The sequence below is a fragment of the Geotrypetes seraphini genome, chromosome 16 (assembly GCF_902459505.1).
Source record: "Geotrypetes seraphini chromosome 16, aGeoSer1.1, whole genome shotgun sequence".
Lineage (NCBI taxonomy): Eukaryota > Metazoa > Chordata > Amphibia > Gymnophiona > Dermophiidae > Geotrypetes > Geotrypetes seraphini.
The window spans coordinates 17992609-18121863 of record NC_047099.1 but is presented as its reverse complement, the minus strand read 5'-3'; the positions used below and the strand labels follow the sequence as shown (position 1 = coordinate 18121863).

At 44.2% G+C, this 129255-nt stretch overlaps 1 protein-coding gene across 1 annotated transcript; it reads right to left on the bottom strand.

Annotated features, from left to right (window-relative positions):
* Positions 1 to 34675: 34675 nt before the first annotated feature.
* LOC117349760 (vomeronasal type-2 receptor 26-like) lies at positions 34676 to 93689 on the bottom strand. The gene is made up of 6 exons (XM_033923350.1): positions 93607 to 93689; positions 79382 to 79673; positions 72905 to 73711; positions 71145 to 71372; positions 38354 to 38480; positions 34676 to 35580 (listed from the first exon to the last, which is right to left on the bottom strand). The coding sequence occupies exons 1-6, from the start codon at positions 93687 to 93689 to the stop codon at positions 34676 to 34678; spliced, it is 2442 nt and encodes an 813-aa protein (XP_033779241.1).
* Positions 93690 to 129255: the final 35566 nt, after the last annotated feature.

The window sequence follows — 129255 nt, the reverse complement described above, 5'->3', positions numbered from 1 at the left end:
GTCGATCGAGTTGGACTCTGGTGCGCAGATCACGTGTCCAGAAAACATCTCTCAAGCTTTCATGGAGTTCTATAAATCTCTCTATACTGCTGATTCCTGTCCTCCTCATCAGATCTCAGAATATCTTGCCAATATTCCGCATCCCACACTGGATGAAGCGGATAATGACCGACTCAATGAGCAGATCTCTCCCTTCGAAATTTCTCTAATTATAAATTCCATGGGTCTTAAGAAATCTCCGGGACCAGACGGCCTGACAGTAGAGTTTTACAAAGCGTTTCAGGATGTCTTGATTCCATTTCTTCTCCTATTTTTTGAACATCTCATCTCATCTGGGAAAGCCTCTGGATCCTTCACCGAAGCCACCATCATAGTGCTTCCAAAACAGGGCAAAGATCCACGTCAACTCACCAACTACAGACCGCTTTCATTAATAAACGTGGACGCAAAAATCTACACTAAACTCCTATCCAACCGCTTACAGAAGGTTATAACTAAACTCATTCCTCCTACTCAATGTGGCTTCATCTCTGGCCGTTCCTCTAATGATAACACTCGTACCTTCTCTCATGTTTTAGCTCAAGCTTCTAGTCAGAAACAGGACTTGCTAGCTGTAGGACTTGATGCAGAGAAAGCCTTCGATCGCATGGAATGGCCCTTTTCTATTCCACACTTTGCTCTGGTATGGCTTTTCCAAGGACTTCATCAATAAAATCAAAGTATTATATTCCATGCCTACCACCAGAACATTTATTAATGGCACTCTATCTGAAGCATTCCACCCCACAAGAGGCACTAGACAGGGATGCCCCCTGTCTCCTTTGCTGTTTAACCTCGCACTGGAGCCACTCATTCAAGGGATTCGTGCAAACCCCAATATAGTTGGATTCAAGATACCTGGCCAGACACAGGAAATCAAATTGTCGGCGTATGCAGATGACATCCTACTGTATATCTCGCCCTCATCTTTTACACATCTGCTCTCAGATATAGGGAAATACTCAGCCGTTTCTGGCTATAAACTCAATATGAGCAAAACTGAGGTGATGCCTATCAACTGCCCGGCGGTCAAATCCGACATTACTGCCCATGGAGTGAAATGGTCGGCCACATCTATTAAATACCTGGGTGTGCTGTTTGGGCCGAGTATTGAGGAAACCAAACAACTAAATATGGACCATATTCTGAATATCATCAAGTCTTCTAGTTCAAAATGGTCCCCGTTATCCTTAACCTGGTGGGGTAGGATTGAAACAATCAAGATGATGATGGCCCCTAAGGTGAATTACATATTATCCATGTTACCTTTTAATCTCCCACTTACATTCTATAAGCAGGTTGATTCACTTCTTTCTAAATTCCTGTGGAAGAACAAACAGCCTCGCATTGCCTTGGCCAAATTGAAAGCACCTCGCGTCTCAGGTGGGGTGAACTTCCCCTGTTTCCTTCATTATCATCATGCCTTCATCTTGAAGCAATGGTCCTTAGGTTATCACTGTCCACTGCTGACTGATCCCCCAGTTTGGATTGCTATTGAATGTGCATCATATGGTGAACAACGCCTTAGATATTTGCCTGGCTCCACTCTCTCCAAATCTGACAAATTAGATCATATATTAATGGCATACAAACAAGCGGTGGACAAAGCAGACTCTACTTTTTCATCTGTATGGAATAACTCTAACATGATCCCGCTATGGAACAATGATCGATTCAAGATTGCAGAGGCGTCGGTCTCATGGCAGGAATGGCAAAGGTGTGGCATCTGGTTGGTAGGGGATATTAGAACAAATGAATCTTGGTCATCATTTTCTGACATATCGTCTACACGGGGACTAGCTGGCTCTCAATACTTTAGATGGCTTCAGCTTCTGCATTGTGTGAAAGGAGCCTTACATGATGTTAGTCTACAGTCGTCTGATCCTGGATTGCTACATTTTATGGGATCTTTTCCTAAGGGATCTATTAAAGCATCTATATGGTATCATCTATTACAGAGATCTTACTTTACTGATCCCTTGGAACTGGAGGTGAAATGGTGTAAAGATCTCAACTTACCTTCTGATGCTATAGACTGGGAAACTGTATGGTCGTTTTTTTTCAAAACCATCCGCTCAGCCTCTCTCTTACAGTCTATATTTTTCCTGTTACATAGAGCGGTATGGACTCCTGTACTATCCCATAAAATTAATAATGCCTTACCTGCTACATGCTGGTCATGTAGCTCATCCGATGGCTCACTGGAACACCTTCTTTTCTCCTGCCCACTTCTACAGGAATACTGGCGGAAGGTATGGAATGTGATTAAGGAGGTAGTTGGACTGCAAGAACCCTTATCTTACCCCGCCTTAATCATAATGTCACAAGCTATCACTACACCTTTAAATTCAGACAAGGCCCGTCTGCTTACCATAATGATATCACTTGCCATACAGTCTGTACTATTTTGCTGGAAAGATTTCACTAAACTAGATTTCCACATGTGGTGGAACTCTCTCTGTCTCACCAGCAAATTTGAAAAAATTTATGCTGAAAAGTCCAATGCTATGTCCAGATACTTAGATGTGTGGCAGCCTCTTCTCTCCTACTGTGATGTTTAACCTTTGCATTTGATCGCTTTTGTATATTTGCTTGCTTGATACACTTTATACCCTCTTTATAGTCTGTCAATGTATATGGGCAGATAGACTACATATGTAAACCTCTATAGCCAGTCTTTCTGTATATGTTATATTTCATTATACTATTTACATCAGTGTTTTCATGTGACTGCTGTGAACCTCACCTTGAATTCAAATTTCTGTATTCATCGTTGCTTTTTCTTGTAACACAAAACTTAATAAACAGTTTTGAACTAAAAAAGAATACAACAGTCACACAGTGCCATAAAGAATCAAGTGCTCAGAAAAGATTTTACAAATATCACCCCAAAGATACCCAACCTACCCACCCAGCCCCCCCCCCCTCCCATGTGGATGGCACAACAAGAAGAAAGATGTCAGAAAAAACACAGGTATGTATGAGTGAGTGAGGAAACAAGCAACAAGCGCCAGAGAGCAGAATAGAATAGAAAGAAAGAGGTGCAGTCCCCCATATCCTATGAGTTAAGCAGTAAACTCCTAGAACGGTGCGGCAAAGCCTTCCAATAAGCCTCCCAAATCTCCTGGAAATGATCCCAACTACGGGGAACCCTACCGGACATAGCCCGGCGCTCCAGCAAGGCCAGTTCAAAGAGTGAACGTTGCCATTGTACCACCGTTGGGATAGCCTGCTCCCGCCAGCACACTAAAATCGCCCGTTTGGCCAGTAAGAAAGCTTTCTGGACAAACAAACGGTGCCCTCCGGGCAGAGATCCCATCCCATCCAGTACATAAAAAAGAGCAATCAAAGGAGAACAAGCTGGAAAATTCGGCAGGAACGAACGAAGATAAGACCAAACCCGAGACCAAAACCGCTGTATACAGGATCAGGTCCAAAACATATGCCCCAACGTGGCTCCAGGTGAGGCACGCTTAGGGCAAGTATCCCTGTCAGCGAAACCCACTCGAAAGGCTCGGACTGGTGAAATGAAAGCTCTATGCAACAACTTATATTCCTGCTCCCGATGAATCATACTCCAAGAAACAGCCGCAATGCTGCCAAAACCATGGGAAAGCACATCCGGCGAGATGTCACTCTGCAAGTCCTGGCTCCAGGCACGTGCCAAGTGACCAGTCTGAGTATCAGGACACAAGGTCAGTAAGGTCGAGATATAATAGCTCAGCTTAGGGGCCACCGGTTCCCATAAAGCCAGACACCGACCCAAGCGATCAGCACTGTGAGCTGTCACCCCCAATGTGTCTAGGCCGGAGATATAATGACGCACCTGAAAGTACCCGAACATATCAACAGTGTCAAGGTCGTATAAGGACTGAAGTTCCGAGGGGGTAAGCAGGTGCCCCTGCTCATGGAGAAGGTCCCCCACTCTTTTAATGCCCCGGGCATACCAAATACTAAAAGTGCGAGTCTCCGAACCTGGAGTAAAGTCCAGATTTCCTACCAAGGGAAGAAACGGTGTCTCACTAAAGTTCAAAGAAAACTTCCTACACAAGAGTTTCCATCCCCAGCGCATATAGGCCCAAACAACATGAGTCCATATAGGCAGGGGCAAACGGATAGAAGGAGCATGAAGGACATACAACCCCGCCACCGGTCCCAAGAAATCCTTTTCTAGTGGATAATTTAGGGCAACCGAACTTTCAAGACACCAATCACGGAGAACCCTCAGCCCACAGGCCAAATTATAAAGCTGAAGATCAAGCAGACCAAATCCACCCATAGAGAGAGGTAACATTAACACATGAAGTGGTAGGCGAGGCCTTCTGCCACCCCACAAAAAGGTCCGCAACACTTTATACAAAACATCCAAATCCTTACGTTTCAGCCATAAGGGTAAGGTCTGTAGAAGATACAACCATCGAGGCACCAGCATCATATTATACAAATAGATACGCCCGAACAAAGAGAGAGGGAGTGCACCCCAAAGACGTAGGAGCTCAACTGTTTTTTTAAGTAAGGGCCCCACATTAGCCTCATACAACTGATTCAGAGCTGAAGGTACATAGACCCCTAAATATTTAACCTGGAGAGATGTCGCTCTCAGTGGAAAAAGAGGCCACACCGCATCGATATCAAGATGTAAAGCCATAGCCTCCGATTAAGCTTCAATCCAGAGAGCTCCCCAAAACTATGAAAGAGATCCAATAAAGGACCTAGAGCCTTCTTCGGGTCCGTAAGGATAACCATAATGTCATCAGCAAAAGCCATGCAGAGGATCGACGAGCCACCCACCGCCACCCCTGAGAGATCCGGATGATGCCGAAGACGGATCAATAAAGGCTCCAAAAACAAGATGTATAAAAGTGGGGACAACGGGCAACCCTGCCTAGTCCCCCTCTCCAGTCGAAATACTGAGGAGGGACAACCATTAACTAGCACCGCTGCCGCCGGGTTGGAATACAAGGTTCGTAAGGCCTGCATGAAGAACCCCGAGATCCCATATCTAGCCAATAACGGAAAAAGAAAGGCCCATTCGACCCGATCAAATGCCTTCTCCGAGTCAAAACTAATGACCAGAGAAGGAATTCGATGGTAGTCACAATGTGCCATAGCCAACAAAAGTTTGCGTACATTATGTCCCGCCTGCCTGCCTGAAACAAAACCGACCTGATCCTCCTGTATCAAGGTGGGTAAATAAGGAGCCAGGCAGTCCGCTAACAATTTGGCCAGTATTTTTAAGTCCACATTAATAAGAGAAATAGGGCAGTAGGACTCGACCAGGCCATGGTCCTTTCCCAGCTTAGGCAGAACTGTAATAAGAGCCTGATTAGCCAGCTCGGGAAAGGAGCCATGTTCAATGGCCTGATTAAAATAGCGACAAAGCGGGTCCACAATGTAGCCACTAAGAAGCCTGAAAAATTCACCACTGAACCCATCGGGTCCCGGAGATTTACCCAGGGGAAGCCTCTTCACAACACCTAGAACCTTTTCCCGAGAAATAGGGAGGTTCAAAACCTCACTAGCGGCAGCCGGCAAGATGGGTAATGCCAGAGAATCAAGGAAGTCCTCAATCAACTGAGCCTTATCCACGACCTCTGCTGTGTATAGTTTTCGATAATATTGAACAAAAAGGGCCTCCAGCTGCGATTGCTGAGTCACAAACTGTCCCGGAGCAGAGCGCAGGGAAGAGATCAAAGTAGGACCTCTCCAACCCTTAGTCAAATTGGCAAGCATTCGGCCAGGCCTATTACCAAACCTATGAAATTTATATTTGGAATGAAATAAAGAATTACGCGCCCGCTCATGCAATAAGGTATTGAAAGCCGTCTGGGCAGTATAAAAGTCATGCCGATGTTGTGTGGTGGGAGAACGAATAAACAACTGATGGCTGATTTTAACCCTCCGTTCCAAATCCAAAATCTTAGAAGCTAAAATCTTACGCTTACGGGAGCTATATTCTATAATGGCCCCCCGCAACACCGCCTTAGCCGTACTCCAAAAAAGGTCCCCATCCTCCACATGCTCCCCATTGAATGAAACAAAATCTCTCCAGGACTTGATGAGAAAGGAGCAAAAATCGGGGTCATGATAAAAAGCTGCAGGAAATCTCCATCTATATCCACCACCACCCCCGATTCCCCCCCCCCCCCCCCAGCAGCAGGTCAAGCCATATCGGAGCATGGTCTGAAATAGCCAAGGCCTCAATAGACGCCCCAGAGACACAGTGAAAAGAAGAACGGGAAAGGAGAGTATAGTCAATCCTAGCAGATGTGTGATGTACCTTAGAAATATGAGTGTAATCATGGTCCCCAGGATGCAGAGTACGCCACACATCCACCAGATCCAGGGTCTGTATAAAAGACTGCAGTCCATTATCAGATCTAGGGGAAGTGCGTGTAGACTCCCCAGAACAATCCAGACTGGAGTCAAGTACAGAATTAAAGTCCCCCAAAAAAACCAGAGGAGCAGAGAACTGAGATTGTAAAGGGAGAAGAGTACCCAAAAGCCTTTTGAAATAGGAACGCTGTGCCACATTAGGAGCATAGACAGAGGCTAGGAGTACCTGCTGTTGATGGAACCAACACATAGCGTCCCTCTGGGTCAGAAATGATCTTGGTCATAGTAAAAGGTACAGACTTATGAATAAGAAGAGCCACCCCTGCCTTAGCTTTGGATGAGGAGGCATGATAACACTGACCAACCCACGAACGCTTGAGTTTAGCATGCTCAAGCGAAGAGAGTTTAGTCTCCTGTAAACCAGCAATGTCTGCCTGATGGCGGGCCAGACACTGAAGGATCTTTGCTCGTTTAACTGGGGAGTTTATCCCAGAAACATTCCATAAGACACAGCGAAGTCCCCTCTTAGCTCTCATGGGCCCCTGCGGAAAGGATTAGCAAGCAGAATAAACAAAAACTGCTGCCAGGGCGCCCAGCCCTCACCCCAGCCCTCACCCCAGCAGACACACCACAAACACTCACTCACCCAAGAATCAAACACATCCACATCCCCCCCCACAGACTCCCACCCCCAACCTTCCCAACCTCCCCCTCCCCCCACCCATCCCCCCCGAGTCAAATCACCATCCACTATGCCAAACAGATCGAGGGTGCCCCCATGCCAATAGCTCCCCCTCCCCCCCCCACATATGCAAACCCGGCATACCAGGAACCAAATAAAACAGAACAGTGAAAAAACCAGAAACAGAACAGCAAATGTACAGGGTAACATTAGGCAGACCTATGTTCCATGCCCAGGAATGCACAGGCTATGAAGATGCCAGCCTCGTGTCCCGTACAAGTCTCCAGTCCCCCTTATGTCACCCGTGAAACAGAAACTCCCAGGCAGTAGGAGGGCAAGAGCCTGAAAACGAAGAACACACAGGCACAGTCCGCCGGGCAACTCAGGCCAAGCCATCCGGGGACGGGAACCACTGCAGCAATTGTGCCTGAGCCACCTCACACGTGTCAAACACATGTTGCTGTCCCTGGTAAAGCACACAAAGCCTGGCCGGGAACTGTAGAGTAAAACGAACATCCCTGTCCATCAGCTTCTTGCAAATAGGAGAGAACCCTCTCCTGAGGGACGCCACCTTGACAGAATAATCTTGGAAAACAAGGATCCTCTGATTCTGGAACGTAAGATCTTTCTTCTTGCGGTAGGATTTCATAATCTGGTCTTTAATGGCAAAGTTAAGCAGGCGCAGGATGACAATGCGCGGTCTTGCAGCACCATCTACCTTCCTACCCAGCCAGTGGGCCCGCTCAATCCGCACAGGGCCCAAAGCAGCTGTATCCAAGAGCTCAGACGAAAGCCACTTCTCCAGGACAGTAGCCAAAGTAGCATCAGGCACCACTTCAGGTATGCCCACGAGGCGCAAGTTGTTCCGACAGGAATGGTTCTCCAGATCATCAATCTTGTCCGTGCAAGCAGACACCTGGGCACGCAGCGTAGCAAGCTTACATTGCACTGCATTCAGAGAGTCCTCTGCTGAGCTCACCCGCTGCTCCACCTCCGTCACTCTGCTGTTAAACGCATGCACTGCCGTGGACAAAGTCTCTAAGGTCTCTGTAACCGTGTCTAATCTCGTGCCCAACGCTGAGACCACTGCCGCTGTGATTTTGGACACCAGCGGTTCAGTAACAGGGTCAGAGTCCTCGGCCCCACCTGCCATTTTTTCCTCTGCTGAAGCCTGGGCCTTCCCACGTGTCCCGTCCTTCTTAGCACTTTTGGTGGACATAACGGCTCCATTTTTTCGGACAAACTTGTCCATAAAGGGAAGCAAGGTCACTCGCTCCAAATCGGATCGCGAACCAAAGCAGAAAATAGTTCAAAATAAGCAGAGGGAAGGGAGAGCTACAGAGCTCAGGAAAAACACAGCTTCCCTGCTCACAGCATGGCCACGCCCCCTCAAAGCAATTTAATCGAGCAAGAGAGGATGATGCCCAGCTACTGTAAATCACTTGTGGCCATCGAAACAACAATTTTCAGTGGCACTTTACTGGGTAGAGCAGCTAAATATACTGGTCATGTCTGAAGTAGGCAGCTCAGGAATGATACGGAGCTGGGGAAAAGCTGGCAGATATGTGGATACTGGCAATATTCAATGCCAGTGTCCAGACAGCTAAGCTGGCATATAGGACTGAATCAAAAACTGTCCTAAATATGGCCACTTAGCTGTGCAGGTGTTGGCATTGAACATAAGCTAGAAGCCACATGAATTGAAACTTATCCATATCTTCTCGCTCCCACAACAGGAACATCACCAACCACGAGAGCCCCCCTCCCACCTTCCCTCCCAGAACCTCACTAAGCCTCCCCCTAGACTCCCATCTTTCAAGAACATTACCAATCCTCCCACTGCCATCACATATGAAGCCTTCTAGGTCTGCTTGCCCAGTTCTTGGTGGCCTGGTGGAGGAAGAGTCATGAACGATGTCCACTTGCTTCTTCCATCATGACTGCAACTTCAAAATAACTGCTATGACCCCTAGTGGCAGTCTCGCAGTAGTCTTGCAGTGGTCATTTTAAAATAAATTAGCCGTGGATATTCCATGCTAGGCCACAGACATAACCTAGCATTGATTATCCAGTATTAATTTTGTCCACAGTGGTCAGTGTTATAAGAACATAAGAAGTGCCTCTGCTGGGTCAGACCAGAGTTCCATCGTGCCAGCAGTCCGCTCGCACGGCGGCCCAACAGGTCCAGGACCTGTGTATTAGTCCTCTATCTATACCCCTCTATCCCCTTTTCCTACAGAAAATTGTCCAATCCCTTCTTGAACCCTAATACCGTACTCTGTCCTATCACACCCTCTGGAAGCTCATTCCAGGTGTCCACCACCCGCTGGGTGAAGAAACACTTCCTAGCATTGGTTTTGAATCTGTCCCCTTTCAGCTTTTCCGAATGCCCTCTCATTCTTGTAGTTTTCGAATGTTTGAAGAATCTCTCCCTCTCTACTTTCTCTATGCCATTCATGATCTTGTCTCTATCATATCCCCTCTAATCCTCCTCTTCTCCAGGGAAAAGAGCCCCAGTTTCTCCAGTCTCTCAGTGTATGAAAGGTTTTCCATACCTTTTATCAAATGTGTCGCCCTCTTCTGAGCCCTCTCGAGTAACGCCATATCCTTCTTAAGGTACGGCGACCAATATTGGATGCAGCTCCAGTTGCGGATGCACCATCGCCCGATACAATGGCAGGATAACTTCTTTCGTTCTGGTTATAATACCCTTCTTGATTATACCTAGCATTCTATTTGCTCTCTTAGCGGCCGCTGAGCACTGTGCCGACGGCTTCATTGTCTTGTCCACTATTACCCCCAAGTCCCTTTCTTGGGTACTCTCAGTCAATAACATCCCTCCCATCACATAGCTGTACCTCGGGTTTCTGCTTCCCACATGCAATACTTTACATTTCTCTACATTGGACTTCATCTGCCATCTCGTCGCCCACTCCCCTAGCTTATTCAGGTCCCTTTGTAATTCTTCGCAGTCCGAGCAGCACTAAATAGTTTGGTATCGTCTGCAAATTTTATTATTTTGCACTTCGTCCCTGTTTCTATATCATTTATAAATATATTGAATAGCAGCAGTCCGAGCACCAACCCCTGCGAAACACCACTCGTAACCCTCCTCCAGTCCGAGTAGTGGCCTTTTACTCCTACCCTCTGCTTCCTCCCCGCCAACCAATTTCTAACAGCATTCTAACATCTGTGTATGTCTCCTTCCACCCCATGGCTCTTCAGTTTCCGAAGTAGGCGTTCATGGAGTACCTTGTCAAAGGCTTTTTGGAAATCTAAATATACGATGTCTATGGGGTCCCCTTTGTCCATCCGTTTGTTAATTCCTTCGAAGAAGTGCAGTAAATTCGATAGGCACGATCTCCCCTTGCAGAAGCCATGTTGGCTTGTGTTTAGAAGTTTATTTCTTTCAAAATGCTCATCGATGCTGTCTTTTATCAGCGCTTCTGCCATTTTCCCCAGAACCGAGGACAGACTCACTGGTCTGTAGTTCCCTGGGTCACTTCTCGATCCCTTTTTAAAGATGGACGTAACATTGGCTATTTTCCAATCTTCCGGGATCACGCTTGTTTTCAGGGATAGATTGCAAACTTGCTGTAGTAATTCCACTATTTCCTCCTTTAGTTCTTTCAGAACCCTTGGGTGGATTCCGTCCGGGCCCGGTGATTTGTCAGTTTTTAATTTTTCTATCTGCCTGTGTACATCTTTAAGGCTTACTTCCATAGATGTTAGTTTATCTGTTTGGGCTCCTTTGAAGACTTGCTCAAGTTCCGGTATGTTGGATGTTTCCTCTTTTGTAAATACAGACGAAAATTAAATGTATAATCTTTCCGCCACCTATTTCTCCTCCTTCACCACCCCCTTCCTGCTAACCTCTACAGACTGAATATATCAGCTTGAAAGGACTTAGCACTGATTTTCAGCACTAGGCTCATAAGTCTAGAAAAATGAATAGCAAACCTAAATTTATAAGGTTGGGGCTAGATGCTCCCTGGATATTCAGTGCACATAACAGGATAGGACTGGAATATTCCAGAAGTGAAGTCAGGAGTTATCCAGGCTGAAATTCAAAGGTGTTGCCTTGAGAACTATCTGGTTAACCCCCCTCTTTTACAAAACAGTGAAAGCAGTTTTTAGCACTGGCTGGTATGCTGAATGCTCCACGCTGTTCTGATGCTCATAGAGGTCCTATGAGCATCGGAAGCAGTGCAGCTTTGGCAGTTTTGTAGGTAAATTAGGACAGTCAAAAGGCTGAATATCGGTGATACCCTGGCAACTTTCAGCAGGCTAAACTTTTTCCACCCACGATATAACTTAAACTATTCGGAGAAACCCCAAACCAACCTGTTTTCCAAACTGATCACTCCCCAACTGCTCTCTCTTTCTGGCAGTTTTAGAATCCTGACCAGCACTGCTCACTTCTATATGAGATCATCAGACCTGATGCAGACATTAGCATTCTAGAACTCGTACTGTCAGTCACGCAAATACAGCATTAATTTTGCTGGCTAACAACAAAAAAACATTTCACTTTAAAATATTAGAGAAAAAAACTTCTATCAGGTCTTATGACCTGGGTAGACGATAACATACTTCAAATTTATTTTGTAACCTATGGTTACACAATGAATTCATTGGCGGACAAGGCCGAAGCAGGCTGTTAGAATGTTGCCAGCCAAATGCTGCTTAGGGAGTTAAGTAAGGCTAGTGTGTGTGGGTGTGGGTGTTCTAATAGAAGGGAGGGAAGGATCAGGATTCGGCTGCAGAGCGGGTGCGGGTGCTCGGGTGGGGGGGGGGATGCTCACTCAAAGATTCTGCTGCAGAAGGGATGGGAGGGAAGGGAAACTGCCGGCGAATCCCGGGACAAGGGCTTATTTTAGGGTTAGGGCTTATATTAAGAGCTACCCTGAAAATCCTGCTAGGGCTTATTTTCGGGGAAACACGGTATGTGGCTGCTGCTATTGTCTAGGATAGATCCTCTACTAGATGTCATTCACCTGCTGCCGTAGAAAGCATGAAACTAGAAAATAAACTTCAAAATGAATGTATGGGAAAAGAGAGAAGGAATGAGGGAGGTATGATATGAACCGTCGGATAATGTTAATTGTCTCTTGTCTTGGATCTTTACCCCAGGCACTTGCTATAGGTGACCCTTCCAGAAACATAAAATTCAAAGTCACATTAGCTTTGAAGGTCACTGGGTTATGTATGAGGGGGCTTAATCTGCCAACAACTAGTTGACTGGATAAATTTCCTTTCCTACATCTTTCTCAATCAGGTTTTTGTACAAACGTCAGCACAGAAACATTACCGTATTTCCCCATATATAGGTCATGGCCTATATATGGGTTTTGCAGTCCAAACAGTGGGTGCAGCTTCTTTATATGGGGCAGCCTATCTAACAACATCGTAGATAAGCCTCCCCATTAATAGATCCCCTCGTATCTTTTTAAATGATGTAGCTCCCTCACTGGCTTCCTGCTTTCTGCAATGTCACGGCCATGGTACAGGGCAGGAGCGATCTTTTCAGCATCCAACCACCCGCACTGCTTCCTCAATGCCTATGTCAGTTCTCATGGGACTCACGAGACTCGTGAGACCTGCAAGAATTGACGCAGGCATTGAGGAAGATCACTACTGCCCTGCCGCAACATTGCAAGAGGCAGAATGCAGCCGACGGAGGTAGGGTATTTACTGGGGGGGATATATATAGGGTGAGGATTGTATAGGCCACCCTCATGTGGTTTTAAAATTGTGGCTTGTAACATGGGGCAGCTTATCTAAGAGTTTTAAAACGTGTATAGGCATTTTTGGCGGCCTATACACTGGGGCGGCCTATATGCGGGAAATACGGTAATAATTTCATTCGTGAATTATTTGTACACATTGTTCAGTAGAGGAACAGGAGCATTGTTACTGCAGTTTGATCTTAGCAGTGCTTTCAATTTGGTTGATCATGACATCCTTCTTGACTGTCTCAACGCTATGGGTATTTTGGGAAAGGTTTTTCAGTGTTTCCAGGATTTTTTGAAACTTCATACAAAGCAAGTATTCTTCAAGTATTCTATTATTTGGAGTAATCATTGTGGGATACCACAGGGCTCCCCGCTATCTGGCATTGCTAGATGAGAAACTTGCAGCTTTTAATTTGAAAATCTTTAGCTATGCAGATGATATAACGATTGTTATACGCAATCTAATGAATTTGACCTCATCGTTAAACACAATTCAAGAGATTATGTACTGCCAGTCTTGGTGTAAATTAGATATTTATCAGTGGCCCTTCTAATAACTTTATTTCTTTCTTTAAAGTATTTGTGCTAGTCTCCTCCTACCCCCCACCCACCCACTTTTTGTTTTGAGACAGACCCTATTGCAGAGTTATAGAAAGGTACTTTAATAGATAATAAAATTGCAGATAGGTTTCATAGCTAACACAGCTAACCGTAAGATCCTTGGGATTTAAAACAAGGATTTCTGCGGACCCCACGTCATGGCTGCTTTCTTTTTAAGGCTGTGCGCTTTAGCTCCGGGTACAGAAAAGCTGGGCACAGCAAAACTAAGCGTTTTGCAAATCTCGCAGTTCCACCCACACAAACAATAGAGAGGCTGCCTCCACTCTACAACAGCACGCTGTAGAACCAACACAAAATTAAACACCCTCACCCCAGGTATTCAGTACCAGCAATCCCATCCACCAACAGAAAAGAAGCCAGCAAAGGTAGAAGTTAAAAAGAGGAACCCATGGATCCCACAGAACTAAAAGTGCATGGCCTTAAAAAGAAAGCAGCTATGACATGGGGTTCACAGGGATTCTCGTTTATTAACTCCTGTGGACCTCACAGATCCCGCTGGGGGAAGGAGGTGGAAGATGAGGATTAATGGGGTGAGTGGGATCCATTTGGTCCACAGGAGTTAAAACTAGGATCTGTGGAGTGAATGGGATCCATGAGGAAAGCAGAAGTAAAAAAAACATGGATCCCTGCCTACCTCATGCCATGGCTGCTTTCTCTTTAAGGCCATGCACTTCTTTGAGGTCCGCGAGATCCTCATGTTAACTTCTACCTTTGCTGGCTTTTCTTCTGTTGGTGGTTAGGATTGCTGGTACTCAGTGGTATGGTGTGGGGGGAAGGGTACTCAGACACCTAATGCCCCTCCTCTGAGCCAATTTGGAGTGGTGGTCCTGCGAGTAGGAGGGACTGTGCATCCCTCCTTCTGTCAGGTGTCACCTATATGTAGGTACAGTGGGATTAGGATGGAGTTTGGAAGGCTCACATATTCTACTAGTTAGAGTGGAGTATACATAACGTGACCATATATCCCATTTTGAATGGGACCATCCCGTTTTTAGGTAGCCTAACCCATTGTTCCCAAGCACAGCTTTGGGATGCTGAAATGTCCCATTTTTAGAAAGAGAGCAACCCACTGTAATAATTTGAAAAAGGCACTGTGCTTGGGGACAACAGGATGCGACATTACAAGTGACGGGATCGCAAGCCTTCCCCCCAACATCAATTCTGACGTTGGAAAGGAAGTTCTGGGCCCGCCAATCTCTGCCTGGCTGGCCCGGAACTTCCTCTCTGACATCAGAATTGATGTTGGGGTGAAGGCTTGTGGACCCACCGCTTGTAAAGTTGTTGCATGCACCTGGCCTGTTGTTGCATCGGCATTGGGAAAACAGGAAAAACATCAGCGGTGATGTCTTGGAGAAATTGGTGGTGGTGGTGGTGGGGGGGAGCATGGAGCGAGAAAGAAAGTGGGGCAGGGAAAGGGAAATAAAGGGGGGACAGAGAGAGAGAGAAAATTAGTAGATGTCTTGTTTTGAGGAAAAAAAATTAATGGCCATGTTAAGTATACATCTCATTCCTTAGGCATGTATATTACAAACTGTGTGCCATGAGACACCGAGGAGGAGGATAGCTGCCAGCACCGGCTGACTGTCTACAGGATGTGCCTCTCGTTGGCAGTCAGCTGGCATAAGTGCCTCTCCTCCTTTCTGCACCTTTTATAGCAGGGCCCCATCTGGACGGCCTTCGCGCAAGCGCAGACGTTGACATAATGACATCACACATGCACATGATGTCATCATGTCAACGTCCGCACACTTCCAGATGCCCTCGAACCGCAGCCACCATTTAAGTGTGCTGTGGCTTCCCAAAGTTAGCGAGACACTGCCTTAGTTCACTGCTCTGCCCACCAGGCTACTCCAGAAACTTTCTTGCTGCTCTATTAGGACTGACCATAACATTATTATTTGAATCTATCATTGCAGAAAAATGTCCAAATTATAAGCCTGTCCTAGCCCCATCCAAACCATGCCTCTAACATGCCTTGAGATTTAGATGCACTACAGATGAACAGCATAGAATCTGCCCAGAAAATGGGTTTCAAATATGAAACATTGGAAGGGTTTGGTGAGAAAAACACATATCTGCCCCTTTTTTTTTTGTTCAAAATATTTTATTGATTTTATGTGAGTAAAAGAAAAGAAAATTAAGCTATGCTCCCACAGAAGCACAGAACAAACAGTGATAACACTAGTCGAGTATATCGAATTACAAAAAGAGAGTGTTATGCATAGGTAAAATCAAAATAAGTGAGTTATACAACCAATCAAAAAGTTAAAAGTAGAATCAGGCAATATGACATTAGGTAAGGAAAAGTAGAATATTACAACGTAAGCAAAGTGAATTAAAAGAGGTACATCATTAAGGGAAAGGATATGAACATATTTATGAAGATCAAGCAGAAAGATAAAGCAAAAAACATTGCAGGAAGATCGATCCATCAATTAAGCAATCAAGTGATCGAAAAAGTAGTTAATCAGAGGTCAGTGATCTACTAAAATAGACCAGGTTTTGGTATATGAGGATAATGAGTTATGGCATTCAGCAATATGACGTTCAAATTTATATGTAAACATACAGAGTTCCACCAATGAGTGAAATCAAGTTTCGTGGAGTCTTTTCAATTCTGGAGTATAATCTGAATGGAAATAAATAATAAAATTGTTAAAAGGCGGTCATGGTATAAGAACAAAGGTGTAGTAAAGGTTAGTGAGCCAGTAATTAACACATCAAATGAAAAGGAGTCAGAAATATTAAAAAGTTTAGTAAGCACATGCCAAATGGAGGACCAGAAGGCCATAACATGGGGGCAATCATATAGCATATGATGCAGAGAGCCATCCGGACGTTTACAAGTCCAACAGCAGCTGTCAGAAGATCTTGTCAGTTAGGCTGTTTTATTAGGAGTCCAAAAGGCTCTATGATAAAGGAATAGTGCTGATTGCATATGTGAAGCTGATCTAAGAGATTTGATTAATCGAGGCCAAATAGCCATCCAAGTATGGGTAGTGAGTGGTGAGTGTAAGTGCTGATTCCATTTGGTTAAGGAATCTGGAAGTGTTTGGTAACATTTAGACTGAATAAACTTATACCATTTGGAGGATTGTCCTTTAGTTGAGGTGAAGGAAAGTATCATGTCATATAAATCTGGAATAGAGTGTAAAGAAGAGAGAGAGGAGAAAGTCGTCTTGAGACAATGATTTAGTTGTATCCAGTGAAAGTATTGAGAAGGAGGGATATGAAATTCGGCCATAAGGTCAGAGAAGGATATCCATTTGTTCGCAGAGACAACGTGATCAAGATTCCAGACTCCTCGACGTTGCCACAATTTCCATACCACTAATTCTTTGTTAATTTTAATTTTGGGATTGTTCCAGAGCAGGGTTAGAAGCGAGTCCGTCCATTTTTATCTGAGATGGAGTCTATATGATTGATTGCTTGCCAAGTACTAAGCAGAATGGGGTTCGATTTGATTGAGGCAGGGAGAGGTAAGGCAGACACGTAGTGAAGGTAAAAGGGATCCACAATGGAATGCTCCAGATGAAGCCAAGTGGGAAGTATAAAAGAAGAATCGTTATTTAGCTAAAGAGATCCTTGCGACATCAAGAAGGCTAAGTGATAATCACGAAAGCTGGGAAAATTAGCGTCTCCTTGATCACGAGGGCATTTTAGTTTGTGTAATGCGATGCGGGATTGTTTACCATTCCTCAAGAAGTTTGCCAGAAGTTTTTCAATGTGAGAGTAAACCGAATGAGGAAAAAGAACAGGAAGCATACTGAGAATATAATTAATCTTGGGAGTGATCATCATGCATATGGTGGACAATCTTCCCCACCAAGAGAGGTTGAGGGGTGACCATCTATTTGTACAGGTTCGAATGATGGAGAAGATGAAGTCGGAATTAAGTTGTAAAGTGGATTCAAGAGAAGGTCCGAAATATAGGCCAAGATATTTAATTTTGGTGGGAGACCAGATGAAGCCATTAGTGGAAGAGTCGGATTGAATATCAATACAATTTAAAGGTAAAATTTCAGATTTAAAAATGTTTAATTTATAACCTGAAATGATGGAAAAGAGACAAATTTGTTTAATGACGTAAATGAGGGAGTTAGGATTGATGTAGGGGAGGACATCATCAGCATACGCCGAGAGTTTAACTGAGAAGGAGCTAGATTGGAGTCCCCGAATTCTAGAGTCAGATCTGATAGCAGTTAGGAGAGGTTCAAGAGCAAGGTTTAACAGTAGGGGGGATAAAGGACATCCCTGTCAAGTTCTACGGATCGGAGAAAACGTTTGTGAAAGATGACCATTGATCATGATCCTCGTAGTTGGATGAGAATAGAGAACTCTAATCATATTAAGGAAGGAGTCAGAAAATCCATACCATTTAAGGACATGAAAGAGAAAGTGCCATTCAATTCAATCAAAGGCCTTTTCGGCATCGAGGGCCATGACCACTAGTCTATCAGAATGGGAGGTGGTGTGGTGTAAGATATGGGATAAGAGGCGAGTATTATTGGAAGAGTAACAATGTTTTAAAAAACCAGATTGATCTGGAGAGATAAGTTTGGGAAAGATAGATTGCAAACTGGTTGCCAAGATCTTAGCAAAGATTTTAGTGTCAACGTTAATTAAGGAGATAGGTCGATAATTTTTTATGTCTTGGGGGTCTTTACCCAGTTTAGGGAAGACGATAAGGGTAGCTTCCGTGAAGGAACCAGAAGATTGTCCTTGAGCACAGAGAGAATGAAAGAAGGGTAGCATGTGTGGAAGCAAAGCAGGTAGAAAGGCTTTATAAAACTCATTGGTAAGACCGTCTGGACCAGGGGATTTGTTAGAGGCGAGTGAGTGGACTGCATCAATGAGTTCTTGGAAAGTGAAGGGCATATCAAGCTGTATCATTTCTGCAGGTGAAAGAGAAGGATGAGGAAGAGATAAATAATAAAGACCAATTCAGAATCATTGTCCAATCCCTCGTGCTAAGTATGGTAGACTACTGCAACAGCCTTTACCTACCTTGCCCAATCAACACAATAAAAAACTACAGACCGTCCAGAACACAGCCCTCAGACTCATATACTCACTCAGCAAATACGACCACATTACCAAAGCATACACAGAATCTCACTGGCTACCAATAAAAGCAAGAATACAATTCAAACTCTACTGTCTCCTATTCAAAGTAACCCACGGCGCGGCACCCAGCTACCTAAACAACCGCTTTCACTACTATCTCTTATCCAGAAGAAGGAGAACACAGAACATTTTCACCTACCCTCCTCTCAATGGTACTCGACGTAAGAAACTTTATGACAACCTACTAGGGACACAGGCAGCTAATATTGACTCCGACATCTCAAAATTACTGATCGAAATTACAGACATAAAAGAGTTCCGAAAAGAAATAAAAACACTACTGTTCAAAAAATATCTCCCATCAATCTAAACCGCCATCTAATGAGTTCCCAACCAATTCCTTTGGGAATAGAATCTCTTTATCCAACCCAAACTAAACACCCCTACTGTCCATATCATCAACATTAATTAATCAACATCATGCAATCATCAAAACAATAAATACACCTCCACTTATAGGCATATGATGCTACTCTCCATCTGAAGAAACTTGACTCATCTCATGTAACATCTTTTGTAATCTAGAATATATTGTAATTCTTATTCTCCACCAGTAATAAATTGACTCAGTTGCTATGTAACATCTCCTGTGATATTGAATGTACTGTAATTCTTCACTATTACCTGTAATTAACACTTCTCCTGTAATGTAATTCTACGGGAAATGCCCAGATATCTTCCTTATTGTAATCCGTGGCTATGTTATATCTGCTGCGATGTTGAATGTATTGTAACTCTTCACTGTTACTTGTAATCTACTCTTCTCCTGTAATGTAATTCTACTGGAAATGTCCAGATATAATCTTTATTGTAATCCGCCTGGAACCGCAAGGCACAGGCGGAATAGAAATCCCTAGTGTAATGTAATGTAATAAAAAGGAATTGACAAGGGGAGCAGAGAAAGAAGATTCAGATGAGTATAACTTTTGATAAAAAGAGAGAAAGGATGAGGCAATGGCAGAAGAGTTTGTAACTAAGTTATCTGAAGAATCTTTAATTGAGGATATGGAAATCTTATCCTGATTTTTCTTAAGGTAATTCGCTAGAAGATGATCGGGTTTATTATTATCTGCATAGTAGGTAGAAGATTGAATGAAAATGGATTTGGCAGCCGAGGAACTGAGAAGAGAATTGTATTGGAGGCGTAGGTTACGGAAGTGAATGAGGGTGGAAATATTAGACACATCTGATAAATGTAAAGATTCAGCTGTTTGAATACGGTGTTCCAGGTCTTTTTGTGATTCCTTCTGGGAGGAACGGAGATGGGTAGAGAACTGAATAATGGTACCCCGTATAAAGGCTTTAAAGCATCCCAGGTTACAGTCCAATCAGTGTGAGAGGGATCATTAAAAGTAAAAAATTATTCTATAGCAGCAGTAATGGTTTCTTTAAATGTGGCTTCATCGAGGAGGGAGGAATTAAACCTCCACTGTCTAATTCGAGGCTCTAGAGAAAAGTGTTTGCAGGTTAAAGTAATGGCAGCATGGTCAGAGATGGTAATAGATTTGATGTCAGTAGAGATAATGTGATCCAATAGAGAGGAACTAGTAAGAAAGTAGTTAATCCTGGAGTAGGTAGAGTGAGGGGTAGAAAAGAACATGAATTGATCTGCATCTAAATGTTGGAGTCTCCATGGGTCGGTAAGTTGCAACCGATCTATGATGTCATGAAGTGCAAACCAAGATTTCATTTTTTTATAGGAAACATGGGATTTTCTATCTTTGATAGGGTCCAAGATAAGATTAAAATCGCCACCTATGATGAGAGGGGTATCCGGGTCTTGGAGTATGTGATTAGCTAGATTATGGAAAAATTCAGGAGAGTCTAAATTAGGTGCATATATATTAATGATGTGCAAGGTGTGATTAGAAATATTGAGTTTAACACTAATCCTTCTACCAAATGTATCATGGGAACTGAATATCACAGACATTGATGGGTGTTGTCTAACGAGAAGTAGAACACCATTCTTTCCATTGACAGGAGGGGAGAATAGAGGAGCATAAAATCCTTGCTTAACAAATTTAGTGGAGTTGACAGTATTCAGGTGGGTTTCTTGAAGAAGGATTATATCAGATTTTAGATCATCTACATAAGATAGAATCTTGTGTTTCTTAATAATATTATTAAGACCTTTGACATTAAGAGAAGTTATAGAAAGTGACATTTAAAGGATGGAAGACTGATCTGAATGTACAATAGTTGCCTAAAAAAAGTGCACAAAAGCATGATTAAGCAATGAGCAAAAAACAATTCAATGGTTGGACAAGCAGAAGTTGTAAACATCATAAATAATAGAAATAACAAGATAGGAGAGGAGCAATAAGATACACTCGACGAAAGTGAAAAAGGCTCACTGCAAGGAGCAGTAAAGTGATAAACTGCTAATACAAACAAACATGTTGAAAGAACGCCAGAGCGTGACTAAAAGGTGCAGAGCAGACAAGAAGGTACATAAGAACTCATTACAGGTCAGTCAGCAGAAATAATAGTCTGTAACAATTTGAAGGAGGTAAAGTGAGTTCGGGCTGCACAGAGAGCAACAGTCACGCCTGAAGATATATTAGCAGTTAGCAATGAAGAATGTAGGCAAATAATAAAAGTGGTCAAACAGAGTCTATCGGAGTTGGAGATTTTTCTTCGATGTAGGTGGCAAGCTGCTCCGGATCTGTAAAGTCTTTAGTTTGATTCATGAAGGTTATCCGCATCTGTGCCGGGTAGAAGATACCGAAGCGGGCACCCATCTTCTTGAGCTGCGGGCGGAAGGCGAGAAGTTGTTGTCAGGCTTTCACTGTGTTTTTATGCAAGTCAGGTAGAAAAAGAATCGTGTTGCCCTCGTGAGTAACAGGTGCAAGGGATCTCGCTTTTTGCATGATTTCGAGAACTTTGAGGACGATGGGTATCGGGCGTCTATCACGTGGTTGGTGCGAAGATGGCGATCTATACACTCTTTCAATTTCAAAATCTTTCTTTAGTTGGAGGTTCAGCAGAGTAGGAATGAAAGATTCTAGGAAGGTTATCATATTATTTCCCTCCTGTCCTTCCGGGACTCCCATGAGAAGTATGTTATTCCGTAAAGAGCAGTTACTCGCATCTTCAAGTTCTCTTTCTATAGCCAGCGTGCATTTCATATGGCTTTGCAGTACTTTGATGTTTGCATCCGCAGTGGCTGTTTTAATTTCCAAGTTGCCGATTTTTGATTTGAACGTAGAAAGGTCCGTGTGGATTGTAACTAATTCGGCTTTTATTTCAGACACAGCATCCTTGGTATCCGTCATTAAGTCCTGCACCGCTTTGATAGCCTCCCAGAGATCCAACATGGAGGGAGCTTCTGGCTTCTCCGACTTCTCCGATGCTGGAGATTTCGCAGGTGATTGAGGTTCAGGCTTGTGCCGTGTGCCAGTTTTGGTGGTAGCCATCGCTAATATAGCAGTTAGTGCACCAGTTAATGCAAAATTGAGGAGTCAAGAGCAAGTGAAATGCAGCAGGAGATGAAGAAAATATGAAGGGTTGCCGGAGCTGATTGTTCAGACGACCATCTTAGTCGGGCTCAACAGCGCCTCCCCCCATCTGCCCCTTTTTTTGACAATGTGCCCCTTAATCTACTTCATACATATTTTTAATGGTAATTGAATTATGGATGGATGTGAAAGATGTGCAAAATAGAGATGAACCATGGACTAAAAATTTCCAATTGACTCTATTGATCAGACGTTTTTAATTTATGTTAATTCAGCCCTTTTTTGTATCTGTTACCATAAATCAAAACTATGCGCATAAGTATTTTTCAAAGGTTTCTATGGGGACTAGATGTGATGATGTCACAGTGGGGGAGTTGGTGTCCCTGATCAATATTGTCCTTTATGACAGAGGTTGTTGCTTGGAGACCAGAAATCACACACAGTGTCAGCCAGTTGTTAGTCCTTCTTTCTGAGTTGGACAAACTGGGGGACAGTGGCACAGTGGCACCAACTGGCTTCATTTATTAAAACCATTTGATCCAGTCCTTTTTGTACTTCTCTGATCCCCCAAAGAGAGCAGGACCATCCTGGAACATCCTGGAGCCAGTTGGGACCCTATTTACTGTCTCCTTTATCAATTCTGGTGTATTGCTGCCAGTAAGTGCTGAAACCTTTGTGATAAGAAATGACTGTGGCAGAGGCAGCTGATGTAGGTAAGAGTTTTCTAGTTCTTACACAGTGGAACAATCCTAGGAATATAGAGGAGGCAGTTTTTAAAACCATGTGCATGGGTATGAATGTTTTTTTCCCATTATGCATCTGCACTTGTTCTCTTTTGATTGGTTGTCTGAAAATTTTCCCTACTAATGTAACTAAAAGTACAGTGGAACCTTGGTTTGTGAGCATAATTCGTTCCAGAAGCATGCTCGTAAACCAAATTGCTCGTATATCAAAGTGAGTTTCCCCATAGGAAGTAAGGGAAACTCGCTTAATACATTCCACCTCCTCCTCCCCCCAACCCCAGGGCTACCGGTGCTGCTCAGTCACCCCCTCCCCACTCAAACTGGTATCGCCCCCCCCCACTCATGAACGCCACCACTCAAACCGCATCGCATTCCCGTGCTGGAAGCGGCATCCACCCGCCCGCCCTCTTAAATAAGCTTCTTACCCCATCTGTTGCTTGCCAGTGCGAGTTAAAGAAAGATTCTGCCTCTTGCCCAGGCTGGGCCTTGAGCATCTGCGCATGCTCAAGGCCTTCTGGCTCTCATTCTCTCCCTCCCAGCCACAGCAGTCTGAGCTATACGACTCATCGGTCATCCTTCAAAGCATGCTGTCATTCTGGTCTATTGGGGCTTCTTGCTATGTAAAGTGACCTAGATTGGCCACATTTGGAAAAAGGACACTGGGATAGATGGACCGTTGGTCTGGCCCAGTATGACTGTTCTTATGTCCTTTTGAACCAGCAAGCAGGCAGATGGGTTAAGCCCTTCCCTCTGCTGGATGGATGCAGGCTGGAGAACTTCGCATCAGGCCCTTCACCCACTTTCCCTCTCTATCTCCTTCTTACAATCCAGGCATCCCCTGTTTGGGAGGTTGCCAGCCCCTCACCTTCTCTCTCTCTCTCTCTCTTTGTCCACATTGAGGCATCTGGGGTCCTGCCCGCCTTATGCTCCCGAGGAAGGTCCTACACCACTCTGACTATTAAGCCACCACCCAGTTGAAATAGGGGGGAAGTCATTGTTGCAGGAAGAGTTCCGGGGCAGGCCGAGGTTAGAAGTCTCCTCTGACGGATACAACACCGCGGCTGCCCTAACATTTAAAATAATAGCGATCTGGGGGGGGGGAACAGGTGTGGGGAAATCTGGAGCAGCAGGGCCGGCATTAGAGGGAGTAAGAGCTGATGGTGTGGCAGAGTCCCGCGGGGGGAGGGAGGAAGGAAGAAGAGGAACCAAAGCATAGCAATTTGGAGGGAGCAGGTGTGGGGAAGTCCAGAGCAGCAGGGGAGAGTGTTGCTGTACCCAGCTGGAGGGAGAAGGAAGATGAGGGAGGGAATGAAAGGAGATGCCAGGGCTTGGAGGGAAGGAGGAAGGTATGCCAACCTAAGGGAAAAGGAAGGGGGAGATATCAGAGCATAGAGGGAGAGGGAAAGATGGAAGAAAAGGAAAGGAGAATCAGGGAAGGGAAGATACCAGACTGTGGGGTGCGAAGGAAAGAAAGGAGTAGAGAGAGATGCCAGAGCATAGGGGATGGGGTGGTGACAGAGAGAAAAAAATGGAGAGGTGGCAGAGCTGAAATCAATCATGTACAAAGGAGAGAAGGGGCACAGGATAGATAATTATGAAAGGAGCATAGAAAGAAGGAAGATGTTGTATGGAAGAGAGAGAAGGCAGACATTGGATGGAAAGGACAGAGAGGGAAGTGACTGGAAGGGGCGAGACAGAAGGTGAACATTAGATGGAAAGAGTAGAGAGAGGGACAGACGCTGAATGGAAGAGGGGGAACAGACACTGGAAGGAAGTGGGGAGGGGAAATAAAAAAGGGCACATACTGGATTGAGGGACGAGGATAGAGTTAGATACTGGAAGGAGGGAAAGATTTGGCAAGCTATAGGTAGACACAGTGAAAGAGGGAAAATGAGGACTGAATAATAAAAAAGAATTTAGACAGAAAATAAATTGAGAAGGAAGACCAAGGAAGAACATGAGGAACAGAACGGAGAGAGAGATACCAGAGCAGGGGAGAAGGGGAGGAGACAGATACCAGACCTAGGAGGAGGAAAAGAGGAAGGAGGCAGATACTGGATCTGAGGGGAGAAAAGGAGGAGAAATGCTAAAATCTGCTGGGAGGGAGGAAGGAAAGAAGGAGAGAAAGAGGCAGAGAAAGGGAGGTGGGTGTTGTAAGCAGATTAGAAAGACTACAGAGAGAAAGGCCTGGATATAAGGGGAAAGACAGGAGGAAGATGCAGGACTATGGGAGGTTCAGAGCGAGAGGGAGGGAGAGAGAGGGAGACCTGAAACAACGGTACAAAGGAGAACTGACACTGGATATGGGGAGGATTGTGAAAGAAATGTTGGATGCAAAAGAAAGAAGGGAAGAAAGATTGGATGCACAGTCAGAAGAAGGAAGTGCAACCAAGAGACTCATGAAATCACCAGACAACAAAGATAGGAAAATGATTTTATTTTCAATTTAGTGATCAATTGAGAATTTATATCTGCTGTCTATATTTTGCACTATATGTGTCTATTTGGTGACATTGCATATTTTAAAGTAATCTGTATGACATCTTTGAAAAAAGTCCCTGAAACTCGTAAATGATAATTAACATTTTCTCTGCGTACCATGTGCTTTGTGATTTTTTAATATATTTTATGTTTACCATTATGAATTAATAAGATATTGTGTGTACATGAAAATGAATGGAAGAAATTGGGGGCGGGGCTGGGGGTGGGGCTAGGGTGGACCTGAATATTAATAGATGTCCCGTTGTGATGAAAAAAATAAATGGTCACATTAGTCTTACCTCCCCACTGCTGCTGCTAATCACCGACAAGAAATCTTCTTTCCGACATCAATTCTGACATCGGAGAGGACGTCGGAAAGAAGACTTCTTGTTGGCGATTAGCAGCAGCAGCAGCAGCAGCGGGGAGGTAAGACTGCAGCAGCGCGGACCAGAAGAGAGGCTTTTTTTTTTTTTACCACGGCAGGGAGGGAAGGATGTAGGCAGGCAAGCTGGCTGGCTTTAGCACAGCAGGGAGGGAGGGAGATAGGTAGGCAGGCAGGCAGGCTGTCTGGCTTTGGGGGTGGACAAAATTTGGGGGCACTGACACAGGAAGGAGGCACTGGGGGCACTATGGACACAGGACGGAGGCACTGGGGGCACTGGACACATGACAGAGGCACTGGGGGCACTATGGACATAGGAAGGATGCACTGGGGGCATTATGGACACAGGACGGAGGCACTGGGGGCACTATGGACACGGGAAGGAGGCACTGGGGGCACTAAGGACACAGGACGAAGGCACTGATGGCACTAAGGACACGGGAAGGAGGCACTGAGGGCACTAAGGACATGGGAAGGAAGGAGGGAGGGAGGGAATAGAAAGGGACAATTGTTGGGCCTGAATGCAGAAAGAAAGAAATGAAAGAAAGGATATACAGTCAATTAATAGATGTCCCCTTTTGAAGAAAAAAATAAATGGTCACGTTACCTCTGACTTACTTTCTCTGCAGCAGAGTCGGCAGCTGCGCTGAGGTGCAGGAAGGTCCCGTGATGACTCGTCTGCTGGCTCTGCTCCGGAAGAAGTAAGTTACATTGGAGGGGGTGGACCCGGCAGACGCAGTCATTGTGGGACATTGCCACAACTCCCTGGGTCTGCCGGGTCTACCCCCTCCGACGTAACTTACTTCTTCTGGAGCAGAGCCAGCAGACAAGTCATCACGGGACCATGCAGCTGCCGAGTCCGCTCCAGAGCAAGTACGACAGAGTGGGGTGGACTGGCAGCCGGCAGCTACAGTCATTGCGGGATCTTGCTGCATGAAGGGAGAGAAAGGAGCAGGACTGCTGGAATGGAAGAGTGGTGGAGGGAAAGAAAGGGGGCAGGGTGGTATGGAAGGGTGATGCTGATGGAATCGATGTACAGAGGGGGAAAGATATTGGAGGGAAAGAAAGGGGTCAGATGCTGATTGAAAAGAGGTGGATGGAGAGAGAAAGGGCAGACATTGGATGGTAGTGGGGAGTCTATGCTGGATGGAAGTGCAGATGGGAGAGATAGGGGAGCAAATGCATGAAGGAAATGGGAGGAGAGAAAGAGGGTAGCAGACGCTGGATGGAAGTGGACAGAGAGAGGAGAAGGTACTAAATGGAAGGGTTGGAGAAAGAGGGTACATGATGGAAGGAGGGGATAAATAAAAGGAGAGCACATGATGGGGAGAAAAGGATTGAGTTAGGGAAACACTGGAGGGGTGAGAGAAAAAGGTGGCAAACTTTAGGTAGACAGTAAAAAAGGACATTGATGAGAGGGTAGTAAGAATGTAATCTAGATAGATGCAGAAAATAAATTGAAAAGGAAAATGAGGGGAAAAAGGGAAAGGGATTGCAGAGGAGAGGTGTGGGAAAGGGAAGGAGAGGAAAGAGATGCCAGACCAATGGGGGGTGAAAGGAGAGATGGAAGGGGCATAAAAGGAGAGAAGATGCCATATAGGGGAAGAGAGATGGCAGACAGTGGATGGAAGGAAGAGAGTTACAAGAAGATGAGGAAATCAGAAACCACAGAAGACAAAGGTAGAAAAATATTTTCTATTTATTTATTGCTTTAGGAGACATGTGTCACTGTTTCTGTGGAGCATTGTATGCAGAGTACAGCTTCTTGCTGGTTCAATTTAACCTTTGTCTATGTATTTCTATTTTATCCCCCCTTTTACAAAACTATGGAGCGTTTTTTAGTGCCAGCCATGGTGGTAGCAGCTCTGATGCTCAGAATTCTATGAGCGTCAGAGCTGTTACCTCCGTAGCTAAAATCCACACTACAGTTTTGTAAAAGACGGAGGGGGTTAGTTTGTGATTACATATTCCATACTAGATGAAGGTGTTTTCTGTGTTCTGTGTGTTCGAAAGATTTGTTAGGATTGACTGCAGGATTGATCTGTACTAGTCTGGCTTGTTTAGTTTTACAGTGGGTGTATTGATGTTGTACTGCTCATTGCAGTATGTAAGATGCTGCCTTTTCCTAGGTACTCATCATGTGTGACGTGTGGATTGTTACTAAAAATCATGTTTTTTCCGTTACGGCCCCTCAAGTCTGGAACTCTCTTCCTATCTATTTGAGAGAAGAACGCAACCTCGATAAATTTAAGTCTAATTTGAAAACTTTTCTTTTTAAAGACGCTTTCGATTATTAGTTATCCCTCTTAGATTTATTTATTGAGCTGATTATGATTATGGAATTTTACATCCCCTACCTTGTGTTTTTTTCCCTGATTATTCTATTCTTAACATTTTGTAGTTCAATTCCCTTTTTCCCTTTTTTCTTGTTTGTTAAGTTTGTTAATAGTCCTGTTCGGACTTAAGTTTATGTTAAGTATTGTATTACTCCCTAATACTGTAATTTTATTGTTTATTATTTATGTCCATCGCTTTGAATTGTGATTAAGCGATTAATCAAAAACACTAATAAACTTGAAACTTGAAACTTGAGTTGGAGGGGGGGTGTCAAAAATGATGAGCCACGGGTGTCACATATGCTAGGTACGCCACTGCTTACAGCAGCAAAAGAGGGTCAAAGGGCCTCAACACTAACATGAAGACTCCAAGCCAAAAAAACATGAAGACTCCAAGCCACTACGAGAAATACAAAGAGGTGCCAGTCTTGGATAAACACCAGGAGAGGGATAAAGCAGCACCAACACAGATGGTTGCACCCCAAAACATTGCAGACAAAAGGCGTGGCACGCCAGGGAACCCTGACTGGGACATAACGAGCTACAGATGAACACAAACCAAAGTGCAGTTTAAAGGTAAGGTTTAATAGCACTTAATATTTCATAAACAGTAAAGCTTAAACCACTCCTAGGCCCATATTTTAAAAGTCCTATTCACAATTTACAAGTGTATATTACTTACTTACCCATGTAAAACCTGAGTTTAGGAAACTGGTAAAAGTTACCAGAAGTGGGGTTACAAATAACAGAGATAAAGGCTATAAAAGTTTGGAGGGATAAATTTGGGCAGCTTTTATTTTGAAAGTTTGGTGTACTGTAAGGTCCATGGAAAGGGATTCTGCAATTTTTTCCACAGCTAAGATATTTTTCGTGTTCTACAGCCTAAAAACCCCACAAGTGCCTAAAAGATACTTAATTTTTTTTTTTTTTTTTAAATCTTTATTCATTTTATTTCTTTCAACAAGTGTACAATATTATTACAAATGATTCACATAACTCACTTGACATTCTTAAACAACGTTATTATACATATTTTTAATTCCCCCTCCCACATATTTTAATTCCCCCTAAATGTGCTAAAAGACATAATTTGTCCATACCTGAGGCTAACTTTGCAGATTTATGCAGTTGATATCCCTCTAAATAAGCTAAATATACCACACTTTTCACATATGGTCATTCCACGTCAAGTGGTCCAGAACTCCCCACTACCATCTCAGAAACTGATGAAATTTTTCAGGGACCTCTAATGAAGATATCCAGAGTCTGGGGACATGGTCTCAACTAGGTCCAGAATTAGGGGCCCCTTTATTTAGGCCACTTCTGTAGGAGATGTTGAGTGGGGGGTCCTTGTTTGAAACTAGACCAGATGAAATGGAATTACCCATGCGTATGTGTAGATATTTATTACATGTACATTGCAAACGGATGTCGTTTGGGAGGGGAATGAGCAGAATCAAAATTTACACACACAATCCTCATTTCAGAAAGGAAATACATATATATGAACCTGGGGAATTACTGCTGTTTTCTGGCACATGAATGATTAAGGGATATATCCTACTTAAGCAAAACTCATTTTTTAATTTTTCCCTTCAGATTGAAACCAATTAAAAATTGTAGCCTCTGTGGTGAATTAGGAGCATTCGCATGTGTAGGTTGTGAAAAATACCATATTATATGTGTCAGCACTTACATGTATAAGCTACCAAGTTTCCTTTCTAATGTTTTCCATATATATATATATAGCCCATTACATTAATGGGTGCTAGAATATATGTGTGTGTGTCTGTCTTTATTTCTTTCTCTCTCTCCTTAGCCGCTTTCTTTCTTTCTGTCTTTCTTTTTCCTTGGCTGTCCATCACCACCCCTTGCCTGCTCCCCCTGTCCATTCTCCCTTACTTTTACCTCCCCTGTGTCCACCACCACCCCTTCACTGCTCTCCTTATGCAGCAGCAGCCCTTCTCCCTTTGTTTTACCTCCCCCCTGTCCAGCAGCACCTCTTTCCTTCTCCCCCTGTCCAACATTAGGCCTCCGTTCCTTTTTCTTCAGCCCCCCTGTCCATCAGCACCTCTTTCCTTCTCCCCCTGTCCAGCAGTAGGCAACCCTTCCTTTCCCCCCCCCCTTCTTATCCCTATGATACACTTACCTTGCTCTGCCCCTGATCAGAGGTTGCCGACAGCCGCCCAGTTGCACCCATTGGAAAAGTTCTCTCTGCCGCATCCTGCACCCCTCCTGACGCGACTCCCGCTGTCTTTCTTTCTGTCTGTCTCTGTCCCTGGTCCCCTTTGTCTTTCTGTGTATCTCCCTGCCCCTGTGTCTTTCTTCTTTTCTTTCTATCTCCCTTCATCCCTCTGTCTGTCTGTCCGAAGCAGCATTCCCTCCCCCTCCGTTTCCCTCCCCCCACATCAGTTCCCTGTACAGCAGCATTAGCATTTCCTCTACCCCCCTTTCCCTTCCCGCGGCCAGACTACACATGGCGATTCAAGCAGCGTGTGCAGCAGTCTGCACACGCTGCTTCGGGTCCTTCTCCTGCCCTGATTTACTCTGGCACGTCCCTGATGACATCATCAGAGACGCGGCAGAGCAAATCAGGGCAGTAGAAGGCCCCGAAGCAGCATGTGAAGACTGCTGCACACGCTGCTTGAATCACCGGGTAGGTAGTCGGGCCCGCGGGAAGGGAAGGGGGGTGGCAAAGGACTCGAGTCAGTTTAAGAGCCGGGGCGGAAAGTTGCTGGGCTCCTCGGTGGAGGCGCTGAGCGGCGACGATCCCTCTCCTCTGAGACACCCCCCGCCCGCCTGCCCGCTCGCTCGCCCGCCCGCCCGCCCGCTGGAGGAACAGAGAACGGTGGCTGGCTGTGGTCCTGGCTTGTGGAGGCATCGGCGGCTGGTGACGTAAGCGCGCATGCGCACTCCTACCTGCGGGTAGGAAAACGGACGCACGCAGATGGGAATGCGCATGCGCGGCCTAGCATTTTATTATATTAGATAATGTGATATGGATGCTCCCAGGAAAAATATGTGATTCCTTTTTTTGCTTCTACAAACCAATTTTGTGAATCACAAGGCTGCTATGTTGGAAGAACCTTTTCTAAAATACTACAGAAATTGTACAAGTCCATACCTAGACGTGTCAATTCCACTTCCTATGTTCTGTCTAAAATAGGTCTTCAAGTCTTTAGCTTAAAAGAGAAATTGAATCAGTGCTCACACTTGCAACTGTCCATAAAGAGAAATGCAAGGCATGCAGGAATATAAGAAAGCAAAAGTAAGCTAGAAATTAGATAAACAGAAGCACAAGATGCAAAGGAGCAAGTAATCTATAGGCCCAGCAAAGAAGCAGGGTAGACATACTTCACACACACACTATGTGTGTTCATGATCAGGAAACTCAAGGCGGCTATAACAGACTGGCTCTGTATTCCAATGTATGCCTTCTTCCTGCTGACCCTGACAGAATATCTCCCTCTTATCCACCTATATTGGAGCCTTATATTTGTATTTTCACAGATAGTTTTGGGATATCCTGGAGATGGAGCTACAACTGGAAATAACCAAAAGAAAGCCTTACACAAGCCTTGGACTGGAACTAGAGAAACTGAAATCATCAGTGATGTGATCTTTGGAGCTTCGTCAGGTTAAAGTCTCTGAAATTGGGGCTGAAGATAGGCACTGCTGGGACAGCTGGACTGGAGAGAGAAGCCAGAGTCAAGCCAGGATCAAGAGTCTCTAGAGGCCATTACTGGGATCTTTGGAGTGCAGATTCCAATAGAGTAAAGTCTGTGATGAAGCAGGAAACAGACTCTAGAAAGTCTTGAACAGACCCTCTGATAGATGAGTTTTTGAATCCAGAACTGGTATATTTGAAACAAGAATCACTGGAGCCAGAGCTGAACTCACAGTAGCTGAAGTCTGCCGAACAGGAATCCTTGAAGCAAGACTGGAGTCACAGAAGTTGGCGTATAGACTAGGGTTTTGGCCAGGAACTGATTTTTTTTTAAACACAAGCATAGTCTTTTCCCTTTTCTCCAACTTCTTGAACATGGAACAAATGAATAACAGACCTAAATTTATGAGGGAGTGATAAATTGTTTTCAGTCCAACCAAGAAGAGAATGACTTGGACATGGTTAAATCAATGATCTGAAACAATATCAAACCATAGAATTTAGTTTCTGCAAATTGGCCACTTAATGAAATAAAATATTCTTTTCAGCTTTAGAATTTAGGAAGTTGGTTGGTTGCTCCTAAATTTTTTTTATGAAAATAGAGCACAAATTTAAGAGATTAAGAGCATAAATTTAGGAGCTACGAGGTACATAATCAAATGAAAATATGTCTAAAAACCCGCCTAAATCAGAATTTGGACATCAAAAAGACAGGTCGTTCAAGTGGCGATAATCAAAATGGTTTTAGACATAACTAGAAGCAGCTTAGGCCTTTTGACTGCCATTGTGCGCCCAAAGCGAAAAGGGGCGTTTTTGGAGGATTGGTTAGGTCAGGAGGTGGGCGGGTTATGGGCTGATCAAACTTAGTCATCCTGCAGAGATAATTGAAAGTTTGCGTGTGTGCGGATCACCGGACTTGATGGACCCAGGGTCTGATCCGGAGATGGCAATTCTTATGTTCTTATGTTAAAGTTGCCTGAACTAAGACAAAGTCAAAGCAGTTATAAGTTCTGATCGGGTTGCCGCTGAGTTGATTGCAGCTGGTGCAATCAGTTTAGTGGCCCAGGCAACCCGTTCCCCACCCCCTTACCCCAAAGACTACCAGCAGGAAGGATAGCCAGTCCCTCCTGCTTACACAAGACACGACCTTCCCACAATGATCGCAGCAGGAAGGATGCCCAGTCCCTCCTGCCCACACCCACTGTGACCTCCCTGCATTTAATGTGGCAGGAGGGATGCCCAGTCCCTCCTGCCGGAAACTACTGCGATTTCCCCCACCTGAACGATGAACAAACTCTCCTGCCAATACCCCCCACACCACCAGTGGGAGGGATGCCCAGTCCCTCCTGTCAGACATTGCCCACCTAGACCTCCCAAACCCACTACCACCCAGACCCCCCCCCCACCCCTACCCATACCTCTAACCTTTTTAAGATGGCCAGGCAGCTGGGTCCTTCCAACATCTGGCCAGCAAGCCCGACTTCACTGGAATGGCGGGCCTGCTCTTTCTGGTGTACCGTGGAATGCACCGGGGAGGTGCCTAAGCCCTGATTAGCCCAGGAGCTTAAGGCACCTCTGTCCAGTCATCTAGAAATGTTAGTGGGGTCTGGGTGTGCTTTGGCGGTGTCCAGGTGAGGGGATCTGTTGGAGGTGGGTTTGGGAGTTTGGTTGGCTACTATTGCGGGGGGTGAGGAGTATTCAGTAGGAGGGACTGGGTATCTCTCCTGCAGGCGGCCTTTCAGGGATCCTGGGTGGGGGGTCTGGTAGGAGAGATTGGGCATCCCTCCTGCGTGATTGTTGTGGAGAGGTCATGGCAGGTGTAGACAGGAGGGACTGGGCATCCCTCTTGCCGCAATAATTGGGTGGAGGTCACGGCGGGTAAATCATCCCTCCTGCCACAATTATTGTGGGGGGGGGGAACTGTTCCATGATTCTGTAACTGGCGCTTACGACAGCCACCTGTTAGAGAATCATGGTTTTAGGTGAAGAACTGGTCCATATACGTAGTGGCGATCTGGGCAATTAAATGCCTGAACATACAGGTAGGCCATTCTTTTTAAAAATCACATTTTTAGAGAATGGCCATTTCCCAGCTCCTATCTACTGCTCATGCTGGCTAAATGTACCCTCTCATATCACTTCCTGTTCACAGGACCAGAAAGTGATGCAGGGCAGGCTCAGCTGGCGCAAGTTGTGGAAAAGATATCCTGCTCGCTGCCGGTGAACACATGAACAGGTACTGGGACAAATGCCAGACACTACCACCTGCGAGGGCAGGGTGGCAGATGCTGGGTATCACTCCGCTCCTCACTATGTCACTGCTTCCCACATATTTTGGAACAGGAAATCTGGATTAATTTTCTGTTCAAGAATAGCTGTGAGATGGAATGGGGGGTTGGGACATTATGGGCAGCAGTGGCATGAGGGGGGAGGGCTTCCAGGGGAATTCAGTGAATCCCCAGCTCTACAGCCCTGCTTGGGGGGGGGGGGGGGTTGGTCTACTTTTTTCTTGCAGTTTGATTTGTTGAGTAGGCAGCCTGCTCAACCAGTCAAACTGCTTCAAAGAAACAACAACAAAAAAAAAAAAGCAGGGCTCTTCGGCTGAGGATACTCCAAACCTCCTGAAGGCCCTAACAGTACTGATCTGAATTTGATTGGCTGAGCAGCTTCTGCCTGTTGCCTGCTCAGCCAATTAAATTCAGAACAGTGCCTTCAGGGTCTCAGCAGAATATTATAGCACTTGGGAATGATTATACAGCCCAGAGGTGTTTTTCACCAAGCTTAGGTGCTCTACAGGTGCATAAAAAACTGGCACTATTTAGAGAATCTGAGGCAATATGTCTGCATTACTGAATATTCTGTCATCTCAATTTTCTTCTTTCTTCTAACAGAGATCTTGGAAGAAATCATAAGGGCACACAGATTGGTAAACTCAACTACTTTCAACAACTCTGACATTGAATTCTCATCTGTGTAGAGGTGGCATGAACAAAAAGGTCAAACAAACTATCTCATCACCCTCATCATTAATAGGAAGAGAAATCATGGAAAATCATTTAGCTTTGTTAGATTTTTTTTTTCCCAGTTAAATGACCCTTTGTGTTCAGATCAGGCCTTAACACAATAATGTAGCACTTTGGTAAAAAAATACAACCCAGCAGTCCAGCACTAGAAGCCAGGATGGCAAATATCTCCACAGCCACCATGTATTTGCCTTTGGTGCTCAGGTAGGCTGGGATAAAGGAAACCCAGACACTGCAGAACACTAGCATGCTAAAAGTGATATGCTGAGCCTCATTGAAACCGTCAGGCAACTTCCTTGCTAGGAAAGCCACAATGAAACTTAGAAGAGCCAAAAAACCAACATACCCAATCACACTATAAAATGCAATAGCGGACCCCTCGTTACACTGTAGAATCATCTTTCCTTTTTCAGATTGTGTATCATAGTCTGGGAATGGAGGAGAGATTAGCAACCATGCAATGCATATAACAATTTCACCTGAGGAGCAGAGAAGGACTACATAGCTGGAGACTCTTGTCCCAACCCATTTGCTTAGCTTGCTGTTTGGCTTGGTAGCCTTGAAGGCAAGGAGAACTGTGATAGTCTTTGCCAGCACTGAAGAAATAGCAGTTCCAAAAATAATCCCAAAAGACACTTGTCGGAGCAGACAGTTCACTCTTCCAGCACGGCCAATAAATAGCAAGGGACATAGGAAAGATAGAATGAGAAAGGTGAGGAGGATGTAGCTGAGATCCCGGTTATTGGCCTTAATCACAGGAGTGTCTCGATATTTAATAAAGATTCCAAGTATTATAGCTGTGATGATGGAGAAGAGAACAGCAATGAAAGCCACAGCTGCTCCCAAAAGATCATCATAGGACAGGAACTCTATGACTCTGGGGAGACACTGATCCTTCTTCTCACTTGGCCATTGATCTTCAGGGCAGTTGAAACAGTTCTCTGCATCTGTGGAAGATAGAGTATGTTAACTATTGTAATTTTAACCTTGATATAGGCTCACTTATATTCACTTATACTTGGGAACAGTCCATACAATGAAGAAAATCTTCAGTTTAACCAAGTCACACCAAAAGGTTATATTGATTTCAATACAGTCTCACAAAGACCTCAGGAGCATCACTCACTGCTCAAATACTTTCATAGCAGTGTGCTTAAGCGTCAAATCGTCATTGATCAATAATCTTAGATTTCAATGTTGTTTGAATTTCTATAAACCAGCCCTGCACAACATACAGCCCGCAGGCCACATGCGGTCCAAAACAGTTCTCACTGTGGCCTACACCCAACATGGCTCTCACTCCACTCTTCTGCCCGTGGGGGCTTACCTACTGCACTAGTGCTGCCAGCTTCTTCCATTGACACTGAAAGGAATCACCGGCTGGAAGTATCACTCTCGCTTGCGCCTCAACAATAGACCTCGATGTGAGAAGGGGAAAGGGGTGTCAAGGGAAGGCGAGCTGTGAAAATATGTGTTTCCTTTTTCTCTTTATAATCTTCTGCCCTAAAATGCTTTGCTGTTAAATCTCGCTGAGGTTCATCCTCTTCTAATTGAGTAGAGGACCTTTGATTCTAGCCCATTTAACCTGCAAGGCCGGCGTCAGCAACTGTCTCCCCTATTCACCTATGCTGGTACTGGCTGGCCAACTTTCTTTCTTTATATGTGCAGCTTGAGCTTGGCGTGGCATGACGCGGGACGTCTTTGCCTGGCTGGAGAGCTCGCGGTTGAGTTCTCGTATATTTACCTGGGGATGCAGGAGATTCTGCTGCTGCTGCTCAAAAGCCATTTACCTCCCCTCGTAGAACCGCTCAGTTCTCCGCTGGCTGCTATAACATTGTGTGGGATGCACATGTAAAACAGAGGGACGTCGTGAAGATACATTCCAGCAGATACATTTTGCTCCCTCTGCTGCAACTTCATGTTTCTAGCAGGACTGGATGCGGCACATGGAAAGAAGTTGTAGCAGAGGGAGCAGAACGTTGGAGAACCAAAGTCAGAGATGCAGGTAGGATGCAGAGATGGAGCATTTGAGAATGAGGGAGAGAAATCATACCGTGGACGGGGAGACTGAGGAGAATGGAAGAAAGGTGAAGAGATGCCAGGCCCTGGGCAGGGGGAAGACAGAGAAAGTAAGAGAGACCAAAGTCCTGAAACAAAGGGGAGGCAGAAGAGATAGGGGCAGATGTTGGGATTTGGAGAGGTGGAAAGATTCTGGACCAAGGAGGGAGAGAGAGACAGGCAGAGAAATACCTGAAAGAACCAAGAACAAATGCTGGACATAGGAGGGGGAAGGGGTTGTAAGCAGATGAAAGAAAGACAGAGAGAGCGGCTTGAACCAAAGGGGAAAGACAGGAGGCAGATGCTGAACTATGAGAGGTGCAGAAAGAGGGGGAGAGACCCTGAGGAAGAACAGAGAGATGCAAGATCATAACAGAGGAGAGAGAGAGGGAGACTTGGAACAAAGGTGGTGGTAGGAACAAAGGAGAACTGACACTGGATCTGGGGAGGGTAAGCAGAGGGAAAAGAGAGAGAGACCTGGACCAAAAGGGGATGGGGCTGGATTGTGAAAGAAATGTTGGATGCACAGTCAGGAGGAAGTCCAACCAGAAACTATTTAAATTACCAGACAACAAATGTAGGAAAAATTATTTTATTTTCAATTTAGTGATTGAAACCTGTCAATTTTGAGAATTTTTTTATCTATTCTGTGTATATGAAAAATGAAAGGAAAAAATTGCATTACAATTAGTTAAAGGGGGCAGGATCTGGGGCAGACCTTGGGTGGGTTTAGGGCGGAGCTTGGGAGATCTGTGATTGGGGTAATTAGCTTGAAGTAGTTGAGAAACACAGCTGTAGGCAATCAGCCAGCACCAGAGCCTCTCCTTCTCTCCTGCCGTCTTCCCTACTGGCATCCCCTACTGGCATCTCAGGGCCCATCTGGCATGTGCAGATGTCAATGTGATGATGTCACACATGCATGTGATGTCATCACAGCAACGTCCGTGCACTTCCGGGTGCCTCGAGCCATGGTCACTACCTTATTTGAGCATTATATCTACGTTTATATTTTAAGCATAATTTATGCATTTTTAATATTTCAACTTACAACTTTCAAATATCTGCTATAGAACCAGCTTTGTACTTATGCTAAAAGCTGTTCACTTTTATGGTCTGGGGAGACTAGATCCAACATGTTTCACCATTAAAGCTTTAACAAGGATCCTCCCAGAGCCATCCCAAGCTTAGAAAGCTATCAAGCTTAGAAAGATTTACGCAACTCTTGTTTAAATGTTTAAAATGCATATTTAAAATATAAATGTACAAATAATGCTCAACTAAGGTTTATAGAGATTAAAACAACTTTGGAATCTAAGATTATTGACCAATGATGATTTGGCTCATATAGCGCGCTGCTATGAAAGTATTTGAGCAGTAAGTGGTGAAGCTGAAGTTATTGTGAGTGATTTGTGAGACCGTATTGAAATCAATGCTACAAAAGCCCTGTCATGGCCCTTGCTAGGTCCTTTGTCTGGGCTGCATCCCTGAAACAGTGAAAAGGGGTCTACACATGAAAAGTATTATTGTTGATGAGACCCATCATTTGAGAGCTCACTCCTTAATATTTGTTTCATGTGAACATGTGTAACTTTATTTTTATGCACTGATTTGATCACTGTAGGTGTCCAATATTTATGAAATACTGTGATGTAATTTGTCTACCTGATGCATTGGAGAATTCTCCTTCAGAGCAAGGGACACATTCAAAGCAGCATATAGGCTTTTCAGGTGGAAGAATTTTCCTGTATCCAGGACCACAATTCTCAGAGCACACAGAGCGAGGAGGAGTCTGAGGAAAGGAAGAATGAGAACAAGAGAATTATACTCCATAATCAGCAATTAACTAACTGTTCTTTCTGCTTCCAGAATAAACCCAAGCTACTACACACAATATACTTGCTAAGTAAAACATATATATTATAATAATTGATTGATTGATTAAAATGTGCTATTAGCTGCAGGATTCCGGAAGAATCTATAGAGACATTTACCTCCAGGGTATAAATGCAAACTAGCCCCATTCAATTAAAATAAAGCTTCCAATCTCCAATTGTATCAAGGTTAAGAACATTAAAACATAAGAATAGCCTTACTGGGTCAGACCGATGGTCCATCAAGCCCAGTAGCTTGTTCTCACTGTGGCCAATTCAGGTCCCTAGTACCTAGCCAAAACCCAAGGAGTAGCAACATTCCATGCTACCGATCCAGGGCAAGCAGTTGCTTCCCACATGTCTTTCTCAATAACAGACTATGGACTTTTCCTTCAGGAACTTGTCCAAACCTTTCTTAAAACCAGCTATGCTATTCGCTCTTACCACATCCTCTGGCAACGCGTTCCAGAGCGTAACTAAGTGAAGTGAAAAAAAAATTTCCACCTATTGGTTTTAAAAATATTTCCCTGTAACTTACGACATTGGAAGAATGGGCGAAAAAGTGGCAAATGAGCTTCAATGTAGGGAAATGCAAGGTCATGCATATAGGGAGAAGGAACCCGATGTTCACTTACAAAATGGGGGGATCAATGCTAGGGATCAGTAACCTTGAAAGAGACCTGGGAGTGATGGTAGACACGACACTGAAGGCGTCGGCACAATGCGCCACAGCCTCGAGGAAAGCAAATCAAATGTTAGGTATCATTAAGAAGGGTATATCGACCAGAACGAAGGAAGTCATCCTGCCACTGTACCGGGCTATGGTGCGCCCGCACCTGGAATACTGTGTACAGTACTGGTCACCGTACCTCAAAAAGGACATGGCAATGCTTGAGGGAGTCCAGAGAAGAGCAACTAAACTGATTAAGGGTATGGAAAACCTTACATACACTAACAGACTGAAGAAGCTGGGGTTGTTCTCCCTGGAAAAGCGGAGACTCAGAGGAGATATGATAGAGACCTTCAAGATCCTGAGGGGCATCGAAAAGGTTGACAAGGATAGATTTTTCAATTTGAAAGAAACCACAAGAACAAGGGGTCACTCGATGAAATTGAAGGGGGACAGGTTTAAAACAAACGCAAGGAAATTCTTCTTCACACAGAGGGTGGTGGACACATGGAACACCCTTCCGGAGGCCGTAATAAGAAATAGCACAGTACAGGGTTTCAAGGATGACCTGGATAGGTTCCTGGAGGACAAAGGGATTGAGGGGTACAGATAAGAGCAGTGGAAAGTTTAGAGATAAGTGTTGAGGTAGGCATAAAATTAGTCAAGGACCGCAGATCAGGCAATATGCCTGATGGGCCACCGCGTGAGCGGACCGCCGGGCTAGATGGACCTCTGGTCTGCCCCGGCGGAGGCGACTACTTATGTACTTCATTGAGTGTCCCTTAGTCTTTGCAATTTTTGATGGAATGAAAAATCGATCCACTTGTGCCCGTTCTACTCCACTCAGGATTTTGTAGACTTCAATCATATCTCCCCTCAGCCCTAACCATTTTAGTCTTTCCTCATACAAGAGGAGTTCCATCCCCTTTATCATCTTGGTCACTCATCTTTGAACCTTTTCTAGTGCCACTATATCTTTCTTGAGATAAGGACTAGAGACCAGAACTGAACGCTATACTCCAGATGAGGTAAGAACGTAAGAACATAAGAAGTTGCCTCCGCTGAGGCAGACCAGAGGTCCATCTTGCCCAGCGGTCCGCTCCCGCGGCGGCCCATCAGGCCTGAACAGTGGTCTCTGACTAATTTTATAATTTACCTCTAATCCTGTCCTTACCTCTACTCCTATCTGTACCCCTCAATCCCTTTGTCCTCCAGGTACCTGTCCAGACCTTCTTTGAAGCCCTGTAGCATGCTTCTGCCTATCACATCCTCCGGCAGCGCGTTCCATATATCCACCACCCTCTGGGTGAAAAAGAACTTCCTGACGTTTGTTCTAAACCTTTCCCCTTTCAATTTCTCTGAGTGCCCCCTTGTACTTGTGGTTCCCCTTAGTTTGAAAAATCTGTCCCTGTCCACTTTTTCTATGCCCTTCATGATCTTGAAGGTTTCTATCATGTCTCCCCTGAGTCGTCGCTTTTCCAGGGAGAAAAGCCCCAGTTTTTTCAGTCTGTCAGCATATGAGAGGTCCCCCATACCCTTTATCAGCTTAGTTGCTCTTCTCTGGACTCTCTCAAGTACCGCCATGTCTTTCTTGAGGTACGGAGACCAGTACTGGACACAGTACTCCAGGTGCGGGCGCACCATTGCACGATACAGTGGCAGGATGACTTCCTTCATCCTGGTCGTGATACCTTTTTTAATGATACCCAACATTTTGTTTGCTTTCCTTGAGGCTGTGGCGCACTGCGCCGACGCCTTCAATTTTGTGTCCACCATCATTCCCAGGTCTCTTTCAAGGTTGCTCACCCCTAGCGGTGATCCCCCCATCTTGTAAGTGAACATCGGGTTCTTCTTCCCAACATGCATGACCTTGCATTTCCCTATGTTGAAGCTCAGTTGCCACTTTTTGGCCCACTCTTCCAGCGTTGTCAGATCTTTTTGGAGGTCTTCGCAGTCATAGAAACATAGAAAGATGACGGCAGAAAAGGGCTACAGCCCATCAAGTCTGCCCACTCTACTGACCCACCTCATATAGTCTGAGTGCTAATGACCTAGTTCCTTAACTCCTTCATGGTTTTGACCCTGCTGTATAGTTTAGTGTCATCCGCAAATTTAATAACCTCACATTTTTTTTCCGCCTCCAGGTCGTTAATAAATATATTGAACAGGAGCGGTCCCAGCACCGACCCCTGTGGAACTCCGCTCATGACCCATTGCCAATCTGAGTAATGGCCCTTTACTCCAACCCTTTGTTTCCTGTCCGCCAGCCAGTTTTTGATCCATCGGTGAACCTCCCCTTGCACCCCGTGGTTCCATAGCTTCCTTAGCAGTCTTTCATGTGGTACCTTGTCGAAGGCTTTTTGGAAGTCAAGGTAAATGATGTCTATGGATTCCCCTCTATCCACCTGGCTGTTTACACCCTCAAAGAAGTATAATAAGTTCGTGAGGCATGACCTGCCCTTGCAGAAGCCATGTTGGCTCGACTTTAGCTGCCCATTTTTTTCGATGTGTTCCCAGATGCTGTCTTTAATCAGCGCTTCCATCATTTTTCCCGGGTCCGAGGTCAAGCTCACCAGCATGTAGTTTCCTGGGTTTCCCCTTGAGCCTTTCTTGAAGATGGGCGTGACATTTGCTATTTTCCAGTCCTCTGGAATCTCTCCAGTTTTTAGGGATAGGTTGCATATTTGTCGAAGTGGCTCAGCTATTTCCTTAGTTCCTTGAGTACCCTTGGGTGAATGTCGTCCGGACCTGGCGATTTGTCGCACTTTAGTCTGTCTATCTGCCTGAGGACATCCATCTTGCTCACCTCTAGTTGGACCAGATTTTAATCCTGATCTCCTTTTCCGATCTCCTCGGGTTCCGGAATGTTGGTTGTGTCCTCCATTGTGAAAACTGACGTGAAGAACTCATTTAACCTGTCCGCTATCTCCTTTTCCTCTTTTACCACTCCCTTTCTGTCTCCATCATCCAAGGGTCCTACTTCCTCCCTAGCTGGTTGCTTCCCCTTGACATACCTGAAGAATGATTTGAAGTTTGTTGCTTCCCCTGCCAGTCTTTCTTCATATTCTCTTTTTGCTTTCCTAACCACTCGGTGACACTCCTTTTGGTGTCTTTTATGCTCCTTTTGGTTGTCTTCTGTCTGGTCCTTTTTCCATTTTTTGAATGATGCCTTCTTATCACTTATCGCCTTTTTCACTGCATTTGTTATCCACACTGGGTTTTTTGTTCTATTTTTCTTGCACCCTTTCCTGAACTTGGGGACGCACAGGTTCTGTGCTTCGTGCACCGTGCCCTTGAGTAGGGTCCAGGCTTTTTCTATGGACTCTATCTTCCTTGCGGTATCGATGAGTTTCTTTCCCACCATTTTCCTCATGGCATCATAATTCCCTTTTTTGAAGTTGAGTACTGTCGTTGTGGTTCTTTTCACCTTTGATGGTCCAATTTCTAGCCTGTACTGGATCGTGTTGTGATCGCTGTTTCCTAGTGGGGCTAGTACCGCCACCTCCTTAGCGGGTCCCCCTAGTCCGTTGAAGATTAGGTCAAAGAGTGGCATATCGGTGCAGAGAATGGCCACCCGGATGGTCTCGGGACTCAAGGATCTTCCATATGAAGAACGGCTTGACAAATTACAGCTATACTCGCTCGAGGAGCGCAGAGAGAGGGGAGACATGATCGAGACGTTCAAGTATCTTACGGGCCGCATCGAGGTGGAGGAAGATATCTTCTTTTTCAAGGGTCCCACGACAACAAGAGGGCATCCGTTGAAAATCAGGGGCGGGAAACTACGAGGTGACACCAGGAAATTCTTTTTCACTGAAAGAGTGGTTGATCGCTGGAACAGTCTTCCACTACAGGTGATTGAGGCCAGCAGCGTGCCTGATTTTAAGGCCAAATGGGATAGACACGTGGGATCTATTCACAGAGAAAGGTAGGGGAGGGTCATTAGGGTGGGCAGACTAGATGGGCTGTGGCCCTTATCTGCCGTCTATTTCTATGTTTCTATGTTTCTATCCCCGTGTTGGTTCCGTGACCAGCTGTTCCATGAAACAGTCCCTCGTGACCTCCATGAATTTGGTCTCCCTCGTACAGTTTGAGTGCCCGATGCTCCAGTCTATTCCCGGGTAGTTGAAGTCCCCCATCACCACCACATTTCCGCTTTGTCATAACTGCCTCAGTTCGGCCTCCAGATCCTGGTCGATTTCTTCCGATTGTCCAGGTGGGCGATAGTACAGACCCAATTTTATGTCTGTTCCTGCTCCTCCTGGTAGTTTAACCCATAATGATTCCAAGTCGTCCGCCCTTACTGCTGTTTCCATCCTGGTTGAAGGTATGGAATCTTTTATATATAGTGCTGTTCCTCCACCCTTTTTGTGTGACCTATCTCTCCTGTAGAGTTTGAACCCTGGTAAGGCCACATCCCATTTATTGTCATCAGTCCACCACGTTTCTGTGACTCCGATTATGTCTAGGCCCTTTTTGCAGGCTAATACTTCCAGCTCTCCCATTTTAGCCCCTAGGCTCCTAGCGTTAGTGTACAAGCAATGTAAGTCCTGGTTGTTCGCCTTTCTTGCTGGTTTTCCTCGTGGTTTGGCACTCCTGGCGTCCCCCTCGTAAGTTGCTAGTCCCCAAGCCTCGTCTCTCATCACCATGAAGTGATGCAGGGGCATTATGAAATTCTTAGTCTTGTTAACTATCCCTTTTTTGTTAATTCCCAGCATCCTGTTTGCTTTTTGGGCCGCCGCTTCACATTGGGCGAAAGGTTTCATCATATAGTCTACAATGATACCCAGATCCTTTTCTTGGGCACTAACCCCCAAGGTGGACCCTAGCATCCAGTAACTGTGATTCAGGTTATTCTTCCCAATGTGCATCACTTTCCATTTGTTCACATTAAATTTCATCTGCCATTTGGATGCCCAGTCATCCAACTTCCTAAGGTCCGCCTGCAATTTTTCACAATCCCCAAGCGTTTCGACATCTTTGAACAGTTGTCATCTGTAAATTTAATCACTCACTAGTTCCAGTTTCCAGATCATTTATAAATAAGTTAATGACACCGGTCCCAGTACAGACCCCTGCGACACTCCACTGTTTACTCTCATCCATTGAGAAAAATGACCATTTAACCCTACCCTCTGTTTTCTATCCAATAACCAATTCCTAATCCACAACTGAACTTTGCCACCTATCCCATGACACTTTAATTTTCTTAGGAGCCTCTCGTGAGGAACTTTATCAAAAGCTTTCTGAAAATCTAGATACACTATATTAACTGGCTCACCTTTATCCACATGTTTATTCACACCTTCAAAGAAGTCAAGCAAATTTGTGAGGCAGGATCTCCCTCTGCTAAACCCATGCTGACTCCATCTCATTAAATCATGTTTGTCTATGTATTCCACAATTTTATTTTTTATAATCATTTCTTCCATTTTGTCCGGCACCGAAGTGAGGCTTACCGGTCTGTAATTTCCCGGATCTCCCAGCAGGTCAGCAATTTCATGTTTGAGTTCTTAAACCATCCGGTCCTAGTGATTTATCACTTTTTAACTTGTCGATTTGGCTTAGTACATCTTCTATATTCACAGAGATTACTTTCAGTTCCTCTGCATCATTACCCTTGAAAACTACTTCCAGTTCAGGTAGATCTCTTACATCTTCTTCCGGGTTCATAGACAACGGTGCGAAAGACAAAAGCGCGCGCTGACAATTGAGCGCAGCGCGCGCCGCTCTAAATTACAATTTTTAGGGGCTCCGACGGTGGGTTTTGTTGGGGAACCCCCCAGTTTACTTAATAGACATCGCGCCGGCGTTATGGGGGGTTTGGGGGGTTGTAACACTCCACACTTTACTGTAAACTGAACTTTTTCCCTAAAAACAGGGAAAAAGTGAAGTTTTCAGTAAAATGTGGGGGGTTAGAACCCCCCACACCCCCCCACAACGCCCCCACAATGCGGCGCAATGTCTATTAAGTAAAGTGGGGAGGTTCCGCCCCCCCGTCGGAGCGCTAAAAACATTAATTTAGAGCGGTGCAGCGGCGCGCTCTGCGCTCAATTGTCTGGGCGCGCCTTTGTCCCAGCGCGCTTTTGACCTGACACCCTTCTTCTGTATAGAATCTAGCAAAGAATTCATTCAGTCTTTCTGCTATGGCCATATCCTCCCTGAACGTCCCTTTCGCTCCTTGATCATTTAACGGTCCTCACAGATTTCCTCACAGGTTTTCTGCTTCTGATGTACCTAAAAAAATTGCTATGAGTTTTTGCCTCTTATGCAAGTTTCTCTTTTCGTGTTCTTTCTTAGCTGTCTTTATCAATGCTTTGCAACTAACTTGCCAGTGCTTGTGTTTCTTCTTATTTTCTTCATTCTGATCCTTTTTCCAATCTTTAAAGGATGTTTTCTTGGCTCTAATACCCTGTAACTTCACCTTTGAACTATGCTGGCTCTCGTTTCCTCTTCTTTCAACCTTTGCTGATACGTGGAATACATCTTGTCTGAGCTTTCACGACGGTATTTTTAAATAACATCCATGCTTGGTTTACAGTCCTAAACTTTGCAACATCCTTTTATCTTCTTTTTAACCATTTTCTTCATTTTATCATAGTCGCCCTTTCGAAAATTAAATGCCCCTAGGATAGATTTCTTTTGCGACGTTACTCCCGGTGTCAGCTCACATTTGATCACGTTATGATCACTGTTTCAGAGCGGACCCAACACAGTTAACTCCGGTGTACTATGTCTTGCATTCCACTAAGGACCATATCTAAAATAGCACCCCCTCTTGTCAGTTCCCAGACCAGTTGCTCCAAGAAGCAGTCATTTATGACATCTAGGAATTTTACCTCCCTAGCACTTCCTGATTTAACATTTAACCAGTCAATGTTGGTGTAATTGAAATCACCCATTATTATAGTGTTGCCCATTTATCCAGCTTTCCTAATCTCTGAAAACATTTCTTCATCTGTCTGCTCATTTTGTCCTGGGGACGGTAGTATAAGCCAACCTTTATATTCCTTCCCTTCAAACATGGAATTTCTGTCCATAAGAATTCCACACTGCTATTTATATCATGCAGAATGTTTATTTGATTTGATTCAATTCTCTCTTTAACATATAGCGCAACTTCCCCCTCCAATTTGATCTACTCTATCCTTGCGATATAATTTTTACCCAGGTAACACAGTGTCCTATTGATTGTCCTTTCACCAGGTCTCCGAGATGTCTATTATATCTATCTCATCATTCAGTGCGATATACTCTAACTCACCTATTTTATTTTTTAGGCTTCTAGCATTTGCATACAGATACTTCAAATTGTGTTTTTTCCTTGCAACTACAGTCTGCTGAGAAGACAGGGAAAATTTGAGTCTTTTACTCTGCCTTCCTCTTAAACCCTCCTGGCTTTCTTTCACCATTATTGGAACCTTTCTACTGGGACTCCTTAAATATCCTGTTTCAATAGCATCCTCCAAGGGTATCTCACACTGAACCATCCACTCCCATGTGACTGTTGTCTTTCCCTCACATCTCAGTTTAAAAGCTGTTCTATCTCCTTTTTAAATGTTAGCGCCAGCAGCCTGGTTCCATGCCGGTTAAGGTGGAGTCCATCCTTTCAAAACAAGCTCCCCTTTTCCCAGAAGGTTGCTCAATTCCTAACAAATCTAAATCCCTCATCCCTGCACCATCGTCTCAACCACGCATTGAGACTTTGGAGCTCTACTTGCCTCTTGGGTCCTGCACGTGGAACTGGGAGCATTTCTGAAAATGCAACCCTTTAGGATCTGGATTTCAGATTTCTACCTAAGTGTCTAAATTTGGCTTCCAGAACCTCCCTCCCACATTTTCCTATGTGATTGGTACCTACATGTACCAGGACAGCTGTCTCCTCCCCAGCACTATCTAAAATCCTATCTATGAGATGCGTGAGGTCCGCCACCTTTGCACCAGGCAGGCAAGTGACTAGGAAATCCTCATGCCCACCAGCCACCCAGCTATCTACATGCCTAATAATCGAATCACCAACTATAACCGCTGTCCTAACTTTTCCCTCCTGAGCAGAAGCCCCTGGAGCATATTCTCGGTGTGAGAGGATATTGCATCCGCTGATGTGCGGGTCCTAGCTACAGAATTATTTCCTACTTCACTAGGGTGATGCTCTCCTCCTAGGAGATCTCTCTCCTCCAAGGCAGCACAGGGGATACCAGACTGGAGGTGGGGCTTCTCTACAACATTCCTATTGGTTTCATCTATGTACTTCTCTGTCTCCCTCAACTCCACCAAGTCTGCTACTCTGGCCTCAAGGGAACATACTCATTCTCTGAGAGCTAGGAGCTCTCTGCAGCGAGCACATACATATAACTTCTCACCAACCGGGAGAAAGTCATTCATGTGACACTTAATGCAAAAGATTGGATAGCAACCCTCCTGATGCTGGACAACTGTCTGCATCTTGTTATTGAGCTAATTAATTAACCTTTTTAAGCTACTATGAATATATTAGACTAGTATAGAGTGCGTTAGGATTTTATTAAAAGATTGTTCTTTTAAGATCTAAACTGTCTTTAGAAGGGAACCTACAATTGAGTTTTTCTTCCCAAACCTATCAAAGGTCAGAGCAAAATAATGTATACTTACCCAAAGATATAAGAACATAAGAACATAAGCAGTGCCTCCGCCGGGTCAGACCATAAGTCCATCCCGCCCAGCAGTCCGCTCCCGCGGCGGCCTGAACAGGTCACGGCCTGTCTGAGTCACCAGAAGGGGCTCCCTTGCCACCTTGGTTTCCCATTGAGTCCTATCTTCCCATCGAAGTCCTAACCCTCCGGTCTTGCACATGCACGACCTGGTTGGATTTCTATACTTATTACCTGGTTAGCTTTCTATACCTGTGTTACATCCCAGCACCTCTCTCAGTATCCCACGATCCCCCTATCCCTCAGGAATCTGTCCAATCCCTGTTTGAATCCTTGTACCGTACTCTGCCTGATCACTTCCTCCGGTAGCGCATTCCAAGTGTCCACGACCCTTTGTGTGAAAAAAAACTTCCTTATGTCTTCTACTTTTCTCATCTCAGAAGGAGAATGTCCTCATCCCTCCTTCTCTAACAGACTCTAAAGGCTACACTACTGCCTGACTGATTTTACTGAGCTAAAAAGAGAACTACAAAAATATAACCCACCAAAACCCAAGTTTACCTTTCCCAAGTTTGAATACCACCAGACAACATGTTTCAATGGATGTATTTTTTTATTTTTTCAGCAGTGCAGTACCTCTTCAGGTGTGAGGAAAAGGGTGAGTTTCCAGATCTGGTGAGAGGGCTTGGGGGTTAGATGTTTCAGGTTGTGCAAATTGTCCTTGTTAAGATCAACTGGAGAAATGTGAAGGATAATTTAGAAGTAGTATAAGAGTAATTTGAACCTAGGGGTGGGTGAGCAGGCAGATAATAATTCATAGGTTGCTGTGAAATCTATCTTAGTGCAGATCCTCTACAACCTCCCTCCTAGAACTAGATTTACTGAGAGTTAGGCACTAGGCCAGCATTCCTCCCCTCAAGGGTCACCTGTGGAATCTGATCTGTTAATAAAATCCTCGGAGTTCAGTTTCAAACTAAGAGGCTGAAACCAGCCAGAGGTCTGTTCTCAAAGAGCACTTTTATGTTAGGGTGAGAGGATTCACGCACCCATAAAGTATGGTGTACTAGGCCTAACTTCCATTTGCTGCTCCCCAAGTCTCAAGCCAGTCCAAAGAAGCCTTTTCATCAACAGCTCTCTCCTCAAGCAAATATATGCAAATTATATATGCAGTTCTGGTATTGTGCTTATTATACAGGAACCCTAACTTACACACTAATGTGTTTTTAGTTCGTAAACATAAATCATCATAGATAAATTCCCTTTATGTTCTAACAGTATCCAGATTAAGTATGAATGCATCTAGCAATACCACTTTCTTTCTAGATACTGCATTTATAGCCAGCATATCACCTAAGAAGATAAGAATAGCCTTATGGATCAGACCAATGGTCCATCAAGCCCAGTAGCCCATTCTCACAGTGGCCAATCCATGTCACTAGTAGCTGGCCAAAACCCAAGGAGTAGCAATATTCCATGCAACCGATCCAGGGCAAGCAGTGGCTTCCCCCATGTCTTTCTCAATAACAAACTATGGATTTTCCTCCAGGAAATTGTTCAAACCTTTCTTAAAACCAGCTACACGGGTTACAGATAAACATATATGATTAATATAGCTCCTCCATTTTAGAATTCACCTTTCATAGAGGTCTGACAAGGAAGTTCATGGAAGAAATTCAAAATAGGTACAAAACCAGGAATTTTTAATAAGACTGAAGTAAAGGCTGCTTTGTTTACCTCATTGGAATAACTACAAGACGGCATTGTATCTTCCAAAACAGACAATATTCGTTTATTGTTAGTATAAAAACTTACAGTATTACAGCAGCAGAGACATATCAGCAAAATATATTGTCAGTTCAGAATATGCAATGGAGAGAAGAACTTGCACCCATATGCTTAGCAGGGGGCTAGCAGATCCCCATAACATAAGTAAGTGAATCTCTCTGGCTCTACCTAAAATACACGTGTTTTTTTCTTTGTTCAAAAAAAGTCCATCCCCGAATTCTGGTTATGTAATTTCCTATTGGTACATAAAATAATGTATACCTAACTCCTCCTCCTCTCAGTCCACGCCTCTCTCACCTCCACCCCCCTCCCCAGTAAGGGGGGTGGGCCTTGCAGAAACAGAGAACTCTTGGTGAACTTTCTTTCTCCAGCACTGAGATATGTAGATGCTAATTAGTGGTTTTACAATTCTGTGCATCTTCGGAATGGTGTCCTTGTATGCTGAAAGTTGGCAAAGGTGACCTTTCAACAATCCAGCTGCTTGGTTCCCATAACTTGGTTCAGAGACAGGGAGCAAATGTTTTGGTACCAAGTTCTTTCATCTCGCTACACCCACACCGTCCTGCAGGGATCCTTGCTCATTATGAAAGTTTTATGGCTTTCCAGGGTGCCTGGCATATGAAGTCATACAGCACTGATAACAGTTCAGCAGAACCTTGGAGAAATATCCTCCCAGCAGGGAATGGAGACAAAAACATTAGCTATGCAAAGGCTGCAGGTGTTTACAGTCAGCAAGGTATAGGCTGGGCCTGGCTATGGGAAAATATACGTCTGTAGTGTCCAGCATACACAAGTGAGGCCAGAATGTCCAGTTGAATCATCTGTATGTCCAGGTTATCCATGTCAGTCCCCTCTTGGTGGGCTGAAGTACGGTAAGTCAGAAGCCCGCCACGCACAAGGTAGCAGAGAGAGGAAGAAACAAAGGCATGGAGGAGGGGCTGCCCTCCCAACTATCTATCTAAACTGAACAACAGTACATGCCAGAACCAGAGGATGTAGGCACAAAAGGCTAATAGGTGAACAATAAAAAACAGTGGGCAAAAGCAGAGGCACAGAACATAACAGGCATAGATTGCAGAACTGGGAGTCATCGTACACAGCATGAAAATTGGGATGCAGTGGCTCAGCAGGATTCCAGAGCATCTCATAGTAAAAGGAAGAATGAACAAAGTTAAAAGCACAAGGACAGCATTCAAGACAACGCATTAGTCATTGCTAAGTAAAGAACAGCATTGAGAGACATTAAAAATATGAGAACCAGACCAGAGGAATCTATGAAAGCAATAAATACATACAGGACATATGTGTTTCTGTTCAGGTGGTAGTATAAGAGGCAAGCTATCAAAATATAAATAAAGCATTAAAAGAAATGAATGACATGGCAGTAAATAATAAAAACAAACAAAAAAAACAACAGACAAACTGGGCAGGACCATAACCTAGCCTAGGCATCACAGCATAAAAACTATAATGTAACTTAAAAAAAATATACAGAATAAAACAATCAGTCCTTCACAGAAATAATGTCCTGAGCCAAAACTGAAGAAAAGATAAAGTCCAGCAAACCGGCAAAATGGGCATAAACAAAACATGGGAGAGAAAGTGTCCAAGAAAGTAAAAGTTCAGGATGCCGCGTTACAAGGCACGCAGTCACCAATATAAGAACATAAGAAATGCCTCTACTGGGTCAGACCTGAGGTCCATCGTGCCCAGCAGTCCGCCCACGCGGCGGCCCAACAGGTCCAGGACCTGTGCAGTAATCCTCTATCTATACCCCTCTATTCCCTTTTCCAGCAGAAAGTTGTCCAATTCCCTCTTGAACCCCAGTACCGTACTCTGCCCTATCACGCCCTCTGGAAGCGCATTCCAGGTGTCCACCATACGCTGGGTAAAGAAGAACTTCCTAGCATTCGTTCTGAATCTGTCCCCTTTCAACTTTTCTGAATGCCCTCTTGTTCTTTTATTTTTTGAAAGTGTGAAGAATCTGTCCCTCTCTACTCTCTCTATGCCCTTCATGATCTTGTAAGTCTCTATCATATCCCCTCTAAGTCTTCTCTTCTCCAGGGAAAAAAGTCCCAGTTTTTCCAATCTCTCAGCGTATGAAAGGTTTTCCATCCCTTTTATCAGACGTGTCGCTCTCCTCTGAACCCTCTCGAGTATCGCCATATTCTTCTTAAGGTACGGCGACCAATATTGGAATGCAGTACTCCAGATGCGGACGCACCATTGCTCGATACAATGGCAAGATAACTTCTTTCGTTCTGATTGTAATACCCTTTTTGATGATGCCTAGCATTCTATTTGCCTTCTTAGCAGCCACTGCACACTGTGCCGACGGCTTCATTGTCAAGTCCACCATCACCCCCAGGTCTCTTTCTTGGGTACTCTCATTTAAAAACATCCCTCCCATCGTATAGTTGTACCTCGGGTTTCTGTTTCCCACATGTAATACTTTACATTTCTCAACATTGAACTTCATCTGCCATCTCGTTGCCCATTCCCCTAGTTTGTTCAAGTCCCTTTGCAGTTTTTCACAGTCTTCTTTAGTCCGAGCTCTACTAAATAGTTTAGTGTCATCTGCAAATTTTATTATCTCACACTTCGTCCCTGTTTCCAGATCATTTATGAATACATTAAATAGCAGCGGCCCTAGTACTGAGCCCTGCGGGACCCCACTCGTGACCTTCCTCCAGTCCGAGTAGTGGCCCTTCACTGCCACCTTCTGTCTCCTACCCGCCAACCAGCTTCTGATCCATCTATGTACATCTCCTTCCACCCCATGGTTCTTCAGTTTCCGGAGTAGGTGTTCATGGGGCACCTTGTCAAAGGCTTTTTGGAAATCAAGATATATGATGTCTATGGGGTCTCCATTGTCCATCCGTTTGTTAATTCCTTCGAAGAAGTGCAATAAGTTAGTTAGGCAAGATCTTCCCTTGCAGAAACCGTGTTGGCTGGTTATCAGAAGTTTGTTTCTTTCAAAATGTTCATCAATTTTTTCTTTTATCAGTGTTTCTGCCATTTTCCCCGGTACCGAGGTCAGACTCACCGGTCTGTAATTTCCTGGGTCACCTTTTGATCCCTTTTTAAAGATGGGCGTAACATTGGTTATCTTCCAGTCCTCCGGGATCACGCCTGTTTTCAGGGATAGATTGCAAATTTGCTGCAGTAGTTCCGCTATCTCCTCTTTTAATTCCTTCAGAACCCTTGGATGGATTCCGTCCGGACCCGGGGATTTGTCTGTTTTTAATTTATCTATCTGCCTGTGTACATCTTCAAGGCTCACTTCCATGGTTGTTAATTTTTCTGCCTGATTTCCATTGAAGAATTGTTCAGGTTCCGGAATGCTGGATGTGTCTTCGTTTGTAAATACAGATGAAAAGAACGCGTTAAGTCTTTCTGCCACTTCTTTCTCCTCCTTCACCACTCCCTTCTTGTCACCATCGTCCAGCGGTCCCACATCCTCCCTAGCCGGTTGCTTCCCTTTAACATATCTAAAGAACGGTTTGAAATTTTTTGCTTCCCTGGCTAGCCTCTCTTCATACTCTCTTTTGGCTTTTCGAACCACTCGGTGACATTCTTTTTGATACTTCCTGTTCTCTTTCCAGTTCCCCTCAGTTTCGTCCTTTTTCCATTTCCTGAATGAATTTTTCTTATTGCCTATCGCTTCCTTCACTGTTTTGGTTATCCACGCCGCGTCCTTTATTCGACTCTTTTTGCACCCCTTTCTGAATCTGGGGATATATAGATTTTGCGCCTCGCTCACCGTGTTCTTGAGAAAAGACCAGGCAAGTTCTACCTTTTGCCATTTTTTTGAAGTGTTCCTAAGTTTCTTCCTTACCATTTCCCTCATTGCTTCGTAGTTTCCTTTCCTGAAGTTTAAAGTTGTCGCTATGGTTCTCTTTCCTTTCGGTATTCCTACCTCAACCTTGAACTTGATCACATTATGATCGCTGTTTCCCAACGGTCCCACTACCTCTACTTCTTTAGCAGGTCCCCTTAACCCATTTAGGATTAGATCCAGAGTGGCATTTCCTCTCGTCGGTTCTCTGACAAGCTGCTCCATGAAACAATCTTGTATAACCTCTAAGAATTCTGTCTCCCTAGTGCAATTTGAGCTTCCAAGACTCCAGTCTATTCCGGGGTAGTTGAAGTCTCCCATAATAACCGCGTTACCGCTTTTGGATTCTCGCTTCATCTCGGCTTCCATTTCTTCATCAATATCTCCTGATTGCCCGGGCGGACGATAGTATAAGCCCATCTTTATTTCAGGCCCTTTCCTTCCAGGTATTTTAACCCATAGCGATTCTAGCTTGTTGGTCGTTTCTGCTGTGTCCATTTTTGTCGATTGTATGCTTTCTTTTATGTAGAGGGCTATTCCACCTCCTTTTTGTCCTGACCTGTCCTGGCGATAGAGCTTGTACCCCGGCAGTGCTGTATCCCATTTGTTTTCTTCATTCCACCATGTTTCAGAGACTCCAATGATGTCTATGTCCTCTGCATTGGCCATGGCTTCTAATTCCCCCATTTTGTTTCTTAGGCTCCTTGCATTAGTATATATGCAATTTAGATCCTTGTATATCCTTGTCTTTATTTCCTTTCCCTGTGCTTCGATCTTTAGTTTCTTCTCTGTTGTTACAATCCTTATAACCTCCTCTTCTGGGTTTGTCAACTCCTGTGATTTGTCCATTGTTTCTTCCCAGCATTTTTTCCCCTCGGTATCTTCACGGGATACCGTCTTCCGAATCATCGACGCTTGGTCGACTGTCGGCTTTCCCCTTTTTCTTAGTTTAAAGCCTGTTCTATTCCTCTCTTGACATTGTTCACTAGAAGTCTTGATCCCGCCGCACTCAGATGTAGTCCATCTCTCCTGTAGAGCTTGCTCTTGCCCCAGAACGTTGTCCAGTTCCTCATGAAGTGGAATCCTTCTTCCTCACACCATTTCCTCATCCACGCATTTATTGATTGTAGTTCCTCCTGTCTTTTCACATCTGCCCTCGGTACCGGTAGGATCTCTGAGAACGCTATCTTCTGAGTCCTCATCTTCAGCTTCCTTCCCAGAATCTTGAACTGTTCTATCAGCGTGCTTCTCCTGTAGTCTTTCCTGCTGACATCGTTCGTCCCGATGTGGATCATTACTGTGGTCTCCTCCGTCTCCGCTCCTTCCAGGATCCTTCCAATTTTGTCCACGATGTCCTTGGTTCTTGCTCCTGGAAGGCAGGTCACCAGTCGATCCTCTCTCCCTCCTGCTATGTGGCTGTCCACATGTCTCAGGATCGAGTCTCCCACTAGGATCACTGACTTTCCCTTCTTTAGGTTTCTCTTCGGTCTCAAATCAATGTCTTCGGGGTGCTTCGCTGCTTCCTCACCTGGGCATCGACTAGCCCTGTTCTCCCTATCATGTGATGTTCCCCTGAAGGTGTCTTCTATGAGGTCATCTGCTTGTTCTACCTTCCATGATGGTGTTGGTGTAACTTCATCTGCATTCTGAAGTTTGTTTTCTTGCACCCGTCTCCTGTAGGCTTCCTCAATGAAGTCCTAGAGCTCCCTGACTTCTTCCTCGATGTGTCTCTCTCTCATGAAGATCTCAGCTGTCCTGTTTGGGAAGTCCTTCCAGTTCCTGTATCTTGTCCTTCAGTTGCTTGACTTCTTTCTTCAAGCTTTCCAGCTCCTGACACCGACCGCATACATACGACTGTCTCCCCGAGGGGAGGTAGTCGTACATATGACAGACAGTTCAGAACACTGGAAAGCTCATCTTCTGGAACCCCTCTGCTTCCATTGGTGTCTGTCCTTTTGGAAGTGCTCTTTTTACTTTACTGGTTCTTTCTGCTTGTGTGAGTTTGTGTTTTGTTCTGTCTGGTTGCTACTTCTTTATGCCCTTGTTTTATGATTCGATCTGTATCTACTCCTAGTTGTGTCGCGTTTGACTGATAAAGAGTTAGTTTGGTGTTATGTGTTAGCTGATGTTCTTACTTTAAGTTAGGAGTTTACTTGTGTCTTGCTGATGTTACGTATGTAAGTGCCTTCTGTGTCTGTTTAGTTTACTCTGTTTTTGCTAATATGTTCTTATTGGATATTTAGTTTTGTTTATTGCTAGCTTCCTTACCTTTTTTGCAACTTCCTGGTGTACTGACTCTGCCTTCTCGAGGCCCTTCGCAAAGGCGCTCTCGCTAAGGCGAGCGCCTTTGCCGCTCGCCTTCGCCGCGCGCCGAACTATAAACTGGTACGGTGCACACTCGGAATGAAAGGGGTCTGCACATACACCATCTTGAAAGAAGTCCAGGTATTATCATCCAGCAGCCGCCATCTTGAAAGAAGTCCATGTATCATCCAGCAGCCGAAATCCAGTGAAGAGAGTCAAAGAAAAGAAAGAGAGAGAACAGGTTGCCTGTCCTGAGGGTGGCAACAAGGGATAAAAATAATGCATTTACTGGTCATAAGTACAGTAAGAAAGATACAAGATTCAAGTACACAATATGCAGAAGAGGACATGTTACATGGTGTAAACTCAGTGGAGTGCACAGAAAAATACCATTAAGTCTATAGAACCTTTCTCTAAATAAGAGAACACCTTACGGAGCAGCGCTCAGGCCATGAAAGAGAAAAAAAAATAAAAATAAAAAATATTGCGCAATTGAGATAGGAAAAAACAAAAATGCAGAAAGGGAGAGAAAAATCTCCAAAAATGGCCAATGGTATATTTGTTTTCCCCGGGGTACCCTACAAACCAAACAGAGAGACAACACAAAGATTACAGGGCACAAACAAACATAGAAAACACAAAAGGCGTGGAACTTTTCTTCCAGCTGGCAAGGATTCAGAGCTGAACTTAGATCTGCAGAGAAATGCACAGTGATACAAAAACAAACGTCCATCATAGCACGAATCATAATTGTGTGCACACAATGGCAAAGTAAAGTGCGATATAACACATGGCAGAATAATCATAAAAGGCATCTAAATGGTTACTGGAACTTCTGAAAGAGAAAACGTAAGAATGTGATCACTCTGGCTCGGTGCCCTGCCTATTGCATCCATAAGGCAGACAGGGACGCAACTGCTAGGGTGTGCTTCAATCTTGAAAAATAAGCAAAACTTACTAGGTAAAATAAGATACAGTGTACAATGTTAAATATAGAGGTATTCTCAAGTATGGCAATGTCAATTCAAAGGGAAAAAAAGAAACATGTTAAATGTTAAGTGCAAGGTCATTTCAAGGTTACGGAAAGCATAACATTGTCCTCCTTCTCTGGGTTAGAAAAAGGCTCATTGTAACAGGTCCAGAACAGCTCTGTATGTATGACTGCGTAAACAAAGAAGAGACATTTTAACGTGACACCACCACTGAAGTCACTTAGCCATGTTCCCTGCAGGCAGACCTGGAACCCTTGTCTGCCACCTGGGTCCCGCTACACTCTGAGGAGTGGGCACTGCTGCAGACTAGATGGAGCTACTTTAGTCTGCACTGTCCTTACATAATAACTATCCCCCTTCCTCTGGAGTTTGAACTACCAAGTTTATTTTAAAGGTATTTCTGTTTCCAATGGTATTTAGAATCCTGGAATCAATGGAAATGAAGCAGAAAAATTAACATCCATGGAAGTGAGCCTTGAAGATGTGCGCAGGCAGATAGAAAAACTAAAAACTGACAAATCCCCGGGTCCAGACGGAATCCATCCAAGGGTTCTGAAGGAATTAAAGGAGGAGATAGCAGAACTACTGCAGCAAGTTTGCAACCTATCCCTGAAAACAGGTGTGATACCAGAGGATTGGAAGATAGCCAACGTCACGCCCATCTTCAAAAAGGGATCAAGAGGTGACCCGGGAAACTACAGACCTGTGAGTCTGACCTCGGTTCCGGGAAAAATGGCAGAAGCGCTGATAAAAGAAAACATCGATGAACATTTGGAAAGAAATGAACTTCTGATACCAAGCCAACATGGTTTCTGCAGGGGGAGATCGTGCTAAACTAACTTATTGCACTTCTTCGAAGGAATCAACAAACGGACGGACAAAGGAGACCCCATAGACATCGTATACCTAGATTTCCAAAAAGCCTTTGACAAGGTGCCTCACGAGCGTCTACTCCGGAAACTGAAGAACCATGGGGTGGACGGAGATGTGCATAGATGGATCAGAAACTGGTTGGCGGGTAGGAAACAGAGGGTAGGGGTGAAGGGCCACTACTCGGACTGGAAGAGGGTCACAAGTGGTGTTCCGCAGGGCTCGGTGCTCGGGCCACTACTATTTAATATATTCATAAATGATCTAGAAATAGGGACGACGTGTGAGATAATAAAATTTGCAGACGACACCAAACTATTCAGTGGAGCTCGGACTAAAGAGGACTGCGAAGAATTGCAAAGGGACCTGAATAAACTAGGGGAATGGGCGACGAGATGGCAGATGAAGTTCAACGTTGAGAAATGTAAAGTACTGCATGTGGGAAGCAGAAACCTGAGGTACAACTATACGATGGGAGGGATGTTATTGAATGAGAGTACCCAGGAAAGGGACTTAGGGGTAATGGTGGACATGACAATGAAGCCGACGGCACAGTGCGCAGCGGCCGCTAAGAGAGCGAATAGAATGCTAGGTATAATCAAGAAGGGTATTACAACCAGGACGAAAGAAGTTATCCTGCCGTTGTATCGGGCGATGGTGCGCCCGCATCTGGAATACTGCGTCCAATATTGGTCGCCGTACCTTAAGAAGGATATGGCGATACTCGAGAGGGTTCAGAGGAGAGCGACACGTCTGATAAAAGGGATGGAAAACCTTCCATATGCTGAGAGATTGGAGAAACTGGGTCTCTTTTTCCTGGAGAAGAGGAGACTTAGAGGGGATATGATAGAGACTTATAAGATCATGAAGGGCATAGAGAGTGTAGAGAGGGACAGATTCTTCAAACTTTCAAAAAATAAAAGAACAAGAGGGCATCTGGAAAAGTTGAAAGGGGACAGATTCAAAACAAATGCTAGGAAGTTCTTCTTTACCCAACGTGTGGTGGACACCTGGAATGCGCTTCCAGAGAATGTAATAGGGCAGAGTACGGTACTGGGATTTAAGAAAGGATTGGACGGTTTCCTGCTGGAAAAGAGGATAGAGGGGTATAAATAGAGGATTTCTGCACAGGTCCTGGACCTGTTGGGCCGCCGCGTGAGCGGACTGCTGGGCATGATGGACCTCAGGTCTGACCCAGCAGAGGCATTGCTTATGTTCTTATGTAACACTTTATACAAACGTGCATGGGAAGAAAGAATTCATAAAGAACACCAGGATAAAGACACAATACGGGAAAGCAAGGGAGACTGTTAGCACAAAAGAATTAATCTCAATCCATCCGTTATCAATGTTATGAAGCCCATGGTAAGCAAATATTTCAATTTTCAGAAAAATATGGATACTTAACCTCTATCATTGTTAGTCTTGTACTTTAAATCCCCCAACACTGGGATACAAAGGCAGGGATGTGGCCAACACAAACCCCACATGTCTGACAAACGGTCACTTTTTGTATGTTGTTTTTCTTTTTTATGACCAGCAGACACACTTTTACAACTGCGAGAACACGTAAACTATCTGGCTCAACTCTCTTGAAATTACTTACTGCCTGTAACAAATCCACTGCACGCAGGATCAAACACTAGTTCCTTCGAGCTTGACAAAATTATATGTCTAAAATCACAGTCCTTATTCTCTTCCATCAGTGCGAAACTCACATTCTTAATTCTGGCTAGAGCCACATGCATTTTACCCTGTTTAGCAACTTACACTATCCTGTCTGCAACTTTCGGCAACAATCATGCTGCCTTGCTTTACCAACCTTTCCCAGGTTTCCAACCTAAATGCTTTTTCCATCTCCCCGGGTAATTTCTCAACATCACCAATTTCTCGTTCTCTGTCCTGTCTGGTGTCCCCAGAGATTTTATTTTTGTTGTTTATCAAAATGACAAAAAACCTCTACAAACCCAGAATTAAACATATAAGAAACAAGGAGAGAAAAAAGAACTTCAAGGAGGAAAGGAAAGAGAACATAGATGGAAGAAAAGTAATAGGGCAAAGGGAAAATGTTTGGGTGTTTGTTTGGTTGCTTTGAATTTATCTAAATGGTGCTAAACCATAAGATTAGGAGAGTTAATCCAGTCCAACCATGACTGTGTAAAAGCCTGAACCAATTCAGAACTAATGAGCAGACCTTATTTTATTTATCTTAGGCAAAATACATTGCAAACCCTAAAGCCAAACAATAGTGTTTGTTGTTCCTGTCACATCAAAATCTAATCTAAATAAAAATACACATTACAGTGTACAAAGTTCATATAACCAACGCAGAAAGGTCTGCCATCAGAAACTGGTGCTAGTAAAAGTCAGACACCCACAGCGGTATAAACGAATTATAATGTCTCCTAAAGTCAAAAGATATCCTAAAATTAGTAAGTCAGAAATAGTTTATATAGATCAGAAAACTAGTTCGTGGCTCCCACAACCACAGGGCTAAGTGTTTTGTTTTATTAGTATTCAAACTCAGTTAACATTGAATCTCCATAATTACCCAAATAAAGATTGCATTGTATTATATCATCTTCTGCAGTGTTTTTCAACCGCTGTTCCGCGGCACACTAGTGTGCCGCGAGATATTGCCTGGTGTGCCGTACGGTCAGGGCCGCCATCAGGGCAGTACCACCAGTCCTGCATTCAGGGGCCCGGAGCTGACAGGGGGCCCGGGCTCCCCCAGGGTCCTAGGCCACAGTCTAGGGAGAGGGGCGGTCCGCCCCACGTGGACAGGAGAGAGCTGGACGAGGGACCAGCGGAGTTCAATACATCTCGAGCCGCGAGGCTCGTCTTCTGTTCCTGCCTGCCCTGCAGCTAACATATAGCCGATCGCAAACGTTCCCCGATGTCAGCGCTGACGTCGGAGGGAGGGCTTAAGCAAAGCCTGCCCTCCGACATCAGCGCTGACGTCGGAGAATACTTCCGTTCGGCTATTTGTGCGAGGCAGGGCAGGCAGGAAGCAGAAGACAAGCCTCGCGGCTTGAGCTTCGTTTTGCTGAGAAAATTGCAAAGATGGGCTGGGAGGCAAACACGGAACACAAAAGGGGGGAGGGAGTGCGTTTTGGACACAAGGCGTGAACTTGGGAGAGAGGAAGGGAGGGAAAGAGATGCTGAGGTGTGGTGGGGAATGGGTTTTTGGACACAGAAGGCATGGACTTGGGAGAGAGGAAGGGAGGAAAAGAGATGCTGAGGTGGGGAAGGGAATGCATTTTTGGACACAGAAGAAATGGACTTGGGAGAGAGGAAGGGAGGGAAAGAGATGCTGAGGTGGGGGAGGGAATGCGTTTTTGGACACAGAAGAAATGGACTTAGGAGAGAGGAAGGGAGGGAAAGAGATGCTGAGGAGGGGGAGGGAATGAGTGTTTGGACACAGAAGGCATGGACTTGGAGAGAGGAAGGGAGGGAAAGAGATGGTTGTGTACACGGGGAATAGAAGAAAGGAGAATTTTTGGTCATAGGAAGGGAGTGAGGTACAGATAGTGGCATACAAGGGTGGGGGTGGGGCAGTCTGCCCCACCACGGGTTTACGTCCCAAGGGGGTGCACAGCTGGCCACCCTCCAGTGTTGTCCCTAGGCCGGCAAACTGCGGCTCTTTAGCCACTTGAGTGCCACCGCCGCCATCGGGAACAGGCCGGCGCCAAGTTCTCCCTGCTTTTCCCTGTGGGGCCGGCCAACTCTCGCCACTCGTGTCAATTCTGACGTCGGAGAGGACGTTCTGGGCTAGCCAATCGCTGCCTGGCTGGCCTAGAACGTCCTCTCCGACGTTAGAATTGACGACGGGTGGCGAGAGTTGGTCGGCCCCGCGGGGAAGAGAAGCAGGGAGAACTTGGCGCCGGCCTGTTCCCGATGGCGGCGGTGGCACTCAAGTGAATTACTTTATATATAGTCAATATAGGCACAGAGTTAAATTTTTTAACATTTTCTAATGGTGGTGTGCCTTGTGATTTTTTTCATGAAACAAGTGTGCCTTTGCCCAAAAAAGGTTGAAAAACACTGATCTTCTGCACGCCTGCCATAACTGGCAGGGTTGAGATGTTACATCTCATGATGAAAAGCAGGACTATGTACACTATGTATTCCCCCCTCTTGTAAGAAGAAAAAGAGGGACAGTCAACAACAACAACAACAAAAAAAAGAAAAGAAAAGAAAGTAAGAAAGAAAACACTTTCCTTATTATCTCTAGACCCATTCTGTTTAAAATAATGTACACCACTGTTTTCAATTCTTTTTCCAATGTAATAGAACAATTGTCCACTGTGAGGGGTTAGCTTGTTTGGTTTTCCCCTCTTACTGAAAGCAAGATAAAGGCACCGATTTAAAGCCATAAAAAACAGAATTTAAAATACGATGTCATTTATAGACATGGGAAATTCTATCATAGTTATAGTGACCTGCTTAAAACTATCCAGTGCAATCCTCCTGCCTCTACAATGTGCGTGGCACCTTGGTTCAAGCATAAATTAAATACTAGAGCATAAGTAAACTTTTTCCTCTTTTCCCCACTCTTGCTCGCAGGCTCTAGCGTAAAGCGAGAAGCAAGAGAAGATTCCTATGGATTTATGACATTTCACATATGGTCACACTTAGCCCTGTTGCACTCAGTAAAGCGTCGTATTACAAAGATCTCCATGGACTTAGTTCAAATGGGCCGACAAACTCTCTAAAACCCATAAATCAAGTGTCAAGTTAAGTAAAAGACGTTTTAAACCGCTTAATCAGGTTTCTAAGCAGTGTACAATATAAGGGTAATGGGCAGCTTAACAAGTTTTCCCTAACTCCTATTGCTCCACAATTGTCCAAGGTATACAAACTACGTTTGCTTTTCAGTACAGAAAACCTCTAATGATCTGTGAAGTCAACTGGAGTGAGCCTTCTAAGCTCTAAACCAGGAAAAGTAATCCGTCTCTTTGCCAAAATCTAATCTATGTTGGTTTTTTTTAATATATATATATATATATATATATATATTAACATACATATACACAACAGAACGTTACCTAATGCTGTAGCTTCATAACGCTGGCTAAGCAAATATAGAGATATACAGGCAGCAAACAAAAACAGATTAGAGAATGTACATTTGCAGTCGGCTGGCCACACCTTCCATAAAATGTACCTTCACTGTACGGGACAATCTTTACTGTACAGGACACTACTGAGCTACAATTTTAGCCTCCATGCCGCCTCCCATCTCTGTTTAAGGCATCATCTTAAATTATTCTTTTTCCTAACTTAAAAACTTTAAGGGGTCTCAAGGGAAGCACCTCTTTGCAATGCCCTTTGTTTTTCAACAGGAAAACATTTCTAGCTTCCTTAGTTCTGCATGCAATTCTCCTACGAATTGCAAAATTTGACATAGCCAATTGTTGGGGTTTTTTTTTCCACACTAAACTTTTCTCTTAATACTGAACACACTGTCATTATCACTGCAGGATCTGCTCTAAGGGCTTTTCCAGAGGATTGCTGTCTGGGGAGGTCTCTCACTTCTGCTTTACCCAGTATTCTATCCCTTTGAGCTACCCATATTCAACAGAAATCTTTTGCTTTGTCCGTCTCTGGCCATGCCCTTCACAGGACAATGGAAACGCAAATAAGGACTCTTGCTCACTTCGTGCCCCTGGCATGTCTCATACACACACAATTGCAGGGTGCACAGAAAAAAAAACAACTCAATACACATCTTGACTCAACCCTATTCTTTCCTCTAATATATATATATATATATATATATATATATATATATATATATATATATATATATATATATATATATATATATATATACATATATATATATATATATATATATATATATACAGTATATATACAAATGTACAATGTCAACTGTCTTTCCCTATCACTAGCCTGACATCTAATATATAAAAATTAAAATAAAAGGTTGTACTTACAATTTGTACAGTATTAATTCCATACTAGAAATATATGTTTTGGCTTACCCAGGAGCACCATCCGTCCAGCACCAAGGCAAAATACTTACGCCCCCTGAACGTGTTTCTCTTTGGAGTTCACCGGAACACCTTATAAAAATAAAATCTGTTATTCACGCAAGCGCGTGAAACCCAAGCATGATCACGTCGGGGTCACCACTGAAGTAAAGGCTGAGAGAGGCGTGGACTGAGAAGAGGAGGAGTTAGCTATACATTATTTTATGTACCAATAGGGAATTACATAGCCAGAATTCGGGGATGGACTTTTTTGGAACAAAGGAAGAATTGCTCTGTATAAAAAACACGTGTATTCTAGGTAAAGCCAGAGAGATTCACTTACTTATGCTACGGGGAACTGCTAGCCCCCTGCTAAGCATATGGGTGCAAATTCTTCTCTCCATTGCATATTCTGAACTGACAATATATTTTTTCTGATATGTCTCTGCTGCTGTAATACTTATAGTTTTTATATTAACAATAAACAAATATTGTCTGTTTTGGAAGATAAAATGCCGTCTCGTAGTAATTCCAATGAGGTAAACAAAGCAGCTTTTATTTCAGTGGTGACCCCGACGTGATCATGCTTAGGGTTTCACGCGCTTGCGTGATTAACAGATTTTATTTTATAAGGTGTTCCGGTGAACTCCAAAGAGAAACACGTTCAGGGGGCGTAAGTATTTTGCCTTGGTGCTGGACGGATGGTGCTCCTGGGTGAGCCAAAACATATATTTCTAGTCACCCAGAGACCGTACGGAATTAATATTGTAAGTACAACCTTTTATTTTAATTTTTATATATTAGACATCAGGCTAGTGATAGGGAAAGACAGTTGACATTGTACATTTGTATATATACTATATATATATATATATACAAATATATATATATATAGTATATATATATATATACTATATATATATATATATATAGTATATATATATATATATAGTATATATACAAATGTACAATGTCAACTGTCTTTCCCTATCACTAGCCTGATGTCTAATATATAAAAATTAAAATAAAAGGTTGTACTTACAATATTAATTCCGTTAATTATACATATATATACAAATATATATACATATATATACAAGTATATATACAAATATATATATATATATATATATATATACTATATATATATAGTATATATATATATAGTATATATATATATATACAAATATATATATTAGGGGAAAGAATAGGGTTGAGTCAAGATCTGGATTGAGTTGTTTTTTTTTCTGTGCACCCTGCAATTGTGTGTGTATGAGACATGCCAGGGGCACGAAGTGAGCGAGAGTCCTTATTTGCATTTCCATTGTCCTGTGAAGGGCATGGCCAGAGACGGACAAAGCAAAAGATTTCTGTTGAATACGGGTAGCTCAAAGGGATAGAATACTGGGTAAAGCAGAAGTGAAAGACCTCCCCAGACAGCAATCCTCTGGAAAAGTCCTTAGAGCAGATCCTGCAGTGATAATGACAGTGTGTTCAGTATTAAGAGAAAAGTTTAGTGTGAAAAAAACCCAAAACAAAACAATTGGCTATATCAAATTTTGCAATTCGTAGGAGAATTGCATGCAGAACTAAGGAAGCTAGAAATGTTTTCCTGTTGAAAAACAAAGGGCATTGCAAAGAGGTGCTGCCCTTGAGACCCCTTAAAGTTTTTAAGTTAGGAAAAAGAATAATTTAAGATGATGCCTTAAACAGAGATGGGAGGCGGCATGGAGGCTAAAATTGTAGCTCAGGAGTGTCCTGTACAGTAAAGATTGTCCCGTACAGTGAAGGTACATTTTATGGAAGGTGTGGCCAGCCGACTGCAAATGTACATTCTCTAATCTGTTTTTGTTTGCTGCCTGTATATCTCTATATTTGCTTAGCCAGCGTTATGAAGCTACAGCATTAGGTAACGTTCTGTTGTGTATATGTATGTTAATATATATATATATAAAAAAAAGCCAACACAGATTAGATTTTGGCAAAGAGACGGATTACTTTTCCTGGTTTAGAGCTTAGAAGGCTCACGCCAGTTGACTTCACAGATCATTAGAGGTTTCCTGTACTGAAAAGCAAACGTAGTTTGTATACCTTGGACAATTGTGGAGCAATAGGAGTTAGGGAAAACTTGTTAAGCTGCCCGTTACCTTTATATTGTACACTGCTTAGAAACCTGATTAAGCGGTTTAAAAAGTCCTTTACTTAACTTGACACTTGATTTATGGGTTTTAGAGAGTTTGTCGGCCCATTTGAACTAAGGACATGGAGATCTTAGTAATACGACGCTTTACAGGGCTAAATGTTTTTGTATGTGAAAATGTCATAAATCCATAAGAATCTTCTTTTGCTTCCCACTTTACGCTAGAGCCTGCGAGCAAGAGAGGGGAAAAGAGGAAAAAGTTTACTTATGCTCTAGTATATAATTTATGCTTGAACCGAGGTACCACGCACATTGTAGAGGCAGGAGAATTGCACTTGATAGTTTTAAGCAGGTCACTATAACTATGATAGAATTTCCCATGTCTATAACTGACATAGTATTTTAAATTCTGTTTTTTATGGCTTTAAATCAGTGCCTTTATCTTGCTTTCAGTAAGAGGGGAAAACCAAACAAGTTAACCCCTCACAGTGGACAATTGTTCTATTACGTTGGAAAAAGAATTGAAAACAGTGGTATACATTATTTTAAACATAATGGGTCTAGAGATAATAAGGAAAGTGTTTTTGTTTGTTTCTTTCTTATATTTTATTTTGTTGTTGTTGTTGTTGTTGACTGTCCCTCTTTTTCTTCTTACAAGAGGGGGGAATACATAGCGTACGTAGTCCTGCTTTTCATCATGAGATGTAACATCTCAACCCTGCCAGTTATGGCAGGCTTGCAGAAGATGATATAATACAATGCAATCTTTATTTGGGTAATTATGGAGATTCAATGTTAACTGAGTTTGAATACTAATAAAACAAAACACTTAGCTAGCTAGCCCTGTGGTTGTGGGAACCACGAACTAGTTTTCTGATCTATATAAACTATTTCTGACTTACTCGTTTTAGGATATCTTTTGACTTTAGGAGACATTATAATTCGTTTATACCGCTGTGGGTGTCTGACTTTTACTAGCACCAGTTTCTGATGGCAGATCTTTCTGCGTTGGTTATATGAACTTTGTACACCGTAATGTGTATTTTTATTTAGATTAGATTTTGATGTGACAGGAACAACAAACACTAGTGTTTGGCTTTAGGGATTGCAATGTATTTTGTCTAAGATAAATAAAACAAGGTATGCTCATTAGTTCTGAATTGGTTCAGGCTTTTACACAGTCATGCTTGGACTGGATTAACTCTCCTAATTTTATGGTTTAGCACCATTTAGATAAATTCAAAGCAACAAAACAAACACCCAAACATTTTCCCTTTGCCCTATTGCTTTTCTTCCATCTATGTTCTCTTTCCTTTCCTCCTTGAAGTTCTTTTTTCTTTCCTTGTTTCTTATATGTTTAATTCTGGGTTTGTAGAGGTTTTTTGTCATTTTGTTATTCTTTATTGTTTTCTTCACCCTTATTTTTATTGTTGTCAGAGGCTTAGTATTTGGACTTTACTCAACTTTTTAACATACTTGTCAAATTGATAAAAATCAAAAATAAAATCTCTGGGGACACCAGACAGGACAGAGAACGAGAAATTGGTGATGTTGAGAAATTACCCGGGGAGATGGAAAAAGCATTTAGGTTGGAAACCTGGGAAAGGTTGGTAAAGCAAGACAGCATGATTGTTGCCGAAAGTTGCAGACAGGATAGTGTAAGTTGCTAAACAGGGTAAAATGCATGTGGCTCTAGCCAGAATTAAGAATGTGAGTTTCGCACTGATGAACGAGAATAAGGACTGTGATTTTAGACATATAATTTTGTCAAGCTCGAAGGAACTAGTGTTTGATCCTGCGTGCAGTGGATTTGTTACAGGCAGTGAGTAATTTCAAGAGAGTTGAGCCAGATAGTTTACGTGTTCTCGCAGTTGTAAAAGTGTGTCTGCTGGTCATAAAAAAGAAAAACAACAAACAAAAAGCGACCGTTTGTCAGACATGTGGGGTTTGTGTTGGCCACATCCCTGCCTTTGTATCCCAGTGTTGGGGGATTTAAAGTACAAGACTAACAATGATAGAGGTTAAGTATCCATATTTTTCTGAAAATTGAAATATTTGCTAACCATGAGCTTCATAACATTGATAACGGATGGATTGAGATTAAATCTTTTGTGCTAACAGTCTCCCTTGCTTTCCCGTATTGTGTCTTTATCCTGGTGTTCGTTATGATTTCTTTCTTCCCATGCACGTTTGTATAAAGTGTTATTATCAATCAGATTCTAAATACATTTGGAAACAGAAATACCTTTAAAATAAACTTGGTAGTTCAAACTCCAGAGGAAGGGGGTAGTTATTATGTATGGACAGTGCAGACTAAAGTAGCTCCATCTAGTCTGCAGCAGTGCCCACTCCTCAGAGTGTAGCGGGACCCAGGTGGCAGACAAGAGTTCCAGGTCTGCCTGCAGGGAACATGGCTAAGTGACCTCAAGGGTAGTGTCAAGTTAAAATGTCTCTTCTTTGTCTTCGCAGTCATACATACAGAGCTGTTCTGGACCTGTTACAATGAGCCTTTTTCTAACCCAGAGAAGGAGGACAATGTTATGCTTTCCGTAACCTTGAAATGACCTTGCACTTAACATTTAACATGTTTCTTTTTTTCCCTTTGAATTGACATTGCCATACTTCAGAATACCTCTATATTTAACATTGTACACTGTATCTTACGTTACCTAGTAAGTTTTGTTTATTTTTCAAGATTGAATCACACCCTAGCAGTTGCGTCCCTGTCTGCCTTATGAATGAAATAGGCAGGGCACCGAGCCAGAGTGATCACATTCTTACGTTTTCTCTTTCAGAAGTTCCAGTAACCATTTAGATGCCTTTTATGATTATATGATCATTCTGCCATGTGTTATATCGCACTTTACTTTGCCACTGTGTGCACACAATTATGATTTGTGCTATGATGGACATTTGTTTTTGTATCACTGTGCATTTCTCTGCAGATCTAAGTTCAGCTCTGAATCCTTGCCAGCTGGAAGAAAAGTTCCACGCCTTTTGTGTTTTCTATGTTTGTTTGTGCCCTGTACTCTTTGTGTTGTCTATCTGTTTGTTTTGTGGGGTACCCCGGGGAAACAAAATATACCATTGGCCATTTTTGGAGATTTTTCTCTCCCTTTTTGCATTTTTGTTTTTTCCTATCTCAATTGCGCAATATTTTTTATTATTTTTTTTTTCTCTTTCATGGCCTGAACGCTGCTCCGTTACGGGTTATATTATTTACAGAAAAGGTTCTATAGACTTAATGGTATTTTTCTATGCACTCCACTGAGTTTACACCATGTAACATGTCCTCTTCTGCATATTGTGTACTTAAATCTTATGACCAGTAAATGCATTATTTTTGTCCCTTGTTGCCGCCCTCAGGACAGGCAACCTGTTCTCTCTCTTTCTTTTCTTTGATTCTCTTCACTGGATTTTGGCTGCTGGATGATAATACCTGGATTTCTTTCAAGATGGCGGCTGCTGGATGTTGATACCTGGACTTCTTTCAAGATGGTGTGTCCTTCCCTGTATTTGCAGACCCCTTTCATTCCGAGTGCGCACCGTACCAGTTTATAGTGACTGCGTGCCTTGTAACGCGGCATCCTGAACTTTTACTTTCTTGGACACTTTCTCTCCCATGTTTTGTTTATGCCCATTTTGCCGGTTTCTTGGACTTTATCTTTTCTTCAGTTTTGGCTCAGGACATTATTTCTGTGAAGGACTGATTGTTTTATTCTGTATATTCTTTTTAAGTTACATTATTGTTTTTATGCTGTGATGCCTAGGCTAGGTTATGGACCTGTCAAGTTTGACCGTTTTTTTTTGTTTTGTTTTGTTTTTATTATTTACTGCCATGTCATTCGTTTCTTTTAATGCTTTATTTATTTTTTGATAGCTTGCCTCTTATACTACAACCTGAACAGAAAAACATCTGTCCTGTATGTATTTATTGCTTTCATATTTTTCATGATTCTCACTGCTGTTCTTTAATTAGCAATGACTAATGCATTGTCTTGAATGCTGTCCTTGTGATTTTTCCTTTGTTCATTCTTCCTTTTTCTATGTGATGCTATGGAATCCTGCTGAGCCACTGCATCCCAATTTTCATGCTGTGTACGATGGGACTCCCAGTTCTGCAATCTATGCCTGTTCTGTTCTGTGCCTCTGCTTTTGCCCACTGTTGGTTTTTTTTTTCACCTATTCGCCTTTTGTGCCTGGTTCTGGCATGTACTGTTGTTCAGTTTAGATAGATAGTTGGGAGGACAGCCCCTCCTCCACGCCTTTGTTTCTTCCTCTCTCTGCTACCTTTTCCATGGCAGGCTTCTGACTTGCCGTACTTCAGCCCGCCAAGAGGGGACTGACATGGATAACCTGGACATACAGATGATTCAACTGGACATACTGGCCTCACTTGTGTATGCTGGACACTACAGACCTATATTTTCCCATAGCCAGGCCCAGCCTGTACCTTGCTGTCTGTAAACACCTGCAATGCCAACGTTTTTTTTTCCATTCCCTGCTGGGAGGATATTTCTTCAAGGTTCTGCTGAACTGTTATCAGTGCTGTATGACTTCATATGCCAGGCACCCTGGAAAGCCATAAAACTTTTATAATGAGCAAGGATCCCTGCTCATGTGGGTGTAGCGAGATGAAAAAATTTGGTACCAAAACATTTGCTTCCTGTCTCTGAACCAAGCTATGGGAACCAAGCAGCTGGATTGTTGAAAGGTCACCTTTGCCAACTTTCAGCATACAAGGACACTATCCCGAAGATGCACAGAATTGTAAAACCACTAATTAGCATCTACAGCTCCCAGCGCTGGAAAAAGAAAGTTCACCAAGAGTTCTCTGTTTCTGCAAGGCCCCCCCTTACTGGGGAGGGGGGTGGAGGTGAGAGAGGCGTGGACTGAGAGGAGGAGGAGTTAGGTATACATTATTTTATGTACCAATAGGGAATTACCTAACCAGAATTCAGGGATGGACTTTTTTGGAATAAAGGAAGAATTGCTCTGTATAAAAAACACGTGTATTCTAGGTAAAGCCAGAGAGATTCACTTACTTATGCTATGGGGAACTGCTAGCCCCCTGCTAAGCATAAGGGTGCAAATTCTTCTCTCCATTGCATATTCTGAACTGACAATATATTTTTCTGATATGTCTCTGCTGCTGTAATACTTATAGTTTTATACTAACAATAAACAAATATTGTCTGTTTTGGAAGATACAATGCCGTCTCATAGTTATTCCAATGAGGTAAACAAAGCAGCTTTTACTTCAGATTGTTTCCCATTCTCCTCCAACTCCTGTCTGTTTATATAGGATATATTGCAAAATGTGAGCTAAGAAAATATTTGAATAGATATTTCCATACCAGGTTAAAGTGTGGGTTCCACAAGATGGCACTTTGGTTGACAAAGAGCTGCTGGCCTTCTGGAGCTGATTGATTGAAGCTTCCAATTTTAACACTGCGAAAGGAACCATCTGGGAGCAGGATTAAGTTTGTAATGTCATAGTAAGTTGGCACATTCCCTTTGTCATTAAAGGAAACATCTTGTCCATCAGGCGTTTTGAAATGAACCTTCTTAATGTATTGGTTGAGCTACAAATGGAAATAAATGATTAGGATATTGTATCCAGGATAATGGTTGGAACTTGACAACTGGAATTAATATTCATTAGATTTAAACATTTGACTATTCAAGGAAATACTTACTGTACTTGGAAGTATTTATGCTATTGCAGAGAATTTATGGTATTGCACCTCATTTGCAAGAATATACGTCCTGTAGTACCATGAGAGGACATGGCAGCTATTTTGTAAAGCAATTGCATGTGGATATGGGTTCCTGGCCCCAAAACCCCCCACAGGACCACCAGCTACACAGGTAGATCCAAAAAGTATACCTAGGCATGAGGAGTCAATGAGGGGGTGGGGGCCAACCTGGGAAGGGAGGGAATGGGAGAGGGCAAGGGCATCCTGTGGGGACCTCTGCCAGCTGAATATTGACTGGTATGTTACTAATAATTGAGTAGATATTCAAACGAGGGGATCCTGCCAGCATAAATCCCAAACTGCAGACTTGTAGGAGACATTCAGAAACATTTAACTGGGTGGTGCCACTGAATATCCACACTGATTGCAGTATCATTGTTCAAAAGAGCTAGGGTACACCAGGTCAGAACCAGTAGATAAGTGAGCTCTGGTAAATGTCAATGCCTATACCTGCAAACAAAGATAAGATGACACAAAAGGTAGTTCTCTCTTTTACTTGGTTAGGTATGGGAGTACCAGGACTGAAATGTAATTCACCAATGAACCAAATATTCAATACCAGTATCTGGTAATAAATCCACAATGAGTATCCAGGACATGGCTTCAGATGCTTTGAAATTATTGACCACTGTAGATTGAAAATTGCCCAGAATGTACTTTGGTCACTGATTTATATTTTCAAAGACATGAAACAAGAATAAATATTTTACTAAATCAGGCCAAAAGCAATGTTAAAGTACAGGAAAAATATATATATAGAAAGATATAGCAGCACTAGAAAAGGTTCAAAGAAAAGCGACCAAGATGATAAAGGGGGTGGAACTCCTCTCATTTGAGGAAAGACTAAAAAGGTTAGGGCACTTCAGCTGGGAGCAGAGACGGTTAAGGAGAGATATGATTGAAATCTACAAAATCCTGAGTGGAGTAGAACTGGTAGAAGTAGATAGATTTTTCACTCCATCAAAAATTGTTAAGACTAGGGGACACTCGAAGTTACAGGAAATACTTTTAAAACTATTATGAGGAAATATTTTTTCACTCAGAGAATAGTTAAGCTCTGGAACGCATTGCCAGAGATTGTGGTAAAAGCAGATAGCATAGCTGGTTTTAAGAAAGGTTTGGATAATTTCCTGGAGGAAGAGTCCATAGTCTGTTATTGAGAAAGTCATGGGGGAAGCCTCTGCTTGCCCTGGATCAGTAGCATTGAATATTGCTACTCTTTGGGTTTTGGCCAGGTACTAGGGACCTGAGTTGGCCATCGTGAGAAAAGGCAACTGGAATTGATGGACCATTGGTCTGACCTAGAAAGGTTATTCTTATGTTCTTATATTTACTTGCAAATAGTCAGGAACATTTACCTGCCATGGCTGGAATTCCAGATTTTGGTCTTTCCCAGTTTGAGTCTTGGCTGTGTACATATGATGCAAAGCATGAGCCAAGATTTGGACTGAGATGTAGAGACTATAAGTGAAGTGAAAATTATCCACATCAAACTCCGAATGGGAGAGATTAGACAGCCTCTCCTGCCCTGAGCATTTGGATAATTCGGACCATGGATCACATTTGAATGCTTGCTTCCAGAGTTCCTTCAGGAAAAAGAGTTCTGGGAATGTGGATGGGTGGATACTGTAAAGGAACTCCTTAAATCCTGGGATCTCTCCTTTAGCAATGTTGAATTCTAGAGAACGATTGAATATGATACAAGCTGAATTTATGTTTTTGGCATTTATGGCTGCAAGGGAAGAGGAGGCAGCAGAGATGATCCAAACTTTATTAATTTTATGCCAGGTTCGGTATTGGCAGAATTCCTTTACCAAGAGACTGTCAGTGCTGTAAAGAATAACCACACTGACCAAAGAATTCTTAACCATGTTAATAATCTGTTTAAGTTTTTTTAATTTTTCAGATGACATAATCATGATTCCAGGTACCATTTCCATAAAAGCGACACACTTGCCAGCCCTGGTAATCTCCCTCTTCAGTTCTTCAGCACATCTCTGATCAACCTCTTCATTTGAAGTGAGAATCCCCACCCAGTTCCATCTGAAGAAGTTCAAGAACTGAATCAAACCCTGATTCTGAGATTGAACATTTGGCACAGTACGATAAAAGAATGGAAACTCAATTCGGTTATTGAATCTCTGATCCATCATTCCATAACTGATCTGTGATTTGAACAAAACATGAACAAAGATGTTATCATTCTTTCATTCTTCTCTGCATACAACATTTCTGCTGATCAAAGCAAGAATATTAATGAAGAGGTCATAGGGCTCTGGGCATTGATATATCAAGAAAACTGTGCCTACTCCCACCCCTACTTTTCCAAAGACCAGGTAAATAGTCTAGGAATCCTACTTGATTCCAGTCTCTCACTCACAAATCAAGTCTCCCAAGTAGTATCTACTTGGCTGTCATTGCTGCATGGATGTCCTGCTGCATCTGAAACAAAACAAGTTCAAGACTGAACTGGTTCTCTTTCCTCCTAAACCCTCTGCTCCTTCTCCTCCTTTCTGCATCTCAATAAATAATACTGTCATTGTTCTAGTCTCCTCTGCTCGCAACCTTGGAGTTGTGTTCGATTCCATCCTCTCATTTTCTACGGCCATCCAACAAACTGCTAAGGCCTATCGCTTCTATCTCTACATCACCAAAATTCACCCTTTTCTCTCTGTGCACATTAACCGGACCCTTGTTCACACTCTCATAACCTCACGCTTAGATTATTGTAATCTACTTCTAACTGGTCTCCTGCAGTGCCACCTCTCCCCCCTGCGATCTGTGCAAAACTCTGCTGCTTGACTCATCTTCTACCAACCTCGCTACACTCGTGTCACTCCTCTCCTTAAATCACTTCACTGGCTCCCTATCCGCCTTCACATACAGTTCAAGCTCCTATTGCTAACGTACAAGTGTGTTTATTCTGCTGCCCCTCAATATCTCTTCTCTCTCCTTATACATCTCCCAGAGAACTCCATTCTTCAGATTAATTACTTTTAGCGTTACCCTTTTCCTCCAATGCCAATTCCAGACTTTGTTCCTTTCATCTTGCTGCCCCCTATGCCTAGAATAAATTACCCAAGTTTGTTTGCAAAGCCCCTTCCTTCACCTTGTTTAAAAGTTGACTGAAAACCCACCTTTTTGATAAACTTTCAATCCATAACTACGGTGACCATATGTCCCATTTTCGGGCCGACCGTCCCGTTGTCCCGACCCACCGCTTCGGGACACCAAAAATGTCCCGTTTTCAGGGACAGCGTCCTGAAGCTGTGCGCGGGGCACCAGGATAGCCGATCACTTTCCCTCCCTGCCGCGCCGATTGAAACACTGGGCCACCGCCACTGCTTCTTGGCTTCTTCCCGATGTCAATTTTGATTTCAGAGAGGAAGTTCGGGCCAGTCAGGCAGCGATTGGCTGGCCCCGAACTTCCTCTCCGTCGTCAAAATTGACATCGGGAAGAAGTCAAGAAGCAATGGTGGCGGTCCAGCGTTTCAATCAGTGCGGCAGGGAGGCAGACTGGAAGGCAGCGGCGGTACACGGGCGGGCAGGCACGGGGTTTGAATCCACGGGGGGGGTGAATCTGCAGGTGGGGGGTGTTGAATCCGCGGGGGGGTTGAATCTGTGTGTGTGGGGGGGGGGGTTGAATCAGGCACTGGAGAGAGGGAAGGAAGTAGGCAGGCAGGCTAGCTTCGGGGGGAGGGACAAAGGCAAGAGAAGACATAGGAAGGAGGCACTGGGGGCACTAGGGACACAGGACAGGCACTGGGGGCACTTTGGACATGGGAAGTAGGCACTGGGGGCACTAAGGACACAGGACAAGCACTGGGGGCACTATGGACATGGGAAGGAGGCATTGAGGGCACTAAGGACATGGGAAGGAGGCACTGGGGGCACTGAGGACACAGGACAGGCACTGGGGACACTATGAACATGGGAAGGAAGCACTGGGGCACTAAGGACAGAGGCACTGGGAGCACTATGCACATTGGAAGGAGGCACTGGGGCACTAAGGACACAGGACAGAGGCACTGGGGGTACTATGGACATGGGAAGGAGGCACTGGGGGCATAGGACAGAGGCACTGGGGCTCTAAGGACACAGGACAGAGGCACCGGGGGGCACTATGGACATGGGAAGGAGGCACTGGGGGCAATAAGGACATAGGAAGGAAGGAGGGAGGGAATAGAAAGGGACAATTGTTGGGCCTGAGTGCAGAAAGAAAGAAATGAAAGAAAGGATACATAGTAAGAAGGAAACACAACCAGAGACTCATGAAATCACCAGACAGCAAAGGTAGGAAAAATGATTTTATTTTCAATTTAGTGATCAAAACCTGTCAGTTTTGAGAAATTATATCTGCTGTCTATATTTTGCACTATATTTGTCTATTTTTCTATAGTTACTGAGGTGACATTGCATATTTTAGTCATTTGCCTTGACATCTTTGAAAACCCCAAATGATAATTAACATTTTCTCTGCGTATAGTGTGCTTTGTAGTTTTTTTAATTTTGAGGTAACAATTATGAATTAATATGAAGATATTATGTGTACATGAAAAATGAATGGAAGAAATTTAGGGCGGGATTGGGGGCGGGACTGACAATTAATAGATGTCCCCTTTTGATGAAAAAAATAAATGGTCACGTTATCCATAACCCTACTCCCCACTGCCCTCCAACCCAGCCAGTAGATTAACCGTTCCCCTTAACTGTATCCATGACATCCTGTTTGTTTGCCTTGTGTGTTTACATTGTAAGCTCTTTGGAGCAGGAACTGTCTATACAGTATTGTGTATGTCTGGTAGTGCTATAGAAATAATTCATAGTAGTAGTACCGACAACAATTAAGGTATTTTTCTGAGACAGATTTTGCCAAACTACTTCATGCATTCATCCATCCCACATGGATTTTTATTTATTCAATTTTCTATGCCATTCTCCCCAGGGAGCTCAGAATGGTTTACATGAATTTATTCAGGTACTCAAGTATTTATCCCTATCGGCTCACAATCTATCTAATGTACCTGGGGCAATGGAAGATTGACTTGCCCAGGGTCACAAGGAGCAGTGTGGATTTGAACCCACAACTTCAGGGTGTTGAGGCTGTTGCTTTAACCAGTTGGCCACACTTTCCCCCTCTGGTAGTAATCTATGTGGTTGCAATCAAAGTGGTTTACGTATTTTAGTCAGGTACTTACTTTATACCTGTGGCAATGAAGTACCGAGTGACTTACCCAGAGTCACAAGGAGCTGCAGTGGGAATTCAATTCACAACCTCAGAGTGCTCAAGCAGTTGCTCTAACCCATAGGTGGGCAAACTTTTTGACCCGTGGGCCACAATGGGTTCTCAAATTTGACAGAGGGGCTGGGCGACGGGGGGGGGAAGAGAGGTGGCTGGAGGGATCTGATGCTGCAGGAAGAAATCACTCCCGTGGCTGCCAGCTGCTGAATCCTCGCAAATTTTCTTTTTGCACATTGTACCTCCCTCCTATGTTCTTGGTGCCCCTTCCTGTCTTTAGTGCCCCAGTGCCTCTTTCCTATGCCCATGGTGCCCCAGTGCCTCCTTCTTATGCCTCCAGTGCCTCCTTCCTATGTCCTTAGTGCCCCTGTGCCTCTTCCCTATGCCCCCAGTGCCTTCTTTCTATGTCCTTAATGCCCAAGTGTCTCCTTCCTATATCCTTCGTGCCCATTCCTATATCCTTAGTTCCCCCAGTGCATTCTTCCTATGTCCTTAGTGCCCCAGTGCCTCTTCTCTCTGTCCCCAGTGCCTCCTTCCTATGTCCTTAGTGCCCCTGTGCCTCTTCCCTATGCCCCCAGTGCCTTCTTTCTATGTCCTTAATGCCCAAGTGTCTCCTTCCTATATCCTTCGTGCCCATTCCTATATCCTTAGTTCCCCCAGTGCATTCTTCCTATGTCCTTAGTGCCTCTTCCTATGTCCATGGTGCCCCAGTGTCCTCCTTCCTATGTCCTATGTCCCTTGAGAAAACTTTTTCATTTCAGGCCACCAAATTGAATACATGGCTTGGCAAAATGATGTTAGAAGCTTTTTCTTATTTAGATTTTAGAAAATTGTTAAAGACACATCTATTCGAGAGGTTGGCATCTTAATGCTCTTCTTTTTAATATGTCTTTCTAACTTTATTCATTTTACTTATAAACTCTGTATTTTACCTTGATGTATTTATCAGAATTGCATGTACTGCTTTCTTGTTGTCTAGTAGGCAATTGGATTTTGCACTTGAACCTTCATTTTCTAAGGAAAACTGATTGATTGAAAGGTCTATGCTTATACCTACAAGAGATGCTCTCAAATTGTGAATTTTTGTGGCAAAGTAGTCGGCTAAGTTTGCAGCAGAGGGTGGGAGATCTGTGTTAGAACGTTTATGTAGGTCAATATCAAACAGAGAATTGACTATTCTGAAAAGTTCTTTGCTATTCGGCGTGGGAGAATTAATTGTTTGGGAATAATGTTTACAACGCTTTTCTTTAATCGTTCTTTTATACTCTTTAACTTTTAGTCGCCAAAGAATCTGTCCTTATCTTTCCCTGATTTACACATTTGTCCTATCCAGTTGGTAAAGCTTATTCTATATGTGTTAAATGTGTATTTCTATTATCCTGCTTTCGTTTACTGTATATGTTACCTTGTAACACATTCTGAGCTCCTTTGGGAGAACGGGCTAAAAAACTGAATATATATATAAAAATTTTGGACCTGAACCTCTTACAGAACCACCGTACCACTGAGCATGCACAAGAAATCCTGACAGTAGCTAGAGAAATGCAACCAATTTCTACATTAAAGAAGCAGCTCAGGAGGAGGGGAGCAGTTCAAGAATTGGATGGCAAGGCTTCGACCCCCCCCACCAGCAAAAGTATCTTTAGCGCCCATACACAAGTGGAGGTTTAGGGGAGAGGAGGAATATATTGCCCCCCCAGTCCATCCCTGCGTACCCCCAAAAGACTGACTACACTCCTAGTGCAAGTGTCCAGTGACATACCTGGTGGGGATGACCCTGGAGCAGAGCACGCCTTCCTCTTGCCAGAGCATCCCCCTCCTCTAGGTAGTGGGAAAGTATATGGATTAGTCGTAGGGTTGCGGTCCGCCTGCGTGGACATCAGCTCTGCTGGACCCTCGCCCTGGAACAGGAAGCTAATATTAGAAGGGGCGGGGCCAGCAGAGCCATTGGCCGCATACAGGTGAACCGCAGACCCATGACTACTCCAGTACCCCTGAGCTCCCATCACTGGGGGGAGAGAAAAGAAGAGGTGCCAGCGTTCCAACCAAGACAGCACCCTGGGCACTCCATCTCCCACCCTCCTTACTATGCCACAAGAAGTATGACTCACAAATTTGGAAATATTGTAAGGTAGTTCAGTATAAGACAACAAGCATCGATTAATCTCCTAGAGAATGCTGCAGCTATTTCTCCATATATACAATGGGGTAAAAGGACCTACCCTGCCCACCCTGAAATTAAAGGAGCCAGATACTGTGTTTACAGGGAAAATGATCAGCAAATATGTTCCATATTCTTTTGATGCTACTTGGATGAACAGACCAGATAGTCTTTTTCTGCTGTCATGTTCTTTGTTTCATTTTTAGCAAACCTATCTTTAGTATTCACCACAAAATGTGTCCTGTAAGAGCTCTATTGGGATTTTAAATCATTCTAAGCCAAGATGGTAAATCTGTGCAACTATCACAGTTACTGCAAGTTATCTGGCCAAAAATTACCTGCATTAATGCAGGATTGAAAAACACAGACAGCACAAAGCAGACACAGATACAGCAAACCCCAAAGGTGAAAACCATAGACAGGAACTTCCTGTACCTGTGGGTATCTATAGACGCTTGTAAGTTTGGATATTGCATCTGAAGTCTCTGAAGAGAAGCTTCCAATGACACCAGCCAGCTGGCCCTGCTGGTGACAACTGTATCCAGCAACAGTGTCCTCTTGCCCTGATAAGATAATCACAGCTCCACACAGAGAAATCATTCCCACAGTGCACGAGTCAGTTATATGGAAGCCCAGGGTGATGTTGGGTAATATCTCAGGATTTTGGTTGATCTCATCAACGGCATAATAAAAAGCAAAGAGATGTCGATAGTATCGGAGATCATGTCTATGAGCAAAGATATTATATGTTTAATATACTGTATATTCAATGAATCCAAGTGAAGAAACTTGTTTCTACTCAAATTAATCAAAAATTGACATAGAAACCAAAAACCTCATATGATATATATTATTTGTATATTCAGTACAGACAGGCGAGGACCTCATAGACCCAGACACTAGTAAGTTCTTGTGTCTTGATTCAGCAAAATTTGCTTTAATCTTCACTTTAAAAATATTGTGCATGTCAATTGAAACTTCAACAAAAAGGAAATCAGAACATAAGAACACTAGTCTTTAAGCCCGTTACATTAACGGGTGCTAGAATAGATGTGTGTCTGTCTTTCTTTCTTTCTCTCTCTCCCCTTGGCCGCTGTCTGTCTATTTTTATTTGTTTCTCTCTCCTTGGACTCTGTTTTTCCGTAGCCCCCTTCTGTCTTCCCCCCCCCCAGGGAGCTGTCTGCCCCCCAGCACACTCCTCCATCCAAAGCAACCCTCTTTCCCTCTCCCTGACTGTTTTTCCGCAGCCCCCTTCTGTTTTCCTCCCGAGCAAAGCTGTCTGCCCCCCAGCACACCCCTCCCTCCAAGGCAACCCTCTTTCCCTCTCCCTGACTGTTTTTTCCGCAGCCCCCTTCTGTCTTCCCCCCCCCGAGTAAAGCTGTCTGCCCCCCAGCACACCCCTCCCTCCAAGGCAACCCTCTTTCCCTCTCCCTGACTGTTTTTCCGCAGCCCCCTTCTGTCTTCCCCCCCCGAGGAAAGCTGTCTGCCCCCCAGCATACCTCTCCAACAAAAGCAGCCCCCTTTCTCCTGCAGCACCAACACGACACCCTCCAGCCATTCCTCTCAGCTACCTGGAGTGAGTGCTTGGAGCGCGAGAGGGAACGGGGCCTGGGCGTGTTAGGCGCAGCGGGGGAGGCCCCGACTGCCCCAGCTGCAGCTTCTTCGGCGTCGGTGAAGGTTCCAGCCGCCGCCTGGAACATGTTCAGGTCGCCAGCCCTGTGCGGGGGCAGCGCCCAACCCTCCGCTGGTGTTTTGGGGACAGTCTTCAGCGGCTTAGAGCCCTCCTCCCGGCAGCTACCTCCAGCGCCGCGAGAGGGAGCGGGGCCTGGGCGGGTTGGGAGCGGCGGGGAAGGCCCCGACTGCCCCAGCTGCAGCTTCTTCGGCGTCGGTGAGGAAGGAGAGGTTGGAGAGGGATTGGACTGGTAAGGAGCTTCAGGGGCTGCTGCTGTTCTTCCACCATGTCGGGCCCTTCACTTTTCCTGAGTGAGACATTCAATCACTCTTAAACGCCGAGTTGCCATGTGTGATGTAGTAAGTGCGCATGCCGGCACAGCATGACAGATCAGGGATCAGGGAAGCACGGGCTAAGAGTGCACATGCGCGTTTGGCGTTTTATTATAGTAGATAAGCAATACCTCCGCTGGGTCAGACCTGAGGTCCATCGTGCCCAGCAGTCCGCACACGCGGTGGCCCAACAGGTTCAGGACCTGTGCAGTAATCCTCTATCTATCCCCTTTTCCAGCAGGAAATTGTCCAATCCTTTCTTGAACCCCAGTACTGTACTCTTCCCTATTACGCCCTCTGGAAGCGCATTCCACACGTTGGGTAAAGAATAACTTCCTAGCAGATAATTTAGACAGGTTCAATATACTGCATACTGGTTATTATTCAATATACTGCATAATAACCAATCAGGTTTCAGATTTGGTTTCAGCACTGAAATGGTCATGGCCTCGCTATTAAACCATCTATATTCCCTTCTTAGTCAAGGTACCAGTGCTATGATTTTGCAGTTGGACCTAAGTTGTGCCTTTGACCTAGTAGATCATACTATTTTATTGAATTGTTTAGAATCCATTGGTATCACAGGAAATGTTTTCAATTGATTTCAGGGATTCATAGGTTAAAAGATCTTATCAGGTATTCAAGGATGACAATTTTTCTTGGGAGCGTGTCCGAGCTCTGGACAAGATGGAAGCCTGAACTCTGCTCTCCTCCTTTACTTCAATTTCTTTTTAAACATATCCATCAAATGTCAGCATCAAAACCATGTAAAATGGATGTAGCTACTAGCTCTCCTGCTGGTATGAAAAGAACAAAACCGGATCCACCAACTCCTGAAAAACTTTCACCTGAAAAGAAAGCCGCTACTGGATGAACTTCGTGCCCTCAGGGAATTGACAACTAAACACTTGAAGCTACCAGAGAATTAAAAGCTGATCTGGCTGAGATTAATACTTCACTTTCCAACTTTCAGCTGCGCATTGAAAAGCTTGAAGCATGTGCTGACATTGCTGCACTGGAATCAGCACAATCTCAGAGCCTTATGGACAAACATTTCAAAAAGCTGGAACAAGACCTGGAAGATCTGGCTAATTGCAGTCGTAGAAATAATTTGAGAATTATTGGCTTAAAGGAAGGAATTGAGGGGTCTGACATGACTACTTTTCTACAGAAATGGTTACCTAAAGTACTACAGCTTAAGCCTGAAAATGACATTGATATTGAACGCTCTCACAGAGTTCCCTCCAGAATGACACAAAATCAATCTTCCCCACGCCCGATTGTTGTTCGATTTCTCCGTCTCTGCGTATACTCACTGCAGCTAGAGCACACACTGGATTGATCATCGATGGAAGAAAGATTTTTATTGTTCCTGATCTGGCTCAAACTACTGCCAGGAAAAGAAAGTCCTTTCTGGCTATGAGACCCAGATTAAAATCAATGAATGCCCGATATGGTCTGCAATACCCAGCAAGAATGATTGTTACTATAAACAATGCTACCAAAGTCTTTGACTCACCTGATTTACTCCAAGAGCATCTGGATCAAATTCAGTCCAAAGGAATGGGAACCTGACTGTTCACTGGTGCCTGTCCGGTATCACTGTTAGACTCAACTACAGTTCAAAATTCAACTTTCTTCACTGGTTTTGACTTTTCCCCTTATTGGGATATCTGTGTTCACTTTTGCAAATGCTGAATTCTCGTTGACTTGTTTGGTTTTACAGCATTTTACAGTTTCTGATTGTTTATCTATTACATGTGCTTTTGCCACCATTTTGAATTGCCTTCTTCTCCCTCCTGCTTTCTGTCTCTCTTCCTCTCTTGATACGACTCCATTTTCTTTCACCTGATTTTCTCCTACAACGAGGTTTTTACCATTGTTTTTTCTTTTTACTTTATCTGATGAACCCTAACAAATGAATATTTGAACCTTTTATTGCTTGCTTTTCTTCCTTTTTCTTCCTCCTGGATTTTTGTGGCATCTCCCTTCATATACTCCCCTCCTTTTATCTGTGCATATTTCTTTATCTTCTTTTTATGCCTCAATGTACTACATGGTGTTTGTGTTGCTGTGTCTCCTGTATTTTGTGGCAGACTATGTCGTCATTGGACCCTGATTCTTGATGTTTCTTTCCCTTTATTATTTGTTCTCCAAGTACATATGAACGGCTTTTTACAATTCCATGGCAGACGATAAAACATTCTCCAACCTCTCTTTTATTTCTTTGAATGTTAATGGCCTGAGACATCCCATAAAGAGGAAAAAAAATCATTACTCATCTTAAAAAATTCAAGCCTTCCATTGATTTTTTTACAGGAAACACATATCTCCAATCTCTCCCATTTTTTAGGTAATACTAATTGGCTGACTTATCTGGCAGAGGCTTCAGCGGTCGGTAGAAAACATGGTGTAGCGATATTATTTAACAAAACTACTCCAGTTCAGCTTCTGGAAATCAAACATGATACTGAAGGTAGATGGTTGATAGTTAAGGCAAATATTCTCTCACAGGAAGTTCTTCTTGTTAATGTATATGCCCCAAATGTAGATTCCCCTGAATTTTTTACTCAACTTTTCCACATCATTGCTGAGTTTGACACCCTCCCTCTTATTATGGCTGGTGATTTTAATCTTCCATTAGACATCTGGCTGGATATACACTCTTCCAGTGTTGTTGTACTTCTAAAGCTAATTTTGTCTCAAACTTCCTGCTTAGGCATTATGACCTTACTGAACCCTGGAGGCTACAACATCCAGATGATAGAGATTACACCTATTTTTCCTCCGCCCATAAAAGCTACTCAAGAATCAACTATTTTATTATTTCCTCCTCACTAGTGCCTAATCTACTTTCCACTTCAATCAATCCTATTGTCATCTCCGATCATACCCCTATAACACTTGCATTAAAGTGGAACGTTGTGACCCCCAACCAAATCTCCCATTTGGCGATTGCCTAATCACCTCCTATCTCATGAATCTGTTAGACAGAGGATTGCTAAATTTCTAGACGAATTCTTTCCGTTCAATTACTCCGATTCTATGGATCCTCTACTTATATGGGAGGCCTTCAAGGTCTCATTAAGAGGAGAATTGATTTCTTTTCAAGCGTTTAAATTACAACAAGACAGAAAAGAACAACATCATCTTGAACTTCAAATTAAGAGTCTTGAGCATGACTTTTTTCTTTCTAATGATAAATCTCTTCTTCCCCAAATATATAGACTAAAATACACTTATAATAAATTACCAACTATGGCAGCACAAGACATTTTCACCACTTCCACTAAATATTATATGGAGATGAACAAAAGTAGTAAAATGCTTGCTAACTATCTTAAGCGAAAACGAACTAAAGTACAGATCTCCTCTATTAAAGATTCAGATGGGAAACTCCTTTCGTCATATTCTGACATCTCACAAACCTTCCAAGATTTTTACTCTCAACTTTATTCTTCTGAGATCACACAACACTTGCCCTGTGCCAAAGAATTCCTGGCCACGCTGCAATCTCCTAAATTAGGTTCATCAGACATTGAAAAACTTCAATGCCCTTTTGACTCTTCTGAAATTCTGTTAGCTATAAAACATTTATCTTCTGTTAAATCTCCTGGTGCTGATGGCATTACAGTTGAATTTTACAAACTCTTTCACGACAAACTCTCCCACACTCTCACATCTTTATTCATTTCCTTAGATCCACAAAAAGTATCTAATAGTCATTTTTTAGATGCTATTATCACTGTTATCCCAAAACCTGGCAAAGATCTTCACCTAATTTCAAACTATAGACCCATTTCTCTACTTAATACTGACTATAAAATCTATGCTACTATACTATCCAATAGACTTCAACGTTCAATAGGCTCGCTCATCTCTCTCCATCAAGTGGGCTTTATGCCAGGACGACTTATAACAGACAATTCCCATCTCTTTTTGCATCTTACTTCTATTTCACGTAACGTCAAAGAACCTTGTATAGCCCTCTCCCTTGATGCTGAAAAAGCATTTGACAGGGTGGAATGGTCTCATCTCTTTCTTACGATGCACTGGTTTGGATTTCCCCGCAATTTATTAATTATGTTAAAATTCTTTACTCTTCCCCAAAAGCATCTATAATCACCAATAACATACTATCATCCTCTTTTAAGCTGCATAGAGGTACCCGACAAGGTTGTCCCATCTCTCCTTATTTATTCAATATCGCTCTTGAACCTCTTCTTCTAGCAATTAACTCCTGCAATAGAATTTCTGGAATCCTCCATAACAACATTGAATATAAACTTACGGCTTATGCAGACGATGTACTACTTTATCTTACTAATCCCGATCAATCTCTACCTGCCCTTTTTGATTTAATAGGTTCTTTTTCTCTCTTTTCTGGTTACAAAATCAATCAACATAAAACAGAAGTTTTACTACTTAACACTTATTCTCAACCGGCTTTAGTTCAATCTTTTCATCTTCTTTGGTCTCCCACAAGTATGAGATACCTAGGAATTGATTTATATGCTACTCTGCCTACTACAATACACCACAATAGTGAAAAACTTATTGCTTATATCAAGACTCTATTACATTCCTGGCACCCTCTTCATATCTCTTGGTGGGGTAGAATTGAAACAATTAAAATGGTCATAGCTCCTAAGATAAATTTTATCCTTAGTATGATCCCACGTTTATTTCCAACTTTGTTTTAAAAAACAATTGACAAACATATTTCATCCTTTCTATGGAGTCAAAAACCACCATAAATTGCCCTTAAAAAACTTAAGGCTCCCAAAACTGCGGCAGGTGTATTACTACCTGATTTTCTGACATACCACAAGGCTACAACAATTTATTCTACAACAATCTAGCCAATGGTTTTCATTGTCATCTAACTATTATCCTCTCTGGCTACAGTTGGACACTCCCTCTGTACTTTCTCTCTGTCGCTAATTGCACTGCTGACATCCCACTAAAAACTTCATGAGTACAACCATATCTTCTCCCAATCTGTTTCTTGTCTACTTGAGCTAGATAAACTACTTGAAATTTCTATTTGTACCTCTTCTTTAATTTTACTATGGTTCAATCCACATTTCTTAATTGACAAAGCACCAATTTTTTGGTCTTCTTGGGCTAAATTGGGGATATGGTCCCTCAACGACATCTGTACGCCAGCCTTACAATTGCTGACATTTGCAGAACTAAGTAGCAAATTTGCTCTACCGGCTTCGACTTTTTACCAGTGGTTACAACTAACTAGTGTAATTACTAAATCAAAAATTTTACAATCAGTAGTTGTTGGAACCCCTTCTTTGCTTTCACACTGTTCCCTGCTTATTACGTCCCGAATGTATAAATTACTTATCACCCCTTTATACGAAAACTGACACCTCACTATGTAAAACCTGGGAACTCAATATAGGACACCCAATATCAGACAGGCAATGGACGACTCTTTGGTCTACAGTCCGCAGAACAATTTCCACTGCAAACTCAACCCAATCAATGTTTTTCTTACATCATAGAACGAACTGGATACCCCAAAAGCTACATATTGCTGGTCTCCTTCCATCAAATAGATGTTGGAATTGTAAATCTCTCCCTGGCACATTGCTTCATATGTTGTATGAATGTCCTGTACTTCAATCCTTCTGGTCGGACATATGGTCTCATCTCAGTCAGATTTTTAACATCCAAGCTGCTCTTTCTCCTTCAATTATTTTACTAAAATCCGAGGCTCCTATGCTTAATTTACCTCAAACTCAACACACTTTATTTGATACACTTATTATTATAGCATTAAGACTTATGATCGACCACCCTTTCGGTGAAAAAGTACTTATTAGCATCACCTTGAAATTTCCCTCCCCTGATTTTCAGCGAGTGTCCTCTGGTTACCGAGGGCCCTGTAAGACTGAAGATATCATCTTTCACCTCTATACGCCCCGTGATATACTTAAAGGTCTCAATCATGTCCCCCCTCTCCCTTCGCTCCTCCAGTGAGTACATCCGCAATTTTTTTAGCCTTTCTTCATACGTGAGATCCCTGAGCCCCAAGACCATCCTGGTAGCCATACGCTGAACTGACTCAACTCTCAACACATTCTTCCGGTAGTGTGGTCTCCAGAATTGAACACAATACTCGAGATGGGGTCTCACCATGGATCTGTACAGTGGCATTATGACTTCAGGTTTTCTGCTGACAAAACCCCTACGGATGCAGCCCATCATTTTTCTTGCCCTGGACGAAGCTTTCTCCACCTGATTGGCAGCCTTCATATCATCGCTAATAATCACTCCTAAATCACGTTCCACCGTGGTGCTGGACAAGGTTTCACTATTTAGTGAGTAAGTTCTGTGTGGATTTTTTTTGCCTAGGTGCATTACTTTACATTTTTTAGCATTGAAGCCTAGCTGCCAAGTTGATGACCACTGTTCCAGTTTCCGTAAGTCCTGCATCATAAAGTTAGGAACACTGCTTTTGCCTACTATGTTGCATAGTTTGGTGTCGTCGGCAAACAGTGATACTTTTCCTCTAAGCCCTTGGGTCAAATCTCCTATGAATAAATTGAATAGAATCAGCCCTAAGATGGAGCCTTGAGGTACTCCATTCGTCACTGCTGACGTTTTGGAGGGGGTACCGTTTACCATCACCCTTTGAAGCCTACCATCTAGCCAATCCTTTACCCATGTAGTGAATGTATCCTCTAATCCCATCGATTTTAGTTTGTTCAACAGCCTGCGGTGTGGGACGCTATCAAAAGCTTTTCTGAAGTCCAAATATATCATATCCAGGGACTCCCCGGCATCCAGATGACTGGCCACCCAGTCAAAGAAGTCAATCAGATTAGATTGGCAGGACCTTCCCCTGGTAAATCCGTGTTGGTGTGGATCTCGTAAATTTTCTTCGTCTAGAATTTCGTCGAGTTTCTGTTTGATCAGTGTTTCCATGAGTTTGCACACTATGAATGTAAGACTCTGCGGTCTGTAATTTTCTGTCTCTGTTCTGCAGCCCTTTTTGTGGAGTAGAATTACGTTAGCTGTTTTCCAGTCTAGGGGTACTTTTCCCGTGCGCATGGAAAGATTGAAGAGCACGGATAGTGGTTCAGCCAGAACTTCACTCAGCTCTCTGAGTACCCTGGGGTGTAGATTGTCAGGTCCCATGGCTTTGTCTACTTTGAGTCTTGAAAGTTCGTGGTAGACGCTACTGGGTGTAAACTCGTAATCATGAAACAGGTCATTTTGGCTGTCTCTTATCTGTAGTTGCGGACCAGCTCCCGGTTCTTCACAGGTGAATACTGAGCAGAAGTATTCGTTTAGCAGTTCTGCCTTGGTATAATCAGATTATGCGTAGTTTCCGTCTGATTGCCTAAGGCGTACTATCCCATCTTTGTTTCTCTTTCTGTCGCTAATGTACCTGAAGAAGGATTTGTCCCCTTTTTTAATATTCCATGCTAGATCTTCCTCTGTTCGAAGTTTGGCTTCACTGACTGCCTTTTTGACATCCTTAGATCTGGCCAGATAGTCTTCTTTTGCCTCTCTTTTCTCAAGATGTTTGTAGGTGATAAATGCTTCTTTTTTCTTTTTAATGAGGTCCGAAATTTCCTTGCTGAACCATTGTGGTTTTTTGTTTCTCCGGCGTTTGCTTACTGTATTTATGTAGCGGCTAGATGCTTCGTTCAGGATGGATTTTAGATTTGACCACATAGTTTCATAGATTGTCCTTGATTGTTCTTATGACCCTTGTACACCTTTTTCCTTTTTGTATTTTATTAAAACTCAATAAAATTTCAAGTTAACAAAAAAAAAAGACAATTTTTCTTACAGTTGGAATAATATCTGTGGAGTTCCACAGGGTTCCCCTCTATTCCCGACTCTGTTCAATATATATCTAATCTCATTGGGAAATTTGCTACAAAGCCTAAAGCTCAATTTTTACATTTACGCAGAAGACATTACCAGTGGCGTACCTAGCATATGTGACACCCGGGGCCCATCATTTTTTGACCCCCCCCCCTTCTATATGAAAAATATGATTTTTAGTAACAATCCACATATTGAACAACAAGAGTGTACCTAGGAAAAGGCAGCATCTTAAACACTGCAGTGAGCACTAGAACACCAACACATACATTGTAAAACTAAACAAGCCAGATTCGCACAGTCAATTGATCCTGCAGTCAATGCCAACTGAAAACTGTCCTTTTCATACACACAGAACAGAGATACACCCTCGCCCAACATGGAATAATCACAAACTAAAAATAGAAATATGTAAACAAAAGTTAAACAGAACCGCCAAGAAACCAGACTCTGTATACAATGCAATACCACAACACCACAAAAAAGTAACACATGTCCTCTAATACTGTGCAAAATATAAAGACAGTAGATGTAAATTTGAAAAAACTGATACATAACAATCACAACTTTACAAATTAACAAATAAAAATAAAACAAATAATGAGAAATAAGAAAATACCATTTTATTGGACTAATCCCCATAAGCTCGGTCCCCATCCCCGCAAACCACCTGATTCTATCCACACAAGCCTTGAATTGTTTTATATTGAACTTATTATATTAAAGTATAAAAAGAAACAATATTCTGTACAATTGTCAATTTATAAATCAGCTTCTTCTCCCCATTCCCTCTTCCCCATTTCCCTTCAGCGTCCTCCGCCCACTCTCTCTCCACTTTCCTTCAGTGCACGCACATAAAAACAAGCAAGTAATTTTATATCATTTTCATTCTATTCATTCATAGAAATTAAAGTCCAAATAATGCCAGTCACATAACAAAATATGATTTTACAAAAATAATTCCCTGCATAGTCAAGCCTTCAAGGAATACTAGATGTCTTTCAGCAGCTCCCCTCCCTCCCCCTTACCTTCATGGCCAAGTCAAAATGATCTACCAACAATAAAATTTTAAAAACACAAAGCACACTGTACGCAGAGAAAATGTTAATTATCATTTATATTCCGTGGGTTTTCAAAGAGGTCAAGGCAGATGATTTTATGCAATGTCACCTCAGTAACAACTATACAAAAATAGACAAATATACCCCTCCCTTTTTCCTAAACCGCGATAGCGTTTTTTAGCACAGGGACCTGCGTTGAATGCCCCACGCTGCTCTCGATGCTCATAGGCTCCCTGTGCTAAAAAAACACTATTGCGGTTTAGTAATAGAGGGCCATAATGCAAAATATAGACAGTATATATAAATTCTCAAAACAGACACATTTGATCACTAAATTGAAAATAAAATAATTTTTCCTATCTTTGTTTGGTAATTTCATCAGTCTCTGGTTGCACTTTATTCTTCTGACTGTGCATCCAATATTTCTTCCATTCTTTCAGCCTCCTGTATGCTTCCTCTCCTCCAGACCTCATTCCCTCCCCAAACTTTTTCTTTATTTCACCCTGCCCCCTTCTTTCTTTCTCTCTCCATGCCTCCTTTCTTTCTGTATGTCTGTCTTTCTCTCTCCGTGCCCCATTTCTTTCTTTCTTTCACTCTGCCCCCATCTTTCTTTTTCTCTCCATACTCCCTTTCTTTCTGTATGTCTGTCTTTCTCTCTCTCTTCATGCCCCATTTCTTTCTTTGTTTCACCCTGACCCCTTCTTTCTTTCTCTCTCCATGTCCCCTTTCTTTCTCTATGTCTGTCTTTCTCTCTCTCTCTCTCCATGCCCCATTTCTTTCTTTCTTTCACCCTGCACCCTTCTTTCTCTCTCCATGCCCCCTTTCTTTTTCTATGTCTATCTTTTTCTTTCCGTGCCCCATTTCTTTCTTTGTTTCACCCTGTCGCCTTTCTTTCTTTCTGGCTCCCTGTCCCCCCTTTCTTTCTTTCTCCCTGCCCTCCCCATGCCACCGCCATTGGGAAACATGCTGCTGGCACCGCCACCGGGGAAAGGCTGCCACTGCCGCTATCAGGAACAGGCCAGCGCCGAGTTCTCCCTCCTTGCATTTCTTCCCCGCATGCCAACGAACTCTCACCGCCCAACGTCAATTCTAACGTCGGAGAGGACATTCTGGACTAGCCAGGCAGCGATTGGCTGGCCCAGAACATCCTCTCTGACTTCAGAATTGACGTTGGGTGACAAAGTTGGTCTGCCCCGCGGGGAAGAAAAGCAGGGAGGGAGAACTCGGTGCCGGCTTGTTCCCAATGGCGGCAGTGGTAGCCTTTCTCGGGCAGCAGCCTATTTCCCGGTGGGTGGCTAGCTATGCCCCTCACCTGCCTCCCCTTTGATACGCCACTGGACATTATTGTAGGGATCCCTCTAAGCTGTCTGCCTTCAGACTTTATTAATCTCTTAGCTAACATCTTAAATCAAATTGAGCTTTGGATGATAGCTTTCAAATTGAAATTAAATACAGAAAAAACTAAATTCTTTTTGGCAACTCCCAATGAAAAGATAAAAGAAAATTTGGTTCAAGTAAACAGACAAGAATACAAAATTGAACATACTATAAAAATATTAGGTGTAACTCTTGACAAGCATCTAACCCTGGAAAAACATACAGACCTATTGTTTAAGAAATTTATATCGGTCTTATGGAAGCTTCACACCATCAAAAAATTATTTGACGAATCAACTTTTCGTTTACTGGTGCAATCATCAATCATCCATCTTGAGTATTTAAGATTACTGTAATATATATCTAAGAGCTTACAAAAAAATTCTCAAAAAACAGACTAATTCAGAATACTGCAGTTCGTCTTATCTTTGGTGGAGGCTACAGTTCTCTTCAAGTTTGCCTGTTTTAGCTAAAAAGCAGTTTCTGGGATGCTACCAGATTACATTGCCTCTCAGTTCATTTTGAATTGTTCCAACAAGAATACTCATAGAATAAATCTATTTAATTATCCCTCTCTGAAAAAATGTCAATATAAGAAATTTTTTGACAGAATATTAACATTCCAGGCAGCTAAACTAAATACATGGCTTGGAAAATCTATACTTGAGGCTAGTTCTTATGTTGACTTCAGAAAATCACTGAAGACACATCTGTTTGACAAGTTTTAAATCTTAAATGTCTTAATATTTATGAATTCCTACAGCTGTACATATTTTAATTTTGCCACTGTTTTAACTTTTTTAGATTTTAACTGATGCACTTTATTGATTTTATTGTAATTCAGACTGATTGTTTTATTGTGTATCCCAAAACACTGACTGTGTGCTTTTTTTGTTGTGAACACTTCTGGTATAGCGGTTTATAAGAAATAAATTATTATTATTATTATTATTGAAGAAATGTATAGAAATAAATGCCACATTCTGCCTACTTAGTTGTTTTTTTCCTTTACTAAATTTATGTTGCTATAAGGAAGGTACTGTCGGCCAAATAATGTAGGCTAGATCATTGAATGATTTTATTTTCTTCTTTGTAAATGTTTATGATCATACTTGTAGGTTTTCCTGAGTTTGTTATATATATAATTTGTTACAAATGAATTGAAAAAAAAAGTAAATAAAAAATAAAGACATAAAAACTTATTAGTGTCTGGGTGTATGAGGTCCTTGCCTATCTAGAAACAGAAACATAGAAACACGATGGCAGATAAAAGTCAAATGGTCCATCTAGTCTGCCCATGAGCAGTAACCATTATCCCTTTTTCTCTCTGAGAGATCTCACATGCCTATCCCAGGCCCTCTTGAATTCAGACACAGTCTCTGTTTCCATGCATCTACCACCCTTTCTGTAAAAAAAGTATTTCCTCAGATTACTCTGGAGCCTATCACCTCTTAACTTCATCCTACGCCAGGGGTGCCCAATAAGTTGATCACGATCGACCAGTAGATCAGGAAGGCAACGCAAGTTGATCGCGGAGCCCATCCCGGGCTCCGTGATAGACTCGTGTTGCTCTCCCAATCTACTGGACCGATCAGCCTTCCTCTCCCTGACATCCCCCACCGTCACCCCAAGCTCTTCTTACAGATGCGTATGACCGACCAGCATTCTGCTCCCCGACATCAATTCTGACATTGGAGAGGAAGCTCTGAGCCAGCCAATTGCTGCCTGGCTGGCCCAGAACTTCCTCTCCAATGTCAGAATTGACATCAGGGAGCAGAATGCTGGTCAGTGCGTCATTTCTGCAGGGAGAGCTTGGAGCGGTGGTGGCTTGGAGGCCTGTTCCCCAATGGCAATGGCGGCAAACCTAGTGGCTTTGGAGAGGGCAGGGAGAAAGAAAGAAGGGAGACAGAAAGAAAGGGGACATGGAGAGAGAGAAAGAAAGAAAGGGAGGCAGGGAGACGGTAAGGAAGAAGTGGGCATGGAGAAAGAAAGAAAAGTTGGGGAAGAGAATGGACTGTGTCGGATGGCAAGCAGGAAGAAAGGAAAAAGTGGACTCATGGAAGAACAGAGATGTTGGTTGGGGGAATGATGGAGGGGCTGGGCAAGATGGCATTCTGAGCAGAATCAGGGTTGAGAGTTCACGTTCATTCGGCGATTTTGGTCTTTGAACTACACTTTTATAAAACTTCTTCGATGCCTAAAAGCAGGAGAAAATAGAGGGGTATTCCTCCACCTACCTCTTGCTCTTCAACACCGCGACAGACTGTAATAACAGCATTTACAGTTCAACCTTTTACAGTTCATCAGGTACATCCGCAGCTGTGATTGGGGCAGAACACAGCTTTCACGGCGAAACTTCACTGAGCCCGGGAGGACCACTCAAAGCCTGGCAAAATATCAGGAGAGTAGACGATGCAGGAGGTTTTGCCGAACACATCGAGCATGGCGCGAACTGCACCTGAAATTGACCCGGAAGTGATACCAGCGATGCCAACTCTTGGACAGGAGCCGTTGTACCTTGGGAGCTTGGGACCTGAGGGAGTTTGCTCTCTGGTGAGCTAGCCCAAGGGAATGTGGCAGCTCTCTCCCCCCTCAAGCTGCTGGAGAAACCACAAGCAGTGACTCTTTTTTTTTTTAAAATCTTTATTGATTTTTAATCTAAAACAGTGTTATACTATACAAACTTTATTTCTATTACCTTAAACTCTTCATCCAGGTTAACCTTTTTGGAGACCTCAGTTCAACAGTAGAAGGTTGAACTTTCTAAATTAGAGAAATTAACAATTGTGAATAAGAATTTGGTGACTAAACAAATGACTGATAAAATGATGTTTCTGAGGAAGATAGAAAATCTGGAAAATCAACAGAAAAATTTGAATTTAAGGATTCTTAATTTTCCAATAGCTAGATTTATGTCTCCACAGGAACTCTTTAAGAAATTTATGTTAACAATTGTAAAAGTTCTGGACGCAGAGAATTTATTACTTAAAGAATGTACAAAAAGAAAAAGATTTAGAAGCTGAAACTATGTAATTGGGTGTATCTGCTATTTTGCAATCTTCTGATATCAAAATACAAGGTCAGGCGACATTGTTAGGCTCTCTCGTATTTCTACAGGATAAAGAAATGCTGTTGAAAATGTACTTTAATTTAAAACAAGTCACCTTTTTAGGTGAAAGGATCTATATATTTCCAGATGTCTCAAAATGGACACAATCCAGGAGGAAAGAACTTTTGCAATTTCATTCAAAAGTGATTGCTATGGGGGCAACTTTTCAGTTAAGGTTTCCTTGTAAATGTTTTATTTCCTACCAAGGAAATAAATAGCGTTTTTTAGTACAGGGGGCCAATGAGCATCGAGAGCAGGGGGTATATTTGTCTAATTTTGTATGGTTGTTACTGAGGTGACATTGCACAGAGTCATTTGTCTTGATTTTTTTATAAAACCCTGGAATATGAATGATAATTAACATTTTGTCTGCCTTTCAGTGTGCTTTGTGGGTTTTTTAAAAATTTTATTGTTGGTAGATCGTTTTGACTTGGTCATTTTTAAAGTAGCTCGCAAGCCCAAAAAGTGTGAGCACCCCTGTCCTACGCCCTCTCATTGCAAAGTTTCCTTTCAATTGAAAGAGACTCGACTCATGCACGTTTATATTACGTAGGTATTTAAATGACTTTATCATATCTCCCCTCTCCTGCCTTTCCTCCAAAGTATACAGATTGAGATCTTTATGTCTGTCCCCATACGCCTTATCATGAAGACCAGACATCATTTTAGTAGCCTTCCTCTGGATCAACTCCATTCTCTTTGGTTTAGCTAGACAGGCATGGCCCGCCCTAACTTTCATCAATGTACTTCACTGCTATTACTCTACCTAATCAGCATCAGAATCTGCACAGTTGACTCGCTACACGCGGCCCCTATCCCAGTTCACTACACTACTTACCGCGCAGCAAACCCCAAACACCCCACATTCAGACACTATAACTCATATGATAATCCAGCAATAGGTCCACCCCTAATCCCTCCTCCTCCCCCCCCCACAGATCTACTAAGCCTCGCACTAATAAACAACGATCTCTAAAAATCCCAGCCTATTCCCATAACTTCCCTATTGACCACACCAACTACCAGAACCTACAAGGTTACTACCTGAACATAAGATCAATGAGAAACAAATCCTTACTGATCAAAGATTGGCTAAATGAATCTAACCCAGACCTTGTTCTACTCACAGAAACCTGGTTGTTATCAGACAACGATATAGTTATCAAAGACTGCCTTCCCGCAGGCTTCAAGATTCTATCCCTTGCCAGAACCTGGGGTAGGGGAGGAGGATTAGCAATAATATATAGAGACCACCTAAATTGCACTGTTCTGAACTCCAAATCCTCCCCTAACCTAGAATTACTATCTATCTCACTAACTGCAAAGTCCCTAGCCTCCCCCTGACTATCACTCTATTCTATGTCCTACCAAAAAAATGGAACCTAGCCAAAGAAGAATTTGCTGAATTCCTACTGACTAATTCATTAGCAAATCCTTACAACCTATTATGTGGTGATATCAACATTCACTTAGAGCTAACAGACCAACCAGAAACATCTGACTTTTTGTCACTCATCTCCCAACTTGGATACTTCATACCCCCTCCAGTCAGAACTCACCTAAGAAGCCATCAGTTAGACCTGGTAACATTCTCCACCAATACGCCAAACCACCCCAAATTCTATTGGAAACAAGATAACTGGACAGACTCCCTATGGTCTGATCACAGACTTTGTAACTTCTCCATTGACTACCAACAACCCCCTTACAAAAACAACAAAACAAGAACCAAAAAAACTCACACTACTAGAGGGAAGATCAACCCTGAAGAATTTTGGTCCCACTACGAGACTATCAAAAACCAAAACGAAGAAACAGAACTATTCATGACCTCCTGGATCAAAGACAGCATCAACATCCTAGATGAAATAGCCCCCTTAAAATCCCGCAGAATCAGATCTTCAAACCTAGAAGGCTGGTTCGATGCAGAGTTGCTACTAATAAAAAAGGACCTAAGAAAATCAGAAAGACTATGGATTAAGTCCGGTTCCCAGGAGCACAGAGTTGCCTGGAGACTGAAACTCAAAAACTACAAAAACTTCACCAAGGAGAAACGTAAAGACTTTTACGCCCACAAAATTGGTAACGTCTCCACCAACAGTAAAAACCTTTTTAAACTGGTCAATGACTTCTACAACCTCGAGACACGCATAGACAACCATGAAGAACCCACTTTATCCACCGACACCCTAACAAATTTCTTTAACTCCAAAATACAAAAACTAAGATCATCGATAACAACCTCAACCAAGCCCCACGGAAACTTTCCTATTCTCGTAGACTCCGACACATCTAATCCTGACTCTGGGTCCAGAACGAACCTAAGCTGGAACCACTTTACTCCCGTCGACTGGCAAACCTTCAGCAAATTTTACAATAAATATGCCAAAGCCTTCTGCAGACTGGACACCTGCCCCCCAAACATCATGAAAACCGCACCAACTCATTTCAAAGCCAATATGTTGGCATGGGTAAACCTTTCACTATCCACAGGAAATTTCCCAGCAGATCAAGGCCATATAATAATAACTCCTATTATAAAAAACACTAAAGAGCCATTCAACACCCCATCTAACTACAGACCTATTGCGAGCATCCCGCTGTTCACCAAAATAGCAGAAGGTATAGTAAATGCCAAAATCATCACATACCTAGAAAAATTCAGTATCTTAAACGACAACCAATCAGGCTTCCGCCCGGACCACAGCACCGAGACCATTATAGCCGCTCTACTCGACCACTTGCACTCACTTTTCAGCCAGGGCACTAGTGCTCTGATCGTACAACTTGACCTTAGCAGTGCATTCGACCTTGTGGACCACTCCATCCTCCTAGACTGCCTTGCCTGCATCAGCATCTCTGGCCAGGTCCTCAACTGGTTCCGCAGGTTTCTAAAAAAATAGATCGTACAGGGTATTCAAGAATGACTCTCTTTCATACAGTTGGGATAATGCCTGTGGGGTGCCACAGGGCTCCCCCCTCTCCCCCACCCTGTTTAACATCTACCTCGCCTCCCTGGGAAACCTCCTGCAAAACCTCAAGCTCAAATTCTTCATCTACGCAGATGACATTACAATAGTCATCCCACTAACCAGTTTCACTCCAGAGTTGCTCACCTCTCTTTCAAGCTCACTTACTCAGATAGAACTCTGGATGCTATCCCACAGACTAAAATTAAATCCTGACAAAATCAAAGACACCACAATCCAAGTGAAAGGCATGGCCTTCCCTCTCGAACAAACCTTAAAAGTACTGGGAGTCACCCTAGACAAACATCTTTCCCTGGAAAAACATACTGATATTATCGTCAAGAAATGCATTTCAGTTCTTTGGAAACTACGCACCATAAAAAAATACTTCGACGACACCTCTTTCGCCTGTTGATACAATCCTCCATCCTCAGCATCCTAGATTACTGCAACATCATTTATCTGGCCTCCACGAAGAAAACCATCAGGAGACTGAAACTGATCCAGAATACCACCATTCGCCTTATATTTGGCTTAAACAAATGGGAACACATCACCCCTTTTTACAACAAATTACATTGGCTACCCCTTGAATCTAGAATCCTATTCGTTCGCGTGCTTCTGCTACAAAACTGTTTTTGGTCTATCTCCGAGCTACATCACCCCTCATTTCAACATCAACTGCAACAAAAAGAACTCCCGCAGAATCAAACTCTTTGCCTTCCCCTCCCTAAAACTATGTCACCTCAAAAGGTTCTTCGACAAAACCTTTGCCTTCCAGGCGGCCAAACAAAACCCTTGGCTAGCCCAAATTCTGCTCAAGGCCCCGACCTACCTTGATTTCCAAAAAATACTCAAAACTCATTTATTCCACGCTCAAAATCCCTAATCCCCTCTCTTCCACTTCACCCTCCCCTCCCTCAAACGACCCAACTCTCCCGTTACCCCCAGTTTATTGATCTCCCCCTTCTCGCTAACTCCAATGACCTGCACAATCCCTCCCTCTCATGCTCACCTCCACCAGGCTCATTGCTAGTAATTCTGATCAATTATAATTACTTGTTAAATTTTTGGTTAATTTGTTGTGAATACTCCTCTCCTCATGCTCACCTCTTTATCTTCATTACTTGTAAATCTAGTTTATTGTAATTTCTTATTAAATTTGTTTAATTGATGTGAACCGCCTAGAACTCCCTGGGCATGGCGGTATACAAAAATAAAGTTATTATTATTTTTTTTTATATTTTATGAAGGTGCGGCCTCCAGAATTATACAAAATATTCTTAATGAGGTCTCACCAGAGTCTTATACAGAGGCATCAATACCTTCTTTTTCCTACTGGCCAAATCTCTCCCTAAGCATTGAGCATTATCTGCTACTGCACGTGTCCCCTAATGAAGACATTTTCACCACGCTGAAACTCAGATCCTAATTGGGACTATAGCTAGGCACAAGCACTATTTTCATGAATAAAGGTTATCCCATAGGTTGAATAGATGCCTTCCTTGCCTTTCATTGGATTGTTACCTTGTAGAACACCATAACTTAAGAATACAGTATATCTCCTGTACATACATATCTCCTCCTCTATGGCTGTCATAAGTGCTCATGACCAAACATATACACCTACAAGGGGCTGCTGAAAAGTTCTCAGCGCAACCAACAAAGTTGGGACAGTATCCATTGAGGGCTATGCACTTAGGGGCAAATTCTTTAAAAGATGTCTAAATGTTAGGTATCATTTAGATGTCCAGGAGCACAATGCTCAGCGTGATTCTCTTAAGCATAGATGCACAATGGAGAATCATGCTCAGCAGTGCTCATCGAATTTAAGTACGTCTATATAGTTAGGCGTGCTTTATAAAATTGCCCTTTAGGCATCGCATAGACGTTTTCACATCTATAACATTATTGTGTTGTGACATCATTAGAACAGCAATTTTATGCTGGTTTTATACATTAAAATTTTATGCAAAATGCAGCCCAATTTTACAGAAGCAACATTATTATATTTTATTTATTTATCTTTTAATTATTTATATACAACTTATATACTACATGATTTTTACATTTGGCTACTTTATCATATTTACATTCTGTCCTGGGGGCTCAAGGAGATTAAGTCACTAGCTCAAGGTCACAAAGAGCAGTGAAGGATTTGAACCCACAACTGCAGGGTAAAAACGTAGTAACATAATCTATGACTGCAGATAAAAATCTGAATGGTCCATCCAGTCTGCCCAACCATAAAAGCTCCATAAATTAATTTTATTGGTCCTCTTTCTTAGCTATTTCTGGGCCAGAAACCCAGAGCCCTTCCCGGTAGTGTACTTAGGTTCTACCTACTGGAGTCTCCAACAAAGCTCACTCCAGTCCATCTTAATCATTCCAGCAATTTAAGCCCTCGCCAGCCCGTCCTCAACCTAGCCTGTAGCACTAACCACTGCACCACACACCCTCAGATACTAAACCACATGCTAATTCAAAAGCCAAGTTTATATCCTCTTGATTCATAAGCAGTCATTTCTCTAGGATAAATATCAAACATGGACCTTCAACACTAGTACAGTTCCTCTTTTGACCTCTTTGTTCCTCAATCAAAGCACAAGAAAATATATCTATATTGCATACTAAACCTTCTATGTTTTGGTGTAAAGAGGACTCTTTGATAATAATGGCAAATGAAGTTTAATAATGAATTACTCAAGGAAAGCACATGATAAATTCTATTGCATACTAAATCTAATTCCCAAAGTTTAAGAAAATAAGAGAAATCCTACTCACAATGGCTGTGGCTCAGAGCAAGTAGACATATTTGATGCACAATCTTGACATTATCAATATGCACCTAGATGGCAGATTATCACTAAAAAAAATAGGAATATGTTCAAGGGGTACCTGACCATACTAGGGATTTGAACCCATGACCTGTAGAAGATAGAACAGTGCCTTTAATCACTGAGCCATGTGAGATGATATCTTAGGAGATTATAGCCATCTTAGGGTAAAAATAAGATTTCTTCTGGAACCTGGAAAGGGCAGAGGGCAAATGTAAATGGCAAATCAACAACCCATACTCTCTTATGATACCAAAAAGAAGCTGTTAAGATATTGGGGGAGTTTGAACCTATGACCTGTGGAAGATAGAAGTGGTTCTAAGAGTGTGTCAAGTTAAAGTATGTTAAAAGGAGCCTATGTTCAGCCTATCTTCATAAAAATCTAGAATAAGTGACTGAGATCTAGCCTAAAGTTAAGGTTTGGACATTTACACCAGCTCTATATGAGTATTCATAAAAGTGTATATTTGTACAAAGTATTTATTATGATTGTTATCATAATTTTTTATTATTCTTACTGACTTAAACACTTTACAGAAACCAATAGGAGGAACCACATCCATCTAGCCCACCTGAAGAAGAAACCGAGGCAATTACTTTATTAGAAATTATTTTAAGAAACTATCTCCCACCAGTATTAAGCATGTCTATCCCAATAATATCCCCTTCAAAATACGTAAGCAGTATCTTAGGAAATTTAATATGGCAAACAGTGATTTTTGTTTAAATGTCATTTTCAATTTATGAATTCCTCTCACTCACTATCTCAGGTCACATTGAGACAAAAGCTTCCTAAAATTCTCCTAATGAAAAAAAAAGCATAAAATGTTACCCAGTGAAACAAGTCAAGTCATAAAACTACTTACCTTAAACACACATGATATGTAGAAAACTTTGTAAAAGAAGGTGCTGAACTAAGCCTGGTCCTATCAGACATCTGGATTATCCCACCTAAGAGCAAGTCCCCTCTCTTGAGATAGATTTCAGGTTTACGCCAACCAGGAAAACAAATAGTCCTGAGTTTCTCAATTTGAGTGCCTGGATATTCTACAGAAAGCAACATAAAGACCTCACTCAAAACCAATAACACAACACGCAGAACCATTCCACTTTAAGAATACTGCAATCACAGTTTTATCGCCTAATAGTCTTGAATGATACACCAGTTACATGTACAGTGAGCAGAAAACTATGGAGGGCATCTGTTTTGTAAAAAAAAATTCTTAATCACAGACTGCTGTGAAACCAGGGATTCTTCTCCTAATCCAAATGAACGTGTATTTCAAGCAACTGCTATAAGTAGTCTCATCCTTTCTTCCTTGGCACTGTAATTATAGATAAGAACATTTAAAATAACTGGAAATAAAGCTGTTAATTCACATAATAATATGTTATTTCAGCAAATTCATGAGAGACAATGTCAACTCTGTACATGTTTTTGCTGTAACTGTTCTTTCCCAGTGATGAAGGGCACGTTGACCTTGAGACTGGCAAAAACACTCTTAACCAACACTTCAGAACAAGAGATCATACAGGATTGTATTATGGAGTTATTTTAGAGGGCTAATTTAAATAGATTAATATTTATATTCTTCACATCTCCTTCCCTCTCATATGTAGTCATTTAGGTAGGAAGGCCATTCACATGGGCTACTAATTAAGATGCATAATTTTACAGGTTACTGGTTACTAGATCTTACTACATAGAATGGGACCTTTGCTAAAATTGCATGGGTTGAGGTAAAATAAGCCCACATTGATAACTTACCCCTAATGTTCCCTCTAAACTGAGTGGTTCATAGTCAGTGGCGCACAAGACGCCAGCGTGCCGACAATCCAGCTCCAACAATTCTGCACAAGACAGAAGCGCGCGGGGGAAAAAATAATTTTCAATAGTAAGGGAACGCAAGCTCAGTATTGAAGTACCACCCCCCTACTGGCAGCAATGCAGTTGGAGGACAACTGCTCAGTTTGGTGACAGAATAATTGCACACCAGACGCCAGCGCGCCAACAATCCAGCGCTGACAATTCGACGCAAGACAGAAGCACGTGAGGGAAAAAATAATTTTTAAAGAGCTCTGACTGGGGGTTTGGTGTGGCAACCCCCCCCCCCACACACACACACTTTATTGGTTAGTGTTTGCGCTGCTGTTGGAGGGGGGTTTGGAGGGTTGGAAACCTCCATTATAGAGAAAACGGAACTTTTTCTGATTTTTTTTCGGGAAAAGTTCCGTTTTCTCTATAATGTGGGGGGTTTCACCCCCACACACCCCTCCCCCGCAACGGTAGCGCAAACACTAACCACCCCAAACCCCAGTCGGAGCTTTTTAAAAATTATTTTTTCCCTCGCGCGCTTCTGTCTTGCGCCGAATTGTCGGTGCTGGATTGTCATCGCGCTGGTGTCTGGCGCGCGATTGTCCCGTCACCAAATTGAGCAGGAGTCCTCCAACTGCATTGCTGCCAGTAGGGGGTGGTACTTCAATACTAAGCTTGCGTTCCTTTACTATTGAAAATGTAGTAGTGAAACATCACCTCCCACTGGTAGGTAGGGGACTCACATTCAGTTTAGAGGGGAATATAAACTCACTTCTTGCATGTTACTGAAGGAAAAATAAAGCTAAGCTGTCAGCCATAACTAAGTGAACTTTCAGCATCCTGTAGGTGTGATATGCAAAGGACTTGGGTCCAGATGCACTGAACTCACCGTGCATCTACCAGTTGTCACTAAACCAGTTGAATCGGATTAGCATCAATGTAAATTTTTTTTATTTTAGGGGGGGGAATAATTTTTATTGGTAAAGCAGCCAAGAGGCAAGATACATCATAACCTGTCCAGGATACATACAGTCCAGGAAGGGAAACGAAAACACAACAGTGGATGAACAACAAATATAATGCCCACAAAAAGGGAGAAATGCATCAATAGGCCATCATAGAGGGAAGCCCCTCCCCCCCACCCCCCATACAGAAGGCATGAAAGGGTTATAAAGAAGTCACTCTCCTGGAGCAAACCAGAGCTGCAATAACTTTTTTGTTGTTGTTGTTAAATACATAAAAGTTGGGAAAACACCAGTACCCCCCTCCGAAAGATGCCTCAAGCTGACACAACCCCGGGACTCCCACATTAGAAAATCCCGAAGTACTCATCCCCAGGAGAAAGTCCACATTCCCCACCAGGGGCAAGAAAGGAGATGCCTGCGTAGATCGGTGCTGCGTCTGCCGCCACCATCGCAAAGCCTGCGTATGGGTTTCAAAAATTGAAACCGTGAATCAGCCCCCGGCAAGGCCCGTGGTTGCACATGCAATAAGGATAAGAAGGAATGAGGAGTACTTATAAAGGATAAGAAGGCGGGGAGTACTTATAAAGTCCCGATATACCCTCATGTATGAGCCACAGGTATCGCATCGGTTTCCGGTCAGGGGGTACCGGGAGATCATCATGCCAGGGGCAGTAATTCTGATTTGGTATAATTAACTCGAAGGCCTGAAATAGACCCAAAGTCCTGGACGATAGAGAAAGCCACTGGTAAGTGCAAGTGGGAACGTTCTAAATATATCAGGATGTCATCTGTGAACAGGTTAATCCCAGAATAGTGGGATCTGATCAGATCTTAACTGCCAGTGGTTCAATAGCCAGCAGAAAAAGGAGTGGAGACAGCGGCCAGCCCTGGCGTGTACCCCATTCTAGCGGGAAAGGTGGAGTGAGGTGGCCATTAACTAGGAGCCTAGCCTGGGGTAAAAAATATAAACTGCGTACCCACCACAAAAAGGTGCCCTCCAACCCATAGCGACCCATGACCCAAAAAAGATAAGTCAACTCTCATTAATCACCTTTGAATGACTACATTGTCAATGTATAAAAAATAATCAAAATCAAAAAACTTTAAACATGCCTTTTAGTGAACGTTGCAGATCTTCACTACTCTGAATAACTTCATATCGTCTGCAAATTTAATCACCTCACTCGTCATACCTATGTCCAGATCGTTTATAAAGATGTTGAAGAGCACGGGTCCAAGCACCGAGCCTTGAGCCTGATTATGTCACTTCTTTCTGAGTTGGACAAACTGGGGGACAGTGGCACTGTGGCACCAACTGGCATCATTTATTAAAATCGTTTGATCCAGCCCTTTTTGTACTTCTCTGATCCTCCAAAGTGAGCAGAACCACCCTGGAGCCAGTGGGGACCCTATTTACTGTCTGCAGTATCAGTTCTGGTGTATTGCTTCCAGTAGGCGCTGAAACCTTTGTGACAAGAAATGACTGTGGCAGAGGCAGCTGATGAAGGTAAGAGTTTTCTAGTTCTTACACCGTGGAACAATCCTAAGAATATAGAGGAGGCAGATTTTAAAACCACGTGCTTGGGTATGAAGGTTCTCCTAGGACAAGCAGGATGAGTCAGCCACATATGGGTGTTGTCCCAACAGCTCCCAATTTGCGGATAAGCTCTTCAATAGCTCAGAGAGATTTTTTTTTTCTCTCTCTCTCTGCGCACGTGCAGTGCCCGGGCCCCACTGGGCATGCCCGAGCCCTACCCATTTCCCCCTGCTTCCCCTTAATCCTCAGTCTTTAGTTTCCGCCCGTTCCCATCGGTCAGATTTTCTACAGCTCTCCATTACAACTTTTCTACTCATTACCTTGAAGATGCCTGAATCATCTAAAGAAACGACTGGGATGCAGGAGAAGGATGAACACACTGGATCCTCATGAATTGTGCGCCCACTGATTGGATCCGGCGCTCGAGGTTTCCGTGTTGCTTGCATTGTGCGCACATGTCACCACGTGCACGCAAGCTAAGGAAGAGGGCACTGAGAGACTTCATAAAGAGAAGTGAGGCCCGAGAATCTTCCTCCAGCAGCCATCCCCATCGGAATGCAGCTGCGGGGGATCCAAAAGCTACAGCGGCAAGGAGCCTCCAGGATGCCCTGGCTCAGCTAATCCCCCCGCCTGCACTCGGCCCGGTTGAGAAATATCTCCCGGAGTCCCTGCATGTTGCCGCTTACAGCCAGCCTCTGCAAAGCAGCCAATAGGAGTCTCACCAGACCGAGAGATCTCTCCAGGAGTCACTGCATGCTGCCGCATAAAGCCAGCCTCTGCGGTCAGCAGATCGGGGTTTTCGCCCTCCAGACTGAGAGATCTCCCCCGGAGTTTTTGCATGCTGCCGCGTAAAGCCAGCCTCTGCAATCAGCAGATTGGGGTTTTCACCCTCCAGACTGCATGCTGCCGCATACAGCCAGCCTCTGCAGGGAGCCGATCGGGGGTTCCCCCTCCAGCCCTAAAGGTAAGTCCTATCTGCTTGTTTATGGGAAAACCTCTGATAATCTTTTGCAGCCCCGAGGGCTCTGCCCCACCCTCCTCCCAATCTGAATTTAAGAAGAAAGAAACTCCCATGCAGACCTGCAGACCTCTCCCACCAGCAGGAGAAATGCTGCCCCAGAGTTCAGCTTGTAAAGGACATGCTGGGAAAAAAAAAAAAAAAACAACCAACTCGATGCTTCTTTCCCTCTTGGGGTCTTGCAGAGTGTGCAGTTCACACCTCTCCCACCCCGCCCCCCTCCCCCTCTCATGTCGGGAACTAGGAGTCTGCCTTTCACAGCAGGGTGCTGATATCATCAGTGATGCGGCATGTCAGACCACGCCTCTCCAAAGCTGGGGGTTTGAAACTCCTCAGCCTAAAGAGCAGTTCACTGCACTTCAGATGCTTTTCCAGCCAGCATGAGGGACTCTGCTACTATTTATGATTTCTATAGCATTGAAAGGCATATGCAGCGCTGTACAGTTTAATATACAATAGGCAGTACAGCAGGAGAAGCCCACTCAAGAGGCATTATCACTCCTCTTTCTCTGCCTCCAGGCACAGTGGGAAACGCAGCAAGGAGCACTGGCACAGATGAAGGGGTGCATCCTGCCCCCTCTCTGCAGGCTCTCCCCCCCTCTCAAGAAGAACAGAGAATGTCGGTGGGGTACATGGAGTCACCCAACCAGTCAAGTGGGGCAGCACATGAACCTGTGAACCACCAGGGGTGGGACCAGCAGCAACAGTTAATCCTCCTGCTGACTCACTCCTCTCTTAGCGGTCAACACTCCCCCCAATGCCCCCCTTTAGAGGGAGCCAGGCACAACAACATGGCGCGTTCCAGCGGCATGCCATGCACCCAAGCAACGGAGGAACAAGCAACACACCAGCCTCCAGCCACGCCCCGAGTCACCACCCACAAAAATAAATAAATAAATAATTAACCAAAAAAAAAAGAAAACCCACAAACGAGGACTCACCCAAAGTCCCTCCAGAAACTCACAACCTTTCTCAAGATCCACATGGGTGGACAACAAGTACCCAAGACAGAGTACTACAAGGCCTGAATTACCAGTACCAGTACTTCACGTAGGCAGTGGCGATTCAAGTCCACAAGAACCTCCTGGACTGCAGAGACAAGATTTTGGCTGACTCCCTCTTCAGGGCAACCAACATCAAGGAGACTGGGATTGAAGTACCAGATCTTTCCAGCCCAGAGATTCAACAAACCGGAGCAGCCATACATGGACATTGCGGTAGCCTTGGCGCTTAAGAGAAACAGGGCAGCACGACACCCCCCCCTCCAACGCCCCGTCAGGGAAGGACCTGAAAAACCCTGGATTCCACGGGGAAAAAGACCTTCGAGGGCGCAATGCTGAGCGCACGAATTGCTGTGCTCCAGTTCCAGATGCGGCTTTGTCAAGAGGCCAGTGAGAGAAAATAAATAAATAAAATAAAATAGGGACTCCAGCTCACTACCGAGCCAGTCCACACTGGCAGCAGTCTGTGCCCCAGCGCTTGCAACGGTAACATAACTGCTATGCAAACAAGCACCGCCCGAGGGGCAGGGGCATCCAAGGGCAGCCCTCTCCCCAAAACAAAAACAGACCACCCTCCGGCCCAGCAGGATCAGATTGTCTGCGAAGGCTTGGCCCAGGATCACCATCGACCAGTGGGTCCTCAGCATCATCAAGCAGGGATTCTGAATTCATCTCCACTCCCGCCCCCCTCCGAGTGGGCAGGGCACCCTCCATCTGATGACCCAATTTTCCTGCAGCAAGGAGAGGACCTGCTTTGGCAGAATCAATAGAGGCGATGACGAACAGAGGAGATCACCAAGGGGTTTCTACTCCAGGAACCCCCGCGTCCCCATGGACAAGGACAACGCTCGATCCTGGATCTCTGCAAGCTCAACAGGTGCATACACAAGGTCGAGAGGCACTCTCTGGGTACAGTCTTATCCCTGTTACAGCCCGAGTATTGGCTAGTATCCCTGGACTTACATGATGCATACACTCACGTGCCTATGCACCCAGCCCACAGGAGGCATCGTCGCTTCTAAAGCCAAAACAGACGCCTCCAGTACAAGGTCCTACCCCTTGGACTCTCAACGGCTCCAACAGCGTTCACAAAGTGTGTGGCAGTGGCACATCCTCGCCTTTAAGGGGTGTGCGTCCTATCTTATCTCGACAGCTGGCAGCCCCGACAACCACCATAACCCTCCTCCAAGAACTGGGGTTCCTCATCAACTACATGAAATCCCACCTGATACCCCCCCAGGGGATATCGTTCATCTGGGCAGTCATCGAACCACACAGACCAAGGCCATGCTACGGGACTACCAGATCGGCGCCATGACATCCCTGGCCCAGTGCATCCCTGCCAGAAGCTCATCGTCAGCACACTCCCTCCTGTGTCTCGGCTGCGGTCTTTGTTGTCCAGCACACCAGATTACACATGAGATCCCTGAAAGGGTACCTCAGACGTCATTGGGACCAGTGTACCCAACCTCTGACCACCCAGATACCCATTCGCCAGCCCATACACAAGACGCTTCACTGGTGAACGGCCCGAGATAACTTAGCAAAAGGGAAACCAGACCACCACCTCGCCAGCTGGTGGCCACCATGGATGCCTCCAAACATGGAGGGGGACACACCTTCTCGATCCTCGCACAGGCGTCCTCACTCCATATCTATCTACTAGAACTCATGGCCATAGGGAATGCCCTTGAAACCTTCAAGCAATGGGTGACAGGCAGGGCAGTCCTCACCCAAACAGAAAACCAGGTGGCCATGCACTATATCAACAAGCAGGGAGGGACAGGGTCAGCCTCACAATGCAAGGAAGCTTGCCGCATGTGAGAGTTCACCAACTCCATTCAATGGCCCATCCAGGCAACTTACCTCTTGGGGGAGCAGAACGACCTGGCAGAAAGCCTCAGCCACCAGCTGGATCCCGATGAGTGGTGTCTCAACCCAGCGGCGACGAAGAAGATCTTCAGCACCTGGGGCACACCGAGCATCGACCTGTTTGCAACCGAACCGAACTCAAAATACTCGACCTTCTGCGCGAAGAGATCAACCCATCGCCATCTCAGCCCTGACGGTCTGTCTGTGAGTTTGAACCATGGACTCTTATACGCCTACCCGCCATACCCTAAGTCCTGCAGAAGATCCTTCAGGACAGAGCAACGTTGATCATGATTGCCCTGTCCGGGCCCCTGCAACCATGATTCCCGTTCCGGCAAGGGATAGCGGTTCACCCACCTCTCCCCCCTCCCGATCAGTGCAGTTCTCATAACACAACGCGGGAACCTTACCCTCCACCACGACCTGCGTTCCTTAGCCCTGACCACATGGATGATGAGAGGATGAACCTACCACAAGACGTGGAGCACACACTTATGGCAGCCAGAAGACCTTCAACCAGAAAACGCTATGGGATTGAAATGGAGAAGGTTCCGCTACCGGTGCACAGATACGCAGCGAGACCCCTACAACTGCCCCATACCAGACATCCTGCAGTACATATTGAGCTTATCTCAATGGGACCTAAAACCCACTTCCATCAAGGTCCACCTAAGTGCAATCGCGGCATACCACACTGGCCTAAACAACAAACCAGTGTCGAGGCATTCAGTAATCACAAAATTTCATGAAGGGACTGTCCAATCTGCACCCACCGGTCAGACCACCACCACCCGGATGGGACCTCAACTTGATGCCGCATCAGCTCACCTCGACCCCTTCAAACCTTTGGGGGAGGCAGATCACGTATTCATGGCCGGGAAAACCCTGACCATCATGTCGGCCGACACACTCCTCCATGAGAACAAGGTGGTACCCAGAACCCACCCCCGATTCTTGCCGAAGGTGGCTTCAGCGTGCCTCCCGGCACTCTACATCTCCCCACAGGGAGGCACACAGCCACCTCAGCAACACCTCCTGGACTGTGTGCGGGCCCTGACTATGCAGCAGATTAGACAAGCCTCAATTGTTCGTCTCCTATGACCAAAACAGACCAGGACTTCCGGCAACCAAACGCAGGCGCTCGCGCTGGATATACAAGTGCATCCCCTTCACCTATAGAAAAGCGCATGTCAACCGCAGGTGGGAGCCCACGCCCACCAGCGCAGAGCCATAGCCACCACAATGGCTCATCTGTACCACACACCAATAGGGGACATCTGCGATGCAGCCACTTGGTCCTCCATGCACACCTTCACCAAGCACTACTGCCTCGACATAGCATTCCACGCTCCAAATGCATTCGGCCGAGCAGTCTTGGAAGTGGCTCTTCCATCCCGGGAGGGACAGCAACCACTACCACAGCCTTGATGAACACTGATCAAGTAGGGTGTTATAAATATCGACAAACACTGATCAAGTAGGGTGTTATAGATATTGATTAAGTAGGTCTTCCAGCACTCCTGTCCAGACTGAATGTGGAATAGGCAAGTATGAATTCTCACATGCAAGTACGAATTGTCACTGTTGACCAGTTGGTTTCTCACTGTTCATTGATTGTCATTGACCAGTTTCGCTGTTCTGTGAGTTAAGTAGGTCTTCCAGCACTCCTGTCTAGACTGAATGTGGAATAGGCAAGTATGAATTCTCACATGCAAGTACGAATTGTCACTGTTAACTAGTTGGTTTCTCACTGTTCATTGATTGTCATTGACCAGTTCACTGTTCTGTGAGTATTATTGCTCAGTTAACACAGCACTTTATCTAAAACCTTGTTTCCTCGACTTCACCTGCTTCGCCTGATTACCCTGCCCGGCTCGGCCTCCACAGCCAGGCGAGGGATGCACAGAGCGCTAAGGCACAGGTCCAGTCGGTACATCCCTCAGCTAGTGAGTCACCCATATGTGGCTGACTCATCCTGCTTGTCCTAGGAGAAAGTGTAGTTACTTACCTGTAACGTAGGTTCTCCGTGGACAGCAGGATAGTCAGCCACACAACCCACCCGCCTCCCCATACGGCCGACCCGGCCACAGCTAGGAACATCCTGGGGATTAGGGGGAAGCAGGGGGAAATGGGTAGGGCTCGGGCATGCCCAGTGGGGCCCGGGCACTGCACGTGCTCAGAGAAAAAAAAAAAATCTCTCTGAGCTATTGGAGAGCTTATCTGCAAATTGGGAGCTGTTGGGACAACACCCATATGTGGCTGACTATCCTGCTGTCCATGGAGAACCTATGTTACAGGTAAGTAACTACACTTTTTCTCCCATTATACATCTGCACTTGTTCTCTATTGATGATTGGCTGTCTGAAAATTTTCTCTACTGATGGAGCTGAAAGTATAATTTTTTTCCACAATGTGCATAATTTTAGTCATATTGAGAGGAGCCATTCTCAGAGATAGCTAACCGCTGAAAGAGGCAAGTTTCAAAGTGGAAGTATGAGGTACATGCTTCTGTCATGCGGAGATGCAAGAGGGATGGGCCAGATCAAGCTTCCCTGTAAGGAAGGAAGGGGCCTAACTCTTCTTTCAGGGCCCTGAGATCATACACCTAGAAACATAGAAATATAGAAGCATGATGGCAAATAAAGGCCAAATGGCCCATGTAGTCTGCCCATCTGTAGTAACCATTATCTCTTTCTCTCTTCAAGAGATCCCACATGTCTATCCCAGGCCCTTTTGAATTCAGACACCTGAGCTCTTACAGCAGGGAGAGCTACCTGTCAGACACTGCCTCGCTTTGCCATAGAGACCTCTGTCACAGATAATCCCAAAGTGGTAAAGGAGGACCACTTTGCCTGAACACAGGACTTGCTGGCCTGCAAGGGCACTCAGCATGTGGGTATGGTGCACCAAATCGATCAGTGGGAGACGGTAAGTAAGCCCTCTCCAAGTGGAAGGAGAACGGTAGGGAGAGAGGCCCCTTCTCCACTCTGTCTACAAACAAAGAAAGAATGCCCCAGCCTAAGGGGCCAGACTAGATCTTCTGTCCAAGCTATTGGATCTGTTTCCCGGATGCAGTAAGCACACCTACCTCATTGGAAATTCCATAGCCCTGTTGCCCTGGGGGCCGTCATGCAAGGGGGTTCCCCCCTTTCGATATAAAGTACAAAATCAATCATGGAAGATGTTAAGGATGCTCTCTCCAAGTCAGAGGAGACCTGTAGGCAGGGAGACCACTTCTCTGTCCTGTCTTCAAAGAAAGCGGGGTGCCCCAGCCAAAGGGGCCAAACTAGGTCTTCTCTCCAACCTACAGGATCTGTTCCTCGGATGCAGTAAGCACACCTACCTAATTTGGACTTCCAAAGCCCTGCTGCCCCAGTAGACATTGGTGGCATTACGCCTGACGAACATGACCATTTAGGTTTTTTTCATCAAAATTGAACATCTATTAATTGTTAGTCACGCCCCCAATCCTGCCCTAGCCCCGCCCCATTCTACCCTAGTCCCGCCCCCTAATCCCACCCCCAATTTCTTCCATTCATTTTTCATGTACACATAATATCTTATTAATTCATAATGGTAAGTATAAAATTTTAAAAAACTACAAAGCACACTATACGCAGAGAAAATGTTAATTATCATTTTCAGCCGGTGCGGGAGGAAGCAGGCCCGGCGAAGACAGCAGCAGAAGAGGGAGAGAGGAGAAGCCGAGAGAGGGAGAGGCAGGACACAGCGGCAGGCAGCGAGCGGTAGCGTGGGGGAGCGAGAGGGAGCTCCGCCCACCCCCAGCGCGTCACCGCCAGCGTCACCAGCAGAGCGCCGGACTCCCCCTTAACAGGAGGAGAGCGTGGCGCTTCACTCTTCATTTTCAGCCGGTGCAGGAGGAAGCAGGCCCGGCGAAGACAGCGGCAGAAGAGGGAGAGAGGAGAAGCCGAGAGAGGGAGAGGCAGGACACAGCGGCAGGCAGCGAGCGGTAGCGTGGGGGAGCGAGAGGGAGCTCCGCCCACCCCCAGCGCGTCACCGCCAGCGTCACCAGCAGAGCGCCAGATTCCCCCTTAACAGGAGGGGAGCCAACGGCGCACAGCCGTTCGGCACGCGGCGAAGGCGAGCAGTAAAGGCGCTCGCCTTAGCAAGAGCGCTTTTGCAAAGGAGCCTGCAGAAGGAGCCAGGAAGCTGGGCCGACTAACAGGGAGCCCCAATACGTAAGTTACATTCCAGTTATTGTTCCTTTGTTTACTATTACCTAGCCACACAGCACACACCGAGACAAGCGCTCTCAAACAGCTCAACAGCACCAACACAACCAAGATCAACGATCAACAGGAGGAGGACTGCTATCAGGAGGGCAGGACACACACAATTGAGAAGGAGAACAAGACATGAGCGCCCACGGAAGCCAGAAGATGAGCTTTCCAGTCTTCTGCACCGGCTGCAGTATGTATGACTACCTCCCCTCGGGGACTAGGGCATACGTTTGCAGCCGATGCGAGGAGCTGGACAGCCTGAAACTGCAAGTTCGGCTGCTGGAGGGAACTGTGATGGAACTCGAAGAACTCCTTGCCAGGAAGGAGGAAAACTGCATGCAGGAGAAGTTGCTAGGGGAGTCCGATACCAGCGAAGGGATCATGGAACTAGAAAGATTCATCGAGGAAGCCCACCAGCAACACGTAGAGATCCCAGGGCTGGAAAACTGTACCCAGGATACCCAGAAAGAAGGCCTGGAAGAGAGGAGAGAAGACACCCATGCAAACACAGAAAAAACCGAAGATGAGGTAGGAGACATCCACACACCAGGAGGAAGAGAGAGAACGCAGGAAGACGTCCCCCCATCTGAAGAGCCGAAAACAATTTCAAGAGTAGCACTGGAGGAAGAGGACTGGCCCTATACCATAGACATGGACTTACGACCCCCAAGAAACCCCCGAATAAAGAAGATGGGGATCATCGTAGGGGACTCCATTATACGTCACGTGGACAGCCACACTGCAAGAGGAAGAGAGGACAGAGTCGTCACCTGTCTGCCTGGAGCAAGAGTGAAGGACGTGGCCAACAGGATCTCCAGGATCATAGACAGCACAAGGGGAGAGGATACTGCTGTGCTCATCCACGTGGGAACAAATGATGTGAGCGGACGGAAGTATGACAGGGAAAAGATGAAGGGCCAGCTCCGCTCACTTGGAAGACAGCTGAAGATCAGGGAGGTGAAGGTGGCCTTCTCCGAGATCCTCCCAGTACCAAGAGCGGATGGAAAGAGACAAGGGGAATTGCAAGCTATTAACGCCTGGATGAGACGATGGTGCGAAGAAGAAGGCTTTGACTTTGTGCGCAACTGGACGGCATTCTGGGGAAAAAGCAAGTACTACAGAAATGATGGACTACACCTCAACAAGGAAGGAGCAAGAGTTTTGGCAGGCAACATGAAGAAGGCCATCGAGAAGGCTTTAAACTAACAAATAGGGGAAAGCCGACAGTCGACCACCAGTCGATGGCACGGACGACAGGATGCCCCGATGAAGGAGCCATGGGCTACTACTCATACACAGGAGGGGACGACCTGACAGCAAATAAGGAAGACAAGGCAGGAAGGGACAACTCAGACACAGGAGGGGATGACCGCACAGCAAACAAGGGAGACAACACTGGAGCAGTTAGGGATAACGTGAAAGAAACAGTAGGGACAGCAAAGAGTAGAAAGTCCAAAAAGGTAACACGAAGAGAACTCAAATGTATGTATACGAATGCTAGAAATCTAGGAAACAAAATGGGGGAACTAGAGACAATAGCAAGACATGATAAGTTGGAAATCATTGGCATAACAGAAACATGGTGGAATGAAGAAAACAAATGGGACACCGTACTACAGGGATACAAACTATATAGAAGAGATCGAGTAGGGCAGAAAGGTGGAGGTATTGCCCTATATGTTCAGGAAGGAATAGAATCTGTTGAAGTGGCTACGACGGAAACGAAAGAGAAGCTAGAGTCCCTCTGGGTCAAGATTCCTGGCCAAAACAGCGCAGACACGAAAATTGGCCTTTACTATCGTCCCCCAGGACAGGCGGAGGAAACTGACTCAGAAATGATAGAGGAAATCAAACAAGAATGCAAGACGGGCAATGTAATAATATTGGGAGACTTCAATTTCCCGAGGATAGACTGGAAACTAGGAACCTCCAACTGCGGCAAGGAGGCCAAGTTCCTGGAGGTGCTAGGGGATTGCTTCCTGGAACAAATGGTAAAAGAGCCGACAAGAGGCAACGCCACCCTGGACTTGGTACTAAATGGCCTCACGGGACCGACAAAAGAAGTAGAAGTTACGGTACCGCTGGGGACGAGCGATCACAATGTGATCAACTTTAAGCTTGACATCGGGAATAGAAAACGTGCCAAAACCTTAACCAAAACCTTTAACTTTAAAAAGGGCAAATACGATCGCATGAGAGCCATGGTGAAACAACGACTCAAGAAAAAGGTGGACAAACTTGAAACGGTAGACCAGGCATGGTCCCTACTGAAAAATACTATCACAGAAGCACAAAATCTCCACATTCCAAGGATCTCCAAAGAGGGGAGAACAAAAGGTAAGGGAGAACCGGCATGGCTTACCAGACAGGTGAGGGTAGCCATAAAAGAAAAGAAGGACTCTTTCAAAAAATGGAAACACATGAAAACAATCGAAGCATGGAAAATACATAAAGATGATCAAAAGAAATGTCACAAGGCAGTGAGGGATGCCAAAAAGGACTATGAGGAAAAAATAGCGCAAGAAGCCAAAAACTTCAAACCCTTCTTTAGATACGTGAAAGGGAAAAAACCCGCAAAAGAGGCGGTGGGACCCCTGGACGACCAGGGAAGAAAAGGGTACATCAAGGAAGATAAACAAATTGCTGACAAACTAAATTCCTTCTTTGCGTCCGTCTTTACGGAGGAGGATACCGCTAAAATACCAGAAGCAGTGAAAGTGTTTAGTGGAGTAATAGAAGACAGCCTCACCACAGTTGAAGTGGAGTTGGACCAGATATACTACCAGATCGACAAACTTAAAAGTGACAAATCCCCTGGACCGGATGGAATTCACCCGAGAGTTTTAAAGGAATTGAAGGTTGAAATCGGAGAGCTATTGCAAAAACTTGCCAATCTGACAATCAGAACTGGACAGATACCAGAGGACTGGAAGATAGCGAATGTCACGCCAATTTTCAAAAAAGGATCGAGAGGGGAACCGGGCAACTACAGACCTGTGAGTCTTACGTCTGTCCCTGGAAAGATGATTGAAGCACTGATCAAGGATAGCATAGTCCGGCACCTAGATACACACGACTTGATGAAACCCAGTCAACATGGGTTCAGGAAAGGGAAATCATGTTTAACGAATTTACTTCAATTTTTCGAGACCGTGAACAAGCAAATTGATAGTGGAATGCCGGTGGACATAATATATTTGGACTTCCAGAAAGCATTCGACAAACTTCCACATGAAAGGCTTCTCAGGAAACTACAAAGCCATGGAATAGAGGGAGATATACAAAGGTGGATAGGCAAATGGTTGGAAAACAGAAAGCAGAGAGTGGGCATAAATGGGAAGTTCTCAGACTGGGAAAAAGTGACTAGTGGTGTGCCCCAGGGCTCAGTGCTTGGGCCAATCCTATTTAATATTTATATCAATGACCTGGAAGACGGAATACCAGTGAGATCATTAAGTTTGCAGACGACACAAAGCTATGCCGGGCAATCAGATCGCAGGAGGATAGCGAGGAACTCCAGAGCGACTTGTATCAGTTAGAGAAATGGGCAGAGCAATGGCAGATGAAGTTCAACGTGGAGAAATGCAAAGTAATGCATTTAGGTAGTAAGAATAAGGAATACGAGTATAGAATGTCAGGCGCAACTCTGGGTAAGAGCAAACAAGAAAAGGACCTGGGTGTACTGATAGATAGGACCCTGAAGCCGTCGGCACAATGCGCGGCAGCAGCAAAGAAAGCAAACAGAATGTTAGGCATGATAAAGAAAGGAATCACGAGTAGATCGGAGAAAGTCATAATGCCGCTTTATAGAGCAATGGTCAGACCACACTTGGAATACTGTGTCCAACATTGGTCTCCCAACCTAAAGAAGGATATAAAACTGTTGGAGAGGGTGCAGAGACGAGCAACGAAGTTAATAAGAGGAATGGAGAACTTGGAATATGAGGAACGACTCAAGAAACTGGGACTGTTCTCCCTTGAGAAGAGGAGGCTGCGAGGGGACATGATCGAGACGTTCAAAATGCTGAAAGGCATCGATAAAATAGAGCAGGAAAATAAATTATTTACATTGTCCAACGCGACACGGACAAGAGGACATGGTTTGAAGCTAAGGGGGGACAAGTCCAGGACAAATGTCAGGAAGTACTGTTTTACGCAGCGAGTGGTAGACGCCTGGAATGCTCTCCCAAAGGAGGTTATTAAGGAATCCACTGTGCTGGGATTCAAAGGCAAATTAGATGCACATCTCCTTATGAGAGGCATAGAGGGATATGGGTGACTAAAACTACATCAGGTGTATACCTGACTGGGCCTCCGCGTGTGCGGATCGCCGGACTCGATGGACCATGGGTCTGATCCGGAGATGGCAGTTCTTATGTTCTTATATTTGGGGGGGTTTCAAAGATGCCAAAGCAGATGACTTTAAACTATAACTATAGAAAAATAGACAAATATAGTGCAAAATATAGACAGCAGATATAAATTCTCAAAACTGACACATTTTGATCACTAAATTGAAAATAAAATCATTTTTCTACCTTTGCTGACTGGTGATTTCATGAGTCTCTGGTTGCGTTTCCATCTGACTGTGTATCCTTTCTTTCATTTCTTTCTTTCTGCATTCAGTCCCAACAATTGTCCCTTTCTATTCCCTCCCTCCTTCCTTCCTATGTCCTTAGTACCCCCAGTGCCTCCTTCCCATGTCCTTAGTGCCCCTTCCTATGTCCTTAGTGAACTCAGTGTCTCCTTCCGATGTCCTTAGTGCCCCCAGTGCCTCCTTTCCATGTCCTTGAAACAGACCCGGTCCGGTTCTGGCCCCAAAACCGCCCTGCACACACTCTATCGCCTCTCAGATATCTGGAGACAGTCTCTTTAGGAAGAAAGGATGCTCAGGCATCCTTGTCCCAAAGAAATTGTCCATTTATTATGAGTTTTTCATCCATTTTTATAGCATTATACATGGGTCAGTTTTCTCAGCATATGACTGTAGGAAAAAACATATTTGGTAACAGGATACATAAAATCAACAAAAAAGGTAGCAAGCACAAGGAAGAGGGGGGGGGGGGAGTGTCCATAACTATGCTTTATTGTCTAAGGTCTTTCTTAGCAAATATTTCTTGTCTACAGGAGAAGCAGGATCGCTCAACTAGAACACGGGCTGTGGGGGGTTCAGGACATGAGGAGGAATGACTTTGGCACAAGCTAGCTTCAGAACAGGATGTACAAGTAGCTGTTCAGCAGAATGAAAACTGGTTTTTCTTTTATATGTTTCACAACCAGGAATAGAAAAACTTACAAGGAATATATGTTCCCCATCAGTCCTTAGTGCCCCTTCCTATATCCTTAGTGCCCCTTCCAATGTCCTTAGTGCCCCCAGTACCACCTTCCTATGTCCTTAGTGCCCCCAGTGCCTCATTCCCATGTCCTTAGTGCCCCTTCCTATATCCTTAGTACCCTCAGTGCTTCCTTCCTATATCCTTAGTACCCCAGTGCCTCCTTCTCATGTCCTTAGTGCCCCTTCCTATGTCCTTACTGTGTCTGTGTGTCCTTATGAGATCCTTTGTGTCCCCAGTGCCTCCTTCCCATGTCCTTAGTGCCCCTTACTATATCCTTAGTGTCCCTTTCAATGTCCTTAGTGCCCCCAGTACCACCTTTCCATGTCCTTAGTGCCCTCAGTGCCTCCTTCCTATGTCCTTAGTGCCCCCCATTGCCTCCTTCCCATGTCCTTAATGCCCCTTCCTATATCCTTAGTACCCTCAGTGCCTCCTTCCTATGTCCTTAGTGCGCCCAGTGCCTCCTTCCCATGCCCTCAGTGCCTCCTTCCTATGTCCTTAGTGCCCCTTCCTATGCCCTTAGTGCCCTCAGTGCCTCTTTCCCATGTCCTTAGTGCCCACAGTACCTCCTTCCCATGTCCTTATGCCCCTTCCTATGTCCTTAGTGCCCCCAGTGCTTCCTTCCCATGTCTTTAGTGCCCCTTCCTATATCCTTAGTGCCCTGAGAGCTTCCTTCCTATGTCCTTAGTGCCCTCAGTGCTTCCCTCCCATGTCCTTAGTGCCCCTTCCTATATCCTGAGTGCCCTCAGTGCCTCCTTCCTATGTCCTTAGTGCCCCCAGTGCTTCCTTCCCATGTTTTTAGTGCCCCTTCCTATATCCTTAATGCCCTCAGTGCCTCCTTCCTATGTCCTTAGTGCCCCCAGTGCTTCCGTCCCATGTCCTAAGTGCCCCTTCCTATATCCCTAGTGCCCTCAGTTCCTCCTTCCTATGTCCTTAGTGCCCCCAGTGCTTCCTTCCCATTCCTTAGTGCCACTTCCTATATCCTTAGTGCCCTCAGTGCCTCCTTCCCATGTCCTTAGTGCCCCTTCCGATATTCTTAGGGCCCTCAGTGTCTCCTTCCGATGTCCTTAATGCCCCCAGTGCCTCATTCCCATGTCCTTATTGCCCCTTCCTATATCCTTAGTGCCCTCAGTGCCTCCTTCCTATATCCTTAGTGCCCATTCCTATATACTTAGGGCCCTTAGTGTCTCCCTCCCATATCCTTAGTGCCTCCAGTGCTTCCTTCCCATGTCCTTAGTACCTCTTCCTATGCACATTGTGCAAATGGATTATTTGATTCATTCCCAATCCTCTGGAAGGAAGAGGGTATAAACTAGTTTGGTATTATAATTCAAAATACTCTGGAAGACACGATGACAGTAAATGAAAAATCTTTATTGCTGAAAGGCAAAGAAATGTGTGAGCATTGTAATCCACCTTTCTTGGTGGGGGAGAGTCCAAACTGTGAAAATGATGATTTTGCCTGTAGTTTGCTACCAAATGAGTATGCTGCCGATTTATTTTCAAGGGTCCTTTTATAAAAAATTAAATATTATTCTCACAAAATTTATTTGGCTGGGCAAATAGGCTAGAATTGCTTTAGTATCTCTACAAACACCAATTGCGGTGGGTGGGGTAAATTTCCAAATTTCTATAGATACCATCAAGCATTTATTATGCAGCAGGGTATGTATTGGATCCTTCTTGAAGTCTTGGAGCATCTTCCAGATTGGCTTTATTTAGAATGGCAACTTATGTCCCCATTACGATTATGTCATGTGTTGAGTATCAAATTACCCAGAATCTATAAGGACAATAGCATTCTTGTTGTCACAAGGAAAACCTTAAAATTCATCAATAACTTAACATCTGTACTGGTACATCAGTCCACATGTCAATCCTTATGGTTGAACTCCAAGATTCAAATTGGCGAGTCTAAAATCCTCTGGAAAAATTGGCTGCAGGCAGGCATACATACATTAAATAATGTATTATCAAACAGGACAATGCTTAATTTTTCATGACTGCAACAATCATTTGGCGTTACAAGGTCTCAAGCATATAAGTGGTTTCAGTTGAATCGGGCCATTCAGAAAGAGTTCCCGAATTGGCGATATTTAAAGGATCAGTATAGCCTGCCGGGCCTATGCTTCCAGACAGATTTGATAGGGCATCAAGCAGCCAAGTGGTATAAATTAATATCTGAATTTTTGAATAAGAAACCAAAAACTAATCTTAAAGACATTTGGAGCATTGAGACAAAGCAGCAGATTTCTGTGTATCAATGGCCACGAATTTGGACTTGGAGGATGAGATGTATTGTGTCAGCATCTATGAGACAAACATGTTTTTTTTTGTTGCATAGACATTTTTGGACCCTGTTAGATTACAAACGCTAGATAGTTCAAAATCTAATAGATGCTGGCACTGTCATCTTGACATAGGAACACTGGATCATCTGTTCTATTGTGCTTTGATACTCAATTTTTGGAGGTCTATATGGGGGACATATTAATTTGATTCTGGAGAATGCAGTTCCGATGTCGTATGAAGCAGCAATCTGTGGGACGTTGTTATCTCCTACTCCTCTAATAGATAGACATAAGAGTAGATTACTTGGTATAATGACCGTGGTAGCCATGCAAATGGTCACTAAAAATTGGAAGAATTTTGATAGATTAAATTTCACTTTTTGGTGGAATTCATTATGCTTGTGTTATAAGTATAAGAAAATGAATTCTGCAAGAATGGGTAATAAGTTGTTTAAATTACGTGGGGTCCATTGACCAATTTTATCTATTCTAATTAAATAGTTTCTTTCCCTATTTCTGGTTTTATTTGCACATCCAGGGGAGGGGGTGGGTGGGAGAGAGAGGGATGTTAAAGTAGGATTTGTTTATTAACTACTTGTATGTACTGTTGAAAGGTTTTATTGAATACATTGGAATAAGGATGGGTGGGAGAGGGTGAAAATGGTTTCTCATGTATTTATTGATAGATGTAAGTGCTGTTTTTCAAACTACTTGTCTGTATTCCTTTATGCACTGTTTTTAGACTGAAAAATGAATAAAGATATTAAACACAATTAGAGAAGCAATTATTCACCCTAACGGTAGGACTTTCCATCCATTTTTATTGAATTTTTTTTAACTTTTTAGCAGATATCTGCCACAGAGGCAATAATATTCCAAGACTCAAGAGTGCCATGACGACCTCATAGCAGCAAGACCTCACTGACATGAAGACTCCAAGCCACTACGAGAGATGCAAAGAAGTGCCAGTCTTGGATAAACACCAGGGGAGGGATAAAGCAGCACCAACACTGGTGGTTGCACCCCAAAACATTGCAGACAAAAGGCGTGGCACCAGGGAACCCTGACTGGGACGTAAGGAGCTACAGATGAACACAAACCAAAGTGCAGTTTAAAGGTAAGGTTTAATAGCACATAACATTTCATAAACAGTAAAGTTTGAACCACTCCTAGGCCCATATTTTAGAAGTCCTATTCATAATTTACAGGTGTATATTACTTACTTACTTAAGTAAAACCTGATTTTAGCAAACTGGCAAAAGTTACCAGAAGTGGGGTTACAAATAACAGAGATAAAGGCTATAAAAGTTTGGAGGGGTAAATTTGGGCAGCTTTCATTTTGAAAGTTTGGTGTACTGTAACGTCATGAAAAGGGACTATACAATTTTTTCCACAACTAAGTTGTTTGTCGTGTTCTACAGCCAAAAAAACCCACAAGTGCCTAAAAGATACTTAATTACTTTTTATTTTTAAATGTGTTAAAAGACCTAATTTGTCCATACATGAGGCTAACTTTGGAAAATTATGTAGTTGATATCCCTCTAAATAAGTTACATATCCCACCTTTTCTCTCAGCAGGTCACATATAGTTATTCCACGTCAAGTGGTCCAGAGCTCCCCACGACCATCTCAGAAATTGATGAAATTTTTCAGGGACCTCTAATGAAGATATCCAGAATCTGGGGACATGGTCTCAACTAGGTCCAGAATTAGGGGACCCTTTATTTAGGCCACTTCCGTGGAAGATGTTGAGTAGGGTCCCTCTTTGAAACTAGACCAGATGGAATGGAATTACCCATGCATATGTGTACATATTTACTACATGTACATTGTAAACTGATATGGTTTGGGTGGGAATTGGACAGAACCAAAATGTACACACAATCCTCATTTCAGAAAGGAAATACATATATATCAACCTGGGGAATGTTTCCTGGCACATGAATGATTATGGGATATATCTTCTTTAAGCAAAACTCATTTTTTAATTTTTCCCTCCAGACTGAAACCAATTAAAAATTGTAGCCTCTGTGGTGAATTAAGAGCATTCACATGTGTAGGTTGTGAAAAATACCATATTATATGTGTCAGTACTTACATGTATAAGCTACCAAGTTTCCTTTCTAATGTTTTCCATATATATAATGTGATATGGATGCTCCCAGGAAAAATGTGTGATTCCTTTTTTGTTTCTACAAACTAATTTTGTGAATCACAAGGCTGCTACGTTGGAAGAACCTTTTCTAAAATACTACAGAAATTGTACAAGTCCACACCTAGACATGTCAATTCCATTTCCTATGTTCCGTCAAAAATAGATCTTGAAGTCTTTAGCTTAAAAGGGAAATTGAAGCAGTGCTCACACTTGCAACTGATCATAAAGAGAAATTCAAGGCATGCAGGAATATAAGAAAGCAAAAGCAAGCTGGAAATTAGATAAACAGCAGCACAAGATTCAAAGGAGCAATTAATCCTATTCAATGGCCCAACAAAGACTCAGCAAGAAGCAGGATAGACATATTTCACGCACACTATGTGTGTTCCTGATGGGCTGATCAGGAAACTCAAGACTGGCTCTGTATTCCAATGTATGCCTTCTTCCTGCTGGCCCTGGCAGAATATCTCCCTCCTATCCACCTATACTGGAGCCTTATATTTGTACTAATCTTTAAGCCCGTTATATTAACGGGTGCTAGAATAGATGTGTCTGTCTGTCTTTCTCTCTCTCTCCTTGGCTGCTTTCTGTCTGTCTTTCTTTCTTTCTGTCTCTTTTTCCTCCGCTGTCCACCACCACACCTTGCCAGCTCCCCCTGTCCAGCAGTAGCCCTTCTGCCTTCCTTTTATGTCTCCCATATCTAGCAGCACCTCTTCTGTGCTCCCCCTGTCCCTCTTCCCTGCTCACTGGTCCATCAGCACCTTTTTCGTGCTCCCCCTTTCCATCTTTCCTGCTCCCCCTGTCCGGCATGTTTGTTTGCAGCCTGGTGAGGATAGCGGCCAGCTGTAGCGAACCTCGCAGGCCGCTATGCACCTCAGTAGCAAGTTCCCTCTGACGCGATCGCGTACGTCAGAGGAAACGTGCTACTGAGGTGCTGAGCGGCCTGCGAAATTTGCTACAGGCCGCCGCTATCCTCACCAAGCTCCTTTGAAGAGCGGCGTCGGCAGCGGTACTGGGCAGTTTCACAGCAGCGGCAGCCACCGCGGCCGGCAATCGGGCGGCAATGATGCGGCTCTGGCGCCGCTGGGAGAGAGCTTGCCTGTGCTTCCTCCAGCAGCAGCGGTTGGTGAGTGAGGGCGGGAGTAGGGGAGTGGCCAGAGTGTTCCCTGACGCCGGGTTCTAAAATGGAACATGGCCACGGATCACACATCACGGCGGCAGGAAACACGAAACCCTAAGTGCGCATGCGCGCTTAGGGTTTTATTATATAGGATTTTCACAGGGATATCCTGGAGATGGAGCTGAAATTGGACACAACCAAAAGAAAGCCTTAGACAAGCCTTAGACAACTAGAGAAACTGAAGTCATCAATGCTGTGATCTTTGGAGCTTTAGTCAGGTTAAGGTCTCTGAAATTAGGGCTGAAAATAGGCATTACTGGGACAGCTGGACTGGAGAGAGAAACCATAGTCAAGCCAGGATCAAGAGTCTGGCCATTACTGGGATCTCTGGAGTGCAGACTCCAATGGAGTAAAGTCTCTGATGAAGCAGGAAACAGACTCTAGAAAGTCAAGAGCAGACCCTCTGATACATGAGTTTTTGAATCCAGAACTGGTATATTTGAAACAAGAATCCCTGGAGCCAGAGCTGAACTCACAATAGCTGAAGTCTGCTGAACAGGAGTCCTTGAAGCAAGACTGGAGTCACAGAAGTTGGCGTAAAGACTACGGTTTTGGCCAGAAACTGATTTTTTTTAAACACAAGCATAGTCTTTTCCCTTTTCTCCAACTTTTTGATCATGAACCAAATGAATAACCGACCTAAATTTACGAGGGAGTGCTAAATCGTTCTCAGTCCAACCAAGAAGAGAATGAAGTGGACATGGTTAAATCAATGATCTGAAACAATATCAAAACATTCTGCAAATTGGCCACATAATGAAATAAGATACTCTTTTCAGCTTTAGAATTTAGGAAGTTGGTTGGTTGGGCTGAGAACTTTTCAGCACCCCATCATATGAGCGTAACTTTTTTGCTGAAAAGTTGTGTTCCTAAATTTTTTTTCTGTAAATAGAGCACAAATTTAAAAGATTAAGAGCATAAATTTAGGAGCTATGAGGTACATAATCAAAATGAAAATATGTTTAAAAACCCGCCTAAATCAGTACTTGGACATCAAAAAGACAGGTCGTCCAAGTGCCGATAATCGAAACGGTTTTAGATATAACTAGAAGCAACTTAGGCCTTTTGACTGCCATTGTGCGCCCAAAGTAAAAAGGGGCGTTTTTGGAGGAGTGGTTAGGGTGGGAGGTAGCTGGGCTATGGGTCGACCAAACTTATTCGTCCTGCAGAGATAATTGAAAGTTTGACGAAGTTGCCTGGACAGAACTTGTATGTTTTGAACAAGACAAAGTCAAAACAGATATAAGTTCTGATCGGGTTGCCGCTGAGTTGATTGCGGCTGCCACAATCAGTTTAGCGGCCCAGGCAACCCGTTACCTCACCCATGAAGACTACCAGCAGGAAGGATGCCCAGTCCCTCCTGCTTACAACCACCACAACCTCCCTGCAATGATCACAGCAGGAGGGATGCCCAGTCCCTCCTGTTGGAACCTACTGCGATTCTCCCACAACATTCACCGGCATGAAAGATGCCCAATCTCTCCTGCCAAAACCTCCCACCTCTGATAGTTCACCAGCGGGAGGGATGCCCAGTCTCTCCTGCCAGACACTGCCCACCCCGATCCATACTCCCTAACCTTTTTTAGATGGCCAGCTAGCTGGGTCTTTCCAACATCTGACCAGCAAGCTCGACTTCACTGGAATGGCGGGCCTGTCCTTTCTGGAGCACCTTGGGATGTCCTGGGGAGGGGCCTAAGTCCTGATTAGCCCAGGAGCTTAAGGCACCTCTGTCCAGTCATCTAAAAAGGTTAGTGGGGTCTGGGTGTGTTTTGGGGGTAAAGGTGGGGGGTCTGATGGAAGTGGGGTTTGGTGGCCAATCATTGTGTGGGGTGAGGGGTATCGAGTAGGAGGGACTGGGCATCTCTCCGGAAGGTGACCTTTCAGGGATCCATGGGGGGTGACTGGTAGGAGAGATTGGGCATCCCTCCTGCTGCAATATTTGAGTTCAGTTCAGTTGCAAACAGGTCAATGCTTGGTGTGCCCCAGGTGCTGAAGATCTTCATCACCGCTGGGTTGAGACACTGCTCATAGGGATCCAGCTGGTGGCTGAGTCTTTCTGCCAGGTCGTTCTGCTCCCCCGGGAGGTAAGTTGCCTGTCATTGAATGGAGTTGGCGAACTCCCATATGCGGCAAGCTTCCTTGCATAGCGAGGCTGACCCTGTCCCTCCCTGCTTGTTGATGTTGTACATGGCCACCTGGTTTTCTGTTTGGGTGAGGACTGCCCTGCCTGTCACCCATTGTTTGAAGGTTTTGAGGGCATACCCTATGGCACTGAGCTCCAGTAGGTTGATATGGAGTGAGGACGCCTGGGCAGACCATATGTCCACTGTGCGAAGATGGAGAAGGTGTGTCCCCCATCCATGTTTGGAGGCGTCCATAGTGGCCACCAGCTGGTGAGGTGGTGGTCTGGTTTCCCTTTCGCTAAGTTATCTCAGGCCATTCACCAGTGAAGCGTCTTGTGTATGGGCTGGCGAATGGGTATCTGGGTGGTCAGAGGTTGGGTATGCTGGTCCCAGTGGCGTCTGAGGTGCCCTTTCAGGGATCTCATGTGTAGTCTGGTGTGCTGAACTACAAAGACCGCGGCCGCCATGTGGTCCATGAGACGCAGGAGGGAGCGTGCTGATGATGAGCTGTTGGCAGAGATGCACTGGGCCAGGGATGTCATGGTGTCGATCTGGCAGTCCGGTAGGAAGGCCTTGGTCTGTGTGGTGTCGATGACTACCCCGATGAATGATATCCTCTGGGTGGGTATCAGGTGGGATTTCTTGTAGTTGATGAGGTACCCCAGTTCTTGGAGGAGGGTTATGGTGGTTGTCAGGGCTGCCTGTGCCTCCCTTGGAGGGTGGGCCACTATTAGCCAGTCATCGAGATAAGATAGGACGCACACCCCCTGAAGGCGAAGATGTGTCATGGCCACACACTTTGTGAACACTCTTGGAACCGTTGAGAGTCCAAAGGGTAGGACCTTGTACTGGAAGTGTCTTTCTTGGCTTTAGAAGCGACGATACCTCCTGTGGGCTGGGTGCATGGGCATGTGAGTGTATGCATCCTGTAAGTCCAGGGATACTAGCCAATACTCAGGCTGTAACAGGGGCAAGACTGTACCCAGAGAGTGCATCTAGAATCGTTCCTTGTGTATGCACCTGTTGAGCTTGCAGAGATCCAGGATCGAGCATTTGTCCTTGTCCATGGGGACGCGGGGGTTCCTGGAGTAAAAACCCCTTGGTGATCTCCTCTGTTCGGCACCACCTCTATTGATTCTGCCGAAGAAGGTCCTCTCCTTGCTGCAGGAAAATTGGGTCATCAGATGAAGGGTGCCCCGCCCACTCTGGGGGGCGGGAGTGGAGACGAATTCGGAATCCCTGCTTGATGATGCTGAGGACACACTGGTTGATGGTGATCCTGGGCCAAGCCTTCTCAGACAATTTAATCCTGCTGGGCTGGAGGGTGGTCAAGGTTCTGTTTTTGTTTTGGGGAGAGGGCTGCCCTTGGCTGCCCCTGCCCTTGGGCGGTGCTTGTTTGCATAGCAGTTATGTTACCATTGCGAGTGCTGGGGCATGGACTGCTGCCAGTGTGGTGTTCTGGGGTATCACTTGGGGGCGGTGAAAGACATGCGAGGATGGATGTGCCCAGCGTTCTAAGGGTAGTGAAGTCATCTTTGGTGCCGTTGACTGTCTCCGTAACCTTGTCCCCGAACAGGTTAACCTCTGTGTCCCCAAAAAAGCTAACCTCTGTGCCTGGTGCATTTGCTAGAGACTCTCATCATGGAGCGCCCAGGCACAAGGCTAGGCTAAGCGCTGGGCAAGGATGGCTGTCCCCCCAGTGCAGCTGGATGTTTCAAAGAATTCAAAGGCCATCTTGGAGAGGCGATAGCTGCATTCCTCTAAATTATGGAGGAGGAATGAAAGAGACTCCTGGGCCGGCTTGGTGGTGAGCTGGAGTCCCTGTTTTATTTTATTTATTTATTTTCTCTCAATGGCTTCCTAATAAAGCCGCATCTGGAACTGGAGTGCAGCAATTTGTGCGCTCAGCATTGCGGCCTCGAAGGTCTTTTTCCCCTGTGGAATTCAGGGTTTTTCAAGTTCTTCCCTGGTGGGGCGTTGGAGGGGGGAGTCGTGCTGCCCTACTTCTCTTGAGCGCCAAGGCTACCCCAATGTCCTTGTATGGCTGCTGCGGGTTGTCGAACCCCCGGGCTGGAAAGATCTGGTACTTCACTTCCAGTCTCCTTGATGTTGGTTGCTCTGAAGATGGAGTCTGCCAAATCTCGTCTCTGCAGTCCAAAAGGTTCTTGTGGACTGGAATCGCCACCGCCTGACTCAGGGCGTGGTTGGAGGCTGGTATGTTGCTTGTTCCTCCGTTGCTTGGGTGCATGGCATGCCGCTGGAATGCGCCATGTTGTTGTGTGTGTTGTGTCTAAAGAGGGACACTGGGGGGAGTGTTGCCCGCTGAGAGGAGCTGGGTCAGCAGGAGAATCAACTGCTGCTGCTGGTCCCACCCCTGGTGGTTCGCAGGTTCATGTGTTGCTCCACTTGACTGGTTGAGTGGCTCCATGTCCCCCGTCGACATTCTCTGTCCTTCTTGAGAGGAGGGGGGGGGTGAGCCTGCAGAGAGGGTGCAGGATGCACCCTTTCATCTGTGCCAGTGCTCCTGGCTGCGTTTCCCACTGTGCCTGGAGGCAGAGGAGGAGGAGTGTGTGGGCTTCTCCTGCTTTAATGTCTATTGGATATTAAACTGTACAGCGCTGCATATGCCTTTCAGCGCTATAGAACTAATAAAATAGTAGCTGGCTGTGACCTGTGGAAAGAACTCTGTTGAAGCTGAGGAGTTTCAAACCCCCACCTTTGGGGAGGCGTGGTCTGCCATGCTGCATCACTGATAACATCAGCACCCACACTCTGTGAAGAGTTCCCCGGGACTGCCCCTGTTGCCAGGGAGGAAGGGATAGTCTATGCTGCAATTGGTTGCCAGCGATTTCTATCATGGCTGGTTGCTGAGGCAGGGAGGAGGGACACCCACTGCCCTGTACAAGCTGAACTCCGGAGCAGCATGTATCCTGCCGGTGGGAGAGGTCTGCAGGTCCCCAAGAGGGAAAGAAGCATGGGAGTTTCTTTCTCGTTATGTTCAGATTGGGAAGAGGGCAGGACAGAGCCCTCTGGGCTGCAAAAGATTATCAGAAATTTTCCCAAAAGCAAGCAGATAGGACTTACCTTTGGGGCTGGAGGGGGAACCCCGATCGGCTGCCTGCAGGGGCTGGCTGTACGTGGCAGCATGCAGGGACTCCGGGAGAGATTTCTCAGTCTGGAGGGCAAAAACCCCAATCTGCTGCCTGTAGGGGCTGGCTGTACGCGGCAGCATGCATGGACTCCAGGAGAGATTTCTCTGCCGGGCCGAGTGCAGGCGGGGGGATTAGCTGGGCCAGGGCATCCTGGAGGCTTCTTACCCGATTAGTTTGTGGATCCCCCGCTGCTGCATTCCGATGAGGATGGCTGCTGTAGGAAGATTCTCGGGCCTCACTTTGCTTAGTCACTTAGTGCCCTCTTCCTTAGCTTGCATGCCCGTGGAGACAGGCGGGCACAGTGCAAGCAACACTGTTCCTCGTGTGCTGGACCCAAGCAGCGAACGCACAGATCATATGAGGATCCAATGTAATCATCCTTTTCCTGCAACCCGGACATTTCTTAGATGT

What these genes read in the sequence shown, in the direction of transcription:
- LOC117349760 (XM_033923350.1), bottom strand. Translation starts at nt 93,689, where the DNA reads ATGCTCGATGTGTTCGGCAAAACCTCCTGCATCGTCTACTCTCCTGAT. An exon ending in GAGTGGTCCTCCCGGGCTCA is followed by an intron (nt 79,674 to 93,606) that starts GTGAAGTTTCGC and finishes CTTTGCTCATAG; the next exon opens with ACATGATCTCCGATACTATC. An exon ending in GCGTCTATAGATACCCACAG is followed by an intron (nt 73,712 to 79,381) that starts GTACAGGAAGTT and finishes TTCAAATCACAG; the next exon opens with ATCAGTTATGGAATGATGGA.